The sequence below is a fragment of the Schistocerca gregaria genome, chromosome 3, assembly GCF_023897955.1.
Source record: "Schistocerca gregaria isolate iqSchGreg1 chromosome 3, iqSchGreg1.2, whole genome shotgun sequence".
NCBI lineage: Eukaryota > Metazoa > Arthropoda > Insecta > Orthoptera > Acrididae > Schistocerca > Schistocerca gregaria.
The window spans coordinates 139,995,296-140,139,474 of record NC_064922.1 but is presented as its reverse complement, the minus strand read 5'-3'; the positions used below and the strand labels follow the sequence as shown (position 1 = coordinate 140,139,474).

Below are 144,179 nucleotides of genomic sequence, written 5' to 3'. Positions count from 1 at the left end.
GTAGTGCGGAGTGTCAAGTTTCGCCCCATATGCAGGTCATAATCATACCTTATTTGCCGATTAACGTCTTGCGTTCGCAATGGAGTGCTATTTTCGCTACGGCGAATCTGTCGTGCGCGTGCAACGTGCCTTTCGTAAGCATTTAGAGATACACCCGCGATACCCAGTTCCTGCTCGTGGAACAATATTGATTTGGGTAAGAACCTTTCGTGCAACTGCCAGTGCATCCAATCTAAAATCAACCGGTCCTCGGAAAACCATCCAAGCTCCCGAGAACGCAGCTTACAGGCAAGCCCTCGTCGTTCGTTACGAAAACATGCCAGACGCTGAACATTACGGCGGCGTCCGCTAATGGTATAATTCGGTGTGATCTCCATTATCATCCTTACAAATTATGTGTGAAATGGCCGCTTGGCTAGGCTGATTTAATCTGCCAGACCTTTACCTTTGTGGTTATTTAAAGGCGAGAATGTACTCTGACCAATCGAGAACAGTTAAAAGATCGAAGTCACGATGAAATTTTCAGAATTCCTCCAGCAGTTGCGAAAGGTGTGTTAAAAGTGCCGTTGAAGTCATTAAAAGCCAATGAACGAGTAGGTGTTTGTGTTACCTCTTCTCCTGCTGGCGGCAAAATGGTTTTGTGGCGTTGGCATCTTGTGGCGTTGTTGAATGCATGTTAGAAGGCTCTTTGGAATCCCAAAGAAAAACACATTTATTTCTACAACTATGTCGGTATCAGAATTTGGCAGCTAACAAAAATTAAAAATTAATTGCGTACTTCAGAAAATTCACCGGATTGTCTTCCATGATTAGCGAAACGCCAATATCAATACGTTTTGTCGTTGCCGATATATCCTAAGTGACAAAGAAGCATCCAGGAGGAACTATCAGATGTCAGTGTTAACTACGTACTCAAGAACGATGGGTCTGAAAATGATGAGAATTGCAAATCTCTGTCACAGGAAAACAGACACCAGACTGCATTGTGTTGAAACTTCCTGGCAGATTAAAACTGAGTGCCGGACCGAAACTCGAACTCGGGACCTGTGAGGACGGGGCGCCGGTCGTGCTTGGGTAGCTCAGATGGTAGAGCACTTGCCCGCGAAAGGCAAAGGTCCCGGGTTGGAGTCGCGGTCCTGCACACATTTTTAATCTGCCAGGAAGTTTCATATCAGCGCACACTCCGCTGCAGAGTGAAAATCTCATTCTGCATTAGTGTTGTTTGTGTTATTGTTTGTTGCAAACCTTGGAAGGGGATATAAGAGACGGGAACGTGTCAGATATTGAGTGTCGTGTGACTAGGGCCTCAAATGGGGTAGACCGTTCGCCATGTGCAAGTCTTTCGATCTGACGCCACTTCGGCGACTTGCCAGTCAATGGGGATGAAATGATGATGATTAGGACAACACAACACTCAGCCCCTGATGGACAAGATGTGAAACGGGCTGCGCTGTGGATCTTACTTTGGCTCGCTGATCGAATCGCACAATATCTAGTTCTGGACATTCAGATGTGACAGTGACCCGATGCTCGGCTGCATGGGAACGCGGGAGTAGTGGTACTCGTCGATAAGTTTACGGTCGACCTCGTCTGACCACCACAGCAGAGAATTGCCGTATTGTACACCAAGCACGTAGTAATCCAATTACATCTGCGCCTGCCATTCGAGACTCCCTGCAATATTCTCTGATTCCATGTACCATCGCTCAGATAACAGCAGCAGACGACTAGGGAATTACTGTCCCAACCGGAGGCTGCCCTTAACAGCACAAGTTTAGAGTGGTACCATGACCAGGAACCTTGGACCACAGACGAATGCCATTATATTGTGTTGGGTGATGAATCGCTGTTCTGAACTGCACAAGATGACCATTGTCGGCGATCTATGGAGAGGTCCCAATCTTCCAGTGTGCTTTGGAGGGGCACAGCGGTGTTGGTCCTGGAGTGTTGCTGTAGGGACCCATTGGGTTTGACTTCAGGTTACGGCTATTAGTAAGTGGGGGACGGAGCCAAGGGCTCTGCAACGAACTTGTGACATCACACTAGTCCCCCCGTCTGCCACACTTCGCGAACGCTCAGCTCTGTACAGGGCCCACGGGAAATCAATATTCAATTGAAAAGGTACTCACTAAAGGGGTTAATTTTTCAGTGTGCAGTCGATAACTTGCATGTGTTTAAACACACAGTCAAGAATTGCTAAAATCATCTGAAATAAACAATCCTGTTGGAAGAACATCCGGAAATGAGCATCATAGTAGGGGTTGAAAATACCGCTTCAGTTGTAAATTACTCTATTTTCACACAACCGGTTTCGGACTGTTATAAGCTCATCCTCAGGTTTCGTAGCTGTGCTGTGGTCCCCTAGCGCCGCGAGTACCAGGCGCGGTGTGCTGCCTATGAGCGCACAACTCCCTGGTTTGCGTTCATAGGCAGCACACTGTGCAAACTCCCTGTTCTGCGCTCATAGGCAGCACATCGCGCCTGGTACACGCGGTGCTCAAGGACCACAGCACAGATAAGACACATGAGGATGTGCTTATAACAGTCCGAAACCGGTGGTGTGAAAATAAAGTAATTTACAACTGAAGCGGTATTTTCAACCCCTGTCATCTGAAATAGTTACTCGCTCGCAGCCGGAGACAGATGCTGGCACGCGGAACACCTGCAGTGTCGCGTGATCTCACCTATGCATCACGGCCTGTCTTTTGTCTTAGGCCTCGGTGCGGGAATTCTGGCGGCACAACGCTAGGTCGCGAATATCCTGCGTCTCGCGTGCTGCCTTTAATGCGACAGTATCGTGGTGAAATTCTGCAACAGGACAACGCTTATCCCCACATGGTACGCCTAACTTTGAATTGTCTGTGTTACACTATTGATCAAAAGTATTCGGACACCCCCAAAAACATACGTTTTTAATATTAGGTACATTGTGCTGCCACCTACGGCCAGGTAGTCCATATCAGCGACCTTAGTAGTTATAAGACATCGTGAGAGAGCAGAATGGGACGCTACGCGGGTCTCAATAAAATGTTCTGATGTGTGTGAATTTCTAAGGGACCAAACTGCTGATATCATCGGTCCCTAGACTTATACACTATTTAAACTAACGTATACTAAGACCAACACTCGCCCATGCCCGAGGGAGGACTCGAACCTCCGGCGGGAGGCTGCGGAACTCACGGATTTCGAACTTGGTCAGGTGACTGGCTGTCACTTCTGCCACACGTCTGTACGCGAGATTTCCAAACTCCTGAACATCCCTATGTCCACTGTTTCCGATGTGACAATGAAGGGAAACGTGATTGGACACGTACAGCACAAAAGCATACAAACAGACCTCGCCTGTTGACTGACCGAGACAGTTGAAGAGGGTCGTAAAGTGTAATAGGCAGACATCTATCCAGACCATCACACAGGAATTCCAAACTGCACCAGGATCCACTGCAAGTACTATGACAGTTAGGCAGGAGGGGAGAAAACTTGGACTTCATGGTCGAGCGGCTGCTCATAAGCCACACATCACGCCGGTAAATGCCAAACGATGGCTAGCTTGGTGTAAGGAGCGTAAAAATTGGACGATTAAACAATGGAAAGATGTTGTGTGGAGTGACGAACCACTTTACACAATGCAGCGATCCGATGGCGGGGTGTGGGTATGGTGAATGCCCCGTGAACGTCATCTGCCAGTGTATGTAGTGCCTACAGTAAAATTCGGAGGCGGTGGTTTTATGGTGTGGTCGTACTTTTCATGGAGGGGGTTTGCTCCCCTTGTTGTTTTGCCTGGCACTATCACAGCACAGGCCTACATTGATGTTTTAAGCATCTTCTTGCTCCCCACTGTCGAAGTGGCGATTGCATTTTTCAACACAGTCAAGCACCTGTTCATAATGCACGGCATGTGGAGGAGTGGTTACACGATAATAACATCCAAACATCCATGTAATGGATTGGCCTGCACAGAGACCTGACCTGCATACTACAGAACACCTTTTAGATGTTTTGGAACGCCGACTTCATGCCAGGCCTCACCGACCGACATCGATACCTCTCGTCAGTGCAGCACTCCGTGAAGAATGGACTGCCATTCCCCAAGAAACCTTCCAGCAGCTGATTCAGCTTATGCCTGCGAGAGTGGAAGCTGTCATCAAGGTTAAGGGTGGGCCAAAGCCATAATGAATTCCAGCGTTACCGATGGAGGGCGCCCCGAACTTATAATTCATTTTCAGCCAGGTGTCTGGATACTTTTGATCACATAATGTATGTGTAGAAGTACCACCGTATCAGCAAGATCAACTGGTCTGTCGCCAATACAAGAAGTGTGAGATCAACTCTATTCCAGTGCCAAGAGAGAATGCAAGAGCCTAATGAAACTGTTCTTAACCGTATCGCTGCATGCATGCAGACCAGAGACGGTGCAACGCCATATTGATGAGTGGACAGATACTCCCAAATTCTTTGTAAGTTTGAAGCGATTTTGTAGTCACTGCTTGAGACATCCTTCAATCGATTTCTCCACTGAGGTCATCCACAACTCGTGGTCTAGTCGTTAGCGTTGCTGCCCCTGAATCATAGGGTCCTGGCTTCGATTCCAGACCGGGTCGCAGATTGACTGTGCGCGGGGACTGGGTGTCTGCTTTGTCCTCATCATTTTATCATTATTTAGGAACTGGCGAGACTGAAAGTGAAAAGATTTGTAATTTTTACGGGCGCTGATAACGACGCCGTTGAAAGCCAAACAAACCAAAGTCATCATCATCATCATCATCATCATCATCATCATTATCCAGTAACGATGAGAGGTTTAAAAACTGAAGCACTTGTGTATGACTAGTCTCGTATGCGTTTCCTTTTTGCAGATTCATCCCATTTCTTCGGAATTGCACTCCACTCGCACGTGGAAACAAATCCATATTTCATACGCCTTTCGTACTATTGTCTTTACGAATTGCTTCAATTATGTATAGGGCGCTTCACAACTCATATTACAGACTTATAGCGGTTGTAAAGGAGACTTAAGAGGTAGGATTTTGCTGAGAAATCTAGTGTCGAAAAGTAGCGTTTGGATACAAAATTAGTTTGAAGATCGGATCACTATCAAATCTCCCACGTCACAGTACACACCAACTGAGCAGAATACGCTTTTGTCTGGCACTCTTGTAATTGTGACTCCATCTAAATTTTCGTCCGACTACAACAGCGGCGCCGGCCAGTGTGGTGGAGCGGTTCTAGGCGCATCAGTCCGGAACCACGCGACCGCTACGGTCGCAGGTTCGAGTCCTGCTTCGGGCATGGATGTGTGTAGTGTCCTTAGGTTAGTTAGGTTTAATTAGTTCTAAGTTATAGGGGACTGATGACCTCAGAAGTTAAGTCCCATAGTGCTCAGAGTCATTTGAACCATATAACAGCGGCTGCGAGAAACAGGTACAGGGTGTTTCAAAAATGACCGGTATATTTGAAACGGCAATACAAACTAAACGAGCAGCGATAGAAATACACCGTTTGCTGCAATATGCTTGGGACAACAGTACATTTTCAGGCAGACAAACTTTCGAAATTACAGTACTTACAGTTGTCAACAACAGATGGCGCTGCGGTCTGGGAAACTCTATAGTACGATATTTTCCACATATCCACCATGCGTAGCAATAATATGGCGTAGTCTCTGACAACGTGTCTGGCGGAACGGCTTCACATGCAGATGAGATGTACTGCTTCAGCTGTTCAATTGTTTCTGGATTCTGGCGGTACACCTGGTCTTTCAAGTGTCCCCACAGAAAGAAGTCACAGGGGTTCATGTCTGGCGAATAGGGAGGCCAATCCACGCCGCCTCCTGTATGTTTCGGATAGCCCAAAGCAATCACACGACCATCGAAATATTCATTCAGGAAATTAAAGACGTCGGCTGGGCGATGTGGCCGGGCACCATCTTGCATAAACCACGAGGTGTTCGCAGTGTCGTCTAAGGCAGTTTGTACCGCCACAAATTCACGAAGAATGTCCAGATAGCGTGATGCAGTTATCGTTTCGGATCTGAAAAACGGGCCAATGATTCCTTTGGAAGAAATGGCGACTCAGACCAGTACTTTTTGAGGATGCAGGGACGATGGGACTGACAGTTCTGTTAATTGACGAAGCCGTCCAGGTAAAAATAAGCTTCGTCAGTAAACCAAATGCTGCCCACATGCATATCGCCGTCATAAATCCTGTGCACTATATCGTTAGCGAATGTCTCTCGTGTAGCAATGGTAGCGGCGCTGAGGGGTTGCCGCGTTTGAATTTTGTATGGATAGAGGTGTAAACTCTGGCGCATGAGACGATACGTGGACGTTGGCGTCATTTGGACCGCAGCTGCAACACGGCGAACGGAAACCCGAGGCCGCTTTTGGATCACCTGCTGTACTAGCTGCGCGTTGCCCTCTGTGGTTGCCGTACGCCGTCGCCCTACCTTTCCAGCACGTTCATCCCTCACGTTCCTACTCCGTTGAAATTTTTCAAACAGATCCTTTATTGTATCGCTTTTCGGTCCTTTGGTTACATTAAACCTCCGTTGAAAACTTCGTCTTGTTGCAACAACACTGTGTTCTAGGTGGTGGAATTCCAACACCAGAAAAATCCTCTGTTCTAAGGAATAAACCATGTTGTCCACAGCACACTTGCACGTTGTGAACAGCACACGCTTACAGCAGAAAGACGACGTACAGAATGGCGCACCCACAGACTGCGTTGTCTTCTCTATCTTTCACATCACTTGCAGCGCCAACAACAACACTGTGTTCTAGGTGGTGGAATTCCAACACCAGAAAAATCCTCTGTTCTAAGGAATAAACCATGTTGTCCACAGCACACTTGCACGTTGTGAACAGCACACGCTTACAGCAGAAAGACGACGTACAGAATGGCGCACCCACAGACTGCGTTGTCTTCTCTATCTTTCACATCACTTGCAGCGCCATCTGTTGTTGAAAATTGTAACTACTGTAATTTCGAAAGTTTGTCCGCCTGAAAATGTACTGTTGTCCCAAGCACATTGCAACAAACGGTGTATTTCTATCGCTGCTCGTTTAGTTTTTATTGCCGTTTCAAATGTACCGGTCATTTTTGAAACACCCTGTACGTTCGCAGTTACGAATGTTGACTGTGGCGCTACACGGATGCGCCTTACTCTCGACTTCGGAGCGTAGATCCTCCGTATTGTACAAGAAAATCGACAACGAGCACTCGAAACAATGTCCCGTAGAGCAAACACATCGGACCTCATTGTCTTCACTGTGGGCGTACCGTGAATCAGGAGATTTGAAAACGATTCGATCTTCAACTTATTCCGCATATAAACAGAACACATCCGGCAATGGATTCCTGATCAGAGCTTTACGTACGTAGTCCCATTTACACCGCCTAAAATCCTGTAATAGCAACTGTGAAACACCCCTGGCACAAAACGATAAGGCATGCTCCATGTGTTAACCAGGAATCTAATAAGAGAATATTACTGGGTGCATTCTCCTTTTACCCTGATTTTATCTGTTGTGAATGAAACTACCATACAGATTTGTCTCAGACTGATCCAAAGAAAGACGAACATGAGGTAGCTGTAACGAGACCAACGATAAAATCAACACCAACACTCGTCACAACACAGAAGACGATGTCAGGTAATTCTGCTATCTTGGCAGCAAAATAGAACACGACTGGCGAAGAAATGACAATATATGAAGCAGAGTGACACAGGCAGAGAGAGTGTTCGTGACAAAAATAACTGTGGCTAAGCCATGTCTCCGCAGTATCCTTTCTTTCACGAGTGCTAGTTCTGCAAGGTTCGCAGGAGAGCTTCTGTAAAGTTTGGAAGGTAGGAGACGAGATACTGGCAGAATTAAAGCTGTGAGTACAGGGCGTGATTCGTGCTTCGGTAGCTCAGTTGGTAGAGCACTTGCCCGCGGAAGGCAAAGGTCCCGAGTTCGAGTCTCGGTCGGGCACACAGTTTTAATCTGCCAGGAAGTTTCATGTAGGTTGATATGACAGTAAATGGGGATGTTCTGAGGAGAATCGGTGAGGAACATAATATGTAGGGAACACTGACAAGGTCCTCCCCCCATGAACCATGGACCTTGCCGTTGGTGGGGAGGCTTGCGTGCCTCAGCGATACAGATGGCCGTACCGTAGGTGCAACCACAACGGAGGGGTATCTGTTGAGAGTCCAGACAAACGTGTGGTTCCTGAAGAGGGGCAGCAGCCTTTTCAGTAGTTGCAGGGGCAACAGTCTGGATGATTGACTGATCTAGCCTTGCAACATTAACCAAAACGGCCTTGCTGTGCTGGTACTGCGAATGGCTGAAAGCAAGGGGAAACTACAGCCGTAATTTTTCCCGAGGACGTGCAGCTTTACTGTATGATTAAATGATGATGGCATCCTCTTGGGTAAAATATACCGGAGGTAAAATAGTCCCCCATTCGGATCTCCGGGCGGGGACTACTCAGGAGGATGTCGTTATCAGGAGAAAGAAAACTGGCGTTCTACGGATCGGAGCGTGGAATGTCAGATCACTTAATCGGGCAGGTAGGTTAGAAAATTTAAAAAGGGAAATGGATAGGTTAAAGTTAGATATAGTGGGAATTAGTGAAGTTCGGTGGCAGGAGGAACAAGACTTCTGGTCAGGTGACTACAGGGTTATAAACACAAAATCAAATAGGGGTAATGCAGGAGTAGGTTTAATAATGAATAGGAAAATAGGAATGCGGGTAAGCTACTACAAACAGCATAGTGAACGCATTATTGTGGCCAAGATAGATACGAAGCCCACACCTACTACAGTAGTACAAGTTTATATGCCAACTAGCTCTGCAGATGATGAAGAAATTGAAGAAATGTACGATGAAATAAAAGAAATTATTCAGATAGTGAAGGGAGACGAAAATTTAATAGTAATGGGTGACTGGAATTCGAGTGTAGGAAAAGGGAGAGAAGGAAACATAGTAGGTGAATATGGATTGGGGCTAAGAAATGAAAGAGGAAGCCGCCTAGTAGAATTTTGCACAGAGCACAACTTAATCATAGCTAACACTTGGTTTAAGAATCATGAAAGAAGGTTGTATACGTGGAAGAACCCTGGAGATACTAAAAGGTATCAGATAGATTATATAATGGTAAGACAGAGATTTAGGAACCAGGTTTTAAGTTGTAAGACATTTCCAGGGGCAGATGTGAACTCTGACCACAACACAATCTATTGGTTATGACCTGTAGATTAAAACTGAAGAAAGTGCAAAAATGTGGGAAATTAAGGAGATGGGACCTGGATAAACTGAAAGAACCAGAGGTTGTACAGAGTTTCAGAGAGAGCATAAGGGAACAATTGACAGGAATAGGGGAAAGAAATACAGTAGAAGAAGAATGGGTAGCTCTGCGGGATGTAGTAGTGAAGGCAGCAGAGGATAAAGTAGGTACAAAGACGAGGGCTGCTAGAAATCCTTGGGTAACAGAAGAAATATTGAATTTAATTGATGAAAGGAGAAAATATAAAAATGCAGTAAATGAAGCAGGCAAAAAGGAATATAAACGTCTCAAAAATGAGATCGACAGGAAGTGCAAAATGGCTAAACAGGGATGGCTAGAGGACAAATGTAAGGATGTAGAAGCTTATCTCACTAGGGGTAAGATAGATACTGCCTACAGGAAAATTAAAGAGACCTTTGGAGAGAAGAGAACCACGTGTATGAATATCAAGAGCTCAGATGGCAGCCCAGTTCTAAGCAAAGAAGGGAAGGCAGAAAGGTGGAAGGAGTATATAGAAGGTTTATACAAGGGCGATGAACTTGAGGACAATATTATGGAAATGGAAGAGGATGTAGATGAAGACGAAATGGGAGATACGATACTGTATGAAGAGTTTGACAGAGCACTGAAAGACCTGAGTCGAAACAAGGCCCCCGGAGTAGACAACATTCCATTAGAACTACTGACGGCCTTGGGACAACCAGTCCTGACAAAACTCTACCAGCTGGTGAGCAAGATGTATGAGACAGGCGAAATACCTTCAGACTTCAAGAAGAATATAATAATTCCAATCCCAAAGAAAGCAGGTGCTGACAGATGTGAAAATTACCGAACTATCAGTTTAATAAGCCACGGCTGCAAAATACTAACGCGAATTCTTTACAGACGAATGGAGAAACTGGTAGATGCAGACCTCGGGGATTCCGTCGAAATGTTGGAACACGTGAGGCAATACTGACCTTACGACTTATCTTAGAAGAAAGATTAAGAAAAGGCAAACCTACGTTTCTAGCATTTGTAGACTTAGAGAAAGCTTTTGACAATGTTGACTGGAATACCCTTTTTCAAATTCTAAAGGTGGCAGGGGTAAAATACAGGGAGCGAAAGGCTATTTATAATTTGTACAGAAACCAGATGGCAGTCATAAGAGTCGAGGGGCATGAAAGGGAAGCAGTGGTTGGGAAAGGAGTGAGACAGGGTTGTTGCCTCTCCCCGATGTTATTCAATCTGTATATTGAGCAAGCAGTAAAGGAAACAAAAGAAAAATTTGGAGTAGGTATTAAAATTCATGGAGACGAAGTAAAAACTTTGAGGTTCGCCGATGACATTGTAATTCTGTCAGAGACAGCAAAGGACTTGGAAGAGCAGTTGAACGGAATGGACAGTGTCTTGAAAGGAGGATATAAGATGAACATTAACAAAAGCACAACGAGGATAATGGAATGTAGTCAAATTAAATCGGGTGATGCTAAGGGAATTAGATTAGGAAATGAGACACTTAAAGTAGTAAAGGAGTTTTGCTATTTAGGAAGTAAAATAACTGATGATGGTCGAAGTAGAGAGGATATAAAATGTAGACTGGCAATGGCAAGGAAAGCGTTTCTGAAGAAGAGAAATTTGTTAACATCGAATATAGATTTATGTATCAGGAAGTCGTTTCTGAAAGTATTTGTTTGGAGTGTAGCCATGTATGGAAGTGAAACATGGACGATAACTAGTTTGGACAAGAAGAGAATAGAAGCTTTCGAAATGTGGTGCTACAGAAGAATACTGAAGATAAGGTGGATAGATCACGTAACCAATGAGGAGGTATTGAATAGGATTGGGGAGAAGAGAAGTTTGTGGCACAACTTGACTAGAAGAAGGGATCGGTTGGTAGGACATGTTTTGAGGCATCAAGGGATCACAAATTTAGCATTGGAGGGCAGCGTGGAGGGTAAAAATCGTAGAGGGAGACCGAGAGATGAGTACACTAAGCAGATTCAGAAGGATGTAGGTTGCAGTAGGTACTGGGAGATGAAGCAGCTTGCACAGGATAGAGTAGCATGGAGAGCTGCATCAAACCAGTCTCAGGACTGAAGACAACAACAACAACACTGACAAGGTAAAGTGGCGGGGTGATGGGACGTGTGTTAAGACATCAGGGAGTGACGTCCATATTATTAGAGGGAGCTGAGAGTGCAGAAAGTGTAGGTGAAGGCAGAGGCTGGAATGTATCCAACAAATAATTAGACACGTCGTGTGCATGTGCTGCTCTGAGATGAAGAGGTTGGCGCAGTATAAGAAGTCCTGGCGGGACGCATCAAACCAGTCTCAAGACTAAGGAGAAAACGAATCAGTACGTCTAACTCGTCCTGCAACGGTGCTTCCTTATAGATAGTAACATCAGTGAACAATCTGAGAGTTCTGCTGATCTCATGACTCACTTATATAGACTGAGACATTAATGGTCCTTTCAGGCTTCCTTCATAACATTTGTTGTGTACTATAACGTTGCACTTCAAGAGTAAAAAGGCCTTGCAGCATATTACGTACATGTGGAGGTACTCCATGTGATAAAATGGGATGCTAATTTTAACTAGACTCCGGATAGGGCACTGTCGTTTTAGCCATATACATCTTTTAAGTGGCGATCCTCCCCCACTCTGTCCCCACTGCTCCCAGCTTTTACTTGAGTACCCCTATTGTACTCCGTTACGCGCCCGTCTACAGCTGTCGCCTGATATATCTTCCATTTTAGCAGATGACACGCGCTCAGCCGCTCGCCTTCTCGAGTTTATTAGTGGCAGTAAGATGACGTCAGTCATTTGAAGCTCTTTTTGGGGACAACCAACTCTCATCTATAGTGGTTTTTAAAGCTTTCCTTCTGTTTTTACTTTCTCCAATTTCTTGAGTTTTGTTCCCATTGCTGCTGGTTTCCAGTTTAGTTTTTTTTTTATATATATACCTTTTCCTAAGTCACAGACCGGGCGCTAATGACCGTAGCAGTTTCGCGCCCTAAAACCATAACACAAAAAAAATGGACTGTGTTTCAGGGAAATGGAGTTCCTTCAATCTACGTGGTGTTTCGCAATGTTCTGACGATTTCTGATATGAATAACACACGAACTAATTGTGAAACAAAGTTGCACATTTTACACAAAGTACAACGTCTATTCACGTTTGCTTATGAAATACTACATCACAAAAGTGACGACCATTCGAAGCTACACACTACCCGAAGTGTTTCACCCAGTTTCTTAACAGATCTTTCGTAACTGCAGGACAAATTGTGGAAATTTCCTCGTGAATTCGATCTGTTACTTGTTGAAAGCTTCTCGGCCGTTCGGAGTACACTGTCGCCTTCAAAAAACCTCACACGTAAAAGTCCGGCATGGCTAAATCAGGCAAGCTAGGCGGCCATTTGACGTAAGCGCGTTTGAAAATCATGCGGTTACCAAACACCTCACGGAGAACTTGCTAGGTCTTGTTGGACGTGTGGTATGTCACGCCGTCTTGTTGGAACTAAATTTTCGTAACGAAAAACGAGAGCCAGCCTGTAAATTGTTACGCTCTCTTTCGAGGTTCTCCAGGGTTCGGACGGTTTCCCGAGAGCCGTCGAATTTAGATTCGCTACACTAGCAGTCGCACGGAAATTTCTTAAGCAGTTGAGTGGCGTTCCAAGAGCAGGTACCGGATCCGGTGGCTGAATCCTGAAATGCTTTCGAAAGGCACGTTCACGACAGATTCGCCGTAGCGAAAATAGCACTCCAACGCGAACGCTCGATGTTGGATCGAACGCTATATGATTATTGACCTTTATATGGGATGGAATCTGACACACCACTGTTGCTGTACTTTGTTCCTTAGCGTGCGTTATTAAAATGCGAAATCGTCAAAATATTGGGAACGTCCTGTATGTTAATTTTGAGAGAAGTCGCTTTTCTCCCGAAACGATAGAACGTCCGAACTAAAATGTACTTTTGGATCCTGCAACAAATAGACGTTAACGATATTGGTCGGTAATTCTGTGAAACCACGCATTTATTCGTGATATAAGCCGGCCGGGACTATTAGTGTGCCACAGTAAGAGAGAACAAAGGGGCTAATTACTACGCAGTCAACTCAGTGTGAAAACTAACAGGAATTACATCAGTGCAATACACCTATTTCACTCTGAGAAGCAGAATTTACTTTTTCAGCAACGGGTTTAATTAGCTTAATATACCTTTTTGAAAATAAATGCGCCGGTCAGTCATTGTTACGGTAGTAGTAACCTCACTGCATACAAGATGGGCGCGCGCACTCACACATACACTAATGGCCATTAAAATTGCTACAACACGAAGATGACCGACAGGAAGAAGATGCTGTGATATGCCAATGATTAGCATTTCAGAACATTACATCAATGTTGGCGCATGTGGCGTCACCTACAAAGTGCTGACATGAAAGTTTCAAATCGATTTCTCATGCACAAACAGCAGATGACTGGCGTTGCCTGGTGAAACGTTATTATGATACCTCGTGTAAGGAGGAGAAATGCGTACCATGACGTTTCCGGTTTTGATAAAGGTCGGATTCTAGCCTATCGCGATTGCGGTTTATCGTATCGCGACATTGCTGCCCGCGTTGTTCGAGATCCAATTACTGTTAGCAGAATATGGAATCGGTGGCTTCAGGAGGTTAATACGGAACGCCGTGTTGGATCCCAACCTCCTCGTATCACTAGCAGTCGAGATGACAGGTATCTTATCCGCATGGCTGTAACGGATCGTGCAGCCACGTCTCGATCCCTGAGTCAACAGATGGGGACGTTTGCAAGACAAGCACCACCTGCACGAACAGTTCGACGACGTTTGCAGTAGCATGGACCGTTGACGCTGTATCACAGAAAGGAGCGGCTGTGATGGTGTACTGAACGACGAACCTCGGTGCACGAATGGCAAAACGTCATTTTTCGGATGAATCCAGGTTCTGTTTACAGTATCATGATCATCCGTGTTTGGGGAACGCACATTGGAAGCGTGGATTCGTCACCCGACGTGATTGGCATGATGGTATGGGGTGCCATTGGTTACACGTCTCGGACACCTCTTGTTCGCATTGACGGCACTTGGACAGTGCTCGTTATATTTCAGATGTGTTACGACCCGTGGCGCTACCCTTCATTCGATCCCTGCGAAAGCCTACATTTCAGCAGAATAATGCACGACCGCATGTTGCAGGTCCTATACTGGCCTTTCTGGATACAGAAAATGTTCGACTGCTGCCCTGGCCAGCACATTCTCCAGATCTCTCACCATCTGAAAACGTCTGGTCAATGGTGGCCGAGCAACTGGCTCGTCACAAGTCGCCAGTCACTACTCTTGATGAACCGTGGTATCGTGTTGAAGCTGCATGTGCAGCTGTACCTGTACACGCCATCCAAGCTCTGTTCGACTCAATGCCTAGGTGTATCAAGGCCGTTATTACGGCCAGAGGTGGTTGTTCTGGGTACTGATTTCTCAGGATCTATGGACCCAAATAGCGTGAAAACGTAACCACATGTCAGTTGTTGTATAATATATTTGTCCAATGAATACCCGTATATCATCTACATTTCTTCTCGGTGCAGCAATTTTAATGGCTCTGGGAACGCGGCAGTAGTCATCTTGGAGGACGAGAGAGTGTGCAGAAAATTGAGCGTGAACGTGTAAGAGGAAAGGACAACGTGTGGTCAACGAGAATGTTGAAATAAACATACTGGTTTATGTTCGTGGTAACATGAGCAGGCCTAAGCTATGGTTTGAAAAACACCCACGAAACATCACAGAACCACGTTTCGTACCGGGTGTTTATATTTAAAGCGAAGTTACTTCCGCAGGTCCAGTGTGGGCTGTTATTATCATGTCAGCGGAACTTGGTGCATACGCTAATGTGTTTCTTTTCATGCCTAGATGCCTTTGGTTGTCATCTGGTGCAAATTTACTGCTCAGCTGTATGTCGACGATATGTACGCCCCGTTTTGTTGCCCATCGTGGCAATCCACCCTGGGCTTAAGTTTCAGCAAGATAATGCCCGCCTCCACACGGTCTGAACTTCTACTGCTTATCTTCGTGCTTCCTAAACTGTATCTTGGCCGGCAATGTCGCGGGATCTGTCCCCAGTTATGTGTAGGTTCCTCCCATCATCTGGGGATTTTGAAGATACAATCCGGCAACTGGACGGAACATTGCACGATAACCCTCAGGAGGACAACCGGCAGCTCTATGAATCAGTGCCAAGCCGAGTAAGTGCTTGCATCAGGACCAATTCTGGGCCAACGTGTTACTGAATTATTCGATTTGTAAAAGTTTTCCTATTGAATAAATCATGCATTTTTCCTGAAATTGTCATCATTTGTTTGTATATTCATGTAGACCACATCTAACAATTGTAATGTTTCCAGAATGAGATTTTCACTCTGCAGCGGAGTGTGCGCTGATATGAAACTTCCTGGCAGATTAAAACTGTGTGCCCGACCGAGACTCGAACTCGGGACCTTTGCCTTTCGCGGGCAAGTGCTCTACCAACTGAGCTACCGAAGCACGACTCACGTCCGGTACTCACAGCTTTACTTCTGCCAGTATCCGTCTCCTACCTTCCAAACTTTACAGAAGCTCTTCTGCGAACCTTGCAGAACTAGCACTCCTGAAAGAAAGGATACTGCGGAGACATGGCTTAGCCACAGCCTGGGGGAAGGTAGGAGACGGATACTGGCAGAAGTAAAGCTGTGAGTACCGGACGTGAGTCGTGCTTCGGTAGCTCAGTTGGTAGAGCACTTGCCCGCGAAAGGCAAAGGTCCCGAGTTCGAGTCTCGGTCGGGCACACAGTTTTAATCTGCCAGGAAGTTTCAATTGTAATGTTGATGCATTAATTTGTTGTGAAAGCGGTGCTGATATTCAAAACCATAAAAGCGGGTTAAAAGGTGTGAGCTATCTGGGGAAGTTAACCTTGCATTACTGAGCAACTGTTTCACCAGGTATCCAGTCTAGCTTACCAAATTCCCAAACGGACTAACATTAATTATAATCTTTTAGTAGTCATCTTACGATAACCGGTGATTATATATATATATATATATATATAAACCATTTAAATAAAAAGAAATAAATCAGTTTATATTTGGACATTTATTTTAGCATTGATCATTGTTCCGTTAAAATTTCAGCATATTAAACTTGATTCATAACTAAACTGGTGCCTTATCTAGGATTGTGAAAATGTGAGTTTGTAATCTTACGGAACACATCAAATATAGAGCCAAGATTGGCTGACTGCACACAACACTGCATTCACAAAATAACACTCAAAGAAGGTTGAAACATATGCAAGAGGAAATTAACCACAACCAACCGATTCAAATTTCACCCAAAGAAGTTACGTTCGTAGCGCAGTCCTGTCCGTAATGAAATTACCACACACTGCTACACTAAATTCATACTAACTCTCTGTGAAATCTTCCCGAAAAGATAGCTAAGGGCTACTTTGATGCTTACACCACATGCATCACGTGGTCAACTTGGTTTACACAAAGAGTGTAACTCCACAATAATTTTGATAATTAAAATAAATTACATCGAAACACAAATTACAAAAGATAAACCTCAAACTGGTTACTATCGTCTTACTATTAACCTGATGGGTCGAACAATTGTATAAGCACGCGGTACTGGTCTTACAAAGTACACCCCACGTGGGTTGAATATAAAGAAAAGTTACTATATTGAAAAATATAAAAAAAAGACGAGACGTTATAATCTCACGCACGTTTGCATTTAAGATTGATGATCTTAGTTAGAGTTACGGACCATCCACACTTGGTTCCACTTTACTCACAAAGTAGTGACAAAGCAACTACTGGAAGATATTCTGAACTTCACACTCGAATTACACTGCGTTGCAATTTAAGATAACATTAGATATTTTAGATTTAAACCTGAAATAAAGTTCGGCTGAACTTAAGAAATCCATTGTCCTACAGACTTAGCAGAGGCGCGCTTAGCCAGAGATCTTACTACTTCAGTTGCTCGCCGCAGACAGACTGCCTGGGCCCCTAGCGATTGTGCTTTACAGATACAAACGGAAGTGACCAGTGAGGCAGCTTCCTATACCAACATCACAAGGGACGGACAGGACCATACTAAGAATAGAAATCTCTCTGCTTTTAGAAAGCTTAGCTACCTGTTCCGACGTTGGTCCTACTGTTCTCTGGCAGTCAGGCTTGTCTGCTACCATCAAGCATGCAACTAGAAATACATTTGCTCATTCATCCTTTCACACAGAAGGGAAGGGGGATGACAGTATCTTATAATATATACTATATAAAAGAAAGCGGATGTAGGTTCCATATGAGACTGTGTGACATGAATTATATATAAACTGTGTTTTAAAGTGTAGTAGTGTGCCAGATCGTCCTTGTTTATGTGTAAAAGTAATACGTTCCACTGCTCAGTCTCCTCCCAGATGGAGTCAGAAATACCACAGTAAATTTAGAAGTGAAATGTATGCTGTAAATGACAACAGTTTTAAGAAATTAACATGAAAGGAATCCAACAGAGACCTTTCACAATATCCGTCCCATTCGGATAATTCCTTCTTGCTGCATCGTTTTTTGTTTTTTTTTTTTTTTTTGCCTTAGAGTGCATTGACCGATAAAGACAAATAATCACAAGTGTTATGTTTTAATTACTATGATGTCACAATAAACACTTTTTAGTAAAAACGCACATAAATCATGTGTCCATAACATATTTTTAGTGATATGTCTGTGTCACAATACTTTTAGGTATACAGAAACATTAAATGGCGTCTTCAGATCAATTAGAAACAGGTTTTATTCATTATCATCATCATCATCATCATTATCATTTAAGACTGATTATGCCTTTCAGCGTTCAGTCTGGAGCATAGCCCCCCTTACAAAATTCCTCCATGATCCCCTATTCAGTGCTAACATTGGTGCCTCTTCTGATGTTAAACCTATTGCTTCAAAATCATTCTTAACCGAATCCAGGTACCTTCTTCTTGGTCTGCCCCGACTCCTCCTACCCTCTACTGCTGAATCCATGAGTCTCTTGGGTAACCTTGCTTCTCCCATGCGTGTAACATGACACCACCACCTAAGCCTGTTTATCCTGACTGCTCCATCTATAGAGTTCATTCCCAGTTTTTCTTTGATTTCCTCATTGTGGACACCCTCCTGCCATTGTTCCCATCTACTAGTACCTGCAATCATCCTAGCTACTTTCATATCCGTAACCTCAACCTTGTTGATAAGGTAACCTGAATCCACCCAGCTTTCGCTCCCATACAACAAAGTTGGTCGAAAGATTGGACGGTGCACAGATAACTTAGTCTTGGTACTGACTTCCTTCTTTCAGAAGAGAGTAGATCGTAGCTGAGCGCTCACTGCATTAGCTTTGCTACACCTCGCTTCCAGTTCTTTCACTATGTTGGCGTCCTGTTAGAATATGCATCTTAAGTACTTGAAACTCCACCTGTTCTTACTTTGTTTCTCCTAATTGGCACTCAATCCGTTTATATTTCTTTCCCACTGACATTACTTTCGTTTTGGAGATGCTAATCTTCATACCATAGCCCTTACATTTCTGATCTAGCTCTGAAATATTACTTTGCAAACTTTCAATCGAATCTGTCATCCGCATATGCAAGACTGCTTATTTTGTGTTCACATATCTTGATCTCACCCAGCCAGTCTATTTTTTCAACATATGATCCATAAGTAATATGAACAACAGTGGAGACAGGTTGCAACCTTGTGTTACCCCTGAGACTACTCTGAACCATGAACTCAATTTACCGTCAACTCTAACTGCTCCCAGGCTATCCATGTAAAGACCTTTAATTGCTTGCAAAAGTTTGCCTCCTATTCCATAATCTCTTAGAACAGACAATAACTTCCTCCTAGGAACCCGTTCATATGCCTTTTCTAAATCTATAAAGCATAGATACAGTTTATTATAAAAATAAATAAAAATTTTATATTCTTGGCCTGAATAGTTCTTATCCTTGTGAGGGTCCGTAAAACACTTCCGTTATTCCTCAGTCTACGAATGGAGAAACGAACAACGTCAGACAAACAAATGACAGACTTCCCTTACTGTTCGGCATTTTTTATTTTCCTCTCTTCTCATACGCAATCAATCAAAGTCTAACACTGATCGAACAGTCCAGGCGTGTACTACCAGTTTGCAGTGCTTAACGGGCACAACATTTTGCGGGTGATACTTGTCGCCATAGTCAGGTGCGCTGGCGAAAGCGGAATGTCTGACAGCTGAAATAATGTGCAAGTTGGGCACTATGAACCGGCAGTACACCCATGTATTGCTCGAACAATAAATACGCCGGCAGAAACAGCAGGATCATAGTGTCTAACATTGCTCTGGTGAACAACTTGTCTCTGCAGAAACTGTCTACAGATTGTAAAGCGGAAGGAAAATTAGCATTTCACGTCACACGACATCCGTGTCAACAGAGATGGAGAACGAGCTCGGATTGTGTCGACCATGCGGAATGAAATCGGTCGTGACCTGTCAGAGGAACCATGTCAGCCTTTGCCTGGAGCTATTCAGGGATATCACGGGAAACAAAAATCAGTATTTGCGGACGCTCATTTGAACCATCATCCCATTAACGAATGTGCATCCAGTGTGTTAACCAAAGGGCCTACTCGCTCGCTTATACAGATTATTCGCATTTCAGAATTACATACGCACACGCAGTTCTAAACAACGCTGCAGAACCAACACGATAATACGTGCTGGAGTGCTTCCATTTTCAGATATTCCTGACGTATGATCTCCACTTCCTGATACGTAACTGTCACCATCATGTAGTGGCAACTTCCGCCAACAACTGCATCAGGATGATCAAATGTAGCGGGAAGAAGTAGAAGACACCATATCAAAACTCGTCCGAGCTTTCCAAATTATTTATTGTTTCCAACCACAGTGCCCTCGTACACCTCGGTCTGTGTCACAGGGCCCCACAATGCTGAGGAAGCACCCCAGCAGCCTGTGCGATGCAACGCTGTGTCGAGCTGGCCTTGACCAGCCGCGGAATTCCGATGGCGTCAGGATGCGCTGGCTGCAAACTCAGCTGTCCCCGTCCTCGTTGCCCCCATGCCGCTCCAAGAAGCCACCGAGAAGCCCACTGACAATAGCCAGATTGTCTGTGCTGTGTTCCCTCACCGGCGTGGCTTAGGATGTGGCGACAACAAGTGCCTGTCATCTGGCGCCCGAATCTGTGACCCTCGCCCCGGATGTCACCGGTGCGTGTTGGAGCCCGGAAGACTGCCTGTGGTAGTGATCTGAAGAGTGGCCCGCCACTGGCTGGCTGCCAACGGACCCCAAGTCGGCCTGAGAGGGTCGAACCAGTGACCTGCAGCGGACTGGAATGCTGGTGCCCTGTCTGCTGTGTGCCAGGCCCCACAGTCCAGGAGAGCTGCCACACTTCAATATAATGTCGTGGATATTACAACCTTAACTACGTTGGACGGTGATAATTTTGCTGTCATTTGCTGAAGCCAACGAATGTGAAAGCAAAAAGCTACCTTACGACTCTTGGGCTCTGCTGAAATTTCAACGGTTCATCCTCTCACAAATGTCTCCCCATACAAACGTCACAAATTCATGACACATTCGCCTTGATAGCTGCGCAGTCAATGCGGCAGGCTGCTAAGCCAAAGGGCCCAGGCTCGATTTCCAGTTGGGTCGGAGATATTGCCCTCCTGGGAAGTGGGTGTTGTGTTCACTTACATCCGTATAGTCGTAACTGGTATTCTACTATTGAGATGGCTGAGTCGGCATGTCCCGAAAGGCAATAAATTTGGAAAAAAGAAACTCGTGAGACTGGTGTCACTGATCTGGTACGTGATTCCTCCCCCACCAAGCTTTGTATAGTCCTCAGCACGGCCGTCCATCTTACGCCGCCTCAACTCTATACAACATCGGGGTCACGTCTTGCAATCGGAGCGTTCTATACTAGTCCCATCGAGAGTCTTCATGCTGAAGCCGGTGAATTGCCACTAACCTACCGACGCGATATACTGCTTTGTCGGTATGACTGTCGGTTATTATCAGTGCCCGACCACCCGCCTTATCGTTCCTTTTTTGACGACTCTCTCGACCGTCAATACGGGTTGTATCTGCTGTGATACCCCCTGGAGTCCGCTTTCGTCACCTCCTTCAGCAACTTGATTTCCACTCCCTGCAACCTTTAGAGTGGGCGAGAGCCAAACGCCATCTTGGCTTTAGGCTCAGGTTCGTGTTCACCTTGACCTCAGCTCGCTCCCAGAGGAGGTTACCCCTAGCTTCGGTATACCGCTCGCAGTTTGTCTAACTTCGTTCGAAGTTCATTAATACGATCTTCATTTACACAGATGGCTATAAGACCAATGACGGTGTCGGGTGTTCTTTTACTGTCGGGGCACACAGTTTCAAATACCGGCTCCATGGCCATTGTTTGGTCTTCACAGCTGATCTATTTGACCTCTATCAGACTGTTCTTTATATCCGCCGCCACCGACATACAGCTTATGTCATCTGCTCTGATTCCCTGATGCGCCATCCAGAGACTCAGTGATACATATCCCGTTCACCCTTTCGTGCACCGGTTCCAACGCTCTCTTCAGCAGCTGACGGACGACGGTTCTCCAGTTACTTTTATGTGGGTTCCTGGCCATGTCGGTATCCCTGGGAACGAAGCTGCAGATGCCGCGGCCAAGGCTGCGGTCCTCCAGCCTCAGACAGCTTTTTGTTGTGTGCCTTCATCTGATTTTAGCAAACTCATTTGTCAGCGAATTTTATCGCTGTGGCATGCCGATTGGTCTACACTTACTGAAAACAAGCTTCGGGCCCTAAAACCTCCCCCTACGGCTTGGACGACCTCTTCACGCCCTTCTCGGCGGAAGGAGCTCGTTTTGGCCCGGTTACGGATTGGACATTAGCTGGTTCAGCCACCGCCATCTGCTGACGGCTGCGCCGGCGCCGTTCTGCCCATGTTTGCAATTACTGACGGTACGCCACATTTCAACGTCCTGTCCGAATTTTAATACACTGCGCATTGATCTTGGCCTGCCATGTACCCTGGATGAAATTTCGGCGGATGACCCAGGAGCAGCTGCCCGCGTTCTTTGTTTTATCCACTTTTCGAACCTGTCTAAGGACATCTGATTATGCTATTTTCCTTTAATCCCTTGTGTTGTGTAGATAGTTCCTCGTAGTCAGCGCGTACACAACTTTCCCACTAGAGCGCGCCCCGCTAAGCACAACAGCGCAGGCGCAGCGCTCGTCTGTCTCCGCACTACGAGATGTCGGACCAAATTCTGCTTCCGCCGATCAGCGTATTAATATGTAACGCAGCCAATGAGATTGCTGCTAACGTAGAACCTTTTCTCCTCGCGGATCACACTCACGCAGTAATACCTGAACGCTCGAGGTATTATAACGAGTGTACAGACATCCGATTAGTCAGTCTGCATTAGTCTGTACCAGTCTATAGTCAAGTTTCAATCTGCGCCTAATAAGATTATCATATTCCTGTACATAGCCATGAAGAGAAATGTATAGACACTTTGTCAAGTATCGGAGATGTGAGAATAATGTACCAAGACCAAAGGAACTTCAGATTGTCAATTGTAAATAGCATCCAGAATCAAGTTAAGTAAGGTTTATTTTTGTTATTATTGTAATAAATGTGTGTGAAAATTAATCAAGTTCTGTTTAAAGTTGGTCACCGTCAATCTGCTACTCTAGGCGTACAAGTGGCATTTCTATCGTCTGACCTAACGGCAGAAGATAAACACGACACAATAAGACCACGAGACATATTGCTGACACTCGCCTACTTCGTTAGAGCGACAAGTCAAATAATCTGATGGTGTGTGTACCGAAGGTCTTACAGTACGCACACCACACCTTGCCTGTTAATGTGCCTTTTATAGTGTTGCCCTTTTTAGTTGCTGTCTGAACATTGTGCCTCGCAGTCCATTTATAATTTAGTCTGGCCGCTAATGACCACTGTAGTTGTTCGCCCTAAAACCACAAAAAAAAAAAACCACGCGGCGAGTAAGTGGACTGCCTGCGCGTGTTCCGTGTCACCCCCCACCACTGCCGTTCGGTGGCAGCGCTACTTGCAGCGCAGTATGGCGACATCCTGCTGTCTGCCATTAGCCGGCTGCGCCGCTACAAGTGCCGGCGCCCTGTATACACTCACTGTACAGCGGGCCGGCCGCGGCGACGCGTCACCGGCTGACGGCCGGCAGATGGCGGCCAAGCGACGCGATAACGTTTACACTTTAATTAGAACGGCGCAGGGCAGCTCTGTGGCGGGCGCCTGTGGCGGGCGCGCTGCTGCAGCGACAGCGACAGCGGCATAGCCGGCGACAGCAGAGGACAGGCCCGCCGCGTGCACGCGCCGTCTGTTATACGCGGGAGCAACCGGAGTCAGGGCAAGTGACGTCAGAGTGACGTGTCACCCGATGAGCCTACGAAAGCCAATATCAGTCAAATCTATAAGCTGCTAGTGAAACCAGCCTCAGCCGTATGTGAGTGGACCCTCGGAAGACACGGCGTATTGGAAGGTGGAATTTAAGGAACAATTTGCACTCGAGAACAGACGATATTTAATTTACTGAACTTAGATTATATGTATCGATATTTTAAGACAAGAGAAAGCAAAACAAAGGAAAACAAAGAACAGCTATCTTGTCGCAGCTAGTAGACATCAGCACTCTTATGTCATTCGTTGTCCTAGAAGGACGTAATATTTTGTTTGGCCCCACAGTTAGCCATATTGATACTTATTTGCAGAAAAGATGCGCAGAATTAATAAGTCGCTCTCATTTGTGAATTATCTGCAATTATTTACCTAGAATTTTACGTAAGTGTCATTCATATTGTAATGTATATGTTGAAATGAATACATGTTTTATTTAATCGTATGTTTTTCTCTGTTTTAGTAGTTTTAGTCAACCCATTGTCATGATTGAAGATGAGGTCAGCTATCAGAATTTGTCTACAAAAAATATATAATCAGCCCTGGCTACGTTTCGTACATCTTCGGACGTGCTAATCTCGTTAAATTCACTTCGTAAATTGTATTTACTTTATTGTGTGACCTCAATGAACAATGCTACGTAAGATTTTATGAAAGATTAAGAAATTCAATTCCAATCTTACAGGTGGAACGAACTTTAATCTCTCATTTATTATCCAAGCAATTATCATTATTACAATTTATTATTATTATTATTATTATATTATTTTATTTTACTTTTATTTTGTTACTTAAAATCCGTCTTGATTGCAAAAAAAAAAAAAAAAAAACGACACGGATTCAGCAAATATCGATCTTGAGCAACACAACTACCTCTTCATTCCCATGAAGTAATGAGTGCTGTCGACAAGGGATCTCAGATCGATTCCATGTTCTTGGATTTCCAGTAGAATTTTGATACCATTCCTCACAAGGGACCATTAATCAAATTGCGTGCATATTGAGTATAGTCTCAGTTGCTTGACTAGATTCGTGATTTCCTCTCAGAGACGTCACAGTTCGTAGTGATGGAAGGTAAATAATCGAGTAGAGGAGAAGTGATATCTGGCGTTCCGCAAGATAGTGTCATAGGACCTCTGCTGTTCCTGATTTACATAAATGATCTAGGTGATAAGTTGGGCAGTCCCCTTATTTTGTTTGCAGATGAAGCTGTAATTTACTGTCTAGTACAATCATCAGACAATGAATTCCAATTACAAAATGATCTAGAGAGAATTTCTGTATGGTGCAAAAAGTGGCAATTAGCACTAAACAAATAAATGTACGAGGTCATCTACGTGGGTACTAAAAGAAATCCGATAAATTTAGGGTATACAACAAATCGCACAAATCTAAGAGCTGTCAATTTGACTACATAAAAATGAGATCGACAGGAAGTGCAAAATGGCTAAGCAGGGATGGCTAGATGACAAATGTAGGGATGTAGAGGCTTATCTCACTAGGGGTAAGATAGATACTGCCTACAGGAAAATTAAAGAGACCTTTGGAGATAAGAGAACGACTTGTATAAACATGAAGAGCTCAGATGGAAATCCAGTTCTAAGCAAAGAAGGGAAAGCAGAAAGGTGGAAGGAGTAGATAGAGGGTCTATACAAGGGCGATGCACTTGAGGACAATATTATGGAAATGGAAGAGGATGTAGATGAAGACGAAATGGGAGATATGATATTGCGTGAAGAGTTTGACAGAGCACTGAAAGACCTGAGTCGAAACATGGCCCCCGGAGCAGACAACATTCCATTGGAACTACTGACGGCTTTGGGAGAGCCAGTCCTGACAAAACTCTACCATCTGGTGAGCAAGATGTATGAAAGAGGCGAAATACCCTCAGACTTCAAGAAAAATATAATAATTCCAATCCCAAAGAAAGCAGGTGTTGACAGATGTGAAAATTACCGAACAATCAGCTTCATAAGCCACAGCTGCAAAATACTAACACGAGTTCTTTACAGACGAATGGAAAAACTAGTAGAAGCCGACCTCGGGGAAGATCAGTTTGGATTCCGTAGAGACACTGGAACACGTGAGGCAAAACTGGCCCTACGACTTATCTTAGAAGACAGATTAAGGAAAGGCAAACCTACGTTTCCAGCATTTGTAGACCTAGTGAAAGCTTTTGACAATGTTGACAGGAATACTCTCTTTCAAATTCTAAAGGTGGCAGGGGTAAAATACAGGGAGCGAAGGGCTATTTACAATTTGTACAGAAACCAGATGGCAGTTATAAGAAACGAGGGACATGAAAGGGAAGGGAGTGAGACAGGGTTGTAGCCTTTCCCCGATGTTATTCAATCTGTATATTGAGCAAGCAGTAAAGGAAACAAAAGAAAAATTCGGAGTAGGTATTAAAATCCACGGAGAAGAAATAAAAACTTTGAAGTTTGCCGATGACATTGTAATTCTGTCGGAGACAGCAAAGGACTTGTAAGAGCAGTTGAATGGAATGGACAGTGTCTTGAAAGGAGGATATAAGATGATCATCAACAAAAGCAAAACGAGGATAATGGAATGTCGTCGAATTAAGTCGGGTGATGCTGAGGGAATTAGATTAGGAAATGAGACACTTAAAGTAGTAAAGGAGTTTTGCTATTTGGGGAGCAAAATAACTGATTATTTTCGAAGTAGAGAGGATATAAAATGGAGACTGGCAATGGCAAGGAAAACGTTTCTGAAGAAGAGAAATTTGTTAACATCGAGTATAGATTTAAGTGTCAGGAAGTCGTTTCTGAAAGTATTTGTATGGAGTGTAGCCATGTATGGAAGTGATATATGGACGATAAATAGTTTGGACAAGAAGAGAATACAAGCTTTCGAAATGTGGTGCTACAGAAGAATGCTGAAGATTAGATGGGTAGATCACGTAACTAATGAGGAAGTATTGAATAGGATTGGGGAGAAGAGAAGTTTGTGGCACAACTTGACCAGAAGAAGGGATCGGTTGGTAGGACATGTTCTGAGACATCAAGGGATCACCAATTTGTTATTGGAGGGCAGCGCGGAGGGTAAAACTCGTAGAGGGAGACCAAGAGATGAATACACTAAGCAGATTCAGAAGGATGTAGGTTTGCAGTAGGTACTTTGAGATGAAGAAGCTTGCACAGGATAGAGTAGCATGGAGAGCTGCATCAAACCAGTCTCAGGACTGAAGACCGCAACAACAACAACAACAACCTAGGAATTAGAATTACGAGCAACTCAAATTGGAAAGACCACATAGATAATATTGTGGAGAAGGAGAAACAAAGACTGTGCTTTGTTTGCAGAACACTTTGAAGATGCGACAAGCCCACTAAAGAGGCAGCCTACATTACACTTGTCCGTCCTCTGCTGGAATATTGTTGAGCGGCGTGGAATCCTTACCGGATAGGATTAATGGATGGCATCGAAAAAGTGCAAAGAAGGGCGGCTCGTTTCGTGTTATCGCGCAGTAGGGGTGAGAGTGTCACTGATGTGGTGTGATACGATAGCTGGGGTGGCAGTCACTGTAACAAAGGCGGCTTTCTTTGCCACGAGATCTATTTATGAAATTTAAATCACCGCTTTCTCTTACGAATGCGAAAATATATTGTTGACTCCCACCTACGTAGGGAGAAATGATCATCATAATAAAATAAGAGAAATCAGAGCTCGAGAGTGGAATGGTAGAGAAGTGGTATGAAAATGATTCGATGAACCCTCTGCCAGTCACTTAAGTGTGAATTGCAGAGTAACCATGTAGATGCAGATGTAGGTGTGGTAGGTGATGGACGTATGTAGTAGTGGTGTGTGGACTTAATGATGTACATTTCTTATTTCTTGATTTTATGTTTTCGTTTTCTTCAAAGGCAAAGACAGAGTTGAAGCGATGGCCCAGCGTAAAGCCTGCGACTGCTGTCATGTATTTTTGATTTTCGAATGTTAAAAAAACATAAGATGTTTTTCCTGTGCCTCAGTAAGAGGTCTTGTTCTCTGTTAATGAAAGTAGTACATGCACGTTATTTTAGAGTGTAATCGGCGGTAGCCATTTTGGTTGTGAGAATTGAAAATCTGTATTTTTGATGTGCGTAGTAGGAAGAATATAGTATTATTTCACCAGTCAAAAACCGAGTCAATATTCCAAGTAGTACTGCAATATATAAAAATCCAAGTAGTCCACTTGTGTGTACTTCGGTGTTATTACGAAGATCAAACTACAAAAGTAATGATGGACACAGTCAGGTGAACGGATGTAGTATTATTAATTCGTAAGCATAAATCTACGACAAGAGAAAGACTATTTCGTTTTTGTGGAACTAATATGAAATAATTCGTTGCCCATTTACAGGCATAGCTCAGCTTGTTGTGCTTGTCCGACACACCGAAAGATTAATCTCATTATTTCCCTATATCTAAACACTTTTTATATTATAAGATGTGATTGTATCTGTTATATGAAGGAAGGTTTATTGTACAAGAGGGCAAGGATGAATGTGATGTATATATTAGAAGGCGAAAAGGACATAAATTTTAAATAATATTACTGCTTTTGAAGAGAAGAGGTTTGAGGTAAGACTGCAGCACTGCGAAGCTAGGAAAGATTATACTCATCTAGTTAACTTGCTCAGAGCAGAGAAAAATACCACCCCACTTCCGTGAGTCATGCATTGACATATTAACTGGTTAAGCTGTTTGGTTTTTATAGAAATTCTCTGTTAATGTTGTACCTTTTTAAACCACTGTTCATTTTGTTAAGTATAGTATTGTTCAGACCAATGTTATATGTGAAGATCACGCAAAGTCTTTTTGAATACATATTTCATTCCATTTCATAGGAATAGTTACCCTTCCAATCCCACTGTTTATCATTATGCATTGCCATATGCAACAGTTTGAATATGTATTTAGAAAGAGGAATCTAGTTTACCTGCTGCCTGCTTGCTGTTTGCTTTTGTGCTTTGGATAAATCTGCAACAATGTTATCAAGACGCGGGGTAAATGGAAATTTTGGTTGGGGCCAGATAATAGTTTTACTTCAGTTAGGCGTTTAATATAAAGAGAAGTTGCATTCAGAACAGTTACAGTTCAGTTCAAATTAGGTTCTGTTTAGTTGAAGGTTAGCATACGAGTTAAAGTTGGATAACAGTTTGTGGGTACGTAGTTTTGGTAATACGAAGATTTTATATAGTGGGAGCTAAAGTTGGGCTAAATTTCACACAGAAACAAGTACAGTGGAGAGGTTACACTATTGAGAAAAGACAGATAAATAACAACGACAGTCAAATGAAAAATGAACACCCGCCACAAAGCTATCAAGCAATGGTTCCATTGAAAAGTAACCACCAAATGCATTACGCCATTCCCCGTTCTTCTGGGTCCCCTCGGCGGAGGACTGTGCCTTGGTGGTCGCCTGAGATCGCTGAAGCGATTAAAGATCGCCGGCGGGCGCTCCAGAGTCACAAGCGACATCGCTCCATAGAATCACCTCCACGCCTTCAAACAGCTGCGTGCGCGAGCCCGCCGCCTTGTCCGCCAACGCAAGCAGGAGTGCTGGGAGCGGTATGTGTCCACCATTGGCCTCCATGTCACACCATCGCAGGTCTGGGCCAAGATTCTACGGCTATTTGGCTATCGGACCCTGTCAGCGTCCCTGCGCTCTCACTGCATGGAGCAGTTTATACTGACTGCGACGTAATTGCCAACCGCTTGGCAGAGCATTTTGCTCTGAGTTCCGCTTCTGCGAATTACCCACTGGCCTTCCGCTCCATTAAAGAACGGATGGAACGTCGGAGCCTTTTATTTCGCACCCACCATCCTGAATCCTACAATGTTCCATTCAGTGAGTGGGAATTTCACACTGCCCTAGCCGCTTGCCCTGATACAGCTCCTGGGCCAGATCGCATCCACTGTCAGATGCTGAAACACCTTTCAGTGGACTGCCATCGACGGCTCCTCGACCTTTACAACCGTCTCTGGGTCGAAGGTGTGTTTCCGTCGCAATTACGGGAAAGTATTGTTATCCCTGTTTTGCAACCTGGCAAGAACCCTTTGGAGGTGAACAGCTACCGCCCCATTGGCCTCACCAACGTTCTTTGCAAGTTGCTTGAACGGATGATGAGCCGACGATTGAGTCGGGTACTGGAGTCACGGGGCCTTCTGGCTCCGTCTCAGGGTGGGTTCCGTAAAGGCCACTCTGCCGCCGACAATCTTGTGAGCCTGGAGTCGGCCATCCGTACGGCCTTTGGCCGCCGTCAGCACCTGGTCGCTGTCTTTTTCGACATGCGGAAGGCGTATGATACTACATGGCACCATCACATCCTCTCTACGCTTCGTGATTGGGGTCTTCGGGGTCCGCTGCCGATTTTCATACGCAATTTTCTGACGCATCGCACCTTCCGCATGCAAGTTGCGGCCTCTCATAGTTCCTCCCGCGTTCAGGAGAAGTGTCTGCCTGTTTTTAATAGCCATTAACGGGCTCGCCGCGGCGGTGGGAACGTCTGTCTCAGCGTCCTTGTATGCTGACGACTTCTGCCTTTACTATAGCTCTAATGGCTTTGCAGCTGCTGAACGTCAGCTGCAGGGCGCTATCGGCAATGCGCAGTCTTGGGCTGTAGCGCATTGGTTTCAGTTTTCGGAGCTAAGACCTGCGTTATGCATTTCTGCCGGCGATGCACTGTTCATCCGGAGCCACGGCTTTACCTTAATGGCGAACTTCTTGCTGTGGTGGAGTCACATAGGTTTTTGGGTGTGGTTTTTGATGCCCGGTTGACTTGGCTGCCTCATATTCGGCAGCTTAAACAGATGTATTGGCAGCATCTTAATGCTCTGCGACGCTTGAGCCGCACCAGCTGGGGCGCCGACCAATCTACCCTCTTACGGCTCTACCAGGCGTTAATTTAGTCCCGTCTGGATTATGGGAGTCTGGCTTATGGTTCAGCATCCCCTTCGGCGTTGCGGGTGCTGGACCCAATCCTTCACAGCGCGATACGACTTGCCACTGGAGCTTTCCGGACCAGCCCTGTGAACAGCTTACTTGTGGAGGCAGGTGACCCTCCACTGCGGTTACGGCGCCAACAAGTTTTGCCATTCGTGCACGCAGGTTCTTCGTTGAGCACACCATCGCAGGTGCTCCTGTTTGTGATGCAGCGCCAAGGGTAACCGCAGCCATCGTCTCCGAGCTGATAGTCCATGCTGCTGTAAACGTCGTCGAAATGTTCGTGCAGATGGATGTCGTCTTGCAAACGTCCCCATCTGTTGACTCAGGGATCGAGACGTGGCTGCACGATCCGTTACAGCCATGCGGATAAGATGCCTGTCATCTCGCATCGAGACTGTTGGGATCTGGCACGGCGTCCCATATTCTGCTAACAGTCATTGGATCTCGACCAACGCGAGCAGCAATGTCGCGATACGATAAACCGCAATCGCGATAGGCTACAATCCGACCTTTATCAAAGTCGGAAAAGGGATGGTTCACATTTCTCCTCATTACACGAGGCATCACAACAATGTTTCACCAGACAACGAGGGGCACTGTGTATGAGAAATCGATTGGAAACTTTCGTCATGTCAGCACGTTGTAGGTGTCGCCAGTGGCGCCAACCTTGTGTGAATGCTCTGAAAAGCTAATCATTTGCAAATCACAGCATCTTCTTCCTGTCCGTTAAATCTCGCGTCTGTAGCACGTCATCTTCGTGGTGTAGCAGTTTTAATGTCCAGTAGTGTAGATGAAGGGTAACAGGCAGACTCCATATTTCTAGGTTTCCGGAGAGCATTTGACATGGTGTCTCTCTACACGCTGCAAACGAAGATACGAGCGTGTGGAGTAGGTTCCCAGTTATGTGAGTGCCTTGAAGACTTCTTAAGTAATACAAGCCAATACGTTATCGTCGAAGTCGAGTTTTCATCAGAGACTTCGATATCTTCTGGAGTGTCCAGGGAAGTATGACGTACCGCTATTGTCTTCTATATACATAAATTATCAGGCGGACAGGGTAGGTAGCAATCTGCGGTTGTTTGCTGATGTAGTGTACGATAAGGTCGAGTGACTTTGTACTAAATTTATAGTTGGTGCGGTGGATGTAGAGAAATGTAAGTTATTGCCGGCCGGGGTGGCCGAGCGGTTCTAGGCGCTACAATCCGGAACCGCGCGACCGCTGCGGTCGCAGATTCGAAACCTGCCTCCGGCATAGATGTGTCTGATGTCCTTAGGTTAGTTAGGTTTTAAGTACTTCTAAGTTCTAGGGGACTGATGACCTCAGCAGTTAAGTCTCATAGTGCTCAGAGCCATTTAAACCATTTTTTGTAAGTTATTGCAGATGAGTACGAAACACAAACCCCTGATGTTCGAATACAACATTAGTAATGTTCTGCCTGACTCGCTCGCGTTGTTTAAATGTCTGGGCGTAACGTTGCTAAGCGATGCTGAATGGTACGAACATGTGAGTATTCTGGTAGGGAAGGCGAATTGTCGACGTTGGTTTATTGGGTGAATTGTGGTTTATCCGTAAAGGAGACTTCATAATGGATACTAGTGCAACCTGGTCTTGAGTACTGTTCGGGTGGAGTAAATCGATGGAGATCAGAGGTGGGTGGTAGGTTCGAACAACACGCAAGTATTACAGAGATGCTTCGGGAACTCCAACAGAAATCATTAAAGGGAAGGCGACCTACTTTTCGAGGAACCTCTAAATGGAAGGCGACCTTCTTTTCAAGATACGCTATTTGAAAAATTTAGACAAGCAGCATTTGAAGCTGGCTGCAGAACTATTCTACTGCCGCCAGCTTGACATTTAGTGTAACGACGACGAAAGTAAGACACGAGAAGTTAGGGCTCACCTGGAGGCATATAGGCAGTTGTTTTTTCTTGCTCTATATTTTTCGAGTGGGAGAGCAAAGGAAATGACTATGAGTGGTGCAGGGAACCCTCCATCACTTAGCGTACGGTGGCTTGCAGAGTATGTATGTAGACATCCAGATGTACGATGTAACAACAGTGTATGAACCCCGCCATACCTTTTGTGAGTCCAATACATTAACCAACAGTTAGCTCCATCGGCGACGCTGTTAGCTGCTATTGATACACTTGCAGCATTCGGTAGGTTGGTTTAAAAGTTGGGGCTACCAAGGTTTCTGTGTAGTGAAGTTCCCGAGGCCGCTACCGTCCGCTTCGCTGCCAGTCCACGCTGACAGGACAACGGCGTTTCCAAAGAGGAGTTCGCTGCGAGCCGTCAAGGCAGCGGATGCAGTGGGGAAGCCTCAAAATCTTGCGTGAGTTCCGAGGCATTGTTCGCCGCCGGCACACTTCACACACAGAATCCGCTGCCCTAGATGTTGGTAGTCGTCTCGGAGAAAGTTCCTGTGCTAGACAAGAGGCAGATTTATGACTTGAAAAAATTCATGGCGAAAAGATCTGTTCAAAAATAAGCAGCGGTGTATTTTTAATAAAGAAAGTCCAACCCAGGAGACTTATGTACACATCAACGTTCTATCATGTACTAATTCATATGAATATGTCGTACTGTATAATAATCAGGGATAGGGCATCAAATGTGCATATGAATAACTGCTGAAGCTTAAAAAGAAAGCCTGCCGCGGTGGCCGTGCGGTTCTAGGCGCTGCAGTCCGGAACCACGGGACTGCTACGGCCGCAGGTTCGAATCCTGTCTTGGGCATAGATGTGTGTAATGTCCTTTGGTTAGTTAGGTTTAAGTAGTTCTAAGTTCTAGGGGACTGAATGACCTAAGATGTTAAGTCCCATAGTGCTCAGAGCCATTTGAACCATTTTTAAAAAGAAAAGCAATTACGTTAACCTGGGTTAACACTTAACACTAGGTACTTTTTTCGCAATCGTGGCGGGGTTTTAGTTTTTTAATAAATCACTTATTAGTTATTATACAATATTACTATTGTGCAGTGCTGTGTAAGAATTTATGTGTGCAGTTAAGATGAAATGTCAAAAACGTTAAAGAACTTTATTTAAATAAACAGCCAGCAAGATATAAAACTGGAATGTACAGAGTCGATTGTTAGAAATACTGACTAAGGTAATTAAATTGGTTATTGTGCTCTCAAACGCTCTAGTGCCTGCTTATTACTTAAAGTATTTCTATGCTATCGATCTCCTATTAATAGCAACAGAAATAACGGTGTTTTTATAGTTTTTTTACTGCTACCAGGGACCGACTGCATGTCGGCAAACGTCGTAGATAAGGCAGAAGGCGCATTGCTATTTTACCTTGTTTGTGATTGAAATCCAACTTCTTTTAATGTGTGGTGTAGTATAGCAAAAAAAAATTTCAGCTCTGTCTGGTCCCTTAGGTTTCTCTGTTCGTAGTTGCTATGTCTCATATCCGATCGTGATCGAACATGATCACGACACTAAAAAATTAGGTGACAATGCGAAATCTGTTCTCAGTCTTGAGAACGCTACGCCTTTTGCCACCGATTTAAGTTCAAATATAAACTATCACTTACAGTACTTAAGTTTTTTGAAAAGTCTTTGCTCTTCCCTCCAAGAAGTGGTGCAAAACGCACAACAGATTTATGAATCTTCACAAGAGAATAATGATTTGATCGAAAGATAAATATCTTTTTTTAAAAACGAAATACACCACAATATGAAACACTCTTTTAGCTCGAAATACTCAAACTGGGCTCCAACGTTAAATAGAGGAGTGCTCTATTACAGCGCAAGCACCAAGGATGATTATCACATCAACAGCAGCCGACTAAAACTGGTTGATGAACATCCAGCTAAGATTAGGTACTTATTATACAACAAACTACCACCTAGTTTAAAATATTTAAAAGCACTATCAATCTTCAAATTAAAAATAAGTGTGTACTTGAACACAGCGTATTTGTACAGTGTTAAGGAGTATCCCGAGTGTAGTCTAAAAAAACTTGAAACTAATTGTAGTACTAAAGCAATATCCTGACAAATGTCTACATAAACAGCGATAAATGTACTTGTAGGTTTTTTATATTTCCGCAGCACTCAACCGTTTAGCGGAAAGTGAAATTGTGCACCTATATACACTAAATTTAACTAAAAGTTTTGTTTAATCTATGTGTCCCTTAATTATTTATCAGTTTTTGTATTTGTGTGTCTATTGTAAAATATGTGTGACAGATGGTCGAACTATATTTTGCACCGCAACAGGAAACTGTAAATATACATTGATGTATCCAATGCTACTATAAACAGTCATCAAAGAATCATTGAATATACACTCCTGGAAATTGAAATAAGAACACCGTGAATTCATTTTCCCAGGAAGGGGAAACTTTATTGACACATTCCTGGGGTCAGATACATCACATGATCACACTGACAGAACCACAGGCACATAGACACAGGCAAAAGAGCATGCACAATGTTGGCACTAGTACAGTGTATATCGACCTTTCGCAGCAATGCAGGCTTCTATTCTCCCATGGAGACGATCGTAGAGATGCTGGATGTAGTCCTGTGGAACGGCTTGCCATGCCATTTCCACCTGGCGCCTCAGTTGGACCAGCGTTCGTGCTGGACGTGCAGACCGCGTGAGACGACGCTTCATCCAGTCCCAAACATGCTCAATGCGGGACAGATCCGGAGATATTGCTGGCCAGGGTAGTTGACTTACACATTCTAGAGCACGTTGGGTGGCACGGGATACATGCGGACGTGCATTGTCCTGTTGGAACAGCAAGTTCCCTTGCCGGTCTAGGAATGTCCGTCAACTGCACATACGGTTCACGTCCACGCTGTCGCGGCATGCTACCAGTGTTAAAGACTGCGATGGAGCTCCGTATGCCACGGCAAACTGGCTGACACTGACGGCGGCGGTGCACAAATGCTGCGCAGCTAGCGCCATTCGACGGCCAACACCGCGGTTCCTGGTGTGTCCGCTGTGCTGTGCGTGTGATCATTGCTTGTACAGCCCTCTCGCAGTGTCCGGAGCAAGTATGGTGGGTCTGACACACCGGTGTCAACGTGTTCTTTTTTCCATTTCCAGGAGTGTAATTAAATAATAGACAAAACATTTGGAAAAATCTTGGGAGCAAAAGTTAACAATTAGACAAGACTGGGGCAAAATGACGATTAACTGCTAGTAATGTGCTCCGTTTGTTTCTTTACATGTATTAACAGAGTGTGTGTGCAGTCATTATGGTGAACCTAGCTATACAAAGTTTGTTTGAATCTAGTAACACTTATTTTAGTATTTTTAGAAACTAAGGCAAATGTTCCCTCCATGAACCATGGACCTTGTTGTTTTTGGGGAGGCTTGCGTGCCTCAACGATACAGATAGCCTTACTGTAGGTGCAACCACAACAGAAGGGTATCTGTTGAGAGGCCAGACAAACGTGTGGTTCCTGAAGAGGGGCAGCAGCCTTTTCAGTAATTGCAGGTGAAACAGTCTGGATGATTAACTGATCTGGCCTTGTACCACTAACCAAATTGGCCTTGCTGATCTGGCACTGCGAACGGCTAAAAGCAAGGGGAAACTACAGGCGTAATTTTTCCCGAGGGCATGCAGCTTTACTGTATGATTAAATGATGATGGCGTCCTCTTGGGTAAAATATTCCGGATGTTAAATAGTCCACCATTCGGATCTCCGGAAAGGGACTACTCAAGAGGCCGTCATTATCAGGAGAAATACTGTAAAACTGGCGTTTTACTGATCGGAGCGTGGAATGTCAGATCCCTTAATCGAACAGGTAGGGTAGAAAATTTAAAAAGGGGAATGGATAGGTTACAGTTAGATATAGTGGGAATTAGTGAAGTTCGGTGGCAGGAGGAACAAGACTTTTGGTCAGATGAATACAGGGTTATAAATACAAAATCAAATAAGGATAATGCAGGAGTACGTTTAATAATGAATAAAAAAATAGGAGTACGGGTAAGCTACTACAAACAGCATAGTGAACGCATTATTGTGGCCAAGACAGACACGAAGCACATGCCTACTAAAGTAGTACAAGTTTATATGCCAACTAGCTCTGCGGATGCCGAAGATATTGATGAAATGTATGAGGAAATAAAAGACATTATTCAGGTAGTGAAGGGAGACGAAAATTTAATATTGATGGGTGACTGGAGTTCGAGAGTAGGAAAAGGGAGAGAAGGAAACATAGTAGGTGAATATGGATTAGGACTAAGAAATGAAAGAGGAAGCCACCTGGTAGAATTTTGCAAAGAGCATAACTTAATCATAGCTAACACTTGGTTCAACAATCATGAAAGAAGCTTGTATACATGGAAGAACCCTGGAGATACTAAAAGGTACCAGATAGATTATATAATGGTAAGACAGAGATTTAGGAACGAGGTTTTAAATTGTAAGACATTTCCAGGGTCAGATGTGGACTCTGACCACAATCTATTGGTTATGAACTGTAGATTAAAAGTGAAGAAACTGCAAAAAGGTGGGAATTTAAGGAGATGGGACCTGGGTAAACTGACTAAACCAGAGGTTGTATAGAGTTTCAGGGAGAGCATAAGGGAACAATTGACAGAAATGGGGGAAAGAAATTCAGTAGAAGAAGAATGGGTAGCTTTGATGGATGAAATAGTGAAGGCAGCAGAGGATCAAATAGGTAAAAACACGAGGGCTTGTAGAAACCCTTGGGTAACAGAAGAAATATTGAATTTAATTGATGAAAGGAGAAAATTTTAAAAAGCAGTACATGAAGCAGGCAAAAAGGAATATAAACGTCTCAAAAATGATATCGACAGGAAGTGCGAAACAGCTAATCAGGGATGGCTAGAAGACAAATCTAAGAATGTAGAGGCTTATCTCACTAGGGGTAAGACAGATACTGCCTACAGGAAAATTAAAGAGAACTTTGGAGAAAGGAGAACCACTTGCATGAATATCAAGAGTTTAAATGGAAACCCAGTTCTAAACAAAGAAGGGAAAGCAGAAAGGTGGAAGGAGTGTATAGAGGGTCTATACAAGGGCGATGTACTTGAGCACAATATTATGGAAATGGAAGAGGATATAGATGAAGATGAAATGGGAGATATGATAATGCGTGAAAAGTTTGGCACAGCACTGAAAGACCTGAGTCGAAATAAGGCCCTCTCAGTAGTCAACATTCCCTTAGAACTACTGACATCCTTGGGAGAGTCAGTCCTAACAAAAGTCCACCATCTGGTGAGCAAGATGTATGAGACAGGGGAAATTCCCTCAGACTTCAAGAAGAATATAATAATTTCACTCCCAAAGAAGGCAGGTGTTGACAGACGTGAAAATTACCGAACTATCAGTAAGTTACAGCTGCAAAATACTAACGCGAATTCTTTACTGACGAATTGAAAAACTGATAGAAGGCGACCTCGGCGAAGATCAGTTTGGATTTTGTAGGAATGTTGGAACACGTGAGGCAATACTGAGCCTACGACTTATCTTAGGAGCTAGATTAAGGAAAGTCAAACCTACGTTTCTAAAATTTGTAGACTTAGAGAAAGCTTTTGACAATGTTGACAGGAATACTCTCTTTGAAATTCTGAAGGTGGCAGGGGTAAAATACAGGGAGCGAAGGGCTATTTACAATTTGTATAGAAAGCAGATGGCAGTTATAAGAGTCGACGGACATGAAAGGGAAGCAGTGGTTTGGAAGGGAGTGAGACAGGATTGTAGCCTCTCCCCATTGTTATTCAGTATGCATATTGAGCAAGCAGTGAAGGAAACAAAAGAAAAATTCGGAGTAGGTATTAAAATCCATGGGGAAGAAATAAAGCCTTTGAGGTTCGCCGATGACATTGTAACTCTATCAGAGACAGCAAAGGACTTAGAAGAGCAGTTGAACGGAATGGATAGTTTCTTGAAAGGAGGATATAAGATGAACATCAACAGAAGCAAAAGGAGGATAATGGAATGTAGTCGAATTAAGTCGGGTGATGCTGAGGGAATTAGATTAGGAAATGAGACACTTAAAGTAGTAAAGGAGTTTTGCTATTTGGGGAGCAAAATAACTGATGATGGGCGAAGTAGAGAGGATATAAAATGTAGACTGGCAATGGCAACGAAAGCGTTTCTGAAGAAGAGGAATTTGTTAACATCGAATATAGATTTAAGTGCCAGGAAATCATTTCTGAAAGTATTCGTATGGAGTGTAGCCATGTATGGAAGTGAAACATGGACGATAAATACTTTAGACAAGAAGAGAATAGAAACTTTCGAAATGTGGTACTACAGAAGAATTCTGATGATTAGATGGGTAGATCACATAAGTAATGAGAAGGTATTGAAAAGAAGTGGGGAAAAGAGGAGTTCGTGGTACAACTTGACTAGAAGAAGGGATCGCTTGGTAGGACACATTCTGAGGCATCAAGGGTCACCAATGTAGTGTTGGAGGGCAGCGTGGAGGGTAAAACTCGTAGAGAGAGACCAAGAGATGAATATACGAAGCAGATTCAGAAGGATGTAGCCAGCAGTAGGTACTGGGAGATGAAGAAGCTTGCACAGGATAGAGTAGCATGGAGAGCTGCATCAAACCAGTCTCAGGACAGCAACAACAACAAGGCAAATGTACTGTGGTATCGTAACCATGACCAGGTACCTCAGTGGGTCGAAGCTAAATCTGGCAGTACGTCTCTTAATGCAGCAACACGGGCAGGTGCTTTCAAGAACGCCTTAAATAGCAAAAATATCGGCATATGAGTTAATTAATGCCATCAGAATTATCGAACCTTTGTATTTTGTGCGTCTGGCTTCCTTGTTCGTGGAAATATCACCATATTCGTATTGTAGTATTTTAAACGTACCGTTTCCGCTAGTCGGAGTTGCGAACAGAACAAATATGTAACGCACTTGAGGCTGGGATAAAAATTTTAATTGTTTTCCCGGCCTTGATCATGTACGGGGTAGCATCTCTTAGTAATATTAGAATACCTTTTTCATTTAAATATATTGGTGCAAAATGTATTGACTTCTGCTGATCTTCCGTGTGGAAATACGGTACTTGAGCTCACTACGAAGGTTACAGATTGTAATAAAATCGCGAAATAACTCATGTCCTGCAGTTTTGTCGCAATTCATATGAAAAAAAACAACAACAAAAATGAATAGATGAGCAACCTTGCAAGTGACTGCAATATATGCCCTGAGGTTACAACAATAATGTGGGTTATAAATGTCTAAATTCAATCAGCTTTACTGATGAAGTCTTTGAAAGAAGCATTTTCTCCCCAAATGGTCAAAACATGCAGTTATACATGCAACAACCATTTGCCTGGAAATCCCGACTCTACTCAAAACAAACCAAACGCCACGACTACGTACATTTTAGTGGTTTATGGCTGTGAGCACTATGGGACTTAACATCTGAGGTCATGAGTCCCCTAGACTTAGAACTTCTTAAACCTAACTAACCTAAGGACATCACACAAATCCATGCCCGAGGCAGGATTCGAACCTGCAGCAGCGCGGTTCCAGACTGAAGTTCCTAGAACCGCTCGGCCACAGCGGCCGGCAGTGGTTTATTCAGCACAATCAGGTTAAATATTATCAGTACTGACTCGACGGTAATTTTGTCTTTGCTCAATGTAGCTAACATTACTGTCCCTTATTTATACGTTACCTTAAAATTGTACCATTTTACTTGAATAATTTATTGTACACTATGACTGAGAGGGGGGAGCGTTATGTGTGTTCAAGGTACCTTTACCTCGGACAGTTGGAAAATGAAAGCAACATTTTGCGAGAAAATAACGTCTAAGGCAAAGAAAGAAGTAGAAATGGCATAACTCGCAGGAATTACGAGAATGAAACGAAGGCTTCAGAAATGATATATATGTGCAGAAAAACAAATTATTAGAGTTTCAGAAAACTGGGTGATTTATTCAAGAGGAAGACCTTTACATACTGAGCAAGTCCATTACTCGTTGGTCCGCCTCCGGCCCTTATGCATGTGGTTATTCAGCTTGGCACTGATTGATAGAGTCGTTGGATGTCCTCTTCCGGAATATCGTGCCCAAGTTCCTCCAGTTGGAGCATTGGATCGTCATGCTCCCTCCCCACAGTGCTTCAAAAGGTCTAAAATGAGGAGAGGTCCAGTAACATGGCTGGCAAAAGCAGGATTTGGCAAGCACGAAGATAAGCGGCAGAAACTGCTGCCGTGTGTGGGGGGAGAGGGAGGCATTATCGTGTTGAAATGTAAGCCCAAGATGACTTGCCACAACTGAGAGCAAAACGGGGCATAGAATATGGTCGACGTATCGCTGGGTTGGAGGTGCCACGGATGATAACCAAAGGTGTCCTTCTGTGTAAAAATTTGCAGCCGCAGACCGTCACTGCCGGTTATTGGGCCGTATGGCGGGCGACAATCAGGCTGGTACGTCAACACTGTCACTGACATCCACAGACCCGTCTTCGTTCTGGAATCCAAATGACTGGAGCAGAACTGTCTTTATTGTTGAGCCCTGCTTGAAAATAAGCATCGGTGACCAGCGAAGACATGTCTGGAGACGCCCTGGACGGAAGTGGGATATCAACGTGACCCTGGTCCCCGTAGAACCCGACAGCCTGAAGTGGTAGTTGGGGTGCCATCTGCTGTACCCTTACAGCGAAGTGATACGTAGAAGATATTCTACTCCCCTTTTTGTGGCCCTTCATGGCAAGCCTCACATTTTAGTAAAACAATGCCCACACGCACACGGCATGAGTTTCTACTGCTTCTCTTCGTGCTTCCTAAACCTTACCTTGGCCAACATAGTCGCCAGGTGTCTTCCCAACTGAGAACGATTGGAACATTACGGGCAGGGCCCTTCAACCAGCTCGGGATTCTGACGACGTGACGCACCATCTGGATAGGATGTGCTATGGTGTCCCTCATTAGGAGATGCTACAACTCTATTAATCAAAACCGAGCCGAATTACTACTTGCTCAAGGGCTACAAGTGGAATAAGGCGCAATTCACTTGCTAAATTTGTAAAGCCTTTCTCTTGACTAAATCATTCAGTTTCTCTGCAATTGTACTCATTTGTCCGTCTGTGGATGCACATCATGTCTGTCGATTTCCTCTTCCAGTACACTTGCATATTATATATTATACACCAGCTGATCAAAAAGTCAGTATAAATTTGAAAACTGAATAAATCACGGAATAATGTAGATAAGAGAGGTACGAATTGACCATGCCTGGAATGACATGGGGTTTTATTAGAACAAAAAAAAAATACAAATGTTCAAAAAATGCCCGACAGACGGATCTTGGTCTGATCAGAATAGCAATAATTAGCATATCAGGTATCAGATATGGAAAGGGGAGGTTGGCAAAGCTTATTGGTGACAGCATAGGTGGGGGTGGTGGGATCACTCATGGGAAAATTCCGGTAGTTGTGGGTGTTAGAGCTGTACCTTTTTTAGATTGAAGTCAGCTAATAGGTATTCCAGCTTAAGTGAAGTCTCTCTAACAAAGAAACCACTTTCGACAAAGCTTAGGTATCAGATTAATGAGTGAATTAGTATATTTCATCAAACTATACAGGGTATTAGAGATAAAGTCAGTGAACTGCTTATAGGTGTTGACTCTGAAATTATTGGCATATCTGAACACTTCTTAAATAAGGAGATAATTCAGAGGCTTCCTATACCAGGATACAGGTTGGCTGGCAGCTTTTCTAGGAGCTCTTTGCGGTGTGGGGGAGTAGCCATGTATGTGAAAAACGGTATCCCATTTGAGTCAATTGATGTTTCAAGTACTGGTGTTTGAATGTTGTGCAGGTGTGGTTAAATTTAGTGGAGCTAAACTTCCTACTGTTGTTATTTATAGATCCCCAGACTCCGAGTTCACAACATTTTTGCTAAAGCTAGAGGAGGTTCTTGGTCCACTTTATAGGAAATACAAAAAGTTAGTTATATGTGGTGACTTCAGTATTAATTGTATAAGTGATTGTGCAAGGAAAAGGATGCTAGTAGAACTCCTTAATTCATATAATCTTATGCAAACCGTATTCTTGCCCACGAGAGTGCAAGGGAACAGTTGAACAACCATAGACAATATTTTTGTTCATATCTCATTACTGGAAGGGCATTCTGTAAGCAAAAAGGTAAATGGCCTTTCAGATCATGATGCGCAAATTTTAACTCTAAAAGATTTTTGTGCTGCATCACGTGTTAAATATAGTCATCAGCTGTTTAGGAAAGAAGATTCAGTTGCTATAGAGACATTTGTAAACCTCATCAAGGAACAAGAGTGGCAAGGTGTTTATAGCGCTGATACAGTAGACGATAAATATAATTCTTTTCTCAAGACATTTCTAATGCTCTTTGAAAGTTGCTTTCCGTTAGAACGTTCAAAACAGGGTACTAGCACAAACAGGCAGCCTGGGTGGCTGACTGGAGGTATAAGAATATCTTGTAGAACAAAGTGGCAATTATATCAAACCGTTAGAAACAGTCACAATCTAAATGCAGCAGCCCATTACAAACAGTATTGTAAGGTGCTTAAAAAGTTATTAGGAAGGCAAAAAGTATGTGGTATGCAGATAGAATAGCTAAGTCTTAGGATAAAATTAAAACCATATGGTCAGTCGTAAAGGAACTGGCTGGTCTGCAGAGTCAGGTAGAGGATATAGAATCAATGCGTAGTGGGAATGTCCGTGTTACTGATAAGTCGCATATATGTACAGTATTTAATAATTACTTTCTGTATATAGCAGGTGAACTAAATAGAAACCTAGTCCCAACAGGGAATCATATAGCGCTCGTAGAAAAAAGTGTTCCGAGACTGTTACCTGAAATGCTCCTCCATGATACTGACAAGAGGGAGACTGAGTTAATAATTAAATCACTAAAGACCAAGAACTCTCATGGATATGACGGGGTATCTAACAGAATACTGAAGTATTGTTCCATGTATCTTAGCCCAATACTTAGCCATATCTGTAACTTTTCCTTTAGGAGTGGTCGGATTCCTGACCGATTAACGTACTCGGTAGTGAAGCCACTTTATAAAAAGGGAGACAGGGATAATATTGACAATTGACAATATGCCATCGGTGTTTGCTAAAGTTATCGAGAAGGTTGTATATACAAGGTTACTGGAGCATTTAAATTCACATAATTTGCTGTCAAATGTACTGTTTGATTTAAAAATTGGCTTAACAACTGAAAATGCTATATTCTCTTTTCTCTGAGAGGTTTTGGACGGATTAAACAAAGGTTGCGAACGTTAGGTGTTTTCTTTGATTTAACGAAGGCTTTTGACTGTGTTGACCACAAAATATTACTGTAGAAGCTGGACCATTATGGAGTAAGGGGAGTAGCTTACAATTGGTTCGCCTCTTACTTTAAGAACAGAAAGCAGAAGGTAATTCTCCGCAAAATTGAGAGTGGTAGTGATGTTCAGTCCGAATGGGGCACTGTTAAGTTGGGCGTTCCCCAAGGGTCGGTGCTGGGGCTACTGCTGTTTCTTATTTACATAAATGATATGCCTTCCAGTATTACAGGTGATTCAAAAATATTTCTGTTTGCTGGTGACACCAGCTTGGTAGTGAAGGATCTTATGTGTCATATTGAAACATTATCAAATAATATAGTTCATGAAATAAGTTCATGGCTTGTGGAAAATAATTTGATGCTAAATCACAGTAAGACTCAGTTTTTACAGTTTCTAACTCACAATTCAACAAGAACTGACATTTTTATCAGACAGAATGGGCATATTATAAGCGAGACGGAACAGTTAAAGTTCCTAGGCGTTCGGATAGATAGTAAGCTGTTGTGGAAAGCCCATGTTCAGGATCTTGTTCAGAAACTAAATGCCGCTTTATTTACCATTAGAACAGTATCTGAAATAAGTTACATTTCAACACGAAAAGTAGTCTACTTCGCATATTTTCATACGCTTATGTCACATGGTATTATTTTTTTGGGGTAATTCGTCTGATTCAAAAAGGGTATTTTTGGCCCAAAACCGGGCTGTTCGAGCTATGTGTGGTGTAAGTTCGAAAACCTCTTGTCGACCCCTATTCAATAGTCTGGTAATTTTGACATTGCCCTCACAGTATATATTTTCTTTAATGTCGTTTGTTGTTAGCAATATTAGCTTATTCCCAAGAGTTAGCAGCTTTCACTCACTTAATACTAGGCAGAAATCAAATCTGCATGTGGAATGCACTTCCTTGACTCTTGTGCAGGAAGGAGTGCAGTATTCTGCTGCATCCATTTTCGATAAGCTACCACAAGAACTCAAAAATCTTAGCAGTAGCCCAAACACTTTTAAGTCAAAACTAAAGAGTTTCCTCATGGCTCACTCCTTCTATTCTGTCGAGGAGCTCCTGGAAGAGCTAAAAAAATTAAGCAAATTCCAGTGTTACATTTTTGATTTTCTTTATTTAAATTAACGACTTGTCGCCTGAATATGTTTCTTATATTTCATTTTATCTGTTTGTACAATCTACAACTGAATGTGTTTCTTATATTTCATTTTATCTGTTTCTACAATCGTGTTACAATTCCATGACCATGGAGACTTGTCCTTAATGTGGTCCCACGGAACAATAAAAATAAATAAATAAAAATAAAATCAAAGTAAGACAAAGCAAAGATGATGTTCTTTACAGGAAATGCTCAATATGTCCACCATCATTCCTCAACAATAGCTGTAGTCGGGGAATAATGTTATGAACAGCACTGTAAAGCATGTCCGGAGTTATGGTGACGCATTGGCGTCGGATGTTGTCTTTCAGCGTCCCTAGAGATGTAAGTCGATCACGGTACACTTGCGACTTCAGGTAACCCCAAAGCCAATAATCGCACGGAATGAGGTCTGGGGATCTGGGAGGCCAAGCATGACGGTTGTCATGCACAGTCATTGACGTTTTGCTGTCCAGGGCCATCTGTCGGACATTTTGCGAACTTTTTTTTTTGTTCTAATAAAACCCCATGTCATTCCAAGCATGTGTGTCAACTTTCACCTCTTTTATCTACATTACTGCGTGATTTATTCAGTTTTCAAATTTATACTGACTTTTTGATTACCCGGTATATTACGAATATTTTCACTTTTAATGACGTATCGCAATGAAAATCTATCCAAAATGCTTTTTTTCTGTACTGTTTGTTATGCTTATGTGTTAGGAAATGTGACGTCGATGCATTAACACTGTACGCAAACAAGGTTGTCTGGATAGTATATTCGAAGAAGGGATCGAAACAACGGTGCTATAACGCAACGCAGTACGTTGTCCCTAATAGCTGGAGGCACTGCCAGGCACCGGAGCTGCGAACTCTGCGGCAGGTTCCGTCTGGCGTCAGAGCTACCTGTCTCCTCTGGCGTCTCGAGGAAGAGCGCGGCCCGCCATTCCCCGCTGCTGGCGCCCAGGAAGGGCTGAGCGTCCGCGTGGTCGGGACCTCCACCGCCTCCGCAGTGCGCTCGGCAAACAGGCCGCCTTATTAGCCGGACACTTGTGGTGTGTGCCGTTTGCAGCCAGGCCTGCCGGGTTGGCCGTGTCGCGGCGCGAGTTACGTGGGAGGTTTGCATGCACGCCCGTGTCCGAGCGACGCCTCTCCCGCCCCTCCCGACATGTGCGAGTACACAGAGAGAGGGCACCCGTGTTTGAAGACTGCTGTGTCAAGTTACGCTTCTGCCTGAAAGCTTGCCCATTACCACAAACAAACGTCACGCCGAAGAATTAACGATGATGTGTGCTGTAGCATGCCACGTTACTTTCCCGCTACAACATGACAGAGCGTCAAATGTACAGCTTTGAACGGAGCTTGGCTCGTAAATGTTCTAGGGAAGAGGGGTACACCGTCTCCTTTACGCACTGTTACTGCATTAGCGAAATATTATATTAGAAGGTGTTCCTGCAGTCGAATATTTGAGGGTAGATATGCGAATAACTAATTAATAAGGATAAACAAACTGGAGAACATCTATAATAAACATAAATTAGACTTAGCGATAATAACTTTAAAAGAGACAACGGTTTTGCACTTAGCAACACCTGGAAGAGTGCACCGGATAAATAAAAATCGCAGAGGAAAACTTCCCGCACTTTACCTCCTGACTCGAGGGATGGCGCTGCAAGCAACGCAGGATAGAAACTACATCTAGGAAAGTAGAGGGCACCACTTTACTACGCGCCATATCGCTGTTGCTATGACATATTCCAGCCAATTAGAAGCCGTCCTTTGCATATAAAAGTGGGAGCCTCGCCAGTACACGACAGTCCCCATCAGCCTACTCCCGTCCCTCTCGAAAGTTTTCGAGAGGCTGTACGCGAGAAGACTGATGCGACACGTCACCCAGGAGGGCATCATCCCGGACGAGCAGTTCCGATTCCGAGAAGAGCATGCCACTTCCCACCAGCTGTTGCGGGTGGTAGAACCGGCCATGAGGGCACTGGAAACAAGGGAATTCCTTGGCGCAGTGTTCCTCGACGTCTCCCGAGCGTTTGACTCGGTGTGGCACGACGGTCTCGAGTTCAAACTCTTTCAACAAGGGATACCGACGTCTCACATGACGTTGCTTCGGTCGTACCTGTCCGAACGAACCTTCCACGTGAGGGCTGACGACGGTACGTCCACAGACCGGCAGATACGTGCAGGGGTGCCGCAGGGGTCGGTTCTCGGCCCCTCGCTGTACTCCCTGTACACTGCAGACGCGCCGAAAGTGGCAGGAGTCGAACTGGCGCTGTACGCTGATGATACAGCCCTGTTCACGCTCAGCGTGAATGCCCAGGTGCTGAGAAACCGCCTCCAACGCGGGTGCGACGCCTTGGGCTCATGGGCAACAAAGTGGCGGTTGAAATTCAACGCCACAAAGAGCCAGACAGTCGTCTTCACTCGATGACTTCTGCCGCCAGGGCTTACGCCGCTCGAAATCCTGGGAGAACCTATCCCATGGAGTGGGACGGCGAAATACCTAGGGGTTACCCTAGACCGCAGGCTCACCTGGAAGCATAACATCCGTGATGTGAAAGGGAGAGCAATTGGACGCCTCCGCGCCCTGTATCCACTGCTAAACCCGCAGTCGACATTGCCACCGCAACACGGCATCACGCTTTACCTAAAATTGGTTCGCCCACTGTTAGAGTATGCGGCCGTGGTCTGGGGAAAAGCCGCAGATGCTCACATTGTGACTCTGCAACGGATACAGAACCGAACCCTGAAGACTGCTATGCATCTTCCGAGGCGCTTTTCGGCGCGCCAACTCCACGAGGACACCGGAATCCTGCCTCTTCGAGAAAGGTTCCGCGCCATCGCCAGGAAGTTCTACGAGAGGACGGAACACTCCCGCAACCGGCTCATCCGTGGACTGGGCCAACAACCACATCACAGGCCAACCACGCGTTGCCCTGACCTGCTGAGGGATTAAGTTTTACTAATCCCTCAACAGAGGGAGTCTTTCTCTTTTTCAGGTAAAACCAGACAGGACCAATCGACAAGACTGTTAATTAATATTTCTCTCCCCTACCGGAACTGCAGGAATGACATATGTATGTCTATACTGCACCACCTCTAGCCAAGGACAGGCTCGTCATTCCAGCGTCACCCTCAGCGTCAGTACACGACAGTCAGTTTTAGCCCTGACAACGACCACGGAGGTAGTGGTCGAAAGCTTGGAGTTTTATCCTGAATTGACGAGGCATGTACACCGAGATACTTTTATTCAAGAAATACGTCACTAAAGATTTCGTAGTCATATAATAAACATAGGTAACACTGCAGATTTAACCTTTAGTAACAGATGGTTTATTCCACAAGGTCCAAACTTCTATTGTATCATGGCTTTACACGTAGATACACTGAGGAAACAAAAGTCGTGGGATAGCAATATGCACGTGTATAGGTGGCGCTAGCATCACATACAGAAGCTATAAAAGGGCAGTGCATTTGCAGAGCTGTCATTGGTGTAACGGTGATCTATGTGAAAGAGTTTCCGACGCAATTATGGTCGTACTATGGCAATTAACAGAACCTAAACGCAGAATGGTAGTTGGAAATAGATGCATGGGACATTCCATTTCGTAAATCGTTGTGAAATTCACTATTTAGAGGTCCACAATGTCAACATTGCACAGGGAATATCAAATTTCAGACATTACTTCTCACCACGGGCAACGCACGAGCCGACGACCTTCACTTAACGACCGAGATCAAATGGCTCTGAGCACTATGGGACTTAACAACTGTGGTCATCAGTCCCCTAGAACTTAGAACTACTTAAACCTAACTAACCTAAGGACATCACACACATCCATGCCATAGGCAGGATTCGAACCTGCGACCGTAGCAGTCGCGTGGTTCCGGGCTGAGCGCCTAGAACCGCTAGACCACCGCGGCCGGCGACCGAAATCAGCGGCGTTTGCATAGAGGGTTGGGTTGTTTGGGGGAAGAGACCAAACAGCGAGGTCATCGGTCTCATCAGATTAGTGAAGGATGGGGAAAGAAGTGGGCCGTGCCCTTCCAAAGGAACCATCCCAGGATTTGCCTGGAGCGATTTAGGAAAATCACGCAAAACCTAAATCAGGATGGCCGGACGCGGGGTTGAACTGTCGTCCTCCCGAATGCGAGTCCAGTGTGTTTGCATAGAGCTGTCAGTGCCAAAAGACAAGCAACACTGCGTGAAACAACCCCAGAAATAAATGTTGGACGTACGTCGAATGTATCCACTAGGACAGTGTGACAACATCTGGCGTTAATGAGCTACGACGGCATACGAGCGACTTCAGTGCCTTTGCTAACAGTATGACATTGCCTACAGCGCGTCTTCTCTGGGCTCGTGACCATACCAGTTGGGCCCTAGGCGACTGGAAAACCACGGCCTGGCCAGATAAGTCCCCACTTCAGCTGGTAAGAGATGATGGTAGGGTTCGAGTGTGGCGCAGACCCCATGAAGCCATGGATCCAAGTTGTCAGCAAGGGACTGTTCAAGCTGTTGGTGGCTCAATAATGGTGTAGGCTTCGTCTTCATAGTTGGACTGGGTCCTCTCGCCCAACTGAACCACTCATTGACTGGAAATAGTTATCTTTCGCTACTTGGAGACCATTTTCAACCATTCATGTACATAATGTTCCCAAACAGGTCAGCGGGCTACAAGTGCTTGAAGATTGCATGAAGAAGGTTCTGGATAATTCGAGTGGATGATTTGGCCATCCAGTTCGCCTGACGTGAATCACATCGAATATTTATGGGGCATAATAAAGATATCAGTTACTGCACAAAATCCAGCACTGGCAACACTCTCGGAATTGTGGACAACAATAGAGGCAGCACGGCTCAATATTTCTGCAGGGGACTTCCAACGAATTATTGAGTCCATGCCACGTCGAACTGCGGCACTACGCGAGACAAAGGAGGGCCGACACGATATTTGGAGATATCCCGTGAATTATGTCACCTCAGTGTAAAGTTAATTATTGAAATATATCACAGCCCTTGAATTATCTTGTGTTTCACGAAAGATGACAGGAATCCCACTCAGATAAAGCCACGAAGTGTACTTCTTCAGCAGCATTATTAGATGTCCATAAGTTAGATTCGAAGCGTCTTTACAAAACTTCAATCACATAACTTTGCCATACTCTCTGATGGCAGAAAACTAGAGAATCTCCTTCTCTATCGATGTCCCGAACTGTTCTCAATTATCTTACTTCATCCTGCTCCGAAGTGCACCTCTTCCACCACCAACAGCCACCAGTGTCTTGGCGTTTTAGACAGTGGGAGCTTGAGCAACAATCCACCACGTTACACACTTCGTAGAACACTTCGACATACATGCAGACGGAAAACCATTCCTATAGTAATCATTCTATAACTAAAATAAATATTCTAATTGACAGATTATGTCATGACGTATCTGCTGACACCAATTCTTATCATTTTCAATTTTACATGCAATGCATTAGAATTAAATCAGGTGACGCTGAGGGAATTAGGTTAGGAAATGAGACACCTAAATTCGTAAATGAGTTTTGCTATTTGAGGAGAAAAATAACTGACGATGATTGAATTAGAGAGGATATAAAATGTAGACTGACTATGACAAGGAAAGCGTTTCTGAAGAAGAGAAATTTGTTAACATCGAGTAAAGATTTAAGTATTTTCTGAAAGAATTTGTATGGAATGTAGCCATGCATGGAAGTGAAACATGGACGATAAACAATCTATACAAGAAGAGAATAGAAGCCTTCGAAATGACAGAAACCCCACTGAGATAAATCTACGACGTGTGCTCAGCGTATGAGTTTGTTCACCAGTATTGTTACACGTCCTTAAGTTAGATTCGATCACACCACTCTGCCGTACTCTCCGATGTTTGTCTCGCGTATGCTTTACCGTCTGTCACAGAAGTATTTATCACTCAGTAAGTGTAAACATTTGTTATTAAATGAATAATTTAATTGTAAATATGATTGCAGCTGACATTTTTTAATAGGATGTATTGCTCTTTGTTGATTGATTTGATGCTCTTGCACTTCCCGTACCAGTCTTACTAGCTTCATTTCATGTTATTAAAGCGTGTACTACGTCTGCAGTCAGCCAGCCGCATTCTTCATGGCCCAACAACTTGCCGTCCATCTCTCTGCCGGCACAACCCAGTCGTTCGCTCCGCAAATCTTGTCACTGTCCGAAGGCATTCGCCTCGCGTAGGTGCCTAGCGGAAACCATTTCCAAGCTTCTAGCTTTCTTTTCATATTTACTAAGATTCCAAGCCCACAGTCTATTACGTTTCACTGCAGTGTTGGGATTCTCCCAAAACTCGTTAAGTTACAATCTTCTATCGTAAGCACGTCCACGATCCCTCAACAGACATTACCTACGTGTTGCGTTCAGTTTCACCAAGTGTTTCTCCATAGACTCTTTAAGCTACAAGCACGACTAAGAAATAAGCATATTATTATGAGCGGTTTAGATGTTGAGCCCATTACTACTAGGACGAAATCTAGTGCGCAGGATACATTTTAGATGACTTGCATAGTCCGTCTTTTCCGGATGGGGAAACTTTTATCTCAATAGTCTTTCTCCGCAGTGCATCTCTACGTACAGCCAACTGTACAGCGGAGGTAAAAGTAAAGCTCCAGTCTGAATGCCCGAAAAGTTGTCTGCCGAGTTGACTTACACCCAAGTTACGTCATTTGAACTTCCGTGAGACACACAATATTGAAGATCTGACACGCAGTGATCGGCAGCGGATAACCGAAGCTGGTGAGCGCTACCTACACATCATGTTGCTCTGTGGAGATTCCAATGGAGCTGTGCACTGCGGTTTTGTAGGCAACCGGGATGGCTTTCTAGGTCTAGGAGGCGCACAACGCGATCAATTTGTTCTACAGACCTTTCTTACGAACAGCAGTAAAACCCCACCACCACGGGCACAAAGGTGATCGGCCTACTGGATTACAATTTCCGTCTTTGTAAGGTAGTCACCACCAGTTCATTCTGTCGAGGTGTTCACTCCATTTTCTTCTGCTATTTTCAGTTTTGTTCCTTACATTAAATAAGTTCAATTCCTTTCTAATGTTATTCTTTATTAATCTGTCTACTCAGATACACTACTTCCCATTAAAATTGATACACCAAGAAGAAATGAAGACGATAAAAGGGTATTCATTGGACAAATATATTATACTAGTTCTGACATATTATTACATTTTCACGCAATTTGGGTGCATAGATCCTGAGAAATCAGTACCCAGAACAACCACCTCTGGCCGTAATAAAGGCTTTAATACGCCTGGGCATTGAGTCAAACAGAGCTTGGATGGCGTGTACAGCTACAACACGATACCACAATTGATCAAGAGTAGTGACTGGCGTGTTGTGACTAGCCAGTTGCTCGGTCACCACTGACCACAAGTTTTCAATTGGTAAGAGATCTGGATAATGTGCCGGCCAGGGCAGCAGTCGAACATTTTCTGTATCCAGAAAGGCACGTACAGGACCTGCAACATGCGGTCGCGCATTATCCTGCTGAAATGTAGGGTTTCGCAGGTATCGAATGAAGGGTAGAGCCACGGGTCGTAACACATCTGAAATGTAGGGTCCACTGTTCAGAGTGCCGTCAACGCGAACAAGAGGTCACCGAGACGTGGAACCAATGGCACCCCATACCATCACGCCGGGTAATACGCCAGTATGGTGGCGACGAATACACGCTTCCAATGTGCGTTCACCGCGATGTCAACAAACACGGATGCGACCATCATGATGCTGTAAACAGAACCTGGATTCATCCGAAAAAATGACGTTTTGCCTTTCGTGCACCCAGGTTCGTCGTTGAATACACCATCGCAGGCGCTCCTGTCTGTGATCCAGCGTCAAGGGTAACCGCAGCCATGGTCTCCGAGCTGATAGTCCATGCTGCTGCAAACGTCGTCGAACTGTTCGTGTAGATGGTTGTTGTCTTGCAAACGTCCCCATCTGTTGACTCAGGGATCGAGACGTGGCTGCACGATCCGTTACAGCCATGCGGATAAGATGCCTGTCATCTCGACTGCTAGTGATACGAGGCCGTTGGGATCCAGCACGGCGTTCAGTATTACCCCCCTGAACCCACCGATTCCATATTCTGCTAACAGTCATTGGATCTCGACCAACGCGGGCAGCAATGTCGCGATACGATAACCAGCAATCGCGATGGGCTACAAGTCGGAAACATGGTGGTACGCATTTCTGCCCCTTAGACCAGGCATCACAACAACGTTTCACCAGGCAAAGCCGGTCAACTGCTGTTTGTGTATGAGAAATCGGTTGGAAACTTTCCTCATGTCAGCACGTTGTAGGCGTCGCCAGCGGCGCCAACCTTGTGTGAATGCTCTGAAAAGCTAATCATTTGCATATCACAGCATCTTCTTCCTCACGGTTAAATTTCGCGTCTGTAGCACGTCATCTTCGTGGTGTAGCAATTTTAATGGCCAGTAGTGTAAATCCTTTCACAGCCCTAACAAATCTCATTTCAGTTGCCTGGATTTTAGTTTCTTGTCGTATGTAAAGATCCATGACTCACGGCTGTAGCGTAATCTGCTGATGCCCACCACTTGATAAAACTTTATTCGCGTTAAATTTGGTATATTGTTTCTAAAATTCTGACAAAGATATTTGTGCTATGTAATTAATACGGATCCATTCGACAAGTATTCTATATTTTGTTACCCGTCCATGTTGTAAACCAACGGTCTTGTCGTAGCGGCAACACTGGTTCCCTTCAGATCACTGGAGGTAAGCTCTGTCGGTCTGGACTAACACGTGGATGGGTGACCATCCGGTCTGCAGACCGCTGTTGGCAAGCGGGGTGCACTCAGCCCTTGTGAGGCAAATGGGGAGCTATTTGTTTGGAAGTAGCAGCTGCGGTCTCGTAAATTGACATACGGTCGGGAGAGCGGTGTGCTGACCACGTGCCCTTCCATACCCGCACCCAGTGGCGCTTGTGGGCTGAGGATGACACGGTGGATTTAAAAAATTCTGATCTTTGAGAAGAAGCAGTTCACTGTCACGAAAACTGCAAGGATCTGCCCTGGGTTTAGTGGTCTGTTGTAGGAAGGGAAAAAGTTGGTCGTGGAAGAGGACAGGAGGGTGGGGAAGTAAGGATGTGAAGGAATAGTGCATGGTACTGATGGGTAAGAGTGACCATTTGGAAAACACAAGGGAGTAGTAGATAGGGTATCGTAGAAACTAAATTTGAAGGTGAAAATTTGAGTAGTGGAAGATGAGGGTAAGGAGAAAAAGAGGTAGGGAAACATGTGGAGGGGATGGAGCTCTGATGAGGTGGAATGTGTGAGGTGCATTTAAAGTGGACATGATGGGTAAATGTCAAGTTCATGAATCGGTTCAACTTTTTTGGAGTGTATGTGGGAAGTGTGTAAGTGTAGAGATGGTGGTTTTGTTCGTAGAGTGGCGGCACTATATGAGGTATCGAAAGTAGAGTGGAAACTGTAGGATTATATGAGGCCACTTTGCCAGTGATGTAGGTCAGTTGGAGGTGTTGCATCTGATTGAGGATAGGTGAGAATTTGATGAGCTAATAAAGGGTCCTTGTGGGGTGGAGGGAAGGAGGGAAATGGATGTGGCAATAGAGGTAGAGTTCATGGCTTTCCGGGATCTGTAGGGAGTTAACAGATCTCAGGTCTGGCAGATATCCATGCAACATTCTCATAGCAAAGGTGGAGGCTTGGAGGGTTACAGTGGAGGGTGAGGGTGTGCAGTCTCCAATTTCTGTCAGTTAGTAGGTTTACTTTATTGCGGGCCTTCTGTTCGGTGGTTATTAGGTGTGGTTTCCATCTTGGTTGCCAATTAATGCTTGATCCAAGATATTTTAATGCATTAGTGAATTGGATAGGATGGTCATAAATGGTAAGGTAGAAGTTGTGGAGACAGAAGGTGTAGGTGAGGTATCCTATAATTATTGCCTGGGCTTTGGAAGGGTCTATGTGGAGGAGCCATTAGCCTCTACACGATGTAAACTGGATGAGGAGGATTTGGAGGGATTTTTGAGATTTCTGGAGTGTTCAGTAGAGAGTGAGGAAAGCAGTGTCATGAGCAAGCTAAAGGAGGTCCACTAGTAAAGGTGGTTTGAGCATATTGGTATTGTTGAAGAGATTAACGAGAGGAGGGGACAGTGGCTTGGAGTGCTTCTGCAAAGGAATAGAAAGTACAGTAATTGTTGCTAATGGTGACAAAGTATGTGTAATTAGAGAGGAAGTTTGCAAGAAGGCGGATATAATTAATAGGAAGTTCATAAATCTGAAATTTAAAAAGGAGACTGAAATTCCATACACAGTCATAAGCTTTTTGTAGGTTGGGAGAGATGAAAAAAAAAAGCATTTACTGGTGTCGTGCTTTTGGGACAGGAGGTGGGTGAGGTGCAGGAGCTGGACATCAGAGATGCTGGAATGGAATCCACACTGGTTAATGGGAAGAAGGTGGCTTTGATTCAGGCGTCAATGGATACATCAAGTGTGGATGCACTCGAAGACATCGTTAAAAAGTGACGTGAGGCAGGTGAGGTGGCACAAGGTGGTAACAGTAGTGGGCTTGTGCAGTTTGAAGAACATTAGGATTTTGGAGGCTTTCCACAGTCCAGAATAGTAACCTGGGGAGAGAGTAGTGGTATAAAGTGCTACAAGGGAGGCTATAAGGGAGACAGGTTATTATTTAACGTGTCAGTAAATAATGTGCTGGTGATCAGGGAATGTGTTGTGTTTTCTGTGAAGTACTTGTTTGATGTCACATTTTGTGACTAGGTTCTTTAATGCTGTTTATGGTATGTTGTCCAAGTACTGGAAGCTGTGAGACTGAGGTGGGACAGCGTTATCTGTGCGTTTACATATGGCAGTGAACAGGGAGTAATCAAAATGAGAGCCATTAGGGATGGGGAAGACGTCAGAGAGATAGGATGCAAGATGGGCAGTATTTATCAGGTTGTAAGTTAATGGATGGTTGTTATGGAGGATTTGGTTGTGAGGGATGGTGTTTTTGCCAGTGAGTCCATGGAATGCTTATCTCTACTTTAAGAGTTAAAGGGGAGTGTAGCGAGGGTTTGGCTGCATGTCTGACACCAGCCCTGACGTTTCTTGGCACTGAGTAAATTCCTGATATGTCTCTTTATTTGCCAGTTGAATTTGAGTATATCCTGGTCATGAGCCCTTAGGAAGAAGCGGTATAAGCGGTGGGGTTCTCGGAGAAAGAGTTAGAGCTTGTGGTGGGAGAGTGAGATGATGAGGATGTATGGACTTTGTAGGGATGGAGCCAGATATAGCGTCTGAAATGCCTGCTGCAGGAAAGCCGTGCAATGGGGAATATCATACGTTTATTTGAAAATTAGGGGGTGGCTTCCAATATCTATGTTTGTGGACTCTTGAATATTCATTTTAGTTGGTATGGGAGTAGTTGTTAATAACTTTTGGACAGAAACTGTGCTGGGGTACATGGGGATGAGGTATTGTGAGGGAGATGGAGAGAAGAACAGGTAGATGGTCACTTGCAGTTGTATAGAGGACTTCTGTAGCGAAGCATCCAAGGAGGTTTGGTGATGCCAGGATGACATCTGGTTTGGTGTTGCTTTCAGGTTGGGTGTTCTGGAGGGAACAGCGTCACATTGGAGGGAGCATATAAACTGATGCCACTGCTGGAGTTCTGCAAGAGATCTGCTATGAATGTTGAGGTCAGCAGCAATAACATAGGTGGAAAAAGTACAGTCCATAGGGGTGAGGGAATGATAAAAAAAGACATTATAAGGTCAGATTTGGATAGTAGGACAGGTAACAGGGTATTGAAGAAGAGGTAAGGTGTTCAGTGAGATTATTAACTAAGGTTTATGGACAGATGGGGACGTTCTTCTGCTGGCTGACAGCAACTCTTTTGCCCAGGGCAAGGGAATTATTCGTATGGTGGGGAATATGGGGAAAGTTTTGGATGGTGTGACAGAGTTAAAGGAATGTTTCGTTAAGGATGAAGTTGTCGACATTGTGGTGGGACAGGGTACGCATTAAAAGGACTGGCAGAAATGTGTGGTATAGGATGCTGTATTGCTGTCGCACCATGATGAGAGTGTAGGACGTGGATTGTATGGATGAGGGAGTGGAGAGGTCTAAATAAGTGTGTTGAAACTAGTGAAAATGGGTTGGATATGTTTTCAGGTGTGGAAGAGCTGGATACTGAGGAAAAAAGGAGCAGGAAGCAAGGGAAATTTATTGTAGCGTTTGCAGTCGTTGGAAGGAGTGAATATTATAGAAGATTTTGTTGTGGAACCTGGTAATATCTTCGGTAATGGGAGGTAAGTGAAGAGAGTTACTGGGATGTATAGGATGATAAATAGGATGGACAGGCACATTTAATTCTGGTACAACAGGTGGGGGTTTGACTTTGCATTTGGTGGATTAGATCAGTGGATATCATTGAAGATGATGAGGATTGGAGTGGAAGCGAGGTTTGGATATTGTTTGAGAAAGTGGGGGGGCTTTAATGAGGACAGGCGGGTGGATTTTTGCAACTGGGAATGATATGGTCGTTATAAAGATGGCACTTTTGCCAACAGTATATGTGGGGGAGGGACTTGGAGGGTAAGGCTTTATGATGGCAACAGTAAATCAGGGCTCTCTTTGTGAGCAGGTTATCGATGGTGGAGTTATACTTTTTGAATACTTGCATAAGTAAGATGGGACCAGGCTCATTGTAGATACGGCAGGCTGTGAGGATTTCTAAGGCAAGAATGGAATTCACTTTGGAGACTACCTTCTCTGCCATAACATTAGGGTCACCCTTTTTTATCACGGCAGTGAGGGTGGGGAGATGCTGAGGAGGTACAGGTTGCTTTGATGGAGAGGAATTTCGAAAGTGAAGGAAGCATGAGAACCAGAGGTAATGCATGAGATTTTGAGGAGGAGGTCTGGGTGAATGTTAGAATTCGGAGACTTGATGAGGACTGAATCGTTGAGGGGTATGATTTGTGTAGTAGGAATGTGAGCGATGTACTTCCTGATTTGGACAGTGAGGTGTATGGAACTTAGGAATTTGGGTTCAGGGTGGGATAGGTTGAAGGTGTGTCCAGCCAGGGAAGAAGGTTGCAAGTGGGGGTCACTGTCCGTTTTTGTAGTAGGATCAATACATGTTTGGTTTTTTTAGTTATATTGCTGGTAGTGCGGTCTACGTTAGGGCCCTTCTAATGTTTTTTGGATACAAGGATACAATGAGCTGGAGCTGCGGTTTGGGATATTGGTTTGGTGCATGATCTTCCGTCTGACTTGAGTAGGCATGGCTGTCTGTTGACGTAATTGACTGCAGTGACGGCGATGGCTATAAGATGGCGGCGAAATGGATGCGTCGACTGTGACGATGATTCACAAAGCTACGTGATGATGAACGAACACGCACACACACAGAAAAAATCCCGAAGACACAAATAAGCTACACGCACAAACAGGTACTGATGCAAGGCATGTTGGTAATACCCATACCAGTGTATGTAGTACAGTAAGATAGATGAACAGAAGCAATTGGTGTCATACTAGGACGTATCGTAGGCGATCTATTCCTTCGGCTACCAAGGGATGATTCACGGTATTGCTCATTATTTGGTAAGAAGTACTTCATACACGTACACTGACTGCTTTCTAGACAGAAGTCTTGAAGGTTTCGTAAGTCTTCTTTGATGTAAGTACAGACACTGATTAGCAACTTACTATTTACTCTACTTGTTGTTCAATAAAGTATTAATATTTTGATTAATCGTTCTATATTTACGTTTTTGATGCATGGGTTGGGTGTGTGTTAATGCGTGTAGTCATATTTGTTGGTCTGTGTAGCAGCATGAGGCAGCGTATCAACAGAAATGTTTTGTTTGTATGTATATAAGGCATAGAGACATTCATCTTCGTTCATCCTAATCATCTGCATTTCTGACTCAGATAATTTAAACGACTTACCTGTTGTAACACTGTATTACTCACCACTGTTAGGTTAGAAAATTTAAAACGGGAAATGGATGGGTTAAATTTAGGTATAGTGTGAACTAGTGAAGTTTGGTGGCAATAGGAACAAGACTTCTGGTCAGGGGAATACAGGTTTATAATACAAAAACAAGTAGGGGTAACGCAGGAGTAAGTTTAGTAATGAATAAAAAATAGGAGCGCGGGTAAGCTACTACGAACAGGATAGTGAACGCATTGTTGTCGCCAAGATAGACACGATTCCCACGCCTACCACAGTAGTATAGGTTTATATTCCTAGTACCTCCGCAGGCGCCAAAGAAGTTTAAGAATGTGTGATGAGAAAAAAAATTATTCAGATAGTGAAAGGAGACGAAAATTAAAATAGTCATGAGTGACTGGAATTCGATAGTAGGAAAAGGAAGAGAATGAAAAGTTGTTGGTGAATATGGAATGGGAGTAAGAAATGAAAGAGGAATCCGCCTGGTAGAATTTTGCACAGAGCATAACTTAATCATGAAAGAAGGTTATATACGGGGAAGAGGCCTGTAAACACGGGGACGCTTCAGATAGATTATATAATGGTAAGACAGAGATTTAGGAACCAGGTTTTAGATTGTAAGGCATCTCCAGGGTCATATGTGGACTCTGACCACGTTCTATTGTTTGTGAACTGTAGCTTAAAACTGAAGAAACCGTGAAAAGATGGGAATTTAAGGAGATGAGACCTGGATAAATTGATAGAACCAGAGGATGTAGAGAGCTTAAGAGAGAGCATTAGGGAACGATTGACATGAACGGGCAAAATAAATACTGTAGAAGAAGAATGGGTAGCTTTGAGAGACGAAATAGTGAAGGCAGCAGAAGATAAAGTAGGTAAAAAGACGAGGGCTAGTGGAAATCCGTGGGTAACACAAGAGTTATTGAACTTAATTGATGAAAGGAGAAAGTATAAAAATGCAGTAAATGAAGCAGGCAAAAAGGAATACAAACGTCTCAAAAATGAGGTCGACAGGATGTCCAAAAGTGGCTAAGCAGGGATGGCTAGAGGACAAATGTAAGGATGTAGAGGCATAAATCACAAGGGATAAGGCAGATACTGCCTACAGGAAAATTAAAGGGTCCTTTGGATAAAAGAGAACCACTTGTATGAATATCAATATGGAGAAACAGCTAAGCAAAGAAGGGAAAGCAGAAAGGTGGAAGAAGTATGTAGAGGGCCCACATAAGGGCGGTGTACTTAAGGGCGATATTATGGAAATGGAAGAGGACGTAGTTAAAGATGAAATGGGAAATATGATACTGCGTGAAGAATTTGACACAACACTGAATTGCCTAAGTCGAAACATGGGCCCGGGAGTAGACAACATTCCATTAGAACTACTGATAGCCTTGGGGGAGCCATCCCTGACAAAACTCTACAATCTGGTGAGGAAGATGTATCAGACAGGAGAAATATCCGCAGACATCAAGAAGAATATAATAATTCCAATCCCAAAGAACGCAGATGTGGAAAGGTGTGAAAATTACCGAACTATGAATTTAGTAAGTCACGGCTGCAAAATACTAACGCGAATTCTTTATAGACGAATGGAACAACGGGTAGAAGCCGGCCTCGCGGAGGATCAGTTTGGATTCCGAAGAAATGTAGGTACACGCAAAGCAATACTGATCCTACGATTTATCTTAGAAGATACATTAAGGAAAGGCAAACCTACGTTTGTAACATTTGTAGACGTAGAGAAGGCTTTAGATACTGTTTACGGGAGTACTCTCTTTCAAATTCCGATGGTAGCAGAGGTCAAATACAGGGAGCGAAAGGCTTTTTAGATCTTGTACAGAAAGTAGATGGCAGTTGTAAGAGTCAAGAAGCACGAAGGGAAAGCAGTGGTTGAGAAGGGAGTGAGACAGGGTTGTAGCCTATCCCCGATGTTATTCAATCTGTATGTTGAGCAAGCAGTAAAGGAAACAAAAAAAATTTGGAGTAGGAATTAAAATCCATGGAGAAAAAGTAAAACTTTGAGGTTTGCCGACGACATTGTAATTCTGTCAGAGACAGAAAGGACCTGGAAGAGCAGTTGAACGGAATTGACAGTGTCTTGAAAAGAGGATATAAGATAAACATCAACAAAAGCAAAACGAGGATAATGGAATATTGTCGAGTTAAATCAGGTGACGCTGAGAGAATTAGATTGGGAAATGCACTTGAAGTAGTAAATATGTTTTCTATTTGGGCATAAAAATAACTGATGACGGTTGGAGTAGGGAGGATATAAAATCTAGACTGGGAATAGTAAGGAAAACGTTTCTGAGGAAGAGAACTTTGTTAACATCGAGTATAGATTTAAGTGTCAGGAAGTCGTTTCTGAAAGTATTTGTATGGAGTGTAGCCATGTATGGAAGTGAAACATGGACGACGACTAGATTAGACAAAAAGAGAATAGAAGCTTTAGAAATGTGGTGCTACAAAAGAATGCTGAAGATTAGATGAATAGATCACATAAGTAATGATGAGGTACTGAACTGAATTAGGGAGAAGAGGAATTTGTGGAACAACTTGTCTTGAAGAAGGGATCGGTTGGTAGGGCATGTTCTGAGGCATCAAGGGATCTCCAATTTAGTATTTTATGGCAGCGTGGAGAGTAATAATCGTAGAGGAAGACCAAGAGATGAATACACAAAACAGATGCAGAAGGATGTAGTTTGCAGTAGTTACTTGGAGATAAAGAAGCTTGCAGAGAATAGAATAGCATGGAGGGTTACATCAAACCAGTTCAGAGACCACATCAACAACACAGAAACATTGCGCACTGAAAGTAGAAAACGGAAGATGCTATAGCACTTTTGCGTGGGACCAAGAGTTTAGTGTCAATTATTGGTAATGAAGTCCCATACTTCTTGACAGAGTGTACGGGAACGATGCGGGAGACCCGCATCGCTGTACAAGGCAAGGTCGTAATGGAGCTGGTTTGCCGTTGCCTTCCCCCGACCGTAATGGGGACGAATGATGATGATGAAGACGACACAACAACACCTAGTCATCTTGAGGCAGGTGCAAATCCCTGACCCTGCCGGGAATCGAGCCCACGACCCCGGGAAACGAGAACGCTACCTCGAGACCGCTAACTGCGGACTGTCAGTAATTAACGTAAAATATTCTTGTTTATAGTGATCACTTTCAGAACCACCTGTGCCTGGTACAAGCAGCCGTGCTTCGTTTTCAAGTCGAGCAACATTTCTAATCGACTTGATAACATGCGACAGATAGATGTAAGGAAAAGCATGCAACGCTTCCTCAACATTCCCCAAGCAGTGCTGCAGCGAAGCCCAGAGTAAGTATTACCCGTATGCACTTAGCCTCCAGTAGCCGCTATCGGGGAACACAGTGACGTTACAGGAAACAGGTACAGTGGTGACTAAGGTAAACGCATCGCACTGTAAACCTTTTGAAGACAATTGTACATATACTTTCGAGTGTTTCAGCATGTCCTCGTGTAATATCACAATAACAACTCACAATAAACCGACTGCAGTGCCCTCACTACCAGTTTCAATAATATTGTGGTCGATTAATACAGTGTTTCCTAATTTATGACCCTCTTTCACTTGATTCATCATAGAAACTTACCTTGCATTCCCTGACCAATGTACTGCATGGTGATAATATTCTTGGACATCTCAGATGTATCCTCACACTTTTGATGACGCACATACGATTACTTCTTAATATGTGAATTAGGATCTGAATTTTCCTCTTGACTCAGTTTCCTTTGATGTAATTTCCTGGTCAAAAACGTATTATGGGAAAGTCACTCGTTCAGAAAAAGTATTGTGCTCGTCTGGACATGTCGTGAGGAAAACACGTGTTGCCACTGTGAAACCTTGGATGTTGTACAAGTAATCAGATAGTGACAGACAGATGAGAACACCGTGATAAAGGGACGCCAGAGGGACTGTTCGATTGGTGCGTTCTGTTACAGAGGGACGCTAGAAGGAAACTGGCCAGAGTGACAACAGTGAATGGTCTACGGTCAGGGTCGGGATTGTGTCAACAGAACTGACAAAAATTAAGGACTGCAGAAATCTTGTCGAGGGGGCGAGTATTATTGAGTAGAGCGAGTGATGATAGGCAAAACACTCTGCTCATTATTATGTTCGCCGATGTGTCTAACATGACTGACGAAGTTGGTGCAGTCGGTACCTAGCTGTGTACATGAATAGTCAGTGCCGAGAATCAGAGTGATAAATTTTTTTTACTATCGAGTTGAGCCTCTACGGACTACGTGGTAACAACCAATTTCATTTTAGTGTCTAGGTCTTGTTCTTGTTCCAGCTTTGACTTCCTGTCAGTGTCTTCTGCGCCCACAAAGAAGTGCCTGTTTATGCTCTTCGGACAAAGGTCCTCTCCATCTTTTGGTCGTTGATGCCATTTTAAAACCTAGGTAGTTGTTCATCAATCTTCTAAATTTGTTCCTGTCAGGAATTTCTCTCTGCGATATACCAATCTTCGTTCTTCAAAAATGGTTCAATTGGCTCTGAGCACTATGGGACTTAACATCTGAGGTCATCAGTCCCCTAGAATTTAGAACTACTTAAACCTAACTACCCAAAGGACATCACACACATCCGTGCTCGAGGCAGGACTCGAACCTGCGACCGTAGCGGTCGCGCGGTTCCAGATTGAAGCGCCCAGAACCCCTTGGCCACACCGGCCGGCTGCTAAGTTCTAGAGGACTGATGACCTCATAAGTTAAGTCTCATAGTGCTCAGAGCCATTTGAACCATACCAATCTTCCTAACATCTTTTTCACATTCTTCAAACCATCTCGGCCTTGTTTTCTTTTATTGGATGAAACTCCTTATTCTTTTTGTTAGTCGTTCACCGCCCATTCTCATGATATGACAGTAAAATAACAATTGTCTCTTCTTAATGGGTGCTGTGATAGGTTCTGTCTTGCCTTACAAGTCCTCATTTGCTCTCATTCGCCATTGTCCACCAACCCATCTATTGCCTAGGATTAGAGGTCTGGAGTCCAACTTTTTCAGCAGTTTTTGACAGCCTATTGATAACAACTTTCTCCACTCTCGAATGATCTTTTCCAAGATGCAGTTGAAAAGGTGTGGGGATAGTCCACCTCCTTGTCTTACGCCCGTTCTGATTGTAAAGGGTTCTGAGATCTCCGCCATACATTTTATTTTTGACACTGCGTTAATGAGAGTTTGTTTGATCAGCTTTCTTGGTGTATCATCCACTCCAAACTCTTCCAAAATACTCATTAATGACACTCAGTCGATGGAGTCATATCCTCCTAAAAATCAACAAATACGACCACGTACTATTTTCTCCTTTTCTTTTTTTTTACCTGGTGATGTTCTTCAGGTTAAAGATCTGTTCCGGGCAAGAACGGCTCTTTCGCAAACCAGCTTGACATTTCCCAATCAGTTGGCCTCTTCTGTTCTGTACCTCTTCTGTTCTGTATTGCTTTGGAGAGAATCGTATAAGGAACAGATACTAATAACTACAGTCATTGACATTCTTTTTATCGCCTTTCTTGTGATGAGGATGAATTAAGGCTGACTGCCGTTGAGCTGTAGGTGGGAGTAAACTATACATGGCCTACACCTCAACAAGAAGAGGAAGGGTAAACTGGCTGGGCTGATAGCAGGAAATTTATAGGGGGAGGAACTACATCTCATGGTGGTAACTCTTTTTTAGTGTAAGATCAGTGTTCAGTGGGAAACTCAGCCAGGCAAGTACTAAAGATGTTAAAAAAGTTCAAGATACTCACCAAAGTAAAATGAAAAATAATGTTAGTATATTTCATCAAAATATTGGGGGATTGAAGAATAAAACTGATGAGCTTCTGCTTTGTTTAGAAGATATATAAACTGAGAATGTAACAGATGTACTATGCCCTTCTGAGCATCACATTGTCACTGATATGCAAAAGGTTAGCATCAATGGGTACAAATTAGCTGGACATGTAAGTAGAGATAATAATATGAGAGGAGAGTTGCCATATATGTCAAAAGCTTCCACAGCGCAAAAAATTTAGAAACTAAAAAATTTTGTGTAGAGCAACATATGGAAGAATGTGCCACTGAACTAAAACTAAATGATGACACTTTCATAATTGTAACAGTATATAGGTCCCCCTCAGGGAATTTCCAGCTATTTCTAGGAAACTTGGATGCTTTGTTGTGCTATCTGTCAGACAGGGGGAAGCAAATTATCATTTGTGGGGATTTCAATGTTGATTCCCTGAAAGAGTGTAATAGGAAGAATGACCTTGTAGTATTACTCAGCTCTTTCACTTTGAGCTCCGTCATTGATTTTCCCGCTCGGATAACAAAGAACAGCAGGACATTGATAGATAACTTTTTTATAGACCAAGGTAAGTTTAAGGACATAAATGCTTATCCTGTTGAGAATGGTCTTTCAGATCATGGTGCACAGATAGTTACAGTACATGACATAGCTACATGCAGTATATCAAATCAGAATTTCAAAGCAGTGCGTTCAATTAACAATATAAATACTGCAAACTTTAGGGAAAGCCTAAAGCAGCTAGACTGGGATATAAAAAACCTTGGCTAACTAAAGGAATAAGAATATCTTGCAACTGTAAAAGAGAACTGCATCTAACAGGAAGAGGGAGTACTGACCCCGAAATTGTTCAATATTATAAAAAGTATTGTGTGGTACTAAGAAAAGTTATTAAAAAATCCAGAAGCATGTGTATCATGTCTGAGATCGATAAATCTGATAATCAGAAATTGGAAATATTTTCAATAATCATTTTTCAGATGTTGTGGAGAAAATAGGATCTAGATCTTCACTAGAAGAAGCAAGGGTTCTAATAGAAGAGGCCATACCTGTGCAGTTTGAAACAACTGTATTTCCACCAACCTCTCCCTCTGAAATCAGTAAAATAATAAACTCATTGAAAAGTAAAAGCTCTTATGGAATTTATGGCATTTCCAGCAAGATACTTAAAGCTTGTTCCCCACAGATAAGTAGGATTCTCAGCCACGTATGTAATAGCTGTTTGGAGCACGGTGTTTTCCCCAATAGCCTGAAATATGCCATTGTAAAACCATTTCATAAAAAGGGGGATACGTCGGATGTCAACAACTATCGCTCAATCTCTCTTCTGACAGCTCTATCAAAAATTTTTGAGAAAGTAATGTATTCAAGAGTAGCCTCCCATATTCGTAAAAATAAAGTACTAACAACAGGTCAGTTGGGTTTTCAGAAAGGCTTTTCAAAAGAAAATGCTATATACGCTTTCACTGATCAAATATTAAATGCTGTGAATAACCGGACATCGCCCATTGGTATTTTTTGTGAACTCTCAAAGGCCTTTGATTGTGTAAATCATGGAATTCTTGTAGATAAGCTAAATCATTATGGTTTGAGGGGGGCACTGCACAAATGGTTTAATTCATACTTAACTGGAAGAATGCAGAAAGTTGAAATAAGTGCTTTATGTAATGTTAAAACAACAGCTGATTCCTTAAACTGGGGAGCTATCAAGTACGGGGTCCCACAGGGTTCGGTCTTAGGTTCTTTACTGTTCTTGATATACGTTAATGACTTACCATTCCATATTGATGAAGATGGAAAGTTAGTTCTTTTTGATGATGATACAAGTATAGTAATAACATCCAAAAACCAAGAACTAAGTGATGTAATTGTAAATGATGTTCTTCACAAAATTATTAAGTGGTTCTCAGCAAATGAACTCTCTTTAAATTTTGATAAAACACAGTACATACAGTTTCGTACAGTAAATGGCACAACTCCAGTAATAAAGGGGCTATCAAGTATGGGGTCCCACAGGGTTCGGTCTTAGGTTCTTTACTGTTCTCGATATACATTAATGACTTACCATTCCATTTTGATGAAGATGGAAAGTTAGTTCTTTTTTATAATGATACAAGTATAGTAATAACATCCAAAAACCAAGAACTAAGTGATGTAATTGTAAATGATGTTTTTCACAGAATTATTAAGTGGTTCTCAGCAAATGGACTCTCTTTAAATTTTGATAAAACACAGTATATACAGTTTTGTACAGTAGATGGCACAACTCTAGTAATAAATATAGACTTTGAACAGAAGTCTGTAGCTATGGTAGAATTTTCAAAATTTTTAGGTGTGTCCATTGATGAGAGGTTAAACTGGAAGCAACACCTTGATGGTCAGCTGAAACGACTGAGTTCAGGTGCGTATGTTATTAGGGTTATTGCAAATTTTGATGATAAGAATCTCAGTAAATTAGCTTACTATGCCTACTTTCATTCACTGCTTTCGTATGGTATCATATTCGGGGTAATTCATCGTTGAGTAGAAAAATTTTCATTGCTCAAAAACGTGTAATCAGAATAATTGCTGGAGCCCACCCACGGTCATCCTGCAGACAGCTATTTAAGGATCTACGGATCCTCACAGTAACCTCACAGTATATACATTCACTTATGAAATTTGTTGTTAATAATCCAACCCAGTTCAAAAGTAATAGCAGTGTGCATAGCTATAACACCAGGAGAAAGGATGATCTTCACCATGCAGGGTTAAATCTGACTTTGGCACAGAAAGGGGTAAATTGTGCTGCCACAAAAGTCTTTGGCCACCTACCAAACAGCATCAAAAGCCTGACAGATAGTCAACCAACATTTAAAAATAGATTAAAAGAATTTCTAGATGACAACTCCTTCTACTCATTGGCTGAATTTTTAGATATAAATTAAGGGAGGGAAGAAAAACTAACTTAAACATTAGTGTCATACAATATTTTGTGTAATATAATATCTTGTACAGACATCTTTCATTAACCTGACACGTTCCACATCATTACGAAGTGTCGTATTCATGATCTATGGAACAATTATTAATCTAATCTAATCTAATCTTGGTATCACTATTCAATCCTCTCCAGCTGCCTCATTATTCTTAAGATTGTTGAAAATCTGTTTGATCTCCTCTTTACCAGGTGGAGATGAACTGAGTAGTTTGTGGACCAGGACAAATACAGGGAATCTTTCTTTTGGTTCAACACAATTAAATAGGTTTTCAAAATAACGAGACATGATCCTGGAGGTTTCTTTGTTGGTCAGGCCAAGCTTCCCATTTTAGTCTCTAAAACAAAGACCCCAGCTCATGGTATCCTTTCAAATTCGACTTGAACGTCTGACAGGAGTCTCTGGCATTGTTTTTCCGGATATCCTGATCCATCTGATCTAACTGCTATTTCTCATACAGTCGCTTAGCTCTTCGTAAAGTTGTGTCTGCATATTTTCGAACTTCATGGAATACATCGAACTCTTCAGGTCTTCTAGACGAGTTCCACTTTTACCTGGCATTTGTTTTTTGGGGCACCACCTCATCATGAACCTCATTCCACCATCTGCGATTTCTCGTTTTAGCTGTCCGGATTGCAGTATTAGTTACTTGTTGGATCTTGGAGGCGATGACAGTCCATTTATGAGATTCGAATGTCAGTTGCTGGTGGTATTTTTCCAATACGTTTTAATCGATTTTTGAGCTTCGCAATGTCGTATTTATGATTTTTATTTCCGGTTTTCACGGCCTTATTGAGAGGAATGAAATTAATTTTGACCTTCGAGAGGTAATGATCCAAGTCAAACTGGGTACCTCTCCGTGCTTTAACATTCATTATTTCCTTAATTGTTCTCATAGAAACTGCTACATGATTCACCTGTTTCACTCCATACACATTGTCCAGTGATCGCCAAGTCTTCTGTCTGCCTGGCTTGTGTTTGTAAAATGTTGAAATTGTCTGAAGACTGAAGGATCGAAGCAGAAAGACGAGTTTTATACCATTTCTGTTAGTCATCTTTTGAGTATGATGCTTTCCAGTTGTTGATCTGAATTGCGGTTCTATCCAGCTGAGCGTGAAAGTCACCTAGTAGGATATTTATGTTCCTAGACGGTATTTTCTCTAACTGTTCTTCAAGAAGGTCTCAGAACAGTTCAACTTTCTCGGAATTACGTCTGTTGTCTTCGTTGACTGGTGTAAGCGCATTGATCAGTGTGTATCCTTTGTTACCACAGCTGAGAGTCAGGATAGAAAGTTTCCCAGAAGGGCTGGAGAACTCCATGACTGAACTTTTTGTATCCTGCCTGGAAGGCGGCGCGTGGGTTGGATCAGGAAAAGGAAAATTACGTCGGTACTGCCGTGGGTAAAAATGGTGTACTGGTGCGAGAAAGAATACATAACTTTGTACAGATGAGAAGTCTTCGACCAGTCCTATAGAGAGTATAGTGAAGCGAAGTTTCCTGGCTGGCTGCACCTGATGAAATGGGCTGAAGCAGTCTCGGAGCTCGTAGACCTCGACAGCACCGGCCAGAGGGCGCTGTCGTTTGCGTCTCGTGGTATTGCCAACCTTTGAAACTATGCGTTGCTATCGATACCACAGAACTCACAACCTTCGTAAGAACAACAACAGCTGTGCCAAGTATAGGCATGTCCTTACATATTGTGACTGTCCTTTTGCCTTTGTAAATCCCGTAATCTTCAGTTTCCGCTGTGTCTTCATCTACGTATCTGGTTTCTTGAATCGCCAAGATGGTCATGTCATATTTGTCCATCATCATTGCGTTCAAAGTCCCAAAATAGTAATTCTGTTTTTTCTTGAATTTTGTATGTATAGTCGTGTCTTCAAAACATCTAGGTTCGAGCTACTCAGAATCCAAAGGCCTGATTGCTCTCCTAAGCCGCTGTGGCAGAGTTGTTCTAGGCCCTTCAGTCTGGAACTGCGAGACTGCTACAGTCGCAGGTTCGAATCCTGCCTCTTGGCTGGATGTGTCTGGTGTCCTTAGGTTGGTTAGGTTGAAGTAGTTCTATGTTCTAGGGGACTGATGATCTCATATGTTAAGTCTCATAGTGCTCAGAGCCACTTGAACCATTTTTGAACCAGCACTCCTAGGAGTGCAGAATGAGATTTTCACTCGGCAGCGGAGTGTGCGCAGATATGAAACTTCCTGGCAGATTAAAACTGCGTGCCGGGCCGAGACTCGAGCTCGGGACCTTTGCCTTTTGCGGGCAAATGCTCTACCAACTTGCCCGCGAAAGGCAAAGGTCCCGAGTTCGAGTCTCGTCCCGGCACACAGTTTTAATCTGCCAGGAAGTTTCATATCAGCGCACACTCCGCTGCAGTGTAAAAATCTCATTCTGGAAACACCCCCGGCTGTGGCTAAGCCATGTCTCCGCAATGTCATTTCTTTCAGGAGTGCTAGTTCTGCAAGGTTCTCAGAAGAGCTTCCGTTAAGTTTGGAAGGTAGGAGACGAGGTACTGGCAGAAGTAAAGCTGTGAGGACGGGGCGTCAGTCGTGCTTAGGTATCTCAGATGGTAGAGCACTTGCCCGCGAAGGCAAAGGTCCCGAGTTAGAGTCTCGGCCCGGCACACAGTTTTAATCTGCCAGGAAGTTTCATATCAGCGCACACTCCGTTGCAGAGTAAAAATCTCATTCTGGAAACACCCCAGGCTGTGGCTAAGCCATGTCTCCGCAATGTCATATCTTTCAGGAGTGCTAGTTCTGCAAGGTTCTCAGAAGAGCTTCCGTTAAGTTTGGAAGGTAGGAGACGAGGTACTGGCAGAAGTAAAGCTGTGAGGACGGGGCGTGAGTCGTGCTTGGGTATCTCAGTTGGTAGAGCACTTGCCCGCGAAAGGCAAAGGTCCCGATTTCGAGTATCGGCCCGGCACACAGTTTTAATCTGCCAGGAAGTTTCACTCCTAGGAGTGATTTATTCCCTGAGGTAGTGTCATTTTTGTCACGACGTTCCATGATGCTTGGTAGTTCAAACCAGTGTGGGTCGGTCAAATGCTAACTTGTAATAGAACGGAGGTTGTAAGCCCTGGAGCTTGATAATAGGCCGCTCCTCTGGACTCAGACGCCATTCGCAGATGCTTCTCTGAAGAACAGACACTGCTAAATGAAGATAGTTCATCCGCTTTATCCATCGTTGGGACATGGTTGTCGTCTTCTGCCTTCAGAACGGTTGACCGTCTTCATCGTCACCTTGGCAGGGGCCCTCACAAGATATTCTCTGCCGGGCCAACTGCACCAAGGTTTTTTAAAGAGGTGTTTTCTGAAGGTACTAATACATATTGCTGAAATAACGCAGAACTTCTTGAATGTGTTACTTGGCTTTTTTGTTGGACTGCATCTGCAAAACACAATCAAAAGCTCACAAAATAATTTCAGAAAACCACGCAAAGTAGTCAAAAACAAAAACTAAGAATAATTAAGGAACCAAAGGGGTTCCGTGCGCAGTGATACTCCGCTGCATTGGAACGTCTCTGCTTTCAGCGCCACCACTCTAAATCACTGTCGTTCACCACAACTCCTCTATCACTCCTCCATTGTTCTGGTTTGTGGTAGACAGAGCTTGGTTCTGGCAGGTTCTGAGTGATTAATAGTAATTCGTAACTCAAAAGTAAAATCAACTGTGTGCATTTTATTTGACACTGTAAACTTCCCACAAATAGAAGGAAAAAATTTACAGTGGCTTCATAATGGGGTGCATGACACAGTTATTATAGCGTGAAAGAGAGCACGATATTGGCATGCTCCAGAAACCTTCACATTAAGTGCAGACGACACATCAGGAAACACTTTCAACATGTGAACAGTGAGACTCAGTGTTCGAGAGTATAGACTGAATATCTCAGATTTCTTTACTTGGCCATAAACAGTAAAGAAGGCAATTGTATACTTCAGGTGGTGTATTCGATAGTTGTGCAGCTAGTTCATGCTTGGGTTTAGACGGCAGAATAAAACAAACATTTTATTTCAGTTCTATTACAAACGGCTTTTACATTTAGTATTTGCTGTCGAAAGATAATGCTTCAACGTGTAGGAACGTGAAATCTTCATAATGTGACCATTAGTTAGTTTAGTATTCTTCTGGTTTTCGTTTTGCGAGTCGCAGTAAAGTAGCGACTGCCTGTGAACACTGATTTTCGTAAAAAATCATACATGCCTTTCATTTTTTTTTCTTTCATGTGATTTCATTCCCCTGCCCCATATGGGCAGGGGAGGGTTGTCAGCGGCACAATCCGCCACTCTTTAGCCGAGTGACACTACAACTAAAACAAGAATAAAATGATACATACATAAGGAGATAAAAAATGGGAACATAAGACAGAGTAAGGGGAGAAAATGGAGGTAAAATATACACTGAGATGGAGACGTTCATGGGGGACAGTTAAAACAAGTCACCAGAAAGTTAAAAAACACAATTGGCGATTCTTAAAACACGGAAGACACTGAATGTGCAGGCACAGGTTAAAAGTCGGCCATAGTAGTAAAAACACTCCGGAACAACACACTTAAAACCCACTTGGAGCACACACGACAAACAATAAAATTGCCAGGTATGAGCTGCCGAGGGAAAAGGTCAGAGAGTATGGAAAAGGAGGGGAGAGCAAGGGGCAGCTGGGGAAGCGGCGGGATGAAGAGAGGAGGGGCATCAGTGGGTTCACAAAGAGGCGAAGAGGCAGGAGACACGTGGGGCGGGAGAGGAAGAGGGAAGGCAGGACAGGAGGGAGCGCAGAGACATTGGAAGGGGGCACAAGAGATGGAGGAGAAGTAGGAGGGGGAAGCCGCTCAGGAGGAGGGAGGGGGAGGAAAGGGAACCCAGAGGAGGACGCAGGAAGAAAGGGTTAGAGTTAGTAGGAAGGGTAGATGTCAGGGCGAAGCTCATCATCCGGGAGGGATAGACGGTGAAAGTTATGTTGGGAAAGGAGATGGAGGGTGTGGAGATGGAGAGAGGGTGGGACACAACGGAAAAGGCGCGGCTACTGGTTGGGGGTTGAGAGGATGGGAGAAACCAGGGGGTGAGGGGGATCAAGGTGGCGGACAATATAGAGTGTGCAGATGTGTTCAAGGAAAAGGAGAAGGTTGCCTTTCACCTTTACCAGTATGTTATATGACTTTCTGTATCACACAGTAAAAGGAGCATAAGTATCGTCAAACGGTTTAATGCCTTAGTTTCTTTAATTAGCGTCTGCGGAAATCAATACACAGGGTGGCCCATTGATAGTGACCGGGCAAAATATCTCACGAAATAAGCAACAAACGAAAAAAACTACAAAGAACGGAACTCGTCTAGCTTGAAGAGGGAAACCAGATGGCCCTATGGTTGGCCGGCTAGATGGCGCTGCCATAGGTCAAACGGATATGAACTGCGTTTTTTTTTTTTTTAAATAGGAACCCCCATTTTTATTACATATTTGTATAGCCGGCACGGTAGCTCAGCGTGTTCGATCATAGGGTTTAGTTACCCTCTGTAATAAAAAAAAAAAAAAAACAGTAAACGGATCAACGAATAACCTGAACGAGTGTCATCCGACGTCCGCGACGAGCAGGGTCAACGAACAATAAAGAACAAAATGAGATTTTAAAAAGTTGGTGTTTTAGCTGCTGTCGCAGCTAATCCGCACACCAGTAGCAGGCAAATTGTGCGGGAGTCGGGAATCTCAAAAACGTAGGTGTTGAGAATGATACATCAACATCGATTGCACCCGTAACATATTTCTGTACCCCAGGAATTGCATGGCGACGACTTTCAAAGTCGTGTATAGATCTGCCACTGGGCACAAGAGAAATTACGGGACGATGACAGATTTTTTGCACGCGTCATTCACCAACAGTGGTAACGTAAACCGGCATAATATTCACTATTTTCAACGGAAAATCCACGATGGCTGCGACAAGTGCAACATCAGCGACCTTGGCAGGTTAATGTATGGTGCGGCATTATGGGAGGAAGGATAATTGGCCCCCATTTTATCGATGGCAATCTAAATGGTAGAATGTATGCTGATTTCCTACGTAATGTTCTACCGATGTTACTACAAGATGTTGCACTGCATGACAGAATGGTGATGAACTTCCAACATGATGGATGTCCGGCACATAGCTCGCTTGCGGTTGAAGAGGTATTGAATAGCATATTTCATGACAGGTGGATTCGTCGTCGAAGCACCATACCATGGCCCGCACGTTCACCGGATCTGACGTCCCCGGATTTCTTTCTATGGGGAAAGTTGAAGTATATTTGCTATCGTGATCCACCGACAACGCCTGAGAAAGTGCGTCACTTCATCGTCAATGCATGTGCGAACATTACGGGAGCCGAACTACTCGCTGTTGAGAGGAATGCCTTTAAAAGTATTGCCAAATGCATTGAGGTTCACGTACATCATTTTGAGCATTTAGTGAATTAATGTTGTATTTACAGGTAATCACGCTGTAACAGCATGCGTTCTCAGAAATGATAAGTTCACAAAGGTACATGTATCACATTGGAACAACCGAAATAAAATGTTCAAACGTACCTACGTTCTGTATTTTAACTTAAAAAACCTACCTGTTACCAACTGTTCGTCTAAAATTGTGAGCCATATGTTTGTGACTATTTCAGTGCCATCTATCACAAAGCGAAAAAAGTGGTCCAACTAAAACATTTATATTTCTTTACGTACTACACGAATATGTAATAAAATGGTGGTTCCTATTTTTAAAAAGCTCAGATGATGTCCGTTTGACCTACGGCAGCGCCATCTAGCGGCCAACCATTGCACCATCTGGTTTACCCTTTCAAGCTAGACAAGTTTCGTTCGTTGTAGTTTTTTCGTTTGACGCTTATTTCGTGAGGTATTTGTCCCGATCACGAGCAATGTACAATCCTGTACTCTGACGGAAAAGAATGCGAACGCCAAGAAGGCGTTGTGGGAGATAAGCAAAAGTTGATAGGTGTGTATCTACATGTGAAAGTGGCATCTATTCAAAGTCTATCAGCAAGTCGCTTTAGATTGGCGATGGTTGCGCCACTTGAGGATGCAAATGAGGTTCGCTTTAAATACGCGGCCGTGAGTGCTAGTTACCTTTGCGATTGGACGTAGTGTGTTGTTGTTACTCAAGAATGCTTTTGAGAGAAATGAAGACGCCGTTATCTACAGCTCACTGAGCCTGAACGAGGTCATGTAACGGGGCTACGAGAAACAGGATGTTGCTTCCACAATGTTTCAGAAGGACTTGGTAGGAAGGTAGCTGCTATACATGGCTGCCGGTACTAGAAGGTACACTCATACCAAGACCGAACTCCGGTTGGCGACGTGGCACTACCGAGAGGGAAGACCACCGACTTCGGCGTAAGGCTCCGGCACACCGCAAAGCGTTTGCATCAGCAATTCGAGCAGCAGTTGGCATCACAGTGACACAGCAGACTGTTACAAATCGGTTGTCTCAAGAAATACACCGAGCCAGACCCTAAAACACTGCCACTTGCGACTGCCTCAGTGCCATTGAGGGTCGTATGTTGATTAGGAGGAGGTCAATTGAGAATCTGGAACCAAGCTGTATGTGTGCTCCACACACTGGACTTATACCTAGAGTTATGGTCAGGGGTGCGGGTTCGTATGACAGCAGGAGCACTCTCGTTGTTATCCCATTCATCCTGACTGCAAATTTGTAATTCAATCTGGTGATACGACTGGTTGTGCTGCCATTCATGAACAGCATTCCAGGGTTTTTTTTTTCCCAACAGGATAACTCTCGTCTACAGACAGCTGTTATAATCCATCATGCTCTGCAGAGTGTCTACATGTTACCTTGGTTTCCTCGATCACAAGATCTGTCTCCAGTCGAGCAAATATGTGACTCATCGGACGACAACTCCAGATTCATCCACAAGCAGTGTTAATCGTCCCTGTATTGCCTGTATTGACAGATCAAGTGCAACAGGCATGGATATCCATCCCCCAAACTAACATCAGGCACCTGTACAACACAATGGATGCACGTTTCCATTCTTACATTCAACATTCAGATCCTTACACTTGTTATATATGTACCAGCATGTCACATTTGCAGTCGCTTTTCCCGCGCTTAGATTCACTTGTTGTCTTTTAGAGTTACTTACACTACTGGCCATTAAAATTGCTACAACATGAAGAAATGCAGATGATAAACGTGTAGTCATAGGACAAATATATCATATTAGAACTGACATGTGATTGCATTTTCACGCAATTTGAGTGCGTAGGTCCTGAGAAATCAGTACCCAGAACAACCACCTCTGACCGTAATAACGGCCTTGATACGCCTGGGCATTGAGTCAAACAGAACTTGGGTGGAGTGTACAGGTACAGCTGCCCATGCAGCTTCAGCACGATACCACAGTTCATCAAGAGTAGTGACTGGCGTATTGTCACTAGCCAGTTGCTCGGTCACCATTGACCAGACGTTTTCAGTTGCTGAGAGATTTGGACAATGTGCTGGCCAGGGCAGCGGTCGAACATTTTCTGTATTCAGAAAGGCCTGTAAAGGACCTGAAACATGCGGTCGTGCATTATCCTGCTGAAATATAGGATTTCGCAGGGATCGAATGAGGGGTGGAGCCACGGGTCCTAACACATCTGAAATGTAACGTCCACTGTTCAAAGTGCCGTCAATGCGAACAAGAGGTGACAGAGACGTGTAAGTAATGGCACCCCATACCATCACGTCGGATGATACGCCAGTATGTCGATGACGAATACACCCTTCCAACGTGCGTTCACCGCGATGTCGCCACACACGGATGCGACCATCATGATGCTGTAAACAGAACCTGGATTCATCCGAAAAATGACGTTTTGCCATTCGTGCACCCAGGTTCGTCGTTGAGTACACCATCGCGGGCGCTCCTGTTCGTGATGCAGCGTCAAAAGTAAGCGCAGTCATGGTCTCCGAGCTGATAGTCCATGCGGTTGCAAACGTCGTCGAACTGTTCGTGTAGATGGTTGTTGTCTTGCAAACGTCCCCACCTGTTGACTCAGGAATCGAGACGTGGCTGCATGATGCGCATAAGATGCCTGTCATCTCGACTGCTAGAGGTACGAGACATTCTGCTAACAGTCATTGGATCTCGACCAACGCGAGCAGCAATGTCGCGATACGGTAAACCGCAATCGCGATAAGCTACAACCCGACCTTTATCAAAGTCGGGAACGTGATGGTACGAGTTTGTCCTCCTTACACGAGGCACCACAACAACATTTCACCAGACAACGTCGGTCAACTGCTGTTTGTGTATGAAAAATTGGTTGGAAACTTTCCTCATGTCAGCACGTTGTAGGTGTCGCCGCCGGAGCCAACCTTGTGTGAATGCTCTGAAAAGGTAACCATTAGCATATCACAGCATCTTCTTCCTATTGGTTAAATTTCGCGTCTGTAGCACGTCATCTTCGTGGTGTAGCAATTTTAATCGCCAGAAGTCTATGTACCAGCATTTCACATCTGAAGTCGCTTTCCTCGCGCTTACATTAACTGATTGTAACAATACGTATGTTTTTGGATAGGGTCCGCCTTTAGCAAAGCACAATTTTGTTTCTTAACCAAAACATGTTTCACTGCAGTTGCAGCATCTCCAGTGGGCTTTTATTTTTCATCTGTTAAAGATAAAGAGTGTTCTTTGCTGTTTGTATACCAGTAGCTATTAGTATTTAAATTGTAATTGCAGATATTTGAAAAAGCACATGAATTACGAATTCATACCTTTTTACTGGTTTTTCTGACGTGTTGTGTTTCTACAGTGGACGTTTTGTTGCACAGTTTGTCATCCGCAACCACTTTTACCTTGAAGTAGATAAAATGCTTAAGCCAACATTACGATTTGAAAACTTGTTATTTCTATACATGAAATTATTTAATTCTATGTGTGTGTCTATTTACAATATGTTTCACTTACATTTTCCTTTTAATCATCTTCATCACTGTCAAACACTATATATTGAGTTTCCACTGTCACTGTAATTGTAACTGTTTCACTGCTTTACCAGTTGTAAAAACAAACATGGCGGGCAGTGGAACAATTGAAGGTGTAAAAACAAGATGGCTGACAGTGGAACAGTTGAAGGTGTTCCTGGAGGTTGTTCTGAAGAGAAGAGCTTCAACACCAAGGATATTAACTTGTTATCTTTTAGAGTAAATTTCTTAAATATGTTACCTAGAAGTATACCGAAATTTAATTATTTCTTGATGCTAGGATATTTCTCCGTCAGTGTATAAAAAAAAACAATTGTATCAACAGGCTGCCTAGCGGTTAAAAGCAGATGCAATACCTTTCTTGCCTACTTTACTGCAGGAGCTATTGGCGACTTTCCGCTGTGCACTTAAGCGTTCGCCGAGAAAGCTGCAGACAGGCTAACACTTTATGCAAGTATTTCCTGCGAATAGCGAAGTAGTCAGCTGCAAGCAGCGCAAATACAAACAGGCAGCTTCTGGAAACAGCTCTCGGTTGCGGCCACACCTCGCGGGCCGAGGTGTTCCGAGTGTCTCCAGCCGTGGCTGTTTGTTTCTGACACACAGGCGGCGGGCGTTCAGTTTGCTCTCGGGCACACTTTGCGGGAAACTGTTCGCAGAACATGTGGCCGTCATCCCACGCTGTTTGACCGTCGCCTCCACGTTTGCGTCACGTGCGTAGCGTCAACGAAATTCCTTGTTGCTAAGTCCCACATCACCGTTTACAATATTTGCTTTTAGGGAAGGTCGGAGTGGCCTTCTAAACCACAAGTGCCCAAACTTTTCCTCAGACGCAATACTTTGAGACTCCTTGTACTCTTAAGGCTAATACATTTTTAATAAATGAGGAAACTTGTTTTATTCAGCAGTTTCAAATAATAACTAATAACAAAAAATCACATTAAAATTTTAAAAAATAATTAGTGTCTCCAAAATGCCGAAAAAACGCCATGTTATAGTTTTTCGTCGGGAACTTATTCACTTCCCGCTGACCACCAGTGTTCAGCAGACTACGGGTTGGTCAACACTGTTCTAGATCGACAGTTCTCCAGAAAAATTACGTCGTTGTACGCGGTGTTATGCTTCATTAAAATCGTGCTAATAGCTAATTTCGGCCCTGAGCCATTGTCAGATTAGCTGAACTTAGCTAATAGCACTATTTTAATAGAGCATAAAACAGCCAACAACGCAATTTTATACTAAACATTAGAAGCTGTGGATTCCCACGGAAGCTAAAACTCACGTCGATGATCGTGGAGCACCTAGCGATCGCAACGAGTACCTGTTTCCGTCATCTTCTTTTATTTTTATATCGGCTACTAATTTAAGCTTAAACTGAACCTGTGGTTTGAAGAAAAAAACGTATCCCAAACCTCCTTTTGTAGAGAAACAGAAAAATCTATAGAAGACATTATAGAAAATTACCTTGTCCTGCTCTTATTTTTAATTTTGGGTTTACCAAACAGTTACACTCCTGGAAATTGAAATAAGAACACCGTGAATTCATTGTCCCAGGAAGGGGAAACTTTATTGACACATTCCTGGGGTCAGATACATCACATGATCACACTGACAAAACCACAGGCACATAGACACAGGCAACAGAGCATGCACAATGTCGGCACTAGTACAGTGTATATTCACCTTTCGCAGCAATGCAGGCTGCTATTCTCCCATGGAAACGATCGTAGAGATGCTGGATGTAGTCCTGTGGAACGGCTTGCCATGCCATTTCCACCTGGCGCCTCAGTTGGACCAGCGTGAGACGACGCTTCATCCAGTCCCAAACATGCTCAATGGAGGACAGATCCGGAGATCTTGCTGGCCAGGGTAGTTGACTTACACCTTCTAGAGCACGTTGGGTGGCACGGGATACATGCGGACGTGCATTGTCCTGTTGGAACAGCAAGTTCCCTTGCCGGTCTAGGAATGGTAGAACGATGGGTTCGATGACGGTTTGGATGTACCGTGCGCTATTCAGTGTCCCCTCGACGATCACCAGAGGTGCACGGCCAGTGTAGGAGATCGCTCCCCACACCATGATGCCGGGTGTTGACCCTGTGTGCCTCGGTCGTATGCAGTCCTGATTGTGGCGCTCACCTGCACGGCGCTAAACACGCATACGACCATCATTGGCACCAAGGCAGAAGCGACTCTCATCGCTGAAGACGACACGTCTCCATTCGTCCCTCCATTCACGCCTGTCGCGACACCACTGGAGGCGGGCTGCACGATGTTGGGGCGTGAGCGGAAGACGGCCTAACGGTGTGCGGGACTGTAGCCCAGCTTCATGGAGACGGTTGCGAATGGTCCTCGCCGATACCCCAGGAGCAACAGTGTCCCTAATTTGCTGGGAAGTGGCGGTGCGGTCCCCTACGGCACTGCGTACGATCCTACGGTCTTGGCGTGCATCCGTGCGTCGCTGCGGTCCGGTCCCAGGTCGACAGGCACGTTCACCTTCCGCCGACCACTGGCGACAACATCGATGTAGTGTGGGGACCTCACGCCCCACGTGTTGAGCAATTCGGCGGTACGTCCACCCGGCCTCCCGCATGCCCACTATACGCCCTCGCTCAAAGTCCGTCAACTGCACATACGGTTCACGTCCACGCTGTCGCGTCATGCTACCAGTGTTAAAGCCTGCGATGGAGCTCCGTATGCCACGGCAAACTGGCTGACACTGACGGCGGCGGTGCACAAATGCTGCGCAGCTAGCGCCATTCGACGGCCAACACCGCGGTTCCTGGTGTGTCCGCTGTGCCGTGCGTGTGATCATTGCTTGTACAGCCCTCTCGCAGTGTCCGGAGCAAGTATGGTGGGTCTGACACACCGGTGTCAATGTGTTCTTTTTTCCATTTCAAGGAGTGTATATGACATTCTTCACAGTAATATTTGCGTCAGTACCTTGGAAACATCGACTGGGTTGTCCTGAAGGACGTATCACGATACTAAACCTGATTATTGGTTCCCTTCTTCAAACTGAATATGAATTACGCATTACAACTTTTTATTACAAAATCAGAAATAACTATATGTTCACGAAACATTCATAATACAACATATAGAGAGAATGCGTATACTTCTCAAAGGTTTTGGAAGTACTGCCTATGAAATTTACTTTGAAAATCATTATTGTACTTCACTTTAACCATCTTCTGCACTAGCTGTTGTTGGTCTGATCAACTCCGCCTCAGAATAGTATGTATACAAATGAAAAGTATGTAACTATCTTGCGAATATCCTGGATCTCCTTTCTTATATTGGAAAGTATGCTTGTTGGTTGGAAAGTTGGACACTATTGTGTTGTTCTTTCGCAGGAAGAAAGTGTTTTTCACCACACCATCACAATTCACATATGGGTTAAGATTCAGTTAAGAATTATTCTAACTGTCTGTACTTTCAGTTCGAAAATCAAGACTTTTCGACGAACATCGTTGTTCTTTGTAGAAGTTCTTGAATTCCAGAATACTTTCAGCAAAGATTTTAGCGTCATTTATTCTTGTCTTCGTTGAGGTTTGAATTAAAAGACTGTATTGTTGTAGTGAGTAAATTCTGTTTAGTCCTGCGAGCTTTCTTTTCGCAGGTCCAAAATTGCGATCCCAGTGAAGAAAAGAGTGTCCTCGAAATGGGAAGTACTGATAAATCTTTGAAAATCGCCCAGCAGCAACCAATGCAAGGGGAAAGCGCGCTAAAACATTGTTACGGCTTTACCTCTCCAGGTGTCACTGAAACGATGAAGTTCTTTAAACTAAATGTCCATGTTGTTTATTTTCAACCACAGCAAGCTGCATATTTCGCCAGGGACACGTTTAGCTTGTTCTTCCGGATAAACAGACAAATCAACAAAATATGTTTTTATTTCGTGTACGTGAAGTACATATAACCAGAGTTTTCTCAGATAAAACATTTCCTGATCAGGAGTTTTTATTTGTAGTCAGACACAAGTGCTTCTACCATCGGGCTGTTAAAACACAGAGTTTTTATTTCTTTCCGTTCGTTAGAAAACTTCTGACCTGAGGATGACGATTGGTCTTTTCGGAGACGGCTGCTAGGTTTCCATTTCCACTGCGGACTTTTTATCCTTGTATTCAGTTCTTTAACAGTACCACAGACATTGACCTGAGCATATCCAAGTCTATAATTATAATTTTCGTGAAAGTACTTTCCATAAAAGCCATATTCGGGTTTCTTGGAAAGATATGGATTTTTCTTACAAAGGAGGTCATATATAGTTTCGATGTTGATTTCAGTATTCAGATACACTGAGGTGACAAATGTCATGGAATACCTCCTTCTGTTCTCTGCGTATATGCAGAAATTTCTAGGTCCCGATGCACGCGAGCAGCCAACGTTGAGTTTCAGCAGGATAATGCACGACCGCATGTTGCACGTCCTACACGGGTCTTTCTGGATACAGAAAATGTTCGATTGCTGCCCTGGCCAGCACATTCTCCAGATCTCTCACGAATTGAAAACATCTGGTCAATGGTGGCCGAGCAACTGGCTCGTCACAATACGCGAGTCACTACTCTTGATGAACTGTGGTACCGTGTTGAAGCTGCATGGGCGGCTGTACCTGTACACCCGATCCAAGCTCTGTTTGACTCAATGCCCAGGCGTATCAAGGCCGTTATTACGGCCAGAGGTGGTTGTTCTGGGTACTAATTTCTAAGGATCTATGCACACAAATTGCGTGAAAATGTAATCACATGTTAGTTCTAGTATAATGTATTTGTCCAAAGAATACCCGTTTATCATCTGCATTTCTTCTTTGTGTAGCAATTTCAATGGCCAGTAGTCTAATAAGCAATGACGTAATGCGCATGACATTCTTTTCAGACGATGTTCATAATTTAGGATACATCCCAATGGCGACTTTCCAAAATACACAGTATAATTATTTCATTTACACCAGAAGAACTTCTCAGTGTTGCACCACCCAGCACAGTTACCTTACGTGGTATCGTCCAGAGGTCACGGTGTCACACTGAAGAAGCCGACAACACTCACCTTATCGAGGTCTCGCTGCAGTCCACAGCGACATATGGGAGACGCTCCTGAAGATTAAGCCTCCCCTCTCAGTTCAGCAATGGCTTCCCCACCGAAAATCAATACAGAACCTTGGAAGGGAACGCTCTCGTCCAGTTCCAGATCTCACTGAAGAAATCAACATCATAGCGTAGAACCGGTGAGTTATTAAATGTTTCTGGTGACATGCACTTCATATATGTTACATGTTACTGAATGAGGTAAGTTAGTAGGTGCATCAAATGGTGCTTAGCTAGTCACTGACAGTTGTAAATCATCCAGTACACCTGTGGCAAAGCACTGTGCTCAAATTAAATAAATGTTTTATTCATTAACGTAATAATGAGAACTGATATTTCATGAGTGGCAGTTGGTACGTACCACCTCACTGAGCAATCAAAGGACCCACAATTTTGGCCCGGTGAAAGTCCTTTCGCCTACTTATAACACCCTATGCGACTTTTATGTGCTTGCAAGTAATGAGGAGTTGAGTTCGAGCTGCCGGCTGTGTTTAAGACGAGTTAGAGAGGAGGTGCGTGTGTGGTGAACACGGACGGCTGCCCGGCGGCATTATCAGTGGGGCGCGGGCAGTCGTCCGTGGCCGCCTGCTGCTGATAAAGAGCCGCGCACCTGCGCTGCCGAGGTGGCTCCCACCCGCGCGCGCTTCCTTACTTACACACAACCGCTGGCTGCGACGCTGCAGGCACCGCTCTTACACAACACCTGCTGCAAGGTGGCTCAGTGGTGAGCACAATGGATTCGCATGCGGGAGGACAACGGTTCAAGCCCGGGTCAGGCCAACCAGATTTAGGTTTTCCGTGATTTCCCCACATCGCTCAAGGCAAATTCCGGGAAGGTTCCTTTGAAAGGGCACGGCCGATATTCTTCCCCATCTCGACACAATATATATATAGGGTGATCCATTGTTAGTGACCGGGCCTTCAATAATCAGGGTATTGGAAAGTTGGTACAACGCTACGACAAACTTCTAAGTCGGATCGGCGACTGTGGAGGTAAGTAGCAGGATGTTGTAGCTAACTGTTTCAAATAAAACAGTTCTGATTTTCACTGTGGTTTCCATTTCGCGACCTATCGTTCCTTACTTTCCGAATAGCCCTCGTATAATGTTTTCGAAATTTTCGGTAAATATTTGAAACTGTTCTCTTGAAATTGTAGTAAAACATAATTTTATTTTCACTGTGTGGAGTAGTCTTACTACTTTCGAGCTTTCAACATGTCCAACCTTCTCTTTTGACTGGGAGAACCAAATATATGTGTGATGAAAGAAGAAGTTCTGTTGCACTGGGGGGAGATGTTGGTGTGAATAGAATAACAAGGTGGAGAAACAGTACAGCAGCGGCGTTAGCAACTAGTGTGCTATTTCTTCATATCGGTGTTCGTAAAAATAGTTTCTAAAAATGATGAACAAAAATCTAAATGACAAGACTGGTCTTTGCGGTGGGTGGTGACGTGTGAGTGGAAACGCGGACGAAATCGGCGCTTAACGCTACCAACAGAAACTGCAACGTTTAACTTTGCAGAAATGAAGAATGAGGGAAGTCGTCATGAGGTGTTCCATACAAATCCGATGTGTAACGAAACCGAACGACGGAGCCACCGGACAACTTTTACTGTGCCACTTACAAGCTGTTACCGTTGTTAGGAAAGTGGTTAAGGCCAACCATGGGCGTACATTGTTTTCTTTTCAATTCTTGCTCTAAGGGTGATAAGCAGGCAGCTAGATTTTTGATGTACAATGTCTAATAATACATCAATACTTAAATATACAGCTGTAAAACCGGCAGTATATTTACAATGTGCAGCCGATATTTTTTGTCGAATACATCGATCGTTTTGGCGATGATGTGATTTGTCGGTAGTTTTTTCTATGGTCGATAATGGCATTAATTTCAAATATCGCTACAATCGTTCTGCCGAGTGAGCTATTCAAGCGCGATTCCCGATCCGTCATCACAGTAACAACAGCAGCAAAAGGTGCGTGAGGGGAGCTCAGTGATGTCGGACGTGTTCTAGTAACTGGATGAAGCCTGAGTAACAAATCTGTCAGCGACATTTCAACATTTCTAATGCTTTCCAAAGTCTACGAGTTGATGGTTTGACTGTGAAGTGGTAACGCGAAGGAACAACTACAGGTAAACCAACACGAGGCGGGTCTGTCGTAGGCCTTACTGACGGACAAAGACAGTCGATACCTGTGGAGGATGGTTGTAAAAAATCGCTTGAAACAAGGAAAGGAATCACTCGTGAGTTTCGAAGTGTTACCACTGTTACTAGCACAGTGTCCTTGCGTATGTAGTTAAAAATAATCGGATACAGCGGTCGAGCAGCCCTCAGAATCTACACACTTTTATAGCCAATACTAAGCCACGCTCCAGATCGTGTAAAAGAGTAACACCACTGGATATTGAGTTTCTGAAACTACTTATTTGGAGTTATGAACCACGCTACACCGTGTGCCAGTGCGATGGAAGGGTTTGGGCTTTGGCGAATGCCTGGACAAAGCTACCTTGCCATCCTGTGCAATCCCAACAGTGAAGTACAGAGGAGGAGACGCTACGGCATGGGGTCTCTTTCCTGCTCAGTGTGTGGTCCCTTTATTGCTCTTAAGGGGTGACAGTTATTGAGCTATATGAAATAAAACGTAAATTAGTTACAAAGCGTGCACACACTTTATTCAGCATGTAAACGTCACTATAGATATTCGGATTTATGGTGTGACACGTTCGATATGCCTGGAATCATTGGCGATGATGTGACGCTGACGAATAGCGAAATTCAGCACGACCCGCTGAAGCGTCGGAACGTCTATGCTGTGCGATGGATTCCTAAATGGCTGTTTTAGGTCAGCAATGGTTTTGGGGTTATTGCTGTACGCCTTGTCTTTAATATAGCCCTTACAAAAAGGAGTCGCACGTGTTCATATCCGGAGAATGTAGAGGGAAAACGACGCTCGTGCCAGTAGCCTCTGGGTACCCGAGAGGCAGAATGCGGTCTCCAAAGTGCTCCTCCAGGTCGTCAAACACTCTGCTGCTTTCGTGGGGTCGAGTTTCGTCTTGAATGAACTTCATCTTGTCAAAATCAGGGTCGGTTTGGATAACGAGAATGAAATCACCTTCCAAAACCTTCACGTATTGTTCGGTAGTCACTGTGCCATCATGGAATATCGCACCGTTATCCCGTGACCCGTCGTTGCACACCACCTAGTCACCTGTTGATGGTGAGGAGAATTCTCAATCCTCCAAATGCTCCAAGTTTGCTTATTGACCAACCCATCGAAATGAAACTGGGCTTTGTCACTAAAGCAAACCATTTTCACATCATACTAATCCCCATCATGGCCCGCAGTCAAATGTGCAGTTTGGAAGTCCTGACGCAAACCGTTCAGAAGTTATGACGATTTTATATCAAGTAGCTCAATAATGGTCAACCTGTAAAAAAAATAAAGTAAATAAATAAAAATGCGGAAGGGTACGGATACAGCACCGTGTACGGAGCGCAGGAGAAAAATATTTCTTAGACCATCACTGGATCAGCATGACAGTGTACCCTGCAATAAAACAGTATATTTGAGGCAGTAGTTCGTTGACAATAACATTTATAGAATGGGTAGGCCTGCCTAGAATCCCTACCCAAACAGAATGAAAAACATTTGGGACTGGTTAGAACATAGAGTTCACTCCAGACACCAGCGCCAAAGTCATTACTTTTTGTTCCTTTGCCTCGTCAGCAAGAACAGGTTACCATTCCTGCACAAACAGTGATACACCTCGTTGAAAATGACCCCATCAAAATCGAAGCTGTCATAAAGGGTACACCATCATATTAATGTTCATTAATAGCTGTCGTAATGCTTTTCATAAGATGGCGTATTTGCAGGAGGAGTAAGTGTCGAATGGGAAACCCTGAATTATATTTCATAGGCTGAATGAGTGTAAGCGCGAAATGTCTGAAACGAGGTGTCACAAACAAACAACATTCAAAAGCGATTTCTGAGTGAGAAACCTGCAGCGTTTTCCTGACTTGTATACTGAATGTAAATGGATCTACGCCTATGTACACTGTGTGAATGCACTAAAATGCTAATCGTTTACATATGCAAACACTTAGTTCACTTCATGCCAATTTCACGTTTATTGCAATGTTCAAATGTGTGTGAAATATTATGGGACTTAACTGCTAAGGTCATCAGTCCCTAAGCTTACACACTACTTAACCTAAACTATTCCAAGGACAAACACACACATCCATGCCCGAGGGGGATTCGAACCTCCGCCGGGACCACACGTTTATTGCATTCCGCCTTCATAGTTTTGTAGCGTTATTGACCAGTAGTGTATGTTGACGGGATGTGAAAACTTTCTTGTGTCGTCTAATGAGTGCTCGATTAAATCGCTGAAAATTAACACAAGCGGGTATCTCAGGCTATGGAATGATTCTGTCTGTTCCACAGGAAGCTCGTGTTTTTGGACGCCATAACAGCGCTCCCTCTTTGGAGTAACTGGTTGGACTAGGTGATCCTGCCTATTAATAGACGTAGCTTTGCTTCCAGGCAGCAGGGAATCGAGTCCGCATGGTCGGCGCCTTACGTAACTTTCTTTTGCGAATCTTGATCATCAGTATGTGACGGCCGAGAACTTTGGTTTCACGGTCCGCTACCGTATTCCGTGAAACTGATTTACTGCAGCAGACTGTTCTCTTTCTGGTGAGAAGTGTCGCCGAAAAGCCAGCTCTGTCACCAAAAGTTTGGAACTGGCCGTTGCTCGAGGACTGTCTGACAAGTCGCGAGGCACTCATTTATCAAACTTCAAAAATTCCTCACCTTTGCTACTAGCTGCTAGAAAAAAGTGAGACAAGGTTTGTCTCCGGTTAAAGGATACGATGATCTCGCAAGAAGAGTCGACGTGTAGAATGGTAGAGGATGTTGTGTATGCCTTTTCGACTCTGGTAGCTAAAAAACCGTACGTAGAAGAGCTTCATTTCGGAATTCGAATGACGGATAATTTCCGTGTCTAAAAGAAAACTACTCTCAAAAACAAATTAATTTATTGAATATATACAGCATCCTGCCCCCTTCAACAGGCGTCGACAAAATCAGATACGTTTCGTTCTGTTGCGTAACAAATTACGCGTAAAGACGGTAACTGTGGTGTTTTGCACAGGGGTTAAAAGCGAAAAAGTTGACAGCTAACTTACAGTTGACGTCACCGTAACTTTCTTTTCTCCGATGATATCAAGACTTGACGTCGTATGCCAATGCTGAGAAAGACGAGAACAACATATTTTATTCAGACAATCGTTCAACTCCAAGTTACACTACGCCGTGTACGATAATGTTTCTCCATGATAAGTTCATTCTTATTTTTATTACTGTGGCAGTTGCGAAATCGCAACAGTAAGACAGACATTACTGCCCGCCAATTTCCTCATTGCCATTTACAAGTCTCTCTTGTTCAGTCGCTTACGTGACAAAGGACGTACTAAGGAAACGAAGCAGATGCAGTAACGACATACGTGGAACTAACGAGAAGACGAGAACGGATACAGCCTTCAGTTTTACTATTACCTTACCGCACTGAAAACTGGGCTATAAATAGAATATAAACGACAGCTTGGATACCAAAATGACAACTGACAAATATGGATGCAAAGCCTGTGTCTCGTGGTGAGACGATGCTTATGAAGACAGACTGTCTGCAAGAGTTTTCCTTGTACCTGGTGTTCCCCGTGACACTGTCGCACCACCTGCTATAAACGTGTAGCTAACGAGGAAGGCCTAAGCGGTGAATACAAGGATATGACGCATAAAACCCGTCACAGCTACGTGAGTGCGATCGGAGCTGCAGATAAAATACTCGAAGAAACGTCCGACACACAAACTGGTATACGAGGTCGAACTATGAATTCCCATCCTGTGTCAATCTTCAGCCATCGTGGTATAGTTAAGAGCGAGCGGTCACTGATTTGGGACGCAAAATCGATTGACTGTACAACGTGTTTGTTTGTCTCTGAACGAAGAACAGGAGGCTAAGGACAACAAGTAAAACCTAACACAGCCACACAAATCAAGGAGGAGCCCTGTTTTTGGTCTGAGCTGGATGGTGAGGGGGGGGGGGGGGGGGGTGCGATGCGAGCTATGCGGCGAGTTTTTTGGGACGGCAAAATCATAGATTTTAGCTTGTTTCCAAACGGACGAATTAAACAAGTCAATGAAAGTTTTAAATAGATCAAGAAATGTAAGATTTAGTTGTAAATACAAATGCTTCATAAAATCTAGTGTCTTACCGGAAACCGTGCAAGGTGTTTTGAAACAGATGACAAAGGAACCGCTGGAGTTGGTCGCCTAGGTTGCGTCTTTCGAAACAGCTTAGACTACATCTGACACTATTAGCAACTTTGTGTCCACCATGCGCCCAAACAACACTTCAAATGCGCCTTCATCAACTTGAACGCCTCCGCAGAAGCGAAAAACTTCGTAACAAAGATAAATGTCAGCATATAATGTCCTAACAATTCCTTAATTACCTACAAGGGTACCGCTGAGAAAAATATTTTATAATAAATAGAGAATAAAATATGTAAACTATGCACTTCCTGTCGCCTTCCATAGTTTTCTGAATCCAGATGTTGTGATTAGCGGGTGTTTACACGTGGAAAGGTATTGACAACATCTCCCCAAAACTCCCTCTCATTTGCAACAGCCGTTAGTATCTTTTACATTGTTTTTCTTCTTCTCACAAGGATTATCTGACCGCCGGCCGCTGTGGCAGAGCGGTTCTTGGCGCTTCAGTTCGGAACCGCGCTGCTGCTACGGTCGCAGGTTCGAATACTGCGTCTGGCATGGAATTGTGTGATGTCCTTAGGTTAGATAGGTCTAAGTAGTTCTAAGTCTAGGGGACTGATGACCTTAGATGTTAAATCCCTTAGTTCTTAGAGCCATTTGAACCATTTTTTTTTAATTATTTGACCATTTTGGGTGACCAGATGCCAGCTAGGGTACAGTATTTTTCTCCAATGATGACGCTATGCCCCAAGACAACAAGGTCACAATTCGCACAGCGCGTATCGTCCAGGACTGGTTTGAGGACAGATTGTCGAATCTCTCGTAGCCATCACTGTCACCACATCTTAATACTGTTTAGCCTTTTTGGTCTATTTGTGAGAAAGGGATGCGTGATCGCTACCTATCTCCATCATTATTACCTAAACACGTCACAATAGGACGCTACGTACTATAGGACGCGCCTCGATTTCCATGCAATTTTTTAAAACTTTTTTACCATTTTTACCACCAGACTGCAAAGAAAGACTAAAAAATTCTAGAGTTTATAAAACCGAACTGACCTTTAAAATTGCTGAAAGTTGTCATCTGAAATTTCTTCTTCTTCTTCTTCTTCTTTGTCTTCGTCTTCATATCTGACATGGTCTTCACTGCCATCGAGAGCGTTATTTAAGGCGAACTTCTTGAATAACTTAACGGTAATGTCTTCTCTCACAGTAGACCACGAATGTATAATCCGCTGACACACTTGTTTGATTGTAGGTCGTTTTAAAGCTACCTTCATGTTGGGTTTTATCCACCATCCATTTGTTCCATTCCTCCCTCATATACACTTTAAATGGTTTATTTATCGAAATATCGAGAGGTTGCACTAGTGAGGGACGTCCTCTCGGACTAACAGCAAGCTCTGTATTTCCCTGTCTCACTTTCTCTTTCACAGAATTTTTCAAATGTCTATTGAACTGGTATAGCAGGAGAAGAGAATTCTTCTTCAATAAAGCACCTTCCGTTCTGTCCCACACTCTGTTAATTCGTACTTTCATACCAGCCTCGTCCATCCAACCCTTGTCACGCACGTGAACAACAGTGCCTGGCGGTATTTCAGAAGTTTTTGAACTTGAAAATGAGCACTGGATCAAGTTCAGTACCGTCAACACAACATGAAAGGGCAACAGCGTAGTGCATTTTTTTCATGTGGAATTGTTTTTATAGTTGCAGTTTAGCACCTTTGATAGCATGTTGAATAAGAAAGCAATAGAAATATAGTATTTTCTCTTCGTATTCTTGAGGTACTTTCTGAGATATTTTGGTTCTGATTCGCATGCTAAGTCCATGACGTTTCATAAACGTGTAGCACCAATCAACTTCAGCCTTGAAGTCTGTTAAGTTCCACTTTAACGCTGGCTCAAGAGCGTGTATTTAAATAATTTTTGTATTCAGAACGAGATTTTCACTCTGCAGCAGAGTGTGCGCTGATATGAAACTTCCTGGAAGATTAAAACTGTGTGCCGGACCGAGACTCAAACTCGTTACCTTTTCCTTTCGCGGACAAGTGCAGTTCCAACTGAGCTATCCATGCACGACTCACGCCACCTCCTCACAGCTTTACTTCTGCCAGTACCTCGCCTCCTTAACTTCGCAGGAGAGCTTTTGTAAAGTTAGGAAGGCAAGGACGCTAGGTACCGGCAGAAGTAAAGATGTGAGAACGGGGCATGAGTCGTGCCTTGGGTAGCTCAGTTGGTAGAGCACTTGCCGGCGAAAGGCAAAGGTCCCGAATTCGAGTAACGGTCCGGCACACAGTTTTAATCTTCCAGGAAGTTTCGCATTTTGTATTAATTCCAATGCCATTTTAACGGCACTTCCATACGTCATCTTCTAGTTTTGGCCATTTTCCATTCGGTCCTCTATCTGAAAATTTAGTCTTTCTCATTTTCTCCAGATCTTCTTTACTATCCCACCAATTGCGAATGGTTTTTTCTGCTGGTGGAGGGTCGAAACGACGCTCAGCTGCTCTGTTTCCATTTTCTTCTGCATATGCTATTACTTTCAATTTATAGCCCACATCGTATGAAAACATTTTATTCTTTTCCATTAGGAAATTAGTTACCAACAAAATATTGTACTGTTAGCGGTAACACACATCAGTTTCAGTTCAAGTTCACTGGCACAGTAGGCTGCAATGAAGTATCATAGCGTAGACACTGTTCTGGACACTGTTATGGGTTTGTGATGGCGGGGCGAGAGGGGGACAGTGTTAGTAAGCTTGTGAGTCTCTGCTACTAATGTTCGTCGCATCGGTGCAATGCTGCTGCCAGTTGAATCCAATGTTGCCAGATAGTGATAGGTTTCACGCGTCATCGAGTATATGAGCATTTTTAAGACAAGCGGGAATTTAACTCAAACACTGGACTTCTTTATATTAATTTCGCAGCTGAATTGGGAGTTAATTTCTTGAAGAAAAAAGTCCCTCTTGTTGTACGTAAAATGTGCTATTTTGTAGGAAGAACAGTTCACGTGGAAACCACACTGCACAAGTATTCATCCATTCCGATACGAATGGAAGCTCTTGCGAATGCCAACGTCTTTGGTACACTGTATTAGGCATAGATATGCATTTCGTTTCTAGTGTTTCCGTATTTTTGTCACTGCCTGTAGAGTACGTAAGAAGGCTGGTACTACACTGGTGCCGGCCGCTGTGACCGAGCGGCTGTAGTCGCTTCAGACCGAAACCGCCCTGCTGCTGCGGTCGCAGGTTCGAATGCTGCCTCGGGCATATATGTGTGTGTGTTGTCCTTAGGTTAGTTAGGCCTAAGTAGTTCTAAGTCTAGGGGGACTGATGACCTCAGATGTTAAGTTCCATAGTGCTTAGAGCCATTTGAACAATTTGAACTACACTCGTCAAAACAATTTAGGTGATCAGTTGAGATATCTAGGTTCTGAAGTATTGTCATCGGTAGAATGAACTAAAATGGTTCGACATTACGGTCACCGATATGGTGGTAAATGAGCGTTTGGCGTCATTGGCCGGGAGGCCCCTTGCGAGGCAGGTCCGACCGCCTTGGTGGAGGTCTTATTACATTCGACGCCACGTTGGGCTACCTGCGTCCCGGATGGGGATGAAATGATGATGAAGACAGCACAACACCCAGTCCCTGAGCGGAGAAAATCCCCGACCCATCCGGGAAACCGATATTGTGGTAATTGGTGTTGACTTGCATTTAGCCGGCCGTGGTGGTCTCGCGGTTCTAGGCGCGCAGTCCGGAACCGTGCGACTGCTACGGTCGCAGGTTCGAATCCTGCCTCGGGCATGGATGTGTGTGATGTCCTTAGGTTAGTTAGGTTTAAGTAGTTCTAAGTTCTAGGGGACTAATGACCACAGCAGTTGAGTCCCATAGTGCTCAGAGCCATTTGAACCTTTTTTTGTTGACTTGCATTTACACTGCCAAACGAACTACAGAAGCAGTTGGGTCCAGATTGTGTAGTGAGCAGGTAGCGGAATGCAAAAACAACATGCATTACCGAAGCTATGACATGGAGAGCGGGACAGACACAGAGGGCGGTGGCTGCAGCTATTGGAGCCTCCCAAAGTGTAACCAAGGTCGTCCACTGGTAACATCAGCAAGAGATGACCGTTATCTCCGGTTAACAGCACGTCGAGACAGGAAACTGAATGCAACTCAGCTTCATTGCATCCTCCAGGCAGCAACAGGACGCGCAGTATCACCACGAGCAGCCAGAAATCGCTTTCGGGAATGCGGCCACTACGCACGGAGGCCTATGGTGTGTGTCGCATTAAAACCACGACACCGTTCAGCGCCTCAGAAACTGGCCGGAGTTACATCAGGCTTGGAGTCGTGACGAATGGCGCCGGGTGCTGTTCACAGATGAGTCAACATTTGTGGCCAGCCGGACAACCGCCGTTCCCTTATCTGGGGAGAACGTGTAATTCGGGACAATCCTTCCTATGTGCAGGACGGTACTGGTGGACGTACGGTCCTCTATGCCGTTAGGGATGGCGCTTTGGCTGCTCAGAGGTATAGAGACGAGATATTTCGTCCTGTTGTTGTGCCTTATGCTGGTGCCATAGGAGAAGGGTTACTTCTGGTGGAGGACAACGCTACTCCACACAGAGCTGCGTCGGCGGGCAACATGACTGAAGCTGAGGGAATTGAACGAATGGAATGGCCGTCTTGTTCTCCGGACTTAAACCCGATTGAACATGTCTGAGATGCACTTGTCAGACGCACTGCAGCCGCACGGTTGCAGATCTAGATATTGAAATCACGGAAAATGACCAAATATCCCTCACGATCTGATTGATAACTTCACACTGTCCATGCCACACAGGTGTGCAATTCTACAGGCCGTCCGGGATTATCACACACCATATTAGTGGGCAACGACAATGACTGACTATAATGGTAGCCCCATGATGCATCGCTCTACGTAAACTCCATGCAGACCTCAAGTAAAGAGTTGAGACAGCAGTATATCGTACTGTATCACACACAAATTACAATTGTAACCGATATCCGAATAAAATACGTTATCATATGTATATTGTGTATGATGTCTCACCTGATCCACTAATTGTTTTGAGCAGTGTAGTAGCAGTATTACTATTCATCCGTGGATAGCTATTCCAAAGATACTGAACATGTCTCAGTTCCTATATACAGGGACTTACATCTTTACAAGAGAAGTTTGGCAAGGATGGGGCATGTAATTGGGCGTGCCATTATATTCTCGTAATAATCACGTCAGAAATGGCCTGAAAACCTAAATCAGAACGGTTAGTTATGAAACAAGAACAGTCTGTTTAAAACAGTGCTACCTCACTCGCTTTAGCCATAGTTTACAATAATGTTTTGAAAAGAAATTATTTAATTGTGTAAAAGATGAGTGCTACATTATTCACTCAATAGTCAGTGTCAGTATAGAGACGTTATCTCGTCAAAGTAGACCGCAAAAGGTAATTAATATTATGATCTTGTCACTGTGGTGGTCAGGCGAGAGGTAAAATTTCTCGTCGTGGTCGCAAAGCCAGTCCTGGACGATGCAAGCTGCGTGAACAGCGGATCCCTCGTCTTCGAACACAGCATCACCACTGGGGAACAAACATTGTACCAGGAATGGATGTGATCAGCCAGAATGGTCGCATAATGCTTGGCAGTAATGGTATCTTGGGGAGCTACCAAGGGGCAACCGTGGAATACCACGAAATGGCTGTCCAGACTGTCAAAGAACACCGACCATGTGTCACTCTTGTGACGTAAGCTCAGCCAGAAGTTGGTAACAGAAATACAGGAGGCTCGTCCGAGACAATTGCTCCATAGTTCAGGTTTTATGGCTCCAGCACAAGGTTTTCCTGTTATGGCCATTTGTATAGCTGATGTCTAGTTTCTGAATTCCAGATCGCCCTTCACTTCCCAGAATATTGAGCGTCCTTCTTGTTATTTTGGTGCTGACACGTTTTGCGAGAGCGCCATTCGGTTCTGCAGTGTTTGCAGCTGTTGTCTTATTCTTGGTCGTCATCCTCTTTAGTGGCCGTCTGTCACGATCTGTAAACATAAACAGGGTGACAGTTGTTCAGTTAAATGAAATGAGATCGTCATAACTTCGGAACGGATTGCGTTAGAACGTTCAAACTGCTTGGTTGTCCGCGGGGCATGATGTGATGTGTATGCGCTGCATGGTTTGGTTTAGCGACGAAGCCCACTTTCGTTTGGATGGGCTCGTCAGTGAGCAAAATTGGCGAATTTGGGGTACTGTGAATCACCATTTCCCAATCGAGAAGCCTCTTCAGCGTCAAGAGGTGCACGTGTGGTGGGAAATGTCCAGTCACAGAATAATCGGCCTCTGAATTGTCAAATTATTTAAGTGGTGCTCCGATATACCAACAGTTTCAGAGTCAACATCTATAAGCAGTTCACTAACTTTATCTCTAATACCTCTTATAGCCTGGTGAAACATGCTAATTCCTTCTCTACATCGAAACAGGGCATCCTCTGAAGCAGAGCCATTGGTTTGAGGGACTTCCTTTAAGCATCATACCTATCAGCTGACTTCAGTCCAAAAAAGGTGCAGCTCTAACACCAAGTACTATCGGAATTTTTCCATGAGTGATCCAACCACCACACACAACACTGTCACCTATAAGCTTTGCCAGCCTCTCCTTTCCAGTTATTCAATGCGACCCTGATTTCGACAAGATGTGGTTCATGCACGGCGGAGCTCGAGTTCATTGAAGCACGAGCGTGTTTGATGTCCTAGAGGAACACTTTACACTTTAGGGAACGCATTCTGGCTCCGAGGTAACCAGAGGCCACTAGCATGGGCCTCGATTGACCGCCACATTCCCCGGACCTGAACACATGCGACTCCTTTTCGTGCGGCTATATCGAAGACAAGGTGTACAGCAATAACTCCAAAATCAGTTATTCCGACACTTCAGCGGGTCATTCAGAATTTCGCCATTAATCTGCACCACATTTTCGCCAATAATGGCAGGCCTATCAAATACACTTCTGGAAATTGAAATAAGAACACCGTGAATTCATTGTCCCAGGAAGGGGAAACTTTATTGACACATTCCTGGGGTCAGATACATCACATGATCACACTGACAGAACCACAGGCACATAGACACAGGCAACAGAGCATGCACAATGTCGGCACTAGTACAGTGTATATCCGCCTTTCGCAGCAATGCAGGCTGCTATTCTCCCATGGAGACGATCGTACAGATGCTGGATGTAGTCCTGTGGAACGGCTTGCCATGCCATTTCCACCTGGCGCCTCAGTTGGACCAGCGTTCGTGCTGGACGTGCAGACCGCGTGAGACGACGCTTCATCCAGTCCCAAACATGCTCAATGGGGGACAGATCCGGAGATCTTGCTGGCCAGGGTAGTTGACTTTCACCTTCTAGAGCACGTTGGGTGGCACGGGATACATGCGGACGTGCATTGTCCTGTTGGAACAGCAAGTTCCCTTGCCGGTCTAGGAATGGTAGAACGATGGGTTCGATGACGGTTTGGATGTACCGTGCACTATTCAGTGTCCCCTCGACGATCACCAGAGGTGTACGGCCAGTGTAGGAGATCGCTCCCCACACCATGATGCCGGGTGTTGGCCCTGTGTGCCTCGGTCGTATGCAGTCCTGATTGTGGCGCTCACCTGCACGGTGCCAAACACGCATACGACCATCATTGGCACCAAGGCAGAAGCGACTCTCATCGCTGAAGACGACACGTCGCCATTCGTCCCTCCATTCACGCCTGTCGCGACACCACTGGAGGCGGGCTGCACGATGTTGGGGCGTGAGCGGAAGACGGCCTAACGGTGTGCGGGACCGTATCCCAGCTTCATGGAGACGGTTGCGAATGGTCCTCGCCGATACCCCAGGAGCAACAGTGTCCCTAAATTAGCTGGGAAGTGGCGGTGCGGTCCCCTACGGCACTGCGTAGGATCCTACGGTCTTGGCGTGCATCCGTGAGTCGCTGCGGCCCGGTCCCAGGTCGACGAGCACGTGCAACTTCCGCCGACCACTGGCGACAACATCGATGTACTGTGGAGACCTCACGGCCTACGTGTTGAGCAATTCGGCGGTACGTCCACCCGGCCTCCCGCATGCCCACTATACGCCCTCGCTCAAAGTCCGTCAACTGCACATACGGTTCACGTCCACGCTGTCGCGGCATGCTACCAGTGTTAAAGACTGCGATGGAGCTCCGTATGCCACGGCAAACTGGCTGTCACTGACGGCGGGGGTGCACAAATGCTGCGCAGCTAGCGCCATTCGACGGCCAACACCGCGGTTCCTGGTGTGTCCGCTGTGCCGTGCATGTGATCATTGCTTGTACAGCCCTCTCGCAGTGTCCGGAGCAAGTATGGTGGGTCTGACACACCGGTGTCAATGTGTTCTTTTTTCCATTTCCAGGAGTGTATGTCCTAATCTAAATTCAAATATCCATAGTGAGGTTTACATATTGAATAAAGTGTGTGCACGGCATAGTTTTTAAGTAATTTACGTTTATTTTTATATGTACTACTGGCCATTAAAATTGCTACACCACGATGATGACGTGTTACAGACACGAAATTAAACCGACAGGCAGAAGTTGCTGTGATATGCAAACGGTTAGCTTTTCAGGGCATTCACACAAGGTTGGCGCCGGTGGCGACACCTACAACGTGCTGACATGAGGAAAGTTTCCACCCGTTTCTCATACACAAACAGCAGTTGACCGGCGTTGCCTGATGTTGTGATGCCTTGTATAAGGAGAAATGCGTACCATCACGTTTCCGACTTTGATAGAGATCGGATTGTAGCCTATCGCGATAGCGGTTAATCGTATCGCGACACTGTTGCTCGCGTTGGTCGAGATACAATGACTGTTAGCAGAATATAGATTCGGTGGGTTCAGGAGGGCAATTCAGAACGCCGTGCTGGATCCCAACGGCCTCGTATCACTAGCAATCTAGATGACGGGCATTTATGCACCAAAATTGCGTGAAAGTGTAATCACATGTCAGTTCTAGTATAATATATTTGTCCAATGAATACACGTTTATCATCTGCATTTCTTGTTGGTGTAGCAATTTTAATGGCCAGTAGTGTACATCACCGCGCATTTGATTTGAAAATGGGGACCCCACGGCCGTTGAACGCTCCCTGTGAGGCTTCACCGCCGCATACGTCGGGGCGTCTTCCAAGGTGTGTGTGCTACGTATTCTGTCGGCGGCGACGCCTCGAGGAAGCGGCCGGCACCAGTGGCTGGAAGGCGGGCGCGGCTTTCCACGGCTCGTGGTGTCGTCAGCTGCGGCGAGGCGCGAGTCCGGCCAGCTGTCCACAGCTGCCGCGCCGCTCTCGTGGCCGCCGTCTATCGCCACGCGGGCGACAGCCGCAGCCGCAGCCGCGGCGGAAGGACGCCTGATAGCGGCGCGCCGTGGCCGCCGACAGCGCTCCGCCATTACCACCACCTCCCACCGGGGACCTCCGTCCGCTGCCAAGTAGGAAGCGACCCCGAGCAGTCGCACAGGGTCAATCCACCTACAATCTGGCCAGAATTACGAGGGTCTCTCCAAAAGAAATGCACACTATTTTTTTAAATCCCTCTTTTATTGCACTCGTTTAAAAGTTTACAGTGTGTAGATAAACGTTCAGGAACAATATTTTCATTCCAGAATGAGATTTTCACTCTGCAGCGGAGTGCTCGCTGATATGAAACTTCCTGGCAGATTAAAACTTGTGCCGAACCGAGAGTCGAACTCGGGACCTTTGCCTTTAGCGAGCAAGTGCTCTACCAACCTTTTTTTTTTATCCCATTTTGTTCGCTTTTGTTCGTTGAATCTGTTCGGGGCGGGGCGGACGTCGTGAGACTTCCGTTTAAGTTCATTGTTTTTTTTTATTACAGAGGGCAGCTAAACCTCTGACCGAACACGCTGAGCTACCGTGCCGGCTACCAACTGACCTACCCAGGCACAACTCACGCCCCGTCAGCACAGCATCACTTCCGCCAGTACCTCCTTTCCTGCCTTACAAACTTTACAGAAGCTCTACTGCGAACAATGCAGGACTAGCACTCTTGAAAGAAACGATATTGCGGAGACATGGCTTAGCCACAGCCTGGGGGATGTTTCCAGAATGAGTGCGTGGGTAGCTCAGTTGGTCGCCGGCACGGTAGCTCGGCGTGTTTGGTCAGAGGTTTAGCTGCCCTCTGTAATAAAAAAAAATAAGTAAAAAAAATTGAGTAATCGATCAACAACGAACTTAAACGGATGTCTTATGACGTCCGCCCCGAGCAGATGCAACGAACAAAAAATGAGATTAAAAAAAATAAAAGTTAATAGAGCACTTGCCCGCCAAAGGCAAAGGTCCCGAGTTCGACCCTCGGTCCAGCATACAGTTTTAATCTGCCAGGAAGTTCCATATCAGCGCACACTCCACTGTAGAATCAAAATGTCAATCTGGAAACATCCCCCAGGCTGTGGCTAAGCCATGTCTCCGCAATATCCTTTCTTTCATTTGTGCTAATTCTGCAGGGTTCGCAGGAGTGCTTCTATAAAGTTTGGAAGGTAATAGACGAGGTACTGGTGGAAGTATAGCTGTAAGGACGGAGTGTGAGTTGTGCTTGGGTAGCTCAGTTGGTAGAGCACTTGCCCCCGAAACAAAGAACCCGAGTTCGAGTCGCGGTCCGGCACACAGTTTTAATCTGCCAGGAAGTTTCAGTAATTAGTAATAAACAAAATAATGAAATCTGTAATAAGTACATAAATAAAGAAGTTAAAACAGATGGTCAAGAGAACATAGAAAAAACTCCGAAAAATCTTTTTACATGTCATTAAAATCTTGTTTCACATAAAATTTTTACGCGTAAACAACTAAAAAAATTGTCATCTGTGGGTTTTGAACGCTCTTACTGTCACCGACGAGAGATGTACAGTACACTCTCTCACAAATACGCTCCACTTTTAGTTACCGTTTACGCATGTTCTACTGGACGACAGCACACAGCACGAACTAAATCAGTGTTTTGGTTGATACTTTATCGACATAAAACGTTTGGTATCGATCTGCGTGTCAGACATTTGGCTGGCTCTGAGCACTATGCGACTTAACTTCTGAGGTCATCAGTCGCCTAGAACTTAGAACTAATTTAACTTAACTAACCTAACGACATCACACACTTCCATGCCCGAGGCAGGATTCGAACCTGCGACCGTAGCGGTCGCGCGGTTCCAGACTGAAGCGCCTAGAATCGCTTGGCCACAACGTCCGGCTTTTGAACTGGTTAAAGGAGCTAAATGATCCGCATGTATTTACCTCAAAAAGATTAGAAAAACAATAGTTGATTATTTTACCATAGGAAAAAAATCCTCTTCACTGATTTTACTATTTTTTCCACTTTTACTCCCCTTTCCAAATGTTCTCTATATTTCCCTGTTTTCTTTCTTTCCAGGGCACGTAACTGAGGGTGACATTGCCCTGGTCGTTCCAGAATAATTATTCTCCCGCTATTCTCCCTGGATAGTGTCCTTAATTGCGCTGTGATTTATTTCCGCATATTCCCCTAGCTTACGGTACGAACCATATCGCGACGTGACGCAGTTCCCAACAATAGTGGGGGTCCCGTAAGGGGCCCACACCGTTACTGAGCAACAGTCTGAGGCCAGGCGGCTAGGGAACAATACTGATGCGTCCGTCCCAGCCAGCAAAAGCGAGAGATGCAGTCAGAGCACAGAGCGACTACGGCAGTCCGAAGGTAAGCCATCACCACACACACGAGTTCCACTAATCTGTGACAGTCAAAACACAATTCTCAAAACAATTGCGTAACGTAAGTCTCACAAGCATGTGTAGTTAATATACATGGAGATCTTCGACATTGCAGTTATGTTCAGGATAATTTGATTTCGCAAAGGAGTCAACCAGATTATGTATGCACATTTGTCTGTGTCAGTTCGTGATGAAGAAGGATAAAATTGGCAAATCTTGAAATCAAGAAAAAGGTCCTATACCATCCGTCCACGTCGACCAATGTCGTCATAAGTTTACGTTGTGAAGGATGCTTGCAATCTGCTATTAATGTTATCTTTGCTTGTATTAGTTTCCCGTGTAATGTATGTTGTTTGTAAACTACGATATTAAATCTAATATCAGTTTGAGGGTACATTTTAAATTTTGGGTAGAGCTATGAGTAGCGCATATATGTAGTCTTTGTAAGTATAATGTTGTTGTTTCATACAATTATTTGGCTATTTTTGTGATCTGGTGAGTTTTTTCAGGAAAAAAGTGACATTGTCTAGGCGCTGCGTATATGATATCAATTGTTCTAATACATGTCGTGTTGTTGTTAGTGAAAGATCATTCTTGTACCGAATGCGTTCTTTTGGGTTGTTGTTTTGTAGTAATGATTTAGTTTAGTGGAACTGTCTTTCGTATTTATTGATTAGTGTTTTTTTCTTTACGCTTCCTGACATGCCAATTTTAGTTTGTATTACTATTTTACTTTTTATATGTATTTTCTTTATGTTTACTGTGGAAGAGTTTACTCGTGTTCTTTTTTTTCAATTAATTCGTCGCTTTCTGGGGACGTCTACGGTATCAATATTTTCGTTTAAACTACCATATACGTAAGGCGAAGAATACGATTGTAATTGTTCGATATTTTTTGGTTTACTTTAGACATATTCTTTTATATGTTTTTCTCCTTTTTCTATGGAGTGTGGGAGTACCTGTTATCATTGTCTTCGACTGGGCTATTTAGAATTAGTGTGCTTTACTATTACCATTTCCCCATGTTTTCCTTTGCTTTGTTTTCTAGGGAGTAGTATGCCCGATTTCTTCGTTACTTTGTGGAGCTACGCCTGGTATCCCTAACCTAGTTTAAGCTAAGTGGGACAATCGAATTTTTCGATTCCAGCTGGTTGTTTATCGCCCTTTTTCCGTTTCTCCTGAAGGAGTCGTGTGGGTGGTTTTTCGCTTCTGTTACTGCTTTGCGGTGAGCACGTCTGCTATCGTTGTCTTTGTTTGGGCTAAATAGATCTAGCATATTCTACGATGCCAATTTGTTCTACACTTTGTGGATTTTTTTATGTTTTCTGTGTGTTTGGTGAGTGTGTGTATGTGGGAAGGGGCGGGGGGGGGGGCGAGGTAAAGGAAGGTTGGTATCGCTGTATTCGTTTGACCAATGAGGTCAAGCGAAGATTACGATTACAATTTTACGTTTTTAGTATTTTTTGGGTTAGTTATTGGTTTTTGTCATTGGAATTTGTCGCATTTTGGGGGGAGGGGAGTCATAGGAGGATGGCGTGATACCGATCTATTTATTTGAAATATTTAATTTCAGCGAAAGCTGTGGTTGTAAGTTCCGCGTTACTGGGGCGTGTATGGTATTCCTCTTCTCGTAACCTGAAGAATTCTTCTATTTCATTTATGAGATTTTTTTCTCCGTTTGCTTTAGATAAATTCGGTTACGTAATTGGGGTTGAGGTTGTTTGAGGAAAGAGACCAGACGCACACATATTTTCAAGTGTGAAGATAAGTTTCTTCGTCGGTTACTAAATACAGAGTTGTGCGAGATTCTTTATCCTGTGTACACCTCTTCCAAGAAGAAAATTGCACAGTTCAGCCCATTCAAAGTACGACAGTACTCGAATAACTGCTAGCAATGTTATCAGCAATTAGGCATGTCCCTATCCAAATACATACGGTGATTAACACCAGGGGCCAAGATCCCTACCGCAAAGTGTTCAGCTACTGTTGGTCGCCACTGCATACTTGTAAGAGAGTCACTCCAAAAGAAATGCACACTATTTTTTTTAATCCATCTTTTATTCTAAGTGTTTCAAAGTTTTGCAGCGTGTAGATACATCCTTTACGGGCAATATTTTCATTTCTCCACATAATTTCCATTCCTCTCAACTACCTTACGCCATCTTGCAACCAGCGCCTGTATACCCACACGGTAAAATTCTGGACCAACCTGTTGGAGCCACTGTTTGGGAGCGTGCACAAGGGTGTCATCATCTTCAAACCTTGTTCCACGAAGAGAGTCTTTCAGTTTTCCAAAGAGATGATGTTACATGGAGCCAGGTCAGGACTGTAAGGCGGGTGTTTCAGTGTTATCCATGGAGCCATGTTTCATCACCTGTCACAGTTCTTCCAAGAAATTCATCTCTACCATTCTCGTACTGTTCCAAAAGTTCACTGCATACCGTTTTTCTTGTTTCTTTCTGAGCCACTGTCGACATCCTGGGAACCCATCTGACACAAACCTTTATTAACGCCAACACTTTCAGTATTCTGCAAACACTCCCTTCTCCTATCCCAACGTAGCGTGACAATTCGTTCACTGTGATGCGTCTCTCAGCAGTCACCAGTTCGTTAACCCTCTGCACATTGTCTGTAGGGTGTGCAGTACGAGGCCTGCCGCTGCAAGGACAATCCTCAATATCGCCGTGCCCGCTTTCACCACGTAACCTGCTTGCCCACCGACTAACTGTACTGCGATCGACAGTAGCATCTCCATTCACCTTTTTCAACCTCTTGTGGATGTTTCCCACTGTCTCGTTTTCACAGCACGGGAATTCTGTGTCAGCACGTTGCCTCTGACGAACGTCAAGTATAGCACCCATCTTGAAGACATGCTGTGACGGCGCCACTCACGGTAACAGGTTGAACTAAGTTTGAAACCAAGAGGGAAGGATGTATCTACACACTGTAAAACTTTGACAACTGCAGAATGAAAACTGCATTTTTACAAAAATAGTGTGCACTTCTTTTGGAGTGACCCTCGTACTTTAGGATACATAGCAGGACACGAAGGCTAGGAATGACGGTTATCACTGGAATATATTGTTTCGCTGGGTGGTCTAGGTCTCTTTGTCATTGTTCGCGCGGCTCCCCACACCTCCTCCCCTCCCCCCTCCCACCGTCGTAGGTTTGAGTCGTGCCTCGGGTATGGGTGTGTGTGTTGTCCTTAGCGAAAGTTAGTTTCAGTTAGATTAAGTAGTGTGTAAGCCTAGGGACCGACGACCTCAGCAGTTTGGTCCCGTAGGAACGTACCACCACCAACCAGCCATACTGTATCGGTTATATCAGTTTCTTCAGCGCAGGTTTAACCTGAACGTTATAACTGCTCAAAATAACCGGTTTATCAAATAAGTGATTTTTGGTTTCTTATTACTATTTGTTGACTAGGCTACTGTGGGAGTCAACACCAACGGAAACATGGTTGGTTGCTTGATTTGGAGGAGTGACCCAAACAGCGAGTTCATCGGTCCTATCGGCTTACGGAAAGATGAGCAAGAAAGTCGGCCGTGCCCTTTCAGAGGAACCTAAACTGCAAGCTAAAGTTCGTCGGGACAGGCTTTGGAAAGACCAACGGGGCCGACCGGCTGCCGTGTCATCCTCAGCCCACAGGCGTCACTGGATGCAGGTATGGAGGGGCGTGTGGTCAGCACACTGCTCGCCTGGCCGTATGTCAGTTTCCGTCACCGGAGCCGCTACTTCTCAATGAAGTAGCTCCTCAGTTTGCCTCACAAGGGCTGAGCGCACACCGCTTGCCGATAGCGCTCGGCAGATCGAATCGTCACCCATCCAAGTGCTAGCACAGCCCAACAGCGGTTAACTTCAGTGATCTGAAGGGAACAGGTGTTACCACTGCGTCAAGGCGGTTGGCTTTCAAAGTAACCATCCCAGTATTTATCTGAAGCGATTTAGGGAAACGTAAATCAGGATGGCCGGGCGCGGGTTTGAACCGTCGTACTCCCGAATGCGAGGGCAGTGTGCTAACCACTGCGCCACCCCTCTCGGTCACAAACAAGCAAAGAGAGAAGCTGCGATAGCTGGTGGCTGGAATGCAAAATTATCTGTACATACCACTTGCACATTAGTGGGACACGTTATTTATAAAAAAGAAAGGAACATAAATTTTCGTTACGAGGTGGCGTGATGTGCTCTCTGTGTCTCCTACATGCAATAACCTTTACACACTGCTACTACTCGCCGACCGAGGTGGCCGAGCGGTTCTAGGCACTACAGTCTGGAACCGCGTGACCGCTACGGTCACAGGTTCGAAACCTGCCTCGGGCATGGATGTGTGTGATGTTCTTAGGTTAGTTAGGTTTAAGTAGTTCTAAGTTCTAGGGGATTGATGACCACGGAAGTTAAGTCCCATAGTGCTCAGAGCCATTAGAAACATTATGCTACTACTCGCAGAACGCAGCTAAGTATGGTCTTCCAAGTAGTCATTAGTGACGTTCTCGAAGTCTGTGACTGTGGCACGTGCAGCGACGGGCGGCTGGTTAAACCAGTGTTGACACGGAGCATTGAACTCTATCTTCCTGGAGCTGAGGCACTGGTCGCTCTTTCCAGTGATGCACCGGCCAGCGCCTTCTTGACGCCGCTTCACAGTGCTGTGCTGGTCGCTATCCAGTCAGTGCTTAAGCATTCATGAATTCTGCCCTCAAAATGTGGTAACGATGTCGCGTAGGGAGACATCTAACGACATCGAGTGGCGCGGGCGGCGGGTAGGAATGAGTCTCGGTAGCGTGAAGAGGGAGCCAACACTGGGATTGACGCAGGACCCGCAGCCGCGCCCCAACATCCATCTTGCGCTCTGGGTGAACGTCGAGTGGATAACCACCGAAAAGACTCACACGCTCTTCCTGAGCTGGTCCGACGACAAACTGAGAGGCCGGAGATGACGACAACGTCCACAGCAGGCACCGTGACGATCGTGGGAAGGTTAACAGCTCCAACGACCACGGCGATAGGTCCAGCTCCATTGGTTCCACTTTCTTTCTTTCTTTCTTTTTTTTGTTGTTGTTGTTGTTGTTGTCGTCAGTCTACTGACTGGTTTGATGAGGCCCGCCACGAATTCCTTTCCTGTGCTAACCTCTTCATCTCAGAGTAGCACTTGCAACCTACGTCCTCAATTATTTGCTTGACGTATTCAAATCTCTGTCTTCCTCTACAGTTCTTGCCCTCTACAGCTCCCTCTAGTACCATGGAAGTCATTCCCTCATGTCTTAGCAGATGTCCTATCATCCTGTCCCTTCTCCTTATCAGTGTTTTCCACATATTCCTTTCCTCTCCGATTCTGCGTAGAACCTCCTCATTCCTTACCTTATCAGTCCACCTAATTTTCAACATTCGTCTATAACACCACATCTCAAATGCTTCGATTCTTTTCTGTTCCGGTTTTCTTACAGTACATGTTTCACTACCATACAATGCTGTACTCCAGACGGACATCCTCAGAAATTTCTTCCTCAAATTAAGGCCGGTATTTGATATTAGTAGACTTCTCTTGGCCAGAAATGCCTTTTTTGCCATAGCGAGTCTGCTTTTGATGTCCTCCTTGCTCCGTCCGTCATTGGTTATTTTACTGCCTAGGTAGCAGAATTCCTTAACTTCATTGACTTCGTGACCATCAATCCTGATGATACGTTTCTCGCTATTCTCATTTCTACTACTTCTCATTACCTTCGTCGTTCTCCGATTTACTCTCAAACCATACTGTTCATTCCGTTCAGCAGATCATTTAATTCTTCTTCACTTTCACTCAGGATAGCAATGTCATCAGCGAATCGTATCATTGATATCCTTTCACCTTGTATTTTAATTCCACTCCTGAACCTTTCTTTTATTTCCATCATTGCTTCCTCGATGTACAGATTGAAGAGTAGGAGCGAAAGGCTACAGCCTTGTCTTACTCCCTTCTTAATACGAGCACTTCCTTCTTGATCGTCCACTCTTATTATTTCTTCTTGGTTGTTGTACATATTGTATATGACCCGTCGCTCCCTATAGCTTACCCTACTTTTTCCAGAATCTTGAAGAGCTTGCACCATTTTATATTATCGAACGCTTTTTCCAGGTCGACAAATCCTATGAAACTCTCTTGATTTTTCTTTAGCCTTGCTTCCACTATTAGCCGTAACGTCAGAATTGCCTCTCTAGTGCCCTTAATTTTCCTAAAGCCTAACTGATCGTCACCTAGTGCATTCTCAATTTTCTTTTCCATTCTTCTGTATATTATTCTTGTAAGCAGTTTCGATGCATGAGCTGTTAAGCTGATTGTGCGATAATTCTCGCAGTTGTCAGCTCTTGCCGTCTTCGGAATTGTGTGGATGATGCTTTTCCGAAAGTCAGATGGTATGTCGCCAGACTCATACACTCCTGGAAATGGAAAAAAGAACACATTGACACCGGTGTGTCAGACCCACCATACTTGCTCCGGACACTGCGAGAGGGCTGTACAAGCAATGATCACACGCACGGCACAGCGGACACACCAGGAACCGCGCTGTTGGCCGTCGAATGTCGCTAGCTGCGCAGCATTTGTGCACCGCCCCGTCAGTGTCAGCCAGTTTTCCGTGGCATACGGAGCTCCATCGCAGTCTTTAACACTGGTAGCATGCCGCGACAGCGTGGACGTGAACCGTATGTGTAGTTGACGGACTTTGAGCGAGGGCGTACAGTGGGCATGCGGGAGGCCGGGTGGACGTACCGCCGAATTGCTCAACACGTGGGGCGTGAGGTCTCCACAGTACATCGATGTTGTCGCCAGTGGTCGGCGGAAGGTGCACGTGCCCGTCGACCTGGGACCGGACCGCAGCGACGCACGGATGCACGCCAAGACCGTAGGATCCTACGCTGTGCCGTAGGAGACCGCACCGCCACTTCCCAGCAAATTTAGTGACACTGTTGCTCCTGGGGTATCGGCGAGGACCATTCGCAACCGTCTCCATGAAGCTGGGATACGGTCCCGCACACCGTTAGGCCATCTTCCGCTCACGCCCCAACATCGTGCAGCCCGCCTCCAGTGGTGTCGCGACAGGCGTGAATGGAGGGACGAATGGAGACGTGTCGTCTTCAGCGATGAGAGTCGCTTCTGCCGTGGTGCCAATGATGGTCGTATGCGTGTTTGGCGCCGTGCAGATGAGCGCCACAATCAGGACTGCATACGACCGAGGCACACAGGGCCAACACCCGGCATCATGGTATGGAGAGCGATCTCCTACACTGGCCGTACACCTCTGGTGATCGTCGAGGGGACACTGAATAGTGCACGGTACATCCAGACCGTCATCGAACCCATCGTTCTACCATTCTTAGACCGGCAAGGGAACTTGCTGTTCCAACAGGACAATGCACGTCCGCATGTATCCCGTGCCACCCAACGTGCTCTAGAAGGTGTAAGTCAACTACCCTGGCCAGCAAGATCTCCGGATCTGTCCCCCATTGAGAATGTTTGGGACTGGATGAAGCGTCGTGTCACGCGGTCTGCACGTCCAGCACTAACGCTGGTCCAACTGAGGCGCCAGGTGGAAATGGCATGGCAAGCCGTTCCACAGGACTACATCCAGCATCTCTACGATCGTCTCCATGGGAGAATAGCAGCCTGCATTGCTGCGAAAGTTGGATATACACTGTTCTAGTGCCGACATTGTGCATGCTCTGTTGCCTGTGTCTATGTGCCTGTGGTTCTGTCAGTGTGATCATGTGATGTATCTGACCCCAGGAATGTGTCAATAAAGTTTCCCCTTCCTGGGACAATGAATTCACGGTGTTCTTATTTCAATTTCCAGGAGTGTATATTCTACATACCAACGTGAATAGTCGTTTGTGGTTCCACAGGTCTTGCTAAAGAGGCATCTGGAGGCGGCCTTGAGTGCCACAAGATCCCGGTAGGATGCGAATCTGGCGACATATAATCTGCGGAGGAATCTCGCAATCGACTATCACTAATCTGGTTTTGATGGCGACGCAGTAAGCCAGCAACACTTGGAATTAAAACCATGCAATCTCCCAAATTTCGAAGACTCGTTCCTCTCTCACAGTGCCTGGTGTGACCAAAAACTGTGAAAAGAAAGAAATGATTAGGCGTAAAGCGATAATTGCTGTCGCAGGTTCGAATCCTGCCTCGGGCATGGATGTGTGTGATGTCCTTAGGTTAGTTAGGTTTAATTAGTTCTACGTTCTAGGGGACTGATGACCTCAGAAGTTAAGTCGCATAGTGCTCAGAGCCATTTGATAACTGCGGAGCGTATGAAGCCCCGTGCGCTACAGTAGATGCAGCAACTGGCGCCGCCGATGTAGAAGCTTCGCGATGGGCTGTCGGTGGGCTTGGAGCGGTAAATTGCAACGAAGGGCAGGCAGAGGATGCAACGGAGCACTGACTGGTAGGGAGCTTGATACAACTGGCTGTAGAAAACCGTTCAAAGACCTGAGCCGTAAACTGGGATCCGTTGTCTGTAACCATCTCTTTAGACAAACGTTCCAAGCAAAAAATAGATGAAAAAACTCTAATGGTAGTCCGAGACATAATCGACTTCATGGGCACTGCAAACCGGGTATTTGCTAAAAGCGTCCGCAACTATAAGCCAACTAGTGTTCCAAAAGGGACCACCAAGGGTCAATCCGTATCCACTGCCACGGCGAAGTTGAAAACGTTTACAGATTTTCAGCACAACCACGACACTGTCACGTCATCTTTTCAATGTGAGTGTCTATGTCCGGCCAAGTACAGTGCCGACGCGCTAATTGCTTTCTGTGTACAATTCCTCAATGTCCCTGGTTGCGCAATCGCAACACGTCTCTTTGCAGCACTTTAGGAATAAGCACAGGCGACTCTCCTCCGTCATTTTCCGATAAAATCACACTGTGTTGGACGGAGAGGCTGTGATGACGAGCAAAATATAGCCGCATAAAAGAGTTCTGAATGTTTTTCATTGAACGAGGCCGAGCAGTACTGATGTAGTGCAACAAGAGGTTCATGTCAGGGTCTACTTTTGTGGCCAGTGTGGTTTTCCTATAGTGCAGTCGAAAAGTGTGGAAACATTCCTGCGCATCCTTTTGACAACAAGACGCAGCAGTAGCATCGAATTCAGAATCAGGACCAACAGAAAGACTAGAAAGGACGTCAGTATTTGCATGCATCGATGTGCGCCAGTACAGTATTTCGCACTGATCCTATGACAATAACAAAGCTCAGTGTTGTAGCCTCTGAACCGCGCATGGCGAAACACAGAAAGACTGAAGTGGCTTATGGTCCATCACTAGGAATAACTTCAGACAAAACAGACAATGCTGAAACTTTCTCACACCATAGACAATTGCTTGCGCTTCCTTCTCGATATGGGAATAGTTACAATGAGCCTTGGTGAGTAACTTGGAAACGAAAGCAGTCGGTCTGTCCTGTGAACCAAGTCTGTGCGAAAGCACATCTCCGACTCCTTACGAAGGAGCGTTCATTGCCAAAACCACAGACTTAAGGGAATCGAAATGAACAAGGCATCTGTCACTCAACAAGGCAGTTTTAAGTTTGTGAAATGGATCCCGACTTTCTTTGGTCCAAACAAAAGGCACATTCTTCCGGTGAAACGAGGCAACAGAGCCGCGACAGGAGCTGCGTTGGATTTAAACTTGATGTAACATGTCATCTTCCCGAGAACTGGCTGCACTTCCGCCACGTTCCGTGGCACAGGAAGGTTCCATATGGCCAGCAAATTTGACTGAAGGGAATGAATACCATTGCTATTAAGAACATGGTCTAAGTATTAAATTTCAGGCTGAAAAAAGGGACATTTGTCCAGGTGACACTTCAAACCTGCTACTGAAAGCACTTAAAATGCGTACAAAGGTTACTGATCTGTTCCTCCAGCGTGCGTCCTGACACCACAATATCGTCCAAGTAATGGAAGTTTTACAGTAAGCTGTTCTAAGAAGCGTTGGAATATGGCAGGCGCGGAAGTGCTGCCAAAGGGTAACCGCAAAAATTTGAAGAACCGTAAATGTGCATTGACCACAAACACAAGAGACTCTTAATCTAGCGGAATCTGCAGACAGGCAAGGTGTAAGTCAGCTTTGGAAAAATAGCGGCCTGCACCAAGCCTGCCCATTAATCCCTCAGGGTAACGTAACGGATAAGTATTAATTATAGTTTGTGGATTAACTGTGGATTTAAAGTCAACACAAAAAACTTGATCGTCCAGAAGGCTTTGGTAAAATTACAAAGGGAGAATCCCATTGACTGGCCTGGATACCAACATTAACACCATTGCTTGCCATACTTTAAGTTCACTGGCAAGTTTGTCTGTAAGTGCATGAGGACCGGACGCCCCCGTAAAAACTTGGGTCGTGCATGGTCCTTCACTGTAATGTCACAAAATTATTTGCTCTGCTAAGTACTTCAGAAAATAAATCGGGAAAGTCCTCAATCAGTTGAATAACACTGCTTTTTGGGTCGAAAGCTGAAACAGAAAGTACATTGTCCTGAATACGGAGACCAAACAAATCAAATGAATCTAACCAAGAAATGTTTTTAGTCTCACGAATGCAAAATTGTAAATGACACTAATCTCGTGTGAGAATGGAATGTGGCAGCGAAACTACATGTACCAAGCACTGGAAAGACCTGACCGTCATACGCAGCAAGGTGAATGCAAGATTTTATCAACTGTGCCGAGAGCAACTGTTCATAAGTGGTGCCATTAAGCAGTGCAACGGAAGCTCCATTGTCTAACTGAAGTCGCAGACAGTGTCCGGCAGTGAGTAAGTTCACAAACAGTTGTTCGACTGGCGTTGCACAGAACGTGGTTGGGGTGAAGGCACAGCCAGAAATTGATCTTTACTAGTACCAGTAGCAGCAGCAGCACTCCTTCTTCAGGCTACAAGTGATCCATCGGGACCATCCGACCTCTGTGTCATCCTCACTGAGGATGTGGACAGGAGAGGCGTGTGGTCGTCGCAACACTCACCCGGTCGTTATGATGGTTTTCTGCGATCTGAGCCAATACTAGTCGGTCGAGTAGCTCCTCAATTGGCATCACGAGGCTGAGTGCAACCCGAAAAATGGTAACATCCCATGGCAGCTCGGATGGACACCCATCAAAGTGCCGGCCACGCCCGACAGCGCTTAACTTCGGTGATCTGCCGGGAACCGGTGTATCCACTTCGGCAAGGCCGTTGCCCAGTACCTGTAGCAATTTTAGAAAAAACTACATGGACTGAGTGAGAAGTTGCCACATGCTTATGAGAGCGAATGTAGGTAGTCTTCTTTTGTTGTCACAAGTACACAGACTGTAAGCGTGCTGGCCTTCCAGAAGCAAAGCAGATCGCGTTCCGTTGAGGGAAATTTTGTCTTTTTTGGGTGAAAAAGCAGGCGGAGATGATTACAGAGCGGAGAAACGCGCTGACATTTGTTTACTCTACCCACGACGCAGTAGCCTGCTTGCACGCGGTGGTCGGTCACAAGGCCGTACCTGTTTGTCATTTTGCATTACACTGCAAATGGGAGCTGCCTCAAAGTCTTTCGCAGCCCTATCACACGAGTCCTGATGTCCAATAATTTGTAACATTCATTTCAAAGTAGGATCAGAATGTTTGAGTAATTGTTCAGAAATCCTGCTGTCTGGCTGATTGTACGGAACTGCATCACGAATCGGTGCGTTACTTCAGTACTGTCCGCAGCTACACTGAAAACGACACTGCCTTGTCAAATCCTGAAGTTCAGTGCCCCATAGACGGTATCTCTATTCTGGCTTTTTCCCACAAGAAAAAAAAATTGAAACAAACTGCAGGAATCTATACAGGATTCTTGTGATGATGAATGAGGGGAGGAACTAAATCGTCAAAAATTAGCAGCTCTGGACCACTTTTCTTTTTTTTTTTGTCATCAGTCTACTGGCTGGTTTGATGCGGCCCGCCACGAATTCCTTTCCTGTGCTAACCTCTTCATCTCAGAGTAGCACTTGCAACCTACGTCCTCAATTATTTGCTTGACGTATTCCAATCTCTGTCTTCCTCTACAGTTTTTGCCCTCTACAGCTCCCTCTAGTACCATGGAAATCATTCCCTCATGTCTTAGCAGATGTCCTATCATCCTGATCCTTCTCCTTATCAGTGTTTTCCACATATTCCTTTCCTCTCCGATTCTGCGTAGAATCTCCTCATTCCTTACCTTATCAGTCCATCTAATTTTCAACATTCGTCTATAACACCACATCTCAAATGCTTCGATTCTCTTCTGTTACGGTTTTCCCACAGTCCATGTTTCACTACCATACAATGCTGTACTCCAGACGTACATCCTCAGAAATTTCTTCCTCAAATTAATGCCGGTATTTGATATTAGTAGACTTCTCTTGGCCAGAAATGCCTTTTTTGCCATAGCGAGTCTGCTTTTGATGTCCTCCTTGCTCCGTCCGTCATTGGTTATTTTACTGCCTAGGTAGCAGAATTCTTTAACTTCATTGACTTCGTGACCATCAATCCTGATGTTAAGTTTCTCGCTTTTCTCATTTCTATTATTTCTCATTACCTTCGTCTTTCTCCTATTTACTCTCAAACCATACTGTGTACTCATTAGACTGTTCATTCCGTTCGGCAGATCATTTAATTCTTCTTCACTTTCACTCAGGATAGCAATGTCATCAGCGAATCGTATCATTGATATCCTTTCACCTTGTATTTTAATTCCACTCCTGAACCTTTCTTTTATTTCCATCATTGCTTCCTCGATGTACAGATTGAAGAGTAGGAGCGAAAGGCTACAGCCTTGTCTTACACCCTTCTTAATACGAGCACTTCCTTCTTGATCGTCCACTCTTATTATTCCCTCTTGGTTGTTGTACATATTGTATATGACCCGTCTCTCCCTATACCTTGCCCCTACTTTTTTTCAGAATCTCGAATAGCTTGCACCATTTTATATTGTCGAATGCTTTTTCCAGGTCGACAAATCCTATGAAACTGTCTTGATTTTTCTTTAGCCTTGCTTCCATTATTATCCGTAACGTCAGAATTGCCTCTCTAGTGCCCTTACTTTTCCTAAAGCCAAAGTGATCGTCACCTAGAGCATTCTCAATTTTCTTTTCCATTCTTCTGTATATTATTCTTATAAGCAGTTTCGATGCATGAGCTGTTAAGCTGATTGTGCGATAATTCTCGCATTTGTCAGCTCTTGCCATCTTCGGAATTGTGTGGATGATGCTTTTCCGAAAGTCAGATGGTATGTCGCCAGACTCATATATTCTACACACCAACGTGAATAGTCGTTTTGTGGTTCCACAGGTCGTGCTAAAGAGGCATCCGGAGGCGGGCTTGAGTGCCACAAGATCCCGGTAGGATGCGAATCTGGTGATAGATAATCTGCGGAGGAATCTCGCAATAGACTATCACTAATCTGGTTTTGATGGCGACGCAGTAACCCAGCAGCACTTGGAATTAAAACCATGGACTCTCCCAAATTTCGAAGACTCGTTCCTCTCTCACAGCGCCTGGTGCGACCAAAAACTGTGATAAGAAAGAAATGATCAGGCGCAAAGCGATAATTGCTGTCGCAGGTTCGAATCCTGCCTCGGGCATGGATGTGTGTGATGTCAGTAGGTTAGTTAGGTTTAATTAGTTCTACGTTCTAGGCGACCCTTGCCTCGGGCATGGATGTGTGTGATGTCAGTAGGTTAGTTAGGTTTAATTAGTTCTACGTTCTAGGCGACTGATGACCTCAGAAGTTAAGTCGCATAGTGCTCAGAGCCATTTGATAACTGCGGAGCGTATGAGGCCCCTTGCGCTACAGTAGATGCAGCAACTGGCGCCACCGAAGTAGAAGCTTCGCGATGGGCTGTCGGTGGGCTTGGAGCGGTAAATTGCAACGAAGGGCAGGCAGAGGATACAACGGAGCACTGACTAGTAGGGAGCTTGATACAACTGGCTGTACAAAACCGTTCAAAGACCTGAGCCGTAAACTGTGATCCGTTGTCTGTAACCATCTCTTTAGACAAACGTTCCAAGCAAAAAATAGATGAAAAAACTCGAATGGTAGTCCGCGACATAATGGACTTCATGGGCACTGCAAACCGGGTATTTGCTAAAAGAGTCCGCAACTATAAGCCAACTAGTGTTCCAAAAGGGACCACCAAGGGTCAATACGAATCCACTGCCACGGCGATTGAGATTTCGGCGAAGTTGAAAGCGTTTACAGATTTTCAGCACAACCACGACACTGTCACGTCATCTTTTCAATGAGAGTGTCTATGTCCGGCCAAGTACAGTGCCGATGCGCTAATTGCTTTCTGTGTACAATTCCTCAATGTCCCTGGTTGCGCAATCGCAACACGTCTCTTTGCAGCACTTTAGGAATAAGCACAGGCGACTCTCCTCCGTCATTTTCCAATAAAACCACACTGTGTTGGACGGAGAGGCTGTGATGACGAGCAAAATATAGCCGCATAAAAGAGTTCTGAATGTTTTTAATTGAACGAGGCCGAGCAGTACGGATGTAGTGCAACAAGAGGTTCACGTCAGGGTCTACTTTTGTGGCCAGTGTGGTTTTCCTATAGTGCAGTCGAAAAGTGTGGAAACATTCCTACGCATCCTTTTGACAACAAGACGCAGCAGTAGAATCGAATTCAGAATCAGGACCAACAGAAAGACTAGAAAGGACGTCAGTATTTGCATGCATCGATGTGCGCCAGTACAGTATTTCGCACTGATCCTATGACAATAACAAAGCTCAGTGTTGTAGCCTCTGAACCGCGCATGGCGAAACACAGAAAGACTGAAGTGGCTTATGGTCCATCACTAGGAATAACTTCAGACAAAACAGACAATGCTGAAACTTTCTCACACCATAGACAATTGCTTGCGCTTCCTTCTCGATATGGGAATAGTTACAATGAGCCTTGGTGAGTAACTTGGAAACGAAAGCAGTCGGTCTGTCCTGTGAACCAAGTCTGTGCGAAAGCACATCTCCGACTCCGTACGAAGGAGCGTTCATTGCCAAAACCACAGACTTAAGGGAATCGAAATGAACAAGGCATCTGTCACTCAACAAGGCAGTTTTAAGTTTGTGAAATGGATCCCGACTTTCTTTGGTCCAAACAAAAGGCACATTCTTCCGGTGAAACGAGGCAACAGAGCCGCGACAGGAGCTGCGTTGGATTTAAACTTGATGTAACATGTCATCTTCCCGAGAACTGGCTGCACTTCCGCCACGTTCCGTGGCACAGGAAGGTTCCATATGGCCAGCAAATTTGACTGAAGGGAATGAATACCATTGCTATTAAGAACATGGTCTAAGTATTAAATTTCAGGCTGAAAAAAGGGACATTTGTCCAGGTGACACTTCAAACCTGCTACTGAAAGCACTTAAAATGCGAACAAAGGTTACTGATCTGTTCCTCCAGCGTGCGTCCTGACACCACAATATCGCCCAAGTAATGGAAGTTTTACAGTAAGCTGTTCTAAGAAGCGTTGGAATATGGCAGGCGCGGAAGTGCTGCCAAAGGGTAACCGCAAAAATTTGAAGAACCGTAAATGTGCATTGACCACAAACACAAGAGACTCTTAATCTAGCGGAATCTGCAGACAGGCAAGGTGTAAGTCAGCTTTGGAAAAATAGCGGCCTGCACCAAGCCTGCCCATTAATCCCTCAGGGTAAAGTAACGGATAAGTATTAATTATAGTTTGTGGATTAACTGTGGATTTAAAGTCAACGCAAAAAACTTGATCGTCCAGAAGGCTTTGGTAAAATTACAAAGGGAGAATCCCATTGACTGGCCTGGATACCAACATTAACACCATTGCTTGCCATACTTTAAGTTCACTGGCAAGTTTGTCTGTAAGTGCATGAGGACCGGACGCCCCCGTAAAAACTTGGGTCGTGCATGGTCCTTCACTGTAATGTCACAAAATTATTCGCTCTGCTAAGTACTTCAGAAAATAAATCGGGAAAGTCCTCAATCAGTTGAATAACACTGCTTTTTGGGTCGAAAGCTGAAACAGAAAGTACATTGTCCTGAATACGGAGACCAAACAAATCAAATGAATCTAACCAAGAAATGTTTTTAGTCTCACGAATGCAAAATTGTAAATGACACTAATCTCGTGTGAGAATGGAATGTGGCAGCGAAACTACATGTACCAAGCACTGGAATGACCTGACCGTCATACGCAGCAAGGTGAATGCAAGATTTTATCAACTGTGCCGAGAGCAACTGTTCATAAGTGGTGCCATTAAGCAGTGTAACGGAAGCTCCATTGTCTAACTGAAGTCGCAGACAGTGTCCGGCAGTGAGTAAGTTCACAAACAGTTGTTCGACTGGCGTTGCACAGAACGTGGTTGGGGTGAAGGCACAGCCAGAAATTGATCTTTACTAGTACCAGTAGCAGCAGCAGCACTCCTTCTTCAGGCTACAAGTGATCCATCGGGACCATCCGACCTCCGTATCATCCTCACTGAGGATGTGGACAGGAGAGGCGTGTGGTCGTCGCACCACTCACCCGGTCGTTATGATGGTTTTCTGCGATCTGAGCCAATACTAGTCGGTCGAGTAGCTCCTCAATTGGCATCACGAGGCTGAGTGCAACCCGAAAAATGGTAACATCCCATGGCAGCTCGGATGGACACCCATCAAAGTGCCGGCCACGCCCGACAGCGCTTAACTTCGGTGATCTGCCGGGAACCGGTGTATCCACTTCGGCAAGGCCGTTGCCCAGTACCTGTAGCAATTTTAGAAAAAACTACATGGACTGAGTGAGAAGTTGCCACATGCTTATGAGAGCGAATGTAGGTAGTCTTCTTTTGTTGTCACAAGTACACAGACTGTAAGCGTGCTGGCCTTCCAGAAGCAAAGCAGATCGCGTTCCGTTGAGGGAAATTTTGTCTTTTTTGGGTGAAAAAGCAGGCGGAGATGATTACAGAGCGGAGAAACGCGCTGACATTTGTTTACTCTACCCACGACGCAGTAGCCTGCTTGCACGCGGTGGTCGGTCACAAGGCCGTACCTGTTTGTCATTTTGCATTACACTGCAAATGGGAGCTGCCTCAAAGTCTTTCGCAGCCCTATCACACGAGTCCTGATGTCCAATAATTTGTAACATTCATTTCAAAGTAGGATCAGAATGTTTGAGTAATTGTTCAGAAATCCTGCTGTCTGGCTGATTGTACGGAACTGCATCACGAATCGGTGCGTTACTTCAGTACTGTCCGCAGCTACACTGAAAACGACACTGCCTTGTCAAATCCTGAAGTTCAGTGCCCCATAGACGGTATCTCTATTCTGGCTTTTTCCCACAAGAAAAAAAAATGAAACAAACTGCAGGAATCTATACAGGATTCTTGTGATGATGAATGAGGGGAGGAACTAAATCTTCAAAAATTAGCAGCTCTGGACCACTTTTCTTTTTTTTTTTTGTCATCAGTCTACTGGCTGGTTTGATGCGGCCCGCCACGAATTCCTTTCCTGTGCTATCCTCTTCATCTCAGAGTAGCACTTGGAACCTACGTCCTCAATTATTTGCTTGACGTATTCCAATCTCTGTCTTCCTCTACAGTTTTTGCCCTCTACAGCTCCCTCTAGTACCATGGAAGTCATTCCCTCATGTCTTAGCAGATGTCCTATCATCCTGATCCTTCTCCTTATCAGTGTTTTCCACATATTCCTTTCCTCTCCGATTCTGCGTAGAATCTCCTCATTCATTACCTTATCAGTCCACCTAATTTTCAACATTCGTCTATAACACCACATCTCAAATGCTTCGATTCTCTTCTGTTCCGGTTTTCCCACAGTCCATGTTTCACTACCATACAATGATGTACTCCAGACGTACATCCTCAGAAATTTCTTCCTCAAATTAATGCCGGTATTTGATATTAGTAGACTTTTCTTGGCCAGAAATGCCTTTTTTGCCATAGCGAGTCTGCTTTTGATGTCCTCCTTGCTCCGTCCGTCATTGGTTATTTTACTGCCTAGGTAGCAGAATTCTTTAACTTCATTGACTTCGTGACCATCAATCCTTAAGTTAAGTTTCTCGCTGTTCTCATTTCTATTACTTCTCATTACCTTCGTCGTTCTCCGATTTACTCTCAAACCATACTGTGTACTCATTAGACTGTTCATTCCGTTCGGCAGATCATTTAATTCTTCTTCACTTTCACTCAGGATAGCAATGTCATCAGCGAATCGTATCATTGATATCCTTTCACCTTGTATTTTAATTCCACTCCTGAACCTTTCTTTTATTTCCATCATAGCTTCCTCAATGTACAGATTGAAGAGTAGGAGCGAAAGGCTACAGCCTTGTCTTACACCCTTCTTAATACGAGCACTTCCTTCTTGATCGTCCACTTTTATTATTCCCTCTTGGTTGTTGTACATATTGTATATGACCCGTCTCTCCCTATAGCTTACCCCTACTTTTTTCAGAATCTCGAATAGCTTGCACCATTTTATATTGTCGAATGCTTTTTCCAGGTCGACAAATCCTATGAAACTGTCTTGATTTTTCTTTAGCCTTGCTTTCATTATTATCCGTAACGTCAGAATTGCCTCTCTCGCGCCTTTACTTTTCCTAAAGCCAAAGTGATCGTCACCTAGAGCATTCTCAATTTTCTTTTCCATTCTTCTGTATATTATTCTTGTAAGGAGTTTCGATGCATGAGCTGTTAAGCTGATTGTGCGATAATTCTCGCACTTGTCAGCTCTTGCAGTCTTCGGAATTGTGTGGATGATGCTTTTCCGAAAGTCAGATGGTATGTCGCCAGACTCATATTTCTACACACCAACGTGAATAGTCGTTTTGTTGCCACTTCCCCTAATGATTTTAGAAATTCTGATGGAATGTTATCTATCCCTTCTGCCTTATTTAACCGTAAGTCATCCAAAGCTCTTTTAAATTCCGATTCTAATACTGGATCCCCTATCTCTTCTAAATCGACTCCTGTTTCTTTTTCTATCACATCAGACAAATCTTCAGCCTCATAGAGACAGTCAATGTATTCTTTCCACCTATCTGCTCTCTCCTCTGCATTTAACAGTGGAATTCCCGTTGCACTCTTAATGTTACCACCGTTGCTTTTAATGTCACCAAAGGTTGTTCTGACTTTCCTGTATGCTGAGTCTGTCCTTCCGACAGTCATATCTTTTTCGATGTCTTCACATTTTTCCTGCAGCCATTTGGTCTTAGCTTCCCTGCACTTCCTATTTATTTCATTCCTCAGCGACTTGTATTTCTGTATTCCTGATTTTCCCGGAACATGTTTGTACTTCCTCCTTTCATCAATCAACTGAAGTATTTCTTCTGTTACCCATGGTTTCTTCGCAGCTACCTTCTTTGTACCTATGTTTTCCTTCCCAACTTCTGTGATGGCCCTTTTTAGAGATGTCCATTCCTCTTCAACTGTGTTGCCTACTGCGCTATTACTTATTGCTGTATCTATAGAGTTAGAGAACTTCAAACGTATCTCGTCATTCCTTAGAACTTCCGTATCCCACTTCTTTGCGTATTGATTCTTCCTGATTAATATCTTGTACTTCAGCCTACTCTTCATCACTACTATATTGTGATCTGAGTCTATATCTGCTCTTGGGTACGCCTTACAATCCAGTATTTGATTTCGGAATCTCTGTCTGACCATGATGTCTTCTAATTGAAATCTTCCCGTATCTCCCGGCCTTTTCCAAGTATACCTCCTCCTCTTGTGATTCTTGAACAGGGTATTCGCTATTACTAGATGAAACTTGGTACAGAACTGAATTAGTCTTTCTCCTCTTTCATTCCTTGTCCCAAGCCCATATTCTCCTGTAACGTTTTCTTTTACTCCTTCCCCTACAACTGCATTCCAGTCGCCCATGACTATTAGATTTTCGTCCCACTTTACATACTGTATTACCCTTTCAATATCCTCATACAATTTCTCTATCTGTTCATCTTCAGCTTGCGACGTCGGCATGTATACCTGAATTATCGTTGTCGGTGTGGGTTGCTGTCGATTCTCATTAGGACAATGCGGTCACTGAACTGTTCACAGTAACACACCACTAGTCGGGAATAACTTCTAAGCAAGGCAGTAAACCCCTGTGGCTGCCGTCGACAAGAAACACGGACATTTCACAGTACTTTGAACTTGATGAATAGCACAATGAGCATCGAATTGAATGTACCACATGTTCCACTGCCGGCCGTATTGGCCGAGTAGCTCTAGGCGCGTCAGTCTGGAACCGCGCGAGCGCTACGATCGCAGATACGAATCCAGCCTCGGGCATGGATGTGTGTGATGTCCTTAGGTTAGTTAGATTTAAGTAGTTCTAAGTTCTAGGGGACTGATGGCCTCAGACGTCAAGTCCCATAGTGCTCAGAGCCATTAGAACCGTTTTTTGAGCTTGTTCTACTCCTCTGGTTCTTCGTTGTATGTTCGGAACGGTGGAAGTGGTGTCGTGAATGTGGCTGGCTGTCGTGGTAGAGTTGATGCAGCAGCAGCTCGTGCATTAATAAGCTGCTGGAATGGGATCATTAACTGCGACATTTGGTGGTACTGAAACTGAATAAACTGCGTTACAGGAAAGCCAGCTGCAACCAAAGTTGTATGCTCAGGTGGTGTAGGAGGCGGATTGGAGGCATTTTAATGAGAGGAGCGACGCAACAAATTAATTATATGCAATGCAAATACACAAACAGCACAAGCGTTGCGGCTAGTCTGCAATAAAGAGCACAATTAGTAGCAATGCTCCTCTGAAAGGAAAGAGAGGAATATTAGTGACACGCTGTGATGGAGCGGCGAACTGGAAAGGCAGCGTTGGTTCCTTATTCTTCAGCGCCAGATGTTGTGGCGGCTACTGTGGGAGCCAGCACCGACACAAACAAGAAAGGAGAGAAGTTGCGATGAGCGGTGGCAGGAATCCGTGTGTTCTGTCTACTTCAAATCAGTCCGCGTATTTATCCCTTGGCTTGTGAGTCTACAAGTAGTTTCAATCAATTCCTTGTCAACACTACCAGATTATTCCTCTAGAGTCTGTATACTATCTTCAACCTCTCTGCAATTATGATGAGATCTCAAGAATCATACAAAAATTTTGTAAGCTATTCTAAGTGGGTCTAAAATTTTGTTTTCTACGTACAAGAATAACGTTATTCGGACACGTAGTTTACTGAACGGTTTTTCTTTAGTACTTTCTTACTTTTTCGTGTCCGGAAACTACAATTTGCTTGCTTCTTCTTTAGCCAGCCATAGATGGTCGAGGGTGGATCTGTGGGGGCAGGCAGGGCATTGTAGGAGATGTTCCATGTCCTGTAGAGTGTCGCAGTCGCATTTGTCGTCATTTCCGCCCAACAAACCCCATTTGATCAGATTAGATTTCACAGGAGCCACCCCAGTTCTGATGTGGTTAAGCATTCTCCAGGTTTTCCAGTCACCAGAAACGCCACTTGGTGGGTCCTCTCTTTGTGGACAGTAGATGGGGGACTCATCTAAGGCACAACTTAGGATACGGCGTCTGGATTTGAGTCTGCTGGGGCGACACTCTAAGCCAAATATTGAGTGACGGGCACCAAAGTTTTGTTTTAGCTTCTCGGTATGTTCATCGGATTTCCTACGTGAGTCAGGGTTTGTGAAACCTGCGGCCCTGTGAAGATTTTCTATGGGGGTTGGTTTCATGCAGCCTGTCACTATCCTGCATGTTTCATTCAAGCTAATATCTACCATTTTTGCGTGGGTGGATCTGCACCATACCGGACAGGCATATTCGACAGTTGAGAAGCACAAAGCTTGGGCTGAAGTTCTGACCACGGTAGGTTTGGCACCCCATTTGCTATTAGACAGCTTTCTTATTAGGGGATTTCGAGCTTCTCCTTTTTTGCGTGTTTTTTCGCAATGATATTTGTATGTCAGTGTTCTGTCCAGCACGACGCCAAGGTAGGGGGGAGTATCTGTGTGTTCTAGTAATGTCCCATCCCAGGTAACACTGAGCCTCGAGTTCAGATGGAATGCACTCACTTGAGTTTCGGAGGGATTGGGTTTTAGAGAATTCTTTTTGTAGTAGGTTAACATTGTAGAAAGGGCGGTTTCTAGTTTCTCCTCGAGGGCTTCAAACCTGTTGCCTTGAACTGTTATTCCAAGGTCGTCTGCACGTACAATAGTTTTGGTTTTGTCTGGAGTTGGTTGGTCATTTGTATATATGTTGAATAGTATTGGCGCCAACACGCTCCCTTGGGCGAGCCCATTTTTCTGATTCTGCCATCGACTCTTTTTCCCCTCAAGCATTACGAAGAACTATTTTCGAGCAGGGATTCGATTATCTTGACTAGGTGGTAGTCTTTCATGGTCTCGTAGGTTTTATGCAGTCGTGTCCGGTGATCTACTGTATCATAGGCGGAACGTAGGTCGACTAGTGCCAGGCCGGTGATTTGTTTATTCTCAAACCCATCCTCGATATGTTCCGTCAATGCCAGAATTTGACTGCTACAGGACTTTCCAGGTCTAAAACCTGCTTGGTGTGGAATTAGCTTCGAGTCAACGCTGTATTCTGTTGAGGATCAAACTTTCATAGAGCTTAAACAGGTGGCAGAGAAGGGTTATGGGTCCATAGCTCTTCAGTGACTCTGGGTCCTTCCCGGGCTTAAGGAGAGCCACCAATTTTGACTTCCTCCACAGTTGCGGGATTTGAAAGGTTTCACGACACACGTTAAAAAGTCCAAGTATCCAGTCCCTGGCGCCAAGGCCGAAGTTTTTAATCTGTTCCACGCAAATATCATCAAACCCAGCGGCTTTCCCATTCTTCATGGTATTTATGCCATTGTTCAACTCTCTCATGGTAAATGGTTTCTGGAAGTCTGTGTTTTCCGTAGGCAGTAGGCGTGTGATTTTAGTTTTCTGACGTTTAGAGTTGAACTTGCCGTTTAGAAGGAGTTGGTTGGCCACCTGTTTTGGAGTTACGTTGGCCGGGGCTTGCTAAGCCTTGGGTCACCAGCCAGTTTCTTAATCAGGTTCCAGGCTATTTTGTTACTGTGGGACATACCCATTCTTTCTAGGGTTGCTATCCACTTCTCCTCGCGTGCCTCGCTGAGGGCTGACATTAAAGCTGCGCCGCAGGTGATGGTTTCGTCGCTGAATGGGTCTTCCGCGAACAATACTTGATACTTCTTCAGGATGTCCTTTGAGGCATTTGAGAGCCCTGCGATATAGTGTTGACTGCAGCCCCTAGGAATATAGCTAAGTCTCAACAAAGATAAGATAATTATTTGGTGTTGGGTTCAGACTGGCTAATTCCTCATCCAGCGCTTGGGAATATTCTGACCACCTAGCCTTTTTAAAGTTGAATCTCCTACGGAAAAGTATTTTGGTTGTTTTGATTGCTGAGTAGTTTAGTAAAAACTTTTCGAAGCAATACATTGTTAGATTTGAGTATAGAGCCGAAACTTAGTGTAATATCTCGATGGTTTCAACAGTTTTAGTTCCAAATTAAGCAAAGTGGTTTCCGTGCGTGTCCGAATATGAAGCAAATAGGGGATATTTACAAACAATAATCTGATTCCGCGTGGCTGAGCAGTTTTAGCGCTCCTGGTCGTTACGTGGTGCTACGACGTTTCCTTAACGGCACTCCTGATGCCATTTGCGCATCTTGTAAAGACCAGAGAGATAAGAGACTAGAACGCCGCTCCTACAGGATCCAGGACGATAGCTGATGTAGTACTCAAAGGTAACTGTTGCTCGAAGAGACACCGTACTCTAAATGAAGTCCGTATCCCCATAAAAAGCAGCTCCGTCCGCCATAACAATAAAGTCTTTTGCCTTGCAATCAGGTGTACGCCCCTTCACTTGCTGACTCTTAAGCAGCTTGACTCTGTGGGTTATTGCTTATTTATTCAATGGCTCCGAGGTTGGTCTCTCAGGGTTCAGAGAACTCATTCCAAGTCATTACACAGCAGAATGAAATCAAACCGGTCAGAGGGAATCGAAAGCGGTACCTTCGAGTAAGTAACCAGAGACGCTAGCCATTAAAGCACAGAGACGTTAGCTGAAAATCATCACCTCGTTTTCCTGGGCTTTTAGCAACACTCAGGGTCCGTACACGATCAATACTCACCCGTCTAAGATTTAACAATTAGCATTTTCCATTGTCATTTCACCCGCTACATTGGCCTTTACTGTTAGATTCAACGTCTTGTCGTGTTCGCTGCTTACAAATAGTGTAACTTTTATACTACTCGTACATTCTTTCGGTGGTTCATCAGTTGATGTACCCAGTTTTTTAGACAGAAGTAAAAACGAGTCTGGTGCTTGTCAAAACGCGAGAAAATCAAGGTCAGACTGGCCATCGTACCGGAATAATGATGATGGGATTCAAATCGCGTCACATTCGACTCTCAATCTGACAAGATAGGGTACTACGCATTACATCCACACATGACTGATGTAACAGAGTGTGAGTGTGTGTGTGTGTGTGTGTGTGTGTGTGTGTGTGTGTGTGTGTGTGTGTGTGTGTATTTGCGTGTGTGTGTGCGCGCGCGCGTGTATGTGTCTGTATACATGCCTCATAAGATTAGGAACAAAATAGTACGGTTCATGATTGCATTGTGGCGTTTCGCATCCCCTCGTTGAAATTCATCATTCGCCTGTGCTACTTCGCGTAATATGCAGAAGTAAGTTACTGCTTTAGTTTTAAGATCCTTCAATGATTCAGTGTATAAACTAGAAATGTAAATCACATCAGCTAAGAATAGTATGAATAATTTATGTATAGTAACTTTCTGGCAGATTAAAACTGTGTGCCTGACCGAGTCTCGAACTCGGGACCTTTGATTTTCGGGGGCAAGTGCTTTGCCATCTGAGCTACCCAAGCTCGACTTACGCCGCCTCCTCACAGCTTTACTTCCGCCAGTACCTCGTCTCCTGCTTTCCAAAATTCACAGAAGCTCTCCTGCCGGAAGTAAGGCTGCGAGGACGGGGCGTGAGTCGTGCTTGCGTAGCTCAGATGGCAGAGTACTTGCCCGCGAAAGGCAAAGGTCCCGAGTTCGAGTCTCGGTCTGGCAGTTATAATCTGCCAGGAAGTTTCATATCAGCGCACAACTCCGCTGCAGAATGGAGATCTCATTCTTGATATACAGTGTTTGAAAATTAAATTGTGGTTACCAGCAGTGCTGCTGTGTGGTTGAACCATACTGTCTGGAACTAGTTTCGCAAAATGCCATCCTGTGGCAGGTTTAGAACACAAACAGCTTAGACTAGCATAGAGATTATTATTATGTTTAAGCTGGGTTAAAATATTAACGATTTGCATCTGTCAGACGACGTTATTTCGCTGAATTAGTTGCAGAATTTCAGGTTCCATCAGAAGCAGAGTTGACCGTAAATTTAATGTCGCTTATACAAACGTTGGAGTACAACGTAAGATAGGTTTTATGGGACAACACGGACTTCCTCGTCGGCCGGTGTGGCCGTGCGGTTCTAGGCGCTTGAGCCTGGAACCGCGGGAGCGCTACGGTCACAGGTTCGAATCCTGCCCCGGGCATGAATGTGTATGATGTTCTTAGGTTAGTTAGGTATAAGTAGTTCTACGTTCTAGCTGCTATGCTGCTATGGTCGCAGGTTCTAATCCTGCCTCGGGCATGGATGTGTGTGATGCCCTTAGTTTAGTTACTTTTAAGTAGTTCTAAGTCTAGGGGACTGACGACCGCAGATGTTAAGTCCCATAGTGATCAGAGCCATTTGAACCAGTTTTAGTTTCTCACGGTAATCTTGGACTATTTTTTTTTACGTTGATTCCGTGAGCGCTTATTTTATACGATTACCTGATGCCGCACAATGTCAACATATAACATCCCTCGCTGATTCGATCATCGCTTGCCATCCATTCAGTCGTTAACAAATACGATTTAGTACAGCAGAAGACAGAACTGTTCCAAGCAGTCGACGAATAGTCGGTATCAATGAAAGTAAACTCCCTCCGAAACGTGCCTCTTCTGATCCGTAGCTCAGCTTCGGTAAAAAAAAAAAAAAAATAAAATAAAAAAAAATAGGCTTCGACCGCTATGGAACTTAACATCTGAGGTCATCAGTCCCCTAGAACTTAGAACTAATTAAACCTAACTAACCTAAGGACATCACACACATCCATGTCCGATGCAGGATTCGAACCTGCGGCCGTAGCGGTCGCGCGGTTCCAGGCTGAAGCGCCTAGAACCGATCAGGAACCTGCGGCCGTAGCGGTCGCGTGGTTCCAGGCTGAAGCGCCTAGAACCGATCAGCCTGTCCGTGCAAAAAACGGGGTGTGACCGTATTAGTACATGCCGCTTTCAACGTTTGTCCTTGACTCTTACTTACAGTGGTATGCACTGAAGAGCGAAAGAAACTGGTACATCTGGTTAATATCGTGTGGTGCCCCAGTGAGCACGCAGAAGTGCAGCAACACGACGTGGCATGACTCGACTTATGTCTGAAGTAGTGATGGAGGGAACTGACACCATTGAATCCTGCAGGGCTGTCCATACATCCGGCCGCAGCGATGTCGGAGATCTGATGTTTTACCGGATTCCTGATATTCACGGTACACTCGTGGAATGGTCGTATGGGAAAATCACCACATCATCGCTACTTCTGTGATGCTGTGTACCATCGCTTGTGCGCGGACTATAACACCACGTTCAAATTGACTTAAATCTTGATAATCCGCCATTGTAACACCACAATCCGATCGAACAACTGCGCCAGACACTTGTGGTCTTATACAGGCGTTGCCGACCGCAGGGCCGTATTCTGGTTGCTTACGTACCTCTGTATTTGAATACGCATGCTTATACCAATTTCTTGTGTGCTTCAGTGTAGAAGGGTACTTACAAAAGGAAAGGCAAGTTTCTTCGGAGGTCAGAAATTCGTGGTGTCAAACATTTCATTTGTCAAAACAGTTAAAAGCCAATATCTACGCTAAACTTAATGCATTCATTTGAAAGTTAACATTCATGGAGGACTTTTTAGTCTTGTTACACCTGTGAACAGTAGCCACGCTGACCATCTCACGGAAACAGTGATTTTATTTCCGGAATAAAAGGTAGCCTATGTGTTAATTCTGGGCATAGGCTATCTCGATTTCAGAGCTCATACACACCCGTCTCGCCGCTTCATCGTGAAGGACTCACTAACATACTAACTCGACGAGGAAAGAAAATTAGCAGTTCCTGGTTTGATACATTTTTGTAGATGCAACAACGTCATCCGTCTCATATGCGTGCCTATTACCTGCGGATACGTTCGCATATCATAGCTAAATCCAGCCTCACTAAAATCCTACCTCGTTCTACGTGTAAAGCCAAGACGCATTTTCACACGTACGATACCATTCAAAAGTCAAAGAGTGGGGGTAAATGCCTTTTTCTAAAAGTAATTATTGATCCACATATTCTGTTATCGTCTTCAAATGGTTCAAATGGCTCTGAGCACTATGGGACTCAACTGCTGTGGTTATCAGTCCCCTAGAACTTAGAACTACTTAAACCTAACTAACCTAAGGACATCACACACATCCATGCCCGAGGCAAGATTCGAACCTGCGACCGAAGCAGTCGCACGGTTCCGGACTGCGCGCCTAGAACCGCGAGACCACCGCGGCCGGCTGTTATCGTCTTCAAATCAATAAATATCTTGTGTTACACACATTTAAAAGTAAACTGTGTGCTAATCTAGGATATAAGCTAATTCCATTGCAGATTTCTTCCAAATCCGTCTAGCCGTTTCAACACGAAGGAGTAACAATCAAACACAAACTTTCGGATTTATAATACGCTCATGTTCAGAGAAAAACAGAACACCTTAAACGGTTAGAGAGAGGATGTACATGTTCACAGAACATACACATTATTGTGTTTTGCTGAAACGATTAGCATTTGAACCATGTTGGCCCGCGCGTTCGAAGTCAACACTGACATCGCTGCACATCACCATCTATCGATAAAATGTACCTGCGGCTCTCGTTGTCGCTATAAACTGAATTCAATGGATAAATGTGATCTGAGGATACTTTCAGGATGCCTCACAGACGTATGCGCGACCCGTACGGTCACATCAGTGATATTGAAAGAGGACGCATTATTGGCGTGAGAGAAGTTGACGTATCCATCCGGGAAACTGCTGCTCGTGTAGGACGAAGTGTTTCGATAGTACAACGGGTGTGTACAGAATAGTTCACGGAAGGTAGCAGAACACCCCGAGGTGGGTAAGGTCGCACCACCGAGAACCCCCCCCCCCCCCCCCCCCCAAAGAAAATCGACATCTCATCCAAATAGAATTGCAGGACAGCTCTGCGTCTTCCTCGGCTCTGGTGCAACAGTGGAACACATCGTACACTATCAGTGTAGTATCTAGGCCGGAGAAGGGAGCTTCATGCTTTGCAGCATGTTTCCATGGTATTCCTTGGCTGAAGTCGTTATTCTGGAACGCACAAGGGATCAACACAAGTATGCGTCTTTCTTGCGTACAAAACACACCCCTACATGCTGCTTGTTTCTCCTCGGTGTGAATGTACTTACCAGCAGGGCAATGCAACGTGTCACAAAGTTCGTACTGTACGTGTGTGATTCGAAGAGCACTGGGATGGCTTCACCGCACTCCCCTGGCCATCAGACTCACCACATTTAAAGCCAATCCAGTATCTGTGGGGCTTTGATCTGGCTGTTCACGCAATGGATCCTCAACTGAGAAGCGTAGGGCAGCTGTCGGCATGGATCCATAACCCCTGTCGGCACCTTTCAGAACCTCATTGACTAGCTTCTTGCATGTCTCGCACCGGTCCGCACTGCAGAAGGTCGTTATTCAGGCTCTTTATGGATGGTTAGATTAATGTGACGGTACTTTATATAATACCTGGTTAGATTAAGTGTGGGCGATAATATTGCCATCTTATGAAAATAGGTAAATAAAAATATATGGTGATACTTATTGAACAATAACAAAAAACGTAAATTAGTTACAAACCACGGCGTGCACACACTTTATTCAACATGTAAACGTCACTACAGATATTCGGATTTAGGTTATACCATTTCACATATGTCTGCCATCATTGTCGATGATGTGGCGCAGATGACTAGCGAAATTCGGCATGATCCCCTGAATGGCGAAACATCGATGAAGCCGATGACGTCCTGAATGGCTGTTTTCAGTTCAGCAATAGTTTTGGCGTTGTTGCTGCACATCTTCTCCTTGATATAGCCCCACAGAAGGGAGTCACATGTGTTCAGATCCGAAGAATATGGTGGTCAATCGAGGCCCATGCCAGTGGCCTCTGGGTACCCCAGAGCCAGAATGCAATCCACAAAGTGCTACTCCAGACATCAAACACTATGCTGCTTCGATGGGGTTGAGCTCTGTCTTGCGTTAATCATACCTTGTCGAAATCTGGGTCATTTGGATAATGAGGATTATTATTATCGTATGCATCATCAATTACAGTAATACACATTTAGCCAAACAAAGAATATATATGAACATGTGAAATTACATACAGCACAAAAGTTTTAAAACGGCTCAGACTAACACTCGGATGTTGATGGACTCGATGTCACTAAGTGCTCTCGTGGGATGCTTGATGGAGCTTCTCAATGCCACCAGGGAAGCGTCTGACATGGACAGTCATTCACAATGTGGCTCATTGTTTGGGTGTCACCACAGTCACACACACTGTCACTTGAAAAGCCCTACTTGTGCTTGTTGTATTTGCACCTACCCTCTTCAGTCCGATATCTGTTTAACTGCACCCACACCCCACTTGGTTGGTGGAAGCCTGGAACTGGAACTGTTGGATTGTCTACAAGTTCGTGTTTTCGGGTTCTTGAGGCTTGACACTCACTTTTCCACTTTGCGTCCTGGTCGAATCCTGTGGATAGCACTTGGACTCCCATTTTATATGCTGGACTTCTAGATTTGAGGCGTTTCCTGGACAGTGATAGCAAATCGTCATGACGTGAGATCGAGTTGTTTTCAGAAATTTGCTGACAGAGGTTGTAAAGATCAGCCTTTCGATGATGATGAAATCACCTTCCAAAACCGTCACGTACAGTTAAGTAGTCACGGCGCCATCAAGGAATATCGCACGGATTTTTCCGTGAGTGGATATTGAACACCACAGAGTCACCCGTTGAAGGTGAAGAGACTTCTCTATCGAAAAATGCGGATTCTCAGTCTCCCAAATGCGCCAGTTTTGCTTATTGACAAACCCATCCAAATGAAACTGGGCTTCGTCGCTAAGCCAAACCAAGGCAAGCATGTGCATACTAATTCCCATTATGCCATGCTGCCAACCGTGCAGTTTGAATTTCCCAAGACAAACCGTTCAGAGGCTGTGAAAATAGTTCAGCAGTCGTCACCCTGTAAATCTTACGCAGTCCATATTTTCTTGTCTGATACCAACGACGGGGGTGGAGTGTTTTCTGCTTACAGCTAACTCTATAGTGCTACCTCCCATCCTTTTAGACGTATACGTTTGGAGCCTGTTCTCTGACACCTGCTTTCTGTTTCATCTTGCATTATATATTTCTACTTATGATAAAAATACCAATGAGTGTTAATGGTGTACTTAGTTCCGTATGCAATTTCCTCTTATTTTAAAGAAAGTAGTAGTTTTCAATTCCTGAACTTCTTTTTTATTTAAAACTACCTAAGTACCCAGTTCATATTCCAATTTTCTGTTGTTTCATCTCCTCCTTGCCCTTCTCTACTTCCATCTCTTGCTCCTCCAACTCTCTCCCCATCTCCTCCTCTTTTCTTACTCCGTCCATCCCCTCCTCTTCCCTTTCTGTCCATTTCCTCTCCCCTCTCTTCGCCCATTTCCCCCTCTGCCCTATTTGTGTCCATCTCCTCATTCCCTGTCTTTATCCATCCATCCCAAAATCCTATCTCTCTCTCCATATTATAGCTCCGTCCCAGTATCAGGTGCCGTGTTCTTACACCCACAGAATTTCTTTCCATTGCAGTAAGTAGTACGTGTACCAAGGTTGGTTGAAATTGATCCATGGGTTTAGGTGGTGCCTTCAACCCGTGGCTTTGCAGTATCCTTAGTGAATTTCGCCCAGCAGTTTCGTTTTTACGCTGCTCAATGTTTATGACATATCTCCTGAGTACGTGCCGAATATCGACATAATTTTGCATGTACTTTTAGCAGTATATATCGAGGCTTAATGTCAAAGTTTAGCGAATAGAGTTAATAGGAAAGGAGTAATCAATTGAAACGTCATGCATGATATGACAGTTTTTCACGCGTCTCAGTGCCTATGACGTCATATCTGCTGAAAAATGTGTTGAAATAATTTTGCATGTACATGCAGTGGTATATGTGAATACTGTTTGGGAAATGTGTCACTATTACAGTTGGTAGTCAAAAAGTAATAAAGAGATAAACGGTTTTCCTTTCAGCATTTTGTGAGGGTTGTCAGTGAGCAAAAGTTTCGCAAAGGTTTGAAATTATGTGTAAAGTTTGTTGCTGGTCACTAAGTGCTCTCGTTCTTAAATACTGGCTGTATTCGCGCGTTATGTACTACATTGCCTTTTCGCCTCAAACCCCATCCTCACAACGATTCTTTTCAAACACTAACTAAATTAAGCTGCAGTAACAGTAATAAGAATGTAAATTCAGGACCCACTAATGTAGTTAGGTAGTGGGTTAACATGTATCATTGCAGTTGTATTGAATAAAGAATTTTTAAAAAAGAAAAAAGAACTAAGCGATACGCGTACCAAGTTTGGTTGAGGCCGGTCCAATGGTTTAGGGGCAGATGTGGATTATGCACACATGCTTATAGAGGGTGTTGGAAAATTTCCGTTACAGACTTCTAGGATATGTGGAAGGGAGTGGGTACATAATGTTTTGAATGGGATCCCATGTCCGGAAACAGCCATTTGGAGACATGTTTTCTAGGTAACTTTCCAACACGGTAGTCATGGTCGGGGGTGCTTATGTCTGACTGGCTGGTGTCATTTGACGTCTGTTCTACCTCTCTCACCTGGTCCGAGCTTCACTCACGTGCTTGTGTGTGTTAGAGGTGGCGTGGAGTGCTGGAAGTGGTATGGATGAAGTTGTTGGTCATCCACAACACACCAAGCAATGCTGGGAGCACCATCCATTATAAGCGCAATTGCTAGTGTACTCCTTGGAGGGTTCTCTTCGACATGATGCGGTACAGTCTCTTCCAGATCGGTTGTGCGGCATCTTCTTCGAGCACCACTGACAGTGAAGGTATCCTTTCTCGAAGCCGATGCGTAATTGTGGCGAAAAGAGTATACGATGGCACCGGACGAAGTTAGAAACGATCTTAATAAAGCCGACGAGTAGATCTTCCATTATTGTGAGTGTCGCCATTCCGAAGTCCACAGTGGCGAGCGTTTCTGTCTCTAAATCACAGGGTCCTGGGTTCGATTCCCGGCCAGGTCGGGGATTTTTCTCCGCCCAGGGAGAGGCCTATTGTCCTCATCATTTCATCATTATTAGGGAAAATGTTGAATGACTGGACTGTGAAAAGATCGGGATTTGTACGGACATGGTCATCTGCGCAGTTGAACGCCCCACAAATCAAGTATGGGTATCATCATCATCGTCGTCGTCATCAACGCCATACAGAAGGATGATGCTTGTGTATTCAGAAAACCTGTACACAGCCATGCTGGTAACACTGACATGTACGTGAAAGAGGCTGGAACCAGGTGACAGATGTAGGGCAGACGTCAAATGGCTGAATCATGGCTTTCTATTCAAAGAATATATTCTTAAGTTTTTTTTTAAGAAACGGATTTAAAATTATGATCAGAGTGCACCCTCTAAATATCAAGTTATAATTTAATCAGAGGCAGAAAAAAACACATTTTTGTCTGTATGAGCTTTCAGGCTGAGAACATTGCCGCTCCATTTTGACACGGCCCTAGTCAGACCGCTCACAACAACCTCTGAAAGACTACACGGGTGCAAATCTGCAACACACCAGATTACTTTAAACGAAAAGTTTTAACAATTCACAGAAGCATATAAACTATGCACCACGTAGAAGGGATGGAAATGGTACAAAACACTAAAATTAAAATATTAACTTGCCACCAAAGGTGCAACTTGATTTTAACTTCTAAGAAAAGTCTTACGGCGCTAGGGTGGCAACTTTATATACTAAAATGACCATTTAAATAAAATCCCATAAAATACAATCCTATATAAAATTATACAAAGTTGACCAAACGAGTTAACATGCTCTACAATACACATACACCGTCTCTCAAGATGATAGGCAAGATAAAAACATATTTCAGGAAGTAGGCCGTTACACTCCAACCAATAAATTCGTTAACACATCGAATCCGACAAACATGACAGAGTCAGCTCCGAACGACAGACAGACACTAACTGCCTAACAAATGTGGACGAGAGACAGACGAGAAAGCTGGGGCGAGAGACAGACCCAGAAAACAAGTATAATTTAACAAGAGTAATCACACAACATGTAACCAATCACTTAACTTCTAATAAACGGCGATTTCTCGAGAAGACCTGGCGCAGCACCCCTAAATCGCTCTCCTGAACCTTCCGCTGCCAGCCGCTTCAACGGACGCAGGAAGGCGCGCCGATCTCCCGTCTTTCCTGGTCCGCACCAACCGACCGACTGCCCGCTGCTCCGACCGCGACTGCTGCTCCGTCGCGACTGCACTGCTGGTGCATCTCCCACTCACTTCCAGACACACGACGGCGGAAATACTGGCTTGGACCCAACCATGCAGAGGAAACACGCCCACTGGCAAAACGACATCCCTGCACCAGGGAAGGACCGAGCCAAGCTCCACAAGATGATAACTAAAGGAGCTCAGTAGCGCTCGGAGAACCAGTTACACCACGGCGACGCAGCTTGCACCAGCCATACCGATGTCGTGGGTTCACTACTGTTGCTCTCGTGTCGACCGCGAAGCCACTACCCCTCGCTATACAACGAGGCCCACTGGACTCACATGGCGACCTCCCATGCGCCGACGCTCAAGGCGGACATGTCATCTTGTGTCTCAGTGCGCGACCGACCAACCAATCGGTCCAACAGCCACTGCCGGAACAACTCGAGCAGACTGGTGGCCTAACGCGTAGACTCAGGTGCAGGAACTAAGCCCCGACCAGGCGACCACTCACTGAGTTCTCTTACTGGTGGAGTGGAAAGACTCTCATTTTACCAGCTTTAAAGGTTGATCCGAACGAAAGACATACTAGCACTCCGGACGACAGAGAGACACTAACTGCCTCACAAACGCGGACGAGAGACAGACTAACAAGCTGGGGACCAGAGACTGACCCCAGACTGACTCCAGACTCACCCATACTGACCAACTGGCGAAGTTTTTTTTCCTTTTCTTTATTGTTATCTTCAAACCTGTTTACAGGCAGGCCAGCAGCAGCATACTACGCCGCCCTTCGGCCGCAGAGAAACATACAAGACAGAAATGATGACAATGTGAGAAAAAAAATACGGTGGACATGTAAACGGAGACAAACACTTTTTAAAATACACTCCTGGAAATGGAAAAAAGAACACATTGACACCGGTGTGTCAGACCCACCATACTTGTTCCGGACACTGCGAGAGGGCTGTACAAGCAATGATCACACGCACGGCACAGCGGACACACCAGGAACCGCGGTGTTGGCCGTCGAATGGAGCTAGCTGCGCAGCATTTGTGCACCGCCGCCGTCAGTGTCAGCCAGTTTGCCGTGGCATACGGAGCTCCATCGCAGTCTTTAACACTGGTAGCATGCCGCGACAGCGTGGACGTGAACCGTATGTGCAGTTGACGGACTTTGAGCGAGGGCGTATAGTGGGCATGCGGGAGGCTGGGTGGATGTACCGCCGAATTGCTCAACACGTGGGGCGTGAGGTCTCCACAGTACATCGATGTTGTCGCCAGTGGTCGGCGGATGGTTCACGTGCCCGTCGACCTGGGACCGGACCGCAGCGACGCACGGATGCACGCCAAGACCGTAGGATCCTACGCAGTGCCATAGGGGACCGCACCGCTACTTCCCAGCAAATTAGGGACACTGTTGCTCCTGGGGTATCGGCGAGGACCATTAGCAAACGTCTCCATGAAGCTGGGCTATGGTCCCGCACACCGTTAGGCCGTCTTCCTCTCACGCCCCAACATCGTGCAGCCCGCCTCCAGTGGTGTCGCAACAGGCGTGAATGGAGGGACGAATGGAGACGTGTCGTCTTCAGCGATGAGAGTCGCTTCTGCCTTGGTGCCAATGATGGTCGTATGCGTGTTTGGCGCCGTGCAGGTTAGCGCCACAATCAGGACTGCATACGACCGAGGCACACAGGGCCAACACCCGGCATCATGGTGTGGGGAGCGATCTCCTACACTGGCTGTACACCTCTGGTGATCGTCGAGGGGACACTGAATAGTGCACGGTACATCCAAACCGTCATCGAACCCATCGTTCTACCATTCCTAGACCCTCAAGGGAACTTGCTGTTCCAACAGGACAATGCACGTCCGCATGTATTCCGTGCCACCCAACGTGCTCTAGAAGGTGTAAGTCAACTACCCTGGCCAGCAAGATCTCCGGATCTGTCCCCCATTGAGCATGTTTGGGACTGGATGAAGCGTCGTCTCATTCGGTCTACACGTCCAGCACGAACGCTGGTCCAGCTGAGGCGCCAGGTGGTAATGGCATGGCAAGCCGTTCCACAGGACTACATCCAGCATCTCTACGATCGTCTCCATGGGAGAATAGCAGCCTGCATTGCTGCAAAAGGTGGATATACACTATACTAGTGCCGACATTGTGCATGCTCTGTTGCCTATGTCTATGTGCCTGTGGTTCTGTCAGTGTGATCATGTGATGTATCTGACCCCAGGAATGTGTCAATAAAGTTTCCCCTTCCTGGGACAATGAATTCAGGGTGTTCTTATTTCAATTTCCGGGAGTGTACATGGAGCCGTTCACGGGCTTAGAGTCCAAGATAAAAGTTGTTCAGACACTTGGACACAGACATAGACGAAAATTGTCACACATGAATATAGGTGCACAAATGAATTACACTGAACAACTTAAGCACAAATCGACGGCACACACAGAAATACAATGCGTCGATCTCCGGCGCGCAAATGTTCACTAACCGTGTAAGAGTCCCAGGACCTGCCAAGAGAGGAGGAGGGGGGTGGAGGGGTGGAAGAGGAAGCAGGAGAGGGGAGAAACGATGCCATGGGCAGGGGAGATAGGGGGAAGGGAGAACACGGGGGGGGGGAGCCCGGGGGAAGAGGGGTGGAGGAAGGGGATGGGGGTAAAGGAAAGAGAAGGAAAGGAGGGTGCCAAGAGGAGAGGACACAGGAAGTGGGGATGGGGAGGATCAAAGTTGATAGGAGGGGTAGATGGAGGGGTGGAGGACATCATCAGGGAGGGGGAGCTGGCGGAAGCCACCTTGGGAGAGGGTACCAACTGGCGAGCTCATAGCGCCCCTTAAATGCACGTGACCACGCAACCTTTCCCCTTTCCCACCAGAGGGAGGCACCAGAGCCGCGATTGGCACGGCAGCGCCACCGCCAGGAACGGAGAGTGACTGCTTCACACTACGCGCTACGGCGCGTCTTCAAAACAGCACTTTTTACCACTGTGCAATGGTATCAGCCAGTCCGATGTAAACACCTCCCACTATGACTATCCTGTAGCAAAGCTAACTATCAAACATGTTTTCAAATGACTGTAGCATGGAAACGATACGTTTCTGGACAAGGGTTCCTGTTTCCTGTTCGAAACATTATGTACTCCCTTCCCTATGCAAGTTCAAGAAATTTGTAATTATAATTTGCGAACATGTGTTTTAAAAATGTGTATGGACTTTTCCTACTCCTTTTGAGAAGATTCACCAAAGTGCTGTTCCGAATTAACAGCGAGACACGCCCCTCATTTTCAGAGACATGTCCCTTTGAGGACGCGTTCTACTGCTGCCAACTGGCACTTCCACGATCAATGGAAGTGTGATGTCCTTTTTCTATGTCCAGTCAGCATTCTTCACGTCGGTGAGATACGTGAAATCGAGGCAACACAGCACTGTCTGTTTTTGCGGTCAATATTTGTTGATAATGTTCGCTCTCAGCACTAATTTGGACCTATATTCGGGGTTACAAATGGCTCTGAGCACTATGGGACTGAACATCTATGGTCATCAGTCCCCTAGAACTTAGAACTACTTAAACCTAACAAACCTAAGGACAGCACGCAATACCCAGTCATCACGAGGCAGAGAAAATCCCTGGCCCCGCCGGGAATCGAACCCGGGCGTGGGAAGCGAGAACGCTACCGCACGACCACGAGCTGCAGAACTCGGGGTTACACATATGTTTTAAAGTCTCTTTCGTTAATAAGTTTAGATTCAAATTATTACTATTGGCTAGCAGCGTTTTTAGCAGTTGCCACCAAAGATGCTCTTTATCAGTTACTAGGCGGCCGATTAGCATTTCAAAATGAATTGATATCTTTGATTAGCGTATCACATGTACACCGAATTAAGTCGTTCAACAGACACAAGCTTTATTCAACACAGCAGTATTTTTGTCCGTTGAAAATTATTCCCTTTAATATTAATGTGGAATAGAGATTGTTATTAGTAATGTCCAGAGATAATCCAATGGAAGGTTTACTTCTCGTGACACTGTTCGAAATCGTAGTACACTATGATTTCCTTAACTCGGTTTTTATTAACACAGTTTCCTTGATATGATTCGCTACTATTCGATGATAAATGTCCAAACAGGATTTATAATCGAAAGCCAAATTGCGGGGTAGTGTTTGAATAGTAGCTTCGGTAACAACTTAAGTTCTAAAACTGAAACTAATGATATAGATCTTTTATCGATTGTGATGTTCGCTGGATGTTAGCGTTACGTCAGTTCTGTCAGTTTTCGTACTTTTGACAATACATTAAACGAACAGAAATTTACTTTTAACTATCCCGCCCCTCAATGAGATTAATTATTTCACACAGTGGAGCATGAACTGTAGAGAGACGAGTACTAAGGACTCAAACGCTGAAAGCTCGGACGGTAGAATGTCGGACACAACGACTCCCAGGTGCCACAGACTCCCAGGCGTTGAAGATAAAGACGTTAACAATACGTGCGTTGGGTTTATATAGTAGTTGTGAAACAGAAGGGACGTTTGCTAAAAACTATTTGAATAAAACCACTTGCTTCTTTGCACATAGTATTGTATTCCAGTGGCTCTTATTATTCTTATATTCAATTTTCTCTGTTTTAAGACGGAGATACACGTTTTTATATCAAATATGAGAATCTTGCATGGCCGGTTCGAATAAATTTTAATACCAAAAAAGCACAGAAACGAGGGGTTTCACAGGCGAGTTGTGGGTCGCAAGACACAGCGTCGTATTTTCCATATGAGCCATGACCGTGGGGCGGCTCAGCTATATTAGTAAAACTTTATTAGTAGAACATCGATTTCGAAGTGGACGTACAAGCGTGAACTGCGCTGCAAACTTTTTCTCTCCGTCTTACCGGTCAGAGGTGCCTATTTTCCGACAAGAAATAACGCTGTAGTGCGCGGCAGACGTGCTCTCGTGCAGAAACGTTGTTTCGGCACGATAGCGGGTCGGCAGATTTCACAGGTCACATCCGAGACCGTTTCGACGTAGAGAGGTGGCGGGGTCGAGGCGGACGAGATTCTTAGCCGCCAACGTCCAAAGCATTCCTCCTTCAGAATATTTTTGTGGGGCTGCGAGAGGAATCTTGCTTACGAGAGTAGTTTAGGACCTGAGGAAGGTATATCTGCACGGCGTGAGGATAAGCTGCACTACTGGCCATTAAAATTGCTACACCACGAATATGACGTGCTACAGACGCGAAATTTAACTGACAGTAAGAAGATGCTGTGATATGCAAGTGATTAGCTTTTCAGAGCATTCACACAAGGTTGGCGCCGGTGGTGACACCTACAACGTGCTGACATGAGGAAAGTTTCAAACCGATTTCTCATACACAAACAGAAGTTGACCGGCTTTGTCTGGAGAAACGATGTTGTGATGCCTCGTGTAAGGACGAGAAATGCCTACCATCATGTTTCCGACGTTGATAAAGGTCGGATTGTAGACTGTCGCGATTGCGGTTTATCGATACGACATTGCTGCTCGCGTTGGTCGAGATCCAATGACTGTTAGCAGAATATGGAATCGGTGGGTTCAGGAGGGTAATATGGAACGCCGTACTGGATCCCAACGGCCTCGTATCACTAGCAGTCGAGATGACAGGCATCTTACCCGCATGCCTTAACGGATCGTGCAGCCACGTCTCGATCCCTGAGTCAACAGATGGGGACGTTTGCAAGACAACAACCATCTGTACGAACAGTTCGACGACGTTTGCAGCAGCATTGGCTATCATCTCGGAACCACGGCTGCGGTTACCCTTGACGCTGCATCACAGACAGCAGCGCCTCCAATGTGTACTCAACGACGAACCTGGGTGCACGAATGGTAAAACGTTATTTTCTCGGATGAATCCAGGTTCTGTTTACAGCATCATGTTGGCCGCATCCGTGTTTGTCTATATCGCGGTGAACGCACATTGGGAGCGTGTATTCGTCATCGCCATACTGGCGTATCACCCGGTGTGATGGTGTGGGGTGCCATTAGTTACACGTCTCGGTCACCTCTTGTTCGCAGTGACGGCACTTTCAACAGTGGACGTTACATTTCAGACGTGTTACGACCCGTGTCTCTGCCCGTCATTCGCTCCCTGCGAAAACCTACGTTTCATCAGGATAATGTACGACCGCAAGTTGCAGGTACTGTACGGGCCTTTCTGGGTACAGAAAATGTTCGATTGCTGCCCTGGCCAGCACATTCTCCAGATCTCTTACCAATTGAAAACATGTGGTCAGTGGTGGCCGAGCAACTGGCACGTCGCGATACGCAAGTCACTAATCTTGAGGAACTGTGGTATTGTGTTGAAGCTGCATGGTGAGCTGTACCTGTACACACCATCCAAGCTCTGTTTGAGTCAATGCCCAGGAGTATCAAGGCTGTTATTACGAAAAGAAGTGGTTCTTGTGGGTATTGATTTCTCAGGATCTATGCACCTAAATTGCGTGAAAATGTAATCACATGTCAGTTGTAGTATAATATATTTGTCCAATGAATACCCGTTTATCATCTGCATTTGTTCTTGGTGTACCAATTTTAATGGCCAGTAATGCATAATATAGGGTAACCCAAAGAAATCTCCCACATCAAAAGGATAATACAGACTGCAGGGACAAACTTGTTTATTAAAAATATACATTGAAGGAAAAAAGATCATAACACCAAGAAAGAGCTGTGCGCCATACACGAAATTTGGTAGGCGTGTCTCTAATCTTGAAAGGTAACGTCCATTAAAATTTCGCGCCAGTCGCGTAAAAGTGGTTTCAGAAGCGGTTTGCTGTAAGTAGACGCTGTAACGGTCGTGAGCATTAGTTACCTTTGACATTAGACATGGTGAGTCAATGTTAGGCAAGAATCCAGAACAAGATTTTCAATCTGCAGCGGAGTTTGCGCTGATATGAAACTTCCAGGCAGATTAAAACTGTGTGCCGGACCGAGACTCGAACCCGGGATCATTGCCTTTCGCAGACAAGTCCTCTCAAATGAAGCTGTGAGGACGGGTGTAGACCCAGCTGCAATCTATTCGACTGATGATGCATTCTGTTGTCGAAAAACACATATGCTGTGAGGACGGGGCGTGAGTCGTGCTGGGGTAGCTCAGATGGTAGAGCACTTGCCCGCGGAAGGCAAAGGTGCCGAGTTCGAGTCTCGTTACGGCACACAGTTTTAATCTGCCAGGAATTTTCTTAGTTAAGAATGCCTTTAAGGCGAAAAGACGTCATTATTAACACATCACTGAGTTTGGACGAGGTCATTTAATAGGGCTACGAGAAGCTGTATGTTCCTACTGTGATACTCCACAAAGACTCCACAGAAATGTAGCCATTGTACATGACTGCTGGCAGCGGTCGTCACGAGAATGCACGGTCTCAAAAAGATGTCCACTTGGCACCATTGGGAGGGAAGACCGCCGGCCGCGGTGGTCTCGCGGTTCTAGACGCGCAGTCCGGAACCGTACGACTGCTACGGTCGCAGGTTCGAATCCTGTCTCGGGCATGGATGTGTGTGATGTCCTTAGGTTAGTTAGGTTTAAGTAGTTCTAAGTTCTAGGGGACTAATGACCACAGCAGTTGAGTCCCATAGTGCTCAGAGCCATTTGAATCATTTGGAGGGAAGACCATCGTCTTCGGCGTGAGGCTCTCGCACATCATACTGCTTCTGCAGCAGCAATCTGAGCAGCGGGAGTGAACCACAGTGACACAAGGAAATGTTGGAAATCGGTTCCTTCAAGGACGTTTTAAGTCAGATGTCCTGCGGCGTGCACCCCTCTGAGCGCAAGCCCCCGTCGTGTCCAACTTCAGTGGTGCCAAGCGAGAGCACAGTGGAGGGCAGAATGGAGGTCTGCTGTGTTTGCTGATGAAAGCTGCTTTGCGTCGGTGCCAATGATCGTCATTTGTTGCTTAGAGGGAGGCCAGTTGAAGGCTTGCACCATCCTGTCTGCGTGCTAGACAAAAAAATGGCTCTGAGCTCTATGGGACTTAATTTCTGAGGTCATCAGTCCCCTAAAACATAGAACTACTTAAACCTAACTAACCTAAGGACATCACGCACATCCATGCCCGAGGCAGGATTCGAAACTGCGACCGGAGCGGTCGCGCGGTTCCAGACTGTAGCGCCTGGAACCGCTCGGCCACTCCGGCCGGCCCCGTGCTAGACACGCTTGACTTACACCTCTCGTAGTTATCCCACGCACCCGGACTGCATATTTTTACGTCAGCCTGGTGATTGTACCAGGTGTTCTGCCATTCACGAACAGCATTCCAGGGGGTGTTTTCCAATAGGATAAAGCTCTCCCGCACACCGCTGCTGTAAACCAATATGCTCTACAGAAGGTCGCTATATTGCCTTGGTTTGTTCGATCACATATCTGTCTCCAATCGAACACATATTCGACAGCATTGGACAACAGCTCCAGCGTTGTAGACAAACACAATTAAACGCCCCTGTACCGGTAGGACCAAGTGCAACAGGGACAGAACTCCATCGCACAAAATGACATCAGGTACGTGTACTATAGAATGCATAGACGTTTGCATGCTTGCATTCAACATTCTGGCGGCTACAGCGGTTATTAATGTACTAGCATTTCACATTTGCAATGTGTTAGGGTTGGGTTGTTTGGGGAAGGAGACCAAACAACGAGGTGATCGGTCTCATCGGATTATGGAAGGATGGGGAAGGAAGTCGGTCGTGCCCTTTCAAAGGAACCATCCCGGCATTTGCCTGGAGCGATTTAGGGAAATCACGGAAAACCTAAATCAGGATGGCCGGACGCGGGATTGAACGGCCGTCCTTCCCGAATGCGAGTCCAGTGTCTAACCACTGCGCCACCTCGCTCGGCTGCAATGTGTTATTTCGCGCTTATGTTAACGTGTGATCTTGCAATGTTAATCACTAAAATACGTTACAAATGATTCAAATGGCTCTAAGCACTACGGGACTTCACATCTGAGATCATCAGTCCCAGACGGCCGGTGTGGCCGTGCGGTTCTAGGCACTTCAGTCTGGAACCGCGTGACCACAACGGTCGCAGGTTCGAATCCTGCCTCGGGCATGGATGTGTGTGATGTCCATAGGTTAGTTAGGTTTAAGTAGTTCTAAGTTCTAGGGGACTTATGACCATAAATGTTAAGTCCCATAGTGCTCATAGCCATTTTGAACCATCATCAGTCCCCTAGACTTAGAACTACTTAAACCAAACTAACCGAAAGATGTCAGACCTACCCATGCCCGAGGTAGGATTCGAACCTGCGAACGTAGCAGCGGCGCCGTTCCGGACGGAAGCGCCTAGAACTGCTCGGCCACATCGGTCGGCTAAAATATGTTACCCGGACAAACGTATTCCCGAGATTTCACCATTGTACATTAATTATTTTTTTGGTTCGCGATTTTTTTTCTGTCG

The 144,179-nt window shown here is 44.7% G+C and overlaps 1 non-coding gene across 1 annotated transcript; it reads left to right on the top strand.

Moving 5' to 3' along the window:
* The first annotated feature begins 7,899 nt into the window (after positions 1–7,899).
* Positions 7,900–7,974, top strand: Trnap-cgg (transfer RNA proline (anticodon CGG)). The gene has a single exon. It is a non-coding gene; the product is annotated as a tRNA-Pro (tRNA).
* The last annotated feature ends 136,205 nt before the right edge of the window (positions 7,975–144,179 follow it).